Raw genomic sequence first — 144,179 nt, 5'->3', positions numbered from 1 at the left:
GTGTAAAGGCTCCTTAAAGGAAGCAGGGTCATCTGGCCCCAGTGATGAGGCTGCTAATGAAGCCCAACTACATCCTCCAGGGCTCTGGGTAATGATTCCCTGGGGAACTGGGTTGCATTTCGTGTCACTACTCAAATCAGTGGAAGTGGGGTAAAAGCAGATGGAAGAAGTTACCGTCTTTGGAGCAGTTTTATTTTGCACCCATATTGCCATTAAAAATGTCCATGTAAGAGGGAAAACCAGCAAAGAAAGGCATTTTTGCAAGGTTTTCCTCAGATTTCTATGGCCTCAGTTGTCTTTGCTGATATGCCACAGCCCTATGGTTTTTAACACAATCAGTTTTACTTGCCTCCCAGAAGAGGAAGAGAAATTGCTTTGAGTTTTTTTATTGGGCAAAACTGTGCATCTTATTTTCCTGCACCTTCTACACAGAAGTGTTTGAAAGAAAACAGGAGCAAGAAGTAAGAGACCAAAAAGAAGTGTGCATTAGTCAAGAACAAAAAAAGTCCTATTCCTCTAGCCTCCTAACATCACTGGAATGCCAGGACACCTCTCAAGTAATAGCAAACATTATCAAATAGAAGAGGACATCAAGGAAGATGGGACTTTGAATGAATAACTGCAGAACTGAGAACAGGAGTTACCAGCTGTGCTGTGCACTGGGACAATCTCAGTCAGACAGATTCATGTATTGCCACAAAACTGAGGGCTGATCTCTGCTGTCACAAAGGTTTCTGAATAGGTTTCCAGGCAAAGAGAGAAGAGTTCAGGGTTCCTGGTACACAGTTCCCCACCATGGCTTATGTGCTGAATTAAATAAAATGCATTTTCACATCCCATTTAACTGAGTGTATCCAAACATGATAATCCTAGCCCTAACTAGTCAAAGGACTTTGAGAAACCACAACTATTGCATTTTTTGCCAAGTGCTAAGGTAAATGTTTGCTATTCAAAATAAGGATTTGCTTTCCCCCTGTCATGTTACGAGTCTTAAAATTGTGAATTGAGAAATACTCTGAGACCCATCTGTTGTTGCTGCAAGTGGAGTTCTTAAAATGTTTGTGTGTATCACTGATGGATTTATTCTGCAGCTTTGCCACCATCATAACCTTTTGTTCTGTAACTCATGGACCATTTTGGGCTCTCTGAAGCTTCCATGGTAAGGCAGCTGCCACATTTTCTGGTGAGTAAAGCAGAAAAACTAAGTTCTCTTTGCTGATGAAGGTGTTGAAGATTATCTTGCTGTGGTTTGCAATGGCTCAGTGACTCTTTAGCAGCTTTGAAACAATCCTCATCTGTAGAGAATTTCTGTTACAGTCCTGCAATGGATGAGCCTTAAAGAGGTGCTGCCATCCCTGTGAGCCACCTCTGCTGCTTTCCTATAGCCCTGCATGTTCCTCAGCTGCAAATTTCAGCATGGCATTCTGCCCCAAAGGGACACATACCATCAGTATGAATACTGAACTCCATTTAACCTTCCATTTCCCAGCTTGAGTTTCTATTTTAATTAACTCGCCATCTTTGTGCTTAAAAAAGCCACTATGTATATTTGTATGTATATTTTTATATATATTGGATATACTGGCTTTTTTTGACCTTTTTCACCAGGTATCCATCTATTATATTCTTTATAAATTCTTTTCATATATGTTTCAATGTTGCCCATGCCATGACTTTTTCCCATGGGCTCTCTGCTTTCACAAACATTCACTCTGGAGCTTTCCCAGCAGATGAGGCCTATTCTACTTTAACACCTGCTTCAGTCACATCTCAGTTAAAGGCTGACTTATATTTTCCCTGTATAAAACAGTGCCCTTATTTTAACTCTATCCTTCAAAGAACAGCCTCTCTCAGACTATAAAGACCTCAATAATGTGATGATTAGTACATGTGGTACTAGTATGGTCTCAGTTTCATCCAGAAGAATAAATAGAGCTAGCTGTCCAGGAAAAGAAGAATTCCAGGGGGAAATAAAGACAACTGTTGTGACATTTTTCTTCGAAAACAGCATGTTCAGAAATAGAAGCTACACACATCTTGGGGAGTTTTCTAAATTTGTGACATGCTGCAAACATAAGGGGCTAGCAGGCAGAAAAGCCAAGTGAGCTGGGTGAATATCCAAACAGAGAAATCTGGCCAAAGGGAACAAGCAGAGCTGGAATTGTGGTAAAACATGTGTTTTGAAGTAAACACCATACTAGGCCAGTGGAAGGGGTACTGATCCCCATACAAGTAAAGAGAGAAATGCTTAAAAAATTTGTCTTTAGCTTTTTTTCAGTAGCTTTCCAGACTGCAAAATGCTGGGAAAGTATTCCCCTGGCAACCGGTGATCTAACTTTGCTACCACTGTCCTGTTCTTGAGGATTCCCAGCTGGAGTCACCTGCTCCCGTACACCCTGGCACAGAAATCCAGCAAGTGTGCGTTCCTGAGCTCCTTTAAGGAACCAGAGATCATCTCCAGAGAAATCTTAAGTCCCATTATTCCATTTATTATATAACCACATTAAACACTGCAGGTGTCTTCTGATCAGTCTTCATATGGTACCTACTTTTTTTGTGGGAAGAATCACAACACACTTGGCACGTGGAATGGCACAGGAGCTTGTGCAGCCACAAAACCCTCCTGTCTCCCACCAGTGCTGGGGGCAGCAGAAGGAAAACACCAGGAGCTCAACACGGCAGGGCCAAGGAAAACTGGAGCTCACCTCTGCAGGGATGGACAGGTCTGGTTTTCCCTGTCAGCAACCCAAGAGGAACCAGCTTTCAGCCTTTATATGGATTTTGGTCCCTTTCCCTCCTACCTTCACTGGTTCAAATTGGACTGGCCCAGCTGCTTCTCTGAGGAGTGTTTTCTATTAAGCAGCTCTCTGCAGGCTTTTGAGTCAATGGATATGACATAAAAAAACAAAGACAATTTAGAAAATGAACTCTAATACCTTAAAGAAACCTACACCATGGAAATAGCTGCAAATGAAATGAAAGTATCTGGGATTTTGGTAGCACTACCATTCTTGTCAATGGAAAAATACAGTCTTTTCAGCTTATTACTACTGTGGTCAAACCCAGCAGCATCCAGAAAGCAAATGCTTCCAATGACAATCTAACAAAAAACCAACAAATGACCATACAAAAGACCTGCATGGTCTCTCTAAATCAGTCTCCAAGCCACAATGAAACAGGAAAACTGAATTGAGTTCAAGTTTCAGCATGTCTCTTCTGTCCCCACATCTGTCTGCCAACATAGAAAAAAAAAAAAAAAAGCCAACAAAAAGTCCATGATATATAATCTAATATTTTTTAATTTTATGTACAGGAATATAACGTTATGGCAACTTTGTACATGAAATACATACAGTATTTAAACATGAAAATCAGCTAGGTAAGAATTTACATTAGCAATGAAACTGCTTTATGTGCAGCCCAGTTAATACTTAGTTTAAATCTGTATTTTATTGGGGGGAGATTTTAATAGTTTACAATCATAGAAACATAAACATTTAAAACAAGACTCTATAAAATAATTTACAGAAACCCTACCATCTACACTGAGAGAAAGGGCATATGTCTGTGAGTTGTGTGTGTGAGTAACAAGGTGAACAAATGATGTATCTCAGCCTCTTAAAGTATAAAATAATTTAGAAGCAGTTCATGCAATATGGAAGCAAAGGCGTGCCAGTTCCTCCGAGGTTTTCTGCTACCTTGGACATCTACTGAGCATCACATGTGGATCACTGGACACATGATAACACCGCTGCCAGCTTCTACCAGACAGCACCAGCCTCAGTTCCTCCAGACAATGACTTATGTAAACATAAATATACAAGTTGATATCTTTTCTACACGTACAAATACAGGTCACAACTTCTCAGCTGTGCAAGTAGTCAATCCGTATACTCGGAAGCAGGATAATGCTCAGTCTGGAGTTCCCCGTGTTCCTCCGTCCAGGGGCACTAACAGAACTTCCTTGTTTTCACCAGTTTGCTCTGGTATTTCACCGAGTGCCCGCCGTGCCCTATCACGTAAACATCCAGCAGGTAGGACTTGCCAGGCTGCAGGCCTCTGATTGTCTCTGTGGTCACTGCTTTCTGGATGTTCTGGCTGTGGAAGTATTTACACAGAACCTTTTCCGACTTCTTCCTCGTGTCTGGACCCAAGCACTGGTTCTGCTCTCTTTTCTTCTGCTCTTCATTGTAATTGTCATCCACTTCCCTCTTGTAGATGCAGAATTTGTTCCTCTCCTGTGTGCCCAGCCACGCCACGGTGACCGAGGAACACGTGCGGAGCTTGTCAAAGGCTTTGATCCGCGTGTCTTCGGGAAGGGAAGGGAATGACTGCTTGTTAGGCCTGGTTGTAGCCAGGATCTTCAGCATGGAAGCGCCTTTCTTGCTGCCCTTCAGCCTAATAAGGTATTTAGCTTTTGCTTTCCCCCGGAGCTGGAACTGCCGCACGCCCTCCACACTTTGAGACAAGAGGAGCTTTCCATCCCTCCTAACTTGAATCTGAACAGCATCCAGGCAGGAATGAATGGAAAAGGTGACTTTTTGGTGAGATGAAACAGGGGCAAAACGTAGAAATTTGGCTCCCTTTCTTTTGATGAACACATCTGTAACTTTGCCGTCCTTCAGCTCAACTGTTTTCTGCTTCGCCTCCTCCTTGGTCCTGGCAAAGGTGCCGACATAGGCAGTGCTCATGTTGGTGTTGGTGTTCACTGCAAACATGTCAAAGTAGTACTGCGTGTCTGGCTTCAGGTCAGACACGGTGAAGATGTTCTTGTTCCCCACACAAACTCTATGCAGGTCAACTCTTGGCTTTGGGGATGTTTGCCGCCCAAACTTGGAGGATTTTAGGAAACCACGTTCTTTGCCAGAGTTGCTGTCTGCAGGGAAGCCAAAATGGGCAAAGTCAAAGGGGCTGAAATCCAGACCTGGCTTTGGAGCCATCATGAAGGCGTCGTCAGAGCTGAGCTTGGCTTCGACAGCACAGAGGCTTTTGAAGTTGTGCTCCTTGTTTATGACTATGCAGTACTGGATGGGCTGTCTCAGCAAAGAGGCCGTAGGGCTCGGTTTCCATGCCAGCGTCACCGTGGTACGTCCCAGAGAGGTGACATCGATTCTGGGATCGTAAGGTAACTCAGGATAAGGCTGGTCCGACTCTGGAGTCGTGGTTGCATACACTTTAAAATGGGTGTCTTTCTCTGTCGACAGCAGATCCAGCTGGTACAGCCCAGAGGGGGAACTAGAGGACACGAAGTACTCCACATCGTTGCCTTTGTAGGAGAAGAGCTCCGTGCCTTCCTCGTTGGTAATCTGCTGTTTCTGTTGCTCAAGGGGCTCTGGGTCTCCTGGAATACACGCAAAAGAAAGCATTTGTACAGACATTCTCTGCAAATGTGAAAAAACAGAACTCTGAAAGGCACGTTTTACTACATAAAATACAAAAGTAAGATGGAAAAGGGAGGTTTTGTCTCCTGAGTAAAATGTAATTGATCAATGCTTCTGTCAAATCAGAGAGGAAGATTGGTTTGGCACTCAGGTTAAACAAAAGAAATTCCACCTGACCAGCATTAGTGGAGTCTCATGAATGGTAGCTAACACCTTCCACTGGAGTGTCAGGCATCCCACTTGGAGTTGCCATGCACTTTTCCCTGGGGGAAACTCACTCACCTGCCTGTTCCTGGATGTGGACCCTTGGCTTTGGCCATCTGAGGCACACTACAATTTTGTTCCTAAACACAGTGGGGACCAGAGGTGTGTCTGCCATACCAGGTGGTGTGTGGGACAGTTCAGCACTTGTGTCGAGGCTCTGGCAGCCCTTTTCTCTCCTGAGCGGCAGCTACCCAACTCCGTGTCTGGAGATGAGCCCACACGAGGGGTGGGCTCAGTCCTGCTGCAATGCCAGCCCTGTCTCTCCAGTTTTATCTTGTGTAAACACCTCACAGCAAAGCCCCCTCAAACTGAATCACTCTGGGCAAACACAGTTTGCTCTGGCAGCATCCAGACCCCTGTAGCTGTAACCCCCGCTTTTACTTCTTTGTAGCCCTTTCCCATTTCATGTTGCTGCCTGTTCTCAGTCTCCTGCCCTGGAAGACCAAAACAGCAGGAGATCATAAAGACAGGCCTGCTGTGAGACCCAGGGTTTGAGGAACCTTAAATCCAGGAGAAAAGTAGGGAAAGGGACAAGGGAAGTTGCTGGTGGTTTGTTACCTGATCCTTCCCCACTGGCTTCCTCTGGGAGCTCCTGCACACTCAGTTTCCACTCCAGAGGGGCATCACACGGTGTCACTGTCACTGCTAAGGGAGTGTTGTCCTCTTCAACCACGAAGAAATACCTAGAGGGAGGTTAACAGACCCACATGTCAGGAACTCACTGATGGCAGCCAGCTGACAGGGATTGACTCGATCCTCAATCCAGGATGGTCTTGGAGGGGCCACAGAGCCAAAAGTGTTACCAGCAGGCAGAGGGAGTATGGAAAGGCTGGTGGGCCAGAGCTAAGGAGCAGGGCTCACATTTCTGTGTCAAGGCAGAGCAGAGGGGTTTCTGGCCTCCTGCCAGCAGCTTTACTTTCTACCCCTATACTACCCCTATACTACTACAAATAATCACAGAAATATAAATGAAGGAAACTGATCTCTCCTTGGACTTCGGGACATGCTCTTTCAAGCAGGACACACATTTTACATTGTATCCAGGAAAGCACATGGAGATACACACACCCAACTGCCTGGCCACATCCCTCCAGGCAGCACGCATCACCTATTGCGAAATGTTCCTTACCAATGAAGGCTGGAGGAGGTGTGTGATGTGAGGCAATGCAGCTCTTCCCTAAACTCTCCAGAGCCACAGGTTCTTCCCCAGTCTAACCCTCAGTATTTTCTGACCCACAGGGTGGAGTTTGGGAAGTAGGGATTTCAGACCAAGCTGCCTAATGCTGCTTCTTAAAGCACATTTAGGGAAAAATGAAGAGGGACAAGTGTGGGTGGGTCAAGCCTGTAGTTTGTAATTTCCTTCCTGCTCCCATTGCCTCCAGACATGGTTAGCAGCTCCACTTCAGGGAAATTCTGCAGTCTGGGGGAGCTCTGGGCTTATCCCAGAAATCAAATAAATTGGACAGAACCTCAGCTGGGGGGAGGCCACATTGCGCTGGAGGCTCACATATTTACTAGACCAAACAGAACACCGGCATTTATATTTTTCTGGTTGGGATCCAGTTTTTATCTCAAAGCACCCAGCAAACAGAGCTACTGTCTTCAAAGTTCAGCTTCCTCGCTGGGGCCAGAGAGAAATACCTTTTGGGGGTGTCTCGGAAGAGGTAGCTGCTGATTTCGGCTCCGTCGGGGATGACTGACGAGTCGTGGAAGAACGCCTTGTCCCGGATCTGCATCTGGAAGAGCTCCTCATCCCTGGTGGGCAGCTTCTGGGGCCTGGAGTCGAGCGGCAGCAGCAGCAGCAGGAGGAGCGGCAGCGGGCAGCGCAGCAGGAGCATCCTGCAGCAACGACAGGGAGTCCCACCTCAGCAGGGGCACCACGTGCAGCTCATCCGTGCTGGAACGTGGGCACACCTACAACAACCTCATGGCACTTTGTCTTTTGCAGGCACCTTCACTGCCACACCAACACCAGGGAAACTCTCTGTAAGGACCGAGCTCGCACTGTCACAGCACTTGGATAAAGGGTGTCACCCAGATTTCCCCATCCTGAACAGTGACCGAAGCAAGCCCAGGCACTGGTTTCAAATTGGAATCGCTACCAAACAGCAAAAGCCTTCCACACGCTTTGGTGAGTTACACTTTGATGTTTTGCCACAGCAAAAAACAGAGCTCTCTGACCTTGGGAGCTCCAGTGAGCACAGAGCAGATGGAGGGTACATGGGCTATGCTTCCCCTAGGAGACTTTGGTTGGGCTTCCAACAATCCTCTGGAAAGTAAATATTTCCAGTGAAACTGTTCTTGACAAAAATAGCGAATTAGGAAAACATGTGATACAAACCCACACATATTCAAAGCACATTGGTATTAACATGCAATTCAGCAGGGCTTAATCCTAAAGCCTGATGGGAATTGCAAAACACAAAAGCAGAGAATCCTTTACAAATTAGGCATAATAATTCATAATCTCAGCCTTTTATTATTATGTCTATATCTAGGTCAGAAATGACTACCCTAACATATACAGTGGGACAGGCTGGAAATCTCCTTTCAGTTCAGTAAATGATCTCATATATAATGGCTCTGGGATGGGGGCAGGGGGAAAGGGGAAACAGCCCATTTCTAGTTCAAGGATATCAAGTTTAAATTATTAAATGATAACCATTTTTTTCATTTGGAGAAGGGGGAAAAAATGTTTAGGCCATTACCTAAAGTGTGTTAGCACTGATTTTGGGAAGAAAGGTGGTAAAAAGCTGAGTTGGTAGAAGCAGTTTTATCTCATCCCTTGGCTGAGTGTGCAGTCATGCACTGCTCTGGGTACTGCACTGTGAAGCAACTACTATTTTGTAGCAAACTCTTCTTTTTACCTTTAAGATCAAATTTGTCACTGAGATAGTTCTTTTTCGCCCCACCCCTAATATTTTATGTAAAAGTAGCAAACACAAAGCTCCTTGAGAAGTGGCACACTGTACTCCAAGCCATACTAAAACTGCTTTTCCTAAATCCCTCTCCCTGCTGCCTCCAGCTCCCCTTCTGCCTGTTCTGCTCTCAGGACAGCTAAACACAGCCACCCACATGCTGCACAGCAGGGCTTCTGACACCAGCAAGGCTGTGGATGGCTATTTTCACCTTCATTTTGCTTCCTCTGCCTCTGATATTGAATCATTCCTTCCACCAACATGCAGGTCCCCCCCACTCATCCCTCCTCTCTGCTCTCCCCTGATATCAGCTCATTCCCTTCTCCCTCTCTACTGTTTTCTCCAACTCCTGCTGTGCAGCTCAGTTCCTTCATCTTTCTCTTTTCCCGTTGAAATTGGTGATGGGACAGGGAAAACACATGCCAAACTCAGCAGTATGAGCCAGGAGTGATGTGTACCCGCACAGGATGCAATTTTATGTCTCAAATGGTGTGCTCTGTTATCACTTGGGGTAGTTTAATGACAGGTTACTGCAGCGCTCTGCCCTGCAGAAGAGAAAGGAGTCCAGGGCTTTACCCAGCACATGCAATTGCTACCTACAGGTAAATCCTGATTTAGCTTTCCCAGCCTTTGTCAAAATTTATCCCAAACAGGTCCTGAGTTAGCTTTTGATGACAGCCGATATAGTTCCTCAAATTCAGACTGAAGTGTTGATACTTACCAGCGAAGTTAAAGACATTTGACCTTTAGGAGCAAAGATCATAAGTCAAAATACTTGCTGGCTTGAGTCACCCAAGCCAGCAGAAAGCTCCTCTCACACAAAGCACGATGAGTTTCGTGTGCTCTAACACGCTGTTTATTGATTTTTCAAGTATTATTGTTGGCCAACAGGGATGAAATTCCTTCCAACTTAATCACAACAGTTACAGCAGATTATTTGGTTAGGTAAGAAACTCTGAGGCTTTCTGCAGACAGCGTCCTCCACATGAACCCCCTGAAACTGCAATCCTGTGTATTCCCATAGTCAGTTCCAGTGCAATGTAACCTCTACTAAAATAAACCATTTTGATTATAGGCTAAGCTTCACTTCTTAAATAATTTCACTAGCTAATGCACTTTAAAAACTCCCATAAACAGTGTTTCTGCCCCCCTTAACAGCCACAGAGCAGTGACAAGGTACAGATTTGTCTCCAATGTCTTTATCTAATTGTAAAAGCATTTCGGCTTAAAAATAACTCCAAAAAGACACATTAAATTTAGTTCTATATCCCTGCCCGTCCCACACATGAAATACCTTGCAAAGTTGTCAGCTGTTACTGAAAAAGGAAACTTTCATAATCTCTGTTCTTTGACAAATTAATAGAGTTTTGAGTGCTTTCATTTTCACATATCTAACCTCAGAGGCTTAAAATGGGGCCAATTTTCATGCACAACACTTCGAAAAGTGGGACAACAGCAAAGAGGCATCCAAACCCTTGCTCACAGTTTTGGGAAGCTGTGCTGTCAGTGTTACACCACCCTTTCACACCAGTTAATAAACAGATTTTAGTGTTTGCAGCGCACTCATTATAATTTGGCAGGGTTTCAAACTAAACCCTCTGTAGTTTACTCATGCAAAACATCAAGAGCAAAGCAAAAAGTCCATTTATTCATCCCATGTTTGTTTCTGGGCAAGCTCACCAGTGACTTTGACAGAGTCCCTCAGAAAATGCAGTTGCTAGATGTGAGCTTGTGAATTCGTGCTCTGCCACCCAGCCCTCAGAAATTCCCCCCCTCAAAAAAATTCCTTGCCTTGGATTCGTTTTTAGAAGCCAGGTACAAGCTGAGGCCTAAGCACTGCACTAAGCCACACAAATTACATGAAATATATTTGTGTGATTTTTTTGTTCTCTAGGTTGTGCTGTCTCCTTAAATGTCTTGTATTCCGTTTTCCACAAGTTTGTCTTGTTTTCTTTTCTTTTAAATTCTGAGTCAATATTTTATTGATATATTCCTGCTGACTGGAGGGATTTTCCTGCTGTTTATCACTGAATTTAAGAGAGTGCCAAAATAAACAGTCCTAAGTGAAATAATAAGCACCGTTTTCCTTCTCCAGGATTGCAAAAGTGCCCTCTAATGGCCCGTCTTTACCTTTCACTTCTTCCCCAAACTCTGTCTCAACTGAGCCTTAAAGCCAGAGGGAAAAGTCCTGCTGGCTGACTGACCTGGGGAGTCAGACTGGGCATGGAGCATCTGCAGGGAGGGTCCCATCTCCTCCGAGGGCTGCTCCCAGGGAAAAAGGCCACTCGGTTTTGCCTGCCAGGCACCAGGACACAACCTGAGCAGGCCGAGGGATGCCAGGGCAGGTGGCCAGGGTTTCCTTGGATTTGCACCTGGAATGTGGCAGTGCCGTCCCCAGGTGAGCAGCTCCCAGGCTGCACAAACACTGCAGTAGCAAGAGCCACACCTCAGGAGATGTTTGCTTAATGAACCCAGCTGTATTTACCTAAAAAGATCAACAGATGAAAAATACGTGCTGTACATTGGAGAGGGAGATACATGATTTCAAACATTTCAAAATTTACCACCTTGCCAGAGGCTTGGGGCATTTTCCTTCTTTCACAAAGTAAAAAAAAATAATTTTATAAATGGCACTTTATAAGCTTGAGTTATAAGCACATACATGAAAATAATCATTAAGTCAGATTGTGGGTTTTATGACAATTATAATTAATTCCTAGCTTTTTAATAATCTCCTTACCCAAGCTTTCCAAAACCCCACCTACAAAAGCCCTACACAGGGGCTCCTCTCTCCTGCCTTTGAGACCTCTAGGTAACAAACTCCACCTGCAAACCTCCAGATAAACTGCAATTACGACCAGAAATGGAGAGGTTAATGGGATTTACAGCTGGCTCAGGTTCTGAGTTGAGGGACAAATCAGCTGGAGCTGTGGCAGCACCTCATGGGGTTTTCCCACAGGCTGAGCAGGGTGGGCACATCCTCAGCCCAAGCCATAAGCAGGTGGCCTTGGGGACAAATGAAGTCACCCCATTTTTTATTTCCCCACTCAGGCCTAAGGTATTTTCTAGCTGACCTTTTTTTCCAGCACTGAAACGCGGCTATGCAGGGTATACTCTGTAAGGGATCAGACACTCCCTGCCTCCATCCCACCACAGAAACCCCACCCAGCAAGCCAAGAATCCATTTTGTTCAGCTCTTGGGGATCCGAGCAGTTGTGTCCTCCCGTTTGGGCTTCACTGTGCATTTATTTCACAGAGACACTCACAGGAAGGCTCAATCTCACCAAACACACCTATGCTGCGGAAAAAGGGAGCAAAGTACTGGATTCACCACAGGCAACTGGTACCTGTTCACAGTCATCTTCCTTGATCTGTGGAAATAATTTGCTTTACTCCTCAGCTGTGTGCAGGTCACCCAGACCTGTGAAGGACTGCCAATACCAAAACAAAAACCATCAGGGTTTACCTGGAGCAAATGCATCTGGAATAACCAAACCCTCACATAAATTACAGAGAGTGGGAAGAGCCCCACTGTAATTTAGTGAGGATAATTTCAAGGCACTGCTTGACACAGTGCTCTTGTGTTGAATTTCTTCTCTTTTTATTGTATGGATGGTTAACTTTTTTTCCTCCTTACATCCTATTTTTAAACTCTGGTCTGCTGGGGGTGGGGCTTTTTTCTGTTTACATTACCCGTGCTGCATCTCATAATAAGTCTGCAGATTTATTGACGTGATTTAAGTCCAGCTTTGGAAATAAAAGGGCACTGTGTGACTTCTTTGACTTATTATAGGAATGCTGCAAGTAAAGAGGCTGTGAGATTTGCCATTATACACTCCATTTCCAGAGATATATGCCACAAATACATGCACCTCAGCACACACAGTTATCACCTGAGCGACAGAGGACTTTAAAAGCACTTACAAATTTGGATTGTAATACAATTAGTTATTTTTAATGTGCAAACAAGGAAAAATAACCCCTTTGCAATTTAAGCATTTACTGGGAGCTGCTCAGTTTGTTTGTTTAGGGGGAGACCAGAGAGGAAAAGTGAAGGCCTGCTGTTTAATGCTGACTATTCCCTAAAGGATGTGGAAAACTCTTGGTATGCTTTTCGTTCGGGCTTTTTTGTGGTTCCTTTTTTTTTTTAAAGCAATGCTTTTGAAAACTTGTTGTCTGGTCCTACCTGGTGCCTGGGAAAAAGCATGGGCAGGGCTGTGGGACCTCTTCAGGGGCTCGGGACAAGGAATGCAGCCCTAATAGGGATGCAAGGGTGTATCACTGTCTCCTTTGATTTTAAAGACCAATTTTTTGTGTAGTGCTACAGCCAGTTTGACATGGCAGCTCCTGTTGGCAGGACCAGCTGTAACCGGGAGGGCAGGAGCTCTCAGGGACCTGTAATCCATGGATTAAAGCTCCCTAAGTATGCAGGGACATGATGGACTATAATGGTGCCTTTGAAGCATGGAGGGTCCACCGTGTCAATAATCTGTGGATTAACCAAGCGCCTCTTGCAATTCCAACTCAACCCACAATTTTCCTTTGCTGGGAAAATTATTGTTTTAGGCAAGCAAATCACTGTAGCATTACAGGGAAAAAATACAACCATGTAAAAACAGGAAGGTTTGAAGAAATAAGATTTCTTCCAAACCTTAATGGACAACAGTGGCAGTGAGCTACAGCTTGGGGGAGAGGTGAACTCCAAAGGGGCACCATTAGAAAATGCAGAGCTGTCTCAAATTAGACTTGTTGAAAAGCAAACATACTCAGGGAGATATGGTATCAAAAAAATCAAATTTTACATGGACTATTTTGTTTCTAAGCTGAGACTTATTTATTTTTCCACTTTTAGTGGAAACAGATTCAACCCTGATCACATCAAAATCGTCACCCTGGAGCTGGTGGCAGCTGGACACTTCAAAAACCAGCTGAGCCAGGAGATGCCATTTGGGACACTCAAGGAAATGCCTCATAGTTTTCCTTTTCTCAATCAGAGACCACATACCAGCGCTTCTCTCTCTCACAGCCACCTCTGCCCACGAGACCCAGCGCCGAGTGTCAAACCCAAACAAACAGCGCATCCCCAGCGGCCCCTGTTACAATGCTCAGTTTGTTCCCTGCCTCTCCTTGCAAAGGGGTGGCAGCGGCACGGGAAGCAGGGATGTGCTGGAGCACGGGGCAGCAGCCAGCTGGCAGCCCTCCCCCCAGGACAGATGTTACCTCCCGTGGCCACTCCAGCACCGGCTGGATCCCCGCTGCTGTCCCTGCAAAACCTCCAGGTGGCTGGATGTCACTCCTGGAGAGGGCAGGCGTCATGGGATAGGCGACTGGTACCAGCTCCTCCAGAGGAAAATGTGTCACGCTCGGAGAGTCTGACCCAACTCAGAGTAGAGGAATTTTTTCCACAGTCTCAGCAGGGGTTGAGCCCCAGTAGGAGAAATAAGGCAGAGAAATCTCAGTTTGCACAACTCCAGGCCATTTCAGATAACCAGCCCTGAATGCCACGCAGCTCTACCACAAATCTTTCAGCGCAAGCGCTGGCAGTGTTTTATAATGGAAAGTAATTATTATCCCCTTGTTACAAGCAATAAAAGTAGGGCAGAGACTTTCCTTGTTCAAGGAAATCCCAATATAATCCTTTCCTTTAATCATAAAACAATAGCTACTTTCCTTGGCCAAGTCATTCCGCCTTCAGCACAGCTCTCCGGGTGTAGGTTGCTCTCTCTCTGTAATGAATTTCAGCAAGGGGATTAGCAGGGAGGAACACACGAACAATTACAAATTACAACCAACACCAGCGTGTTGGTATTTGCTACAGAGCTTCCCACTGTTCCTCTGGAATATTTCAGGATGACATTATGAGTGAGCACCCTCGCCAAAATCCTCCAGGGACAGGGATGAAATGTCAGGGAATGATATAGAGCAGGAACAGAACCAGGGTCTGGGTTATGCTGTAGCATCCTTAAACCACCGGGGCAGGAAGGCTTGGAAAGGTGCTGCAACACAAACCCAGAGTCATTAACTTCATTAACTACCAAAGGAGTTAGTGTTGCTTGAGCCATTCCTAGGGAATTCCGCTGGCATGGCAGCTGCTCCTGGCCAGCAAGGTGTTTGCTAAAGGGGAGAACACGAGGGGCTGGCACAGGGCAGGGAGCTGTGGGAGAGGCAGGGACAGGCAGGGACAGGCAGGTCACCAGAGTAAGTCCCAGAGCAGGAGTGGGGGAAACCAAGCTCCAGCAGCTCCAGCAACAACCTGAGCACTCACATTCTGTGGAAAGCTGCGCCACGAGCACACTGCAATTCCTTATGCACTTCTCCCTTTCTAGTCTTTGGTTGGTGATTTATTAAGGGGATATTGCTTGGAAAATCTGTCAAGTGCAGAGGGGCTGATTCCCACAGCTTCCCCCAGACATGCAGTTTCCCTTAGCGTCAGGAACACCACCACACACATACACAGGATTACAAACCACAGCCAGCCCATGGGCATTGCTGTTCCCACTCACTTCCCCACTCTGCACACACAGTATTCCCACAACAGTGACTCAGGAATTCTCCTTTGCCATATTACCACACCGTCCTTATTGCCACCGAGGGTTTCTCACCTGCCATGGCACAGAGGAACAGCAGCAGCTTTCCAGAAAGCTGGAAGAGCAGAGCAAAACAGCAGCAACAACACTGCACAGTGCTTGTCTTCAATACCTGGGGAAGAGACTGCATCCCTGTGCTGCCACCAGAATGGTGTCCTGCAGCTCTGCTGACCCCAAAGGAATGATGAGTATTTCTACTGAATTCAGAGTTTGGCCCATTTGAGAATTGTTTAGGGTGGAAAAGCCCTCTAAGACCATTGAGTGCTGTCGCTAACCCAGCACTGCCTAGGCCACTGCTAACCCATGTCCCCAAGTGCCACAAGTACACGTATTTTAGATGCCTTCAGGGATGCTGACTCCACCACTGCCCTAGAAAGCCTGTTCCAATCTTTGACAACCCTTTCCATGAAGAAGTTTTTTCTAATATCCAATCTAAACCTCCTCTGACACAGCCTGAGGCCATTTCCACTTCTTTTATTTGGGAGTACAGACCACTACATATTACTGGTGACCACAGTAATATATGCTGTATTTATAGCTGATCCCTCAAAACTTCCAATCCCTGAATTATCATCAGAATGCAAATCTTTCTGATTGCACTTACTGTCTAAAAGTGGATTCAGTTTTAGTGTTTTCTGCCTTCAGCTTTAAAAGTATGCAAAGGAAACCTCAGGCCCTGCAAGTCCTTAATGATCCCTTAAGGTGCTCTCTCATAATGATTTGCTGCATATCAGAGTAATCCACAGATGCTGTGTCTCATTTTCCCTGGCTGGAAAAGGGCTGCTGAAAATATGTAAACATTTGTCAAGTGTTTGAAAATGGAAAGTATCAAATGTAGTGCTGAGGCTGTTGATATTTACATATTTCTACGAGCAACTCTCAGTGTTAGACCTGGCAGATCTCAGCCACGGTTACAGCAGCAAAGACTCCAAGATCCAGCATGGATATTGTCTCCCACATGGATCCCCACCATTCCCAGGAAGCAGCACACACCATTTCTTAGCACTGGTTCCTGAGGGGCTGCAGTGGCTGAGAACACAGGATGGCTCATCCTGGATGAACCACATCCCAGGGAGCACCTCAGCACTTCTCCTGGGCATCACTCAGCAAATTCCCTCCTTTGCATGCTCACTTTTAGACTGCACATGGGTAAGTATGAGAAGGAGCAGGAAAGCTCACACTGCCTAAATTTTGTATTTACTTCCCCAGTATCCTGCTTTTTAAAAAAAGACACAGATTCCCAGAGAAAAAATGAGTGAAATTAGCTCAATACATTAGTGAAAGTTGTTAATAGAGGGCATGAGCTGCTCCAAATTTCTCGGCATAGCTACCTGCTGTCCCCACCATGGTGCCTGACACTTCCCACTGCTTCCAGAGAAAATCCAAACTTTCCCCAGCTGCTCACCCAGCATCACTCAACCCCTCCAGCGCTAAGAAGCCATGTGACAGAGCAAGGATTTGACTCCAAAGGGCAAAGTGATGGAGAGACAGTGAGGCAGAGCCTTGGAGATTGCCAGAGCTGACACACGCTCACCTTTCTGGAGAGGCTGGAAGAGCCCACGAGTCCGGCCACAGCTCACCAGCCCCCAGCCCATCACACCAAAGCAGGACAGGAGCACGTTTGGGAGCTGACAGTCTTCAGTCTTCCTTCCAGCACTTTTTTTGTTTTCTAAGTAGTGGACTTGTGCATTTCTAAGCTGGAAGGTCCTTCCCAAGGGCAAAAGGGATGAGTGTTCCAAAGGGATGTGGCGCGAGAGGTTCAAACCTGCCAGGGTCACCTGCAGAGCTGTGGCAAGGGGTCTGAAAAATCAGATTATTGCAAGGGTTGGTTTCAGCTCCACTTTGCTGCTGGGCCAGTGTTTATTTGTGCAGGCTGGCAGGGGAAAGGTTAGCCCTTTATGTGCTGGCTGCCAACAAAAGCAGAGGGAAGCCATGCGGGCAGGGAGGCCGGGCTGTCATGGGTGAGCGAACATCCAAACAGCCCCAAAACCTCCGGCCCTCTTATGGCAACCATACATCCCGGGCTGACAGAGCAGGAAAGGAGGGAGAAGAAGGGAGGAGTTCCTGCATTCAGAAAGGGGGAAGACACAGTGAGAGCTCTGGTGTGGGATCCAGCGCTGCCTTCTGGGGGTGTCCCTCCGCCAGCGACTGGAAATGGCTACAACATTCTTGGATGAAAGCTACTGCTAAAGGACATCAATCCAGCATCACTGCTGATCATTGCTAAACCCAAAAAGCTGTAAAATCATAAAACAGTATCTGCTTCTTGGTGCTTTGTCCCCTCAAAGCATCTCGGCAGAGGCTTGGCCACATGGGGGGCTCTGCCCATGGGGACGATGCCCCCCGGTCCCGCTTTGCTCCCACACCTTTCAAAAAGGGCCACAAGCTGGGGTCTGCCCAGTGCCAGGGTGAACAGACCACAGTGACCCCACAGAGCAGTGGGGATGCTCACGTACCCTGTGAGCAACAGTCTGAGCCAGAGCGTGTTTTGGGCTACTGGAAACACACTGTGCTGAGGTCTATGAATTGTGCATTTTCTAGTTTGAGCCCTAATTGCCTGGATTTTCTCATAAACACCTTGCAACTGCTTTTTCTTAGATGAGTGGGAATTAGAATGTGCTCCATAAATTAACATGGCACATTTCTTTCCATGAGCCTGCCACCCTGCTATCACACACTTGCAAGAAATGTCTTAGACTATTGCTTTAAAATACCTGCTTAATTCAAACATTAAATTTAGACTTGTTCACATGATGTGAGAGGGTCTTAAAACCTACTTATTTTCCCCTTATTATTTTTTTCTGACTATTGTACTATAACAGGATTATAAAAGTTTTAATCAACTGATATTAAATCTTCCCTGCAAAATTGTAACTTTAATACCCCCTAGGACTATTAGACTTTTATTCATTATTTCTCATTACTGAAAAAATCAGTTTGAAAGAGCCTCTAGGGTCTTCCCCAAATAAGGATAAGATCCTATTAGTCGCACAAATCATACTCAAGTAAGTAATTCTTACCCAGGAGAGAAAACCCCCAGGGAATTAAACACAGATTTAGTAGCCAAAGGAAGGGAGGGAAAAGGGACTAGAAACTGTTAATGCTGCACACTGATGTTTTCCTTAGCATCCAGAGACCAGCTGGCAGCTCCAAGACACTTGGCTTTCCCACACCATCACAATCCTGATCTGTAAACTGCTAAACTTCCATCAGGTTTCTGGATTTCAGAATGCTGAGGCACATTTAGACTTTTTTACTAAAATCAAATCAGCAGTCAATCTGCTGCACCTAAATAAAGTAGAGAGAGAGAGAAAGAGAGGGAGCACTCGCTTCTTCAAGATATTCTGGCTGCTTTGTGTAAACATCTTCCCTGTCCAACCATCCCTGCAAATGTGTGTGAGGAACCTGCGATCCCGCGCACCTCGGCTGCTCTGGCGCTGCTCTGTCTTGGTACTGAGCATGTTAAAGGTGAGAAAGATGAAAAGCACAATTTTTCTCACCCCCTAATAAAGTTTCAACAAAATTGTGCTTTCTCAAATAATACAGGGAAAAAAAAAAAAAAGAAAGAGACTCAATTAGGCAAACAATGCTTTTCCCCTGTAAATCACAGGGGAAGTGTCGGCCTCGGTGCTGTGTCACCTTGGGAGCGTGCGAGGGTCACACTGGAGGGGCACTCATATCCGGACCCGTGGAGCAGGCAATGAGGTAGGAGAGATAAATTATTGCCTTTTGCTTTTCAGTTTTCCAGGTGCTAGCAGCAAGTACCCACGGCTTCCTATCTCAGCTGTCACACAAGCAACAAACATCCCTCTAACCCCTGAGTTTAATTACCCCAAAGCCAGAGCAGTCCCAGCTCAGGCCAAACCTGAACAAGCCTGAGAAATCGGTAAGAAATGCTGAAAGTACCTGCCTGGGTGCAAGGGCAGAGCCCACGGCGAGATGCTCTGGGCAGGATCTGCTGCTCCCCTCTGGTAACTCGGGCACGATTGTGTTCAGTGAAGCAGTTGTGCAGTGGGGCTGGTTTCTCAGGCCACTCCTGTTGCTGGTTACTCCAGTGTCATTTAAAACCCACCCTGTAAAATGCCCCCCATCAGGTTTTTGGTGAAGCTGGGCTATCAGCTCCCTCACACATGGGGTGACATGACACACTGCCTGTTTCTGACGTGTCCCACATGCCTGACATGCTCCCTGCAGAGCAATCAAAGCCATCCACACAGTCATGAGATTTTCAGCTGGTTCCTGTTACAGCTCTGTGTTAACATTTATCCTTCTCCTGTTCAGTGGGTGTCCGTGCATGCAGCAAATGAGAAAATTAATTCTGAGAGAGCAAACTTCTTTCTAATATTTGCTCTCTTTCTCTCCCATCTGAATGCATTTCCAGCTTTAAGCACACTCTCCTGGAGTTATGATTTATCATCCTGACTTGTTTCCCAATCTAAGGGCAAATACTTCCTCTCCTAATGACATCTTGTTAAAGTCTTCAAACATAACATCTCCTCAGCCTTCAAAGCTCCATCCATCCATCCATCCATCCATCCATCCATCCATGAGCTTACTTGAGTCGTCTTCCCAGGCAGAAACTATCCCTGTGTTTGATCTAATGAGGATTTTTGCCACAGGAATACATCTCATGATGTGAAACAGTGCAGTTTCTGCATTCTGCCTTTTCCCCAATGCAATGCTTGCTCACTGACTGCTCCACTCATGAGTTAGCAGAGCTCAAGCAGTACTTAGTCCCTTCTCACTGGTCTTACTTGGGATGTTCTCCTTCCTTGGATGTAATTGCTGATTTCTTCTGGTTTACTGCCCACACAGTCAGTGACACCAAAATACAGAGCTCACCAGCACTCAGTGTCACACCAGGTGCTCCATGGCCAACCTAAACATTGGTCTCATGGCCTGTCTGCACGCTCTCACATGGAACTTGCATTCCAAACACGTATTCCTTGATATATAAACTACCTAGGGTTATCCTCCCTGATGCTGGGGCATTCCCAGCAGTACGTGCACCCTTCTGTAAGGGCTTGCAAACTTGTTTCCTTGTATGAAAGAGGCGGCCCTTTCCTCCTTCAGTCCCCTCTACTCTTCTCATCTGCATTTTATAACCAAACAGAAGAAGAAAGCAAACCCTCCCCCGTTACCTTAACTCTCACGAGTGGCTGAGCTGGTAGCCCCGAGCAGCTCTGTCGCCCTCCGGGTTCCCAACCCCAGCCCCCTGGAGCGCCGGGAAGGGGAAAGGCGCAGCTTTCCCGAGGCTGCCCTAATGCGGACAACGTGCGCGTTCGGCGGGGGGAATGGAAACCCGCCCGCCCCGCCCGGAGTGGCCATCGCTGCAAATTAGCCAAGCTGCCTCCAGCGAAAGCGAGCCAGGCACTGAGAAGATAAATACCCACTTAGCACAGCGAAATAAAACCAGCCCCAAAAAGATGCGAGACCCCAAAGGGGGACTGAAACAGCCCCTTGCAAACAGTGAAGTAATGGGCTTACAGTTTTATTATCCGTATAAAGTTTAGTGACTTCAAAATGAACGCGAAGCCAAGCAGGACTTGTTATCCCACTGAAATCTGTGCTGTAACTGAAGCCAGTGCCCAGATGTTCCGTGGTAAAATCCACCGCCTCGCTGCTTAAAAGCACCACATACCCTGACGTACAGTCCTGGCTTGCCTTTATCCAAACCTACTTAGATTCTGGATTGTTTTTCTAGCAATCCTTTCAACTGCCATGGGAAACATAAAAGGTGGTCTCCTACAAAACCATTTGGTACCAGCCTGAAATGTAACCATTTGCAGAAATAAATCAGGATTTCTTTTTAATAAACTGTTTATCGCCAGCCTCTCGGGACATAAATTATAGGAGAAAAAGCAAGGTCTGAGTTTAATAAACATCTCATCTTTAATATATATATTAAGGCAGAAGACCCTAGGACACCTCAGAGTGAAACATCCAGCAAGCAGCCTCCATCCAGCCCTGCTGAGGGCATGGCATGGAGCAGAAGGCCACTGCATGGATGGAGCTTTCAGGAAAGGGTTTATCCCTTCATTTTCAGGGGGCATCTAAGGTAGGCAAACCTTCTAAGAAGGACAAAGGGGACTTGAAGTCACCATTTCTGCCCCTGCACGCAGCTTCTGGTTTGTGAGCCGGGATGCTCTGGGGCAGCCCGAGCTCTCGGAGCGCTGAAGGATGCTCAGGCTCCAACGCACGGGTGGTGCTGCACACGGAGCCAGGGCACCGAGCCTGCCCACAGCGCTGCATCCCCAGCCTGGCTCGCAGGAGAAGGACGAGGGTGCTGGGAAAGCCCCGCAGATGGGCCGGAGCTGCGTGCCGGGACCGCAGATGAACACCGGCATTTAAGCTGAGCGGGGAAGGCAGCGAAGGCGTGACGTGATTTTGAACAGCTTGCTTGACAGTTTGCACCAGATTGTATTTATAAACATTGGGGAAACCTCAGAGCTTTTCCTCCGCGTTTCCGAAGTGCTCACCCACAACAACACAGGCGCGTGGGGCGATCCTACACAGCTCTGCCTCGCCTCGCTGACAAACTTCTCACAATTAAATAAAGGGGCCCACAGTCATCTCGGTGGGATCAGCATCCCACACAGTGCTCAAATTCCCTCTCATCTCATCTCACCACCAAATGCTGACCTTCCCCAGGGCGGCTGGGGCACGAGGTGGCCTGCTGGCCCATGACGCCAGCAGCACGTCACACGCGTGTGCCACCCCTGCCAGGTGTGGCTGGCACCAGGCTGCCACTGGCAGAGCCCAGCATGTCCCCACTCAGGAGTGGGACATGAATATTTTGTCACTTCACTGGCAGGGATGCAATGATACGCTGCGGTGCCCACCCTCCACAGCACAGAAATCAATGGGATTTCTGTTCAGGGCCACACAGAGACAAGGAGAATGGGATGCACACGCAGTCCTCATGATGGAAACGTGACGAGGAATTTTGCAGACAGATTATAAAGCTCTCACAAAATTAAGAATGGCTCATTATCTGCTGACACAGAAAGCCCATGAGGAACAAGTATCACTGTGCTCACAACAGGGTCAAACACAGCCATAGGATCCTGATACACCCACACGGTACCCACACGTGATGCACTACTGCACATTTCAGCATGTTCTTAATGGTCAAAATAGAAGGTAAAAATCTCTCAGTGTTTTAAAAAGCCCTCTTCTGCTTCAAATGTCAGTGAGTTTTAAATTCTAGACATTGCTCTGAGTACTTCAGAGAGCTGCAGTGGCACTAGAAAGCTGACCTGGGCAGCTCTCCTGCAGGTACACGTTTCGCTATGAGGCAGGAGAGCGCAGCTGGGAGGATGAGGCATTCCTGACAAGAAGCAATCCGAAATACCATTCCTAAAATAGTTCAGATTCAGCGATTTTCAAAGTAGGCTGAGCAGAAACACAAAGTTTTTCCCCCTGCTCCCTCACGGCACAGCCAAGGGTGCTGATGGTGTCCAACACCCAAGCGCTGTTTTTATGGAAACCAGGTTATGGCCAAGCCAGCAGCGCCTGCCCAGGGTCACCGATGCCATAAATCACTGGCTGCCAACCGCCCAGGGAGGAATTCACCCTCTCATCGCTCTCGCCCCTTCCACTTTTACAGGCACAACTCCACAGTCTCGACCAAGCGTGAAATGGGTGCATCGAGGCTGGGAGCCCAGCCTCAGTGCTGGATGGGCTGCCAGAGCAGCCTGGCTGGGGGATGCTCCAGTGGAGACAGTGCCACGCTTGTGCCACTGAACATCTCCTGCTATCTGTGGCTGCTCACAATCAGCCAGCTGGGACACGGGGGCCGGGAATTTAAGGCAGGGACCTTGCCTCCCCTCTGAGCTCGCCTCCTGCAGCTCAGTCGAGCCGCAAGAACAGCGATACTGTTTAATTGTTCTAATTAACATTGTAACTAGTTGCTAACCAGCCCCTTTGGTGGGGAGGGGATAATCCAAGGGAAGCTACAAGCTTCAGGACCCGCTGTCTGAAACCAGCCTTAGAGGCTGCCTAATCCACGTCGGTGTCGACCAGGATGATTTCCAGAGCGGTCATCCCTGGCACCAGGCTAACCCGTCCGGGGAACCAGGGCATGCTAACGTCGAGTGTTAAATTCATACAGAACAAACATGCTCAGAGAATCACAGCTTTTCAAAAATCTGCGCTAGCCTTTAACTGCGAAGGTTTAAATACATAAAAGTTCTATCTGCAAGTGATTAAACAGCGCTTTGTAGCCATTGTCTCTGCGCTGTCGAAATAAAAACAGAACCAAGGCTGCACGTAGCAAACCTCAGCGCTTACATCCCACCGTGGAGTTTTCTGTCTGCTTTTTTTTGGTAGCCACTTTTTTTTCCCCGAGAAACACGTCTGATGCTGGCAGAGCCGGAGCCGCTGCCTGCCTGGCACACGCCGGCTCCGCGGCAGCGCCGGAGGGCGAGCCGGGCTTCCCGGCAGCCGCACGGGCTGCGGGGCACACGGCCGCCGCGGGCAAAGAGGGCAAAACCGGGTAGGAGAAAACAAACCTCGAGGCATTCGAGAGGGCGCCGAGGTTACCCCGGCAGCATCCCGCAAAAGCCAGGGCGGAGCGGGGCCGCGGCTGCAGGGACGGCGCCGGGGCGGCCGCGGCCCCGGCCGAGCGTCCCGCAGCCGGCTCGGGCACCGCGCCCGCCCCGCGACAATCGGAGGGGGCTGCGCGGCGGCCCCGCTCCCCGTGCCTTACCTTGCGGCGTCCGGTCCCGTCCCGTGCCGTGCTGTCCCTCCCGCGGCGGGGGAGGCGTGGGTGGTTTTTTAGGGGGAGGCTTGGGTGGTTTTTTTAGGGGGGCGAGTGGTGACCTAGCCCCCCGCTCCGGTGGAGACGGGCTGCGGCGGGGACTGTGTCACGCACGTCCCTTCGCGCTTTATAGCCCCTTCCCTTCCCCACCCCTCCCCGCGGGGAAGAAAAAAAAAAAAAGAAAAAAAAAAGAGGAAAAACAATAAAAAGCTGAGGAAAGAAGCCGGGAGCCCCCCGGGCACCCGCCGCCGCCCGGGGCGAGGGCACGGCTCCGGCTTCGCCTCCCGGGAGGAGCCGCGGGGCGGCCGAGCGCCGGCAAAAGTTTGGCGGAGGGGGCGCGGAGCGGTAGCCCGGCCCGGCCCGCCGGCCCCGGCAGGACCGCGCAGGGGCAGCGCCGCGCCGCCCGGCTTTGTGCCGCGCTGCCGGAGCCTACGCAACATCCATCTTGCGGGGCTGGAGCCTGCCCGAAAGCGGAGCCGGGACGGGGGAATGCGGAGCGCTCCCGCTCCTCTCTTTCACGCGGTCGCTGCTTGAGGGGCTGCGGGAGCGCTGCGGAACATCCCAACAGCAATGGAGGCGGGAGAGACCGTCAAGGATGCGTGAGAAATGGGATTTGCTAAACCCTCCTGCGACTGAGCAAACGGGTCTCGAAGCTACATGTTCAACCTCTCACCTTGTCCCCCATCACGTTTGGGTCAGAGGCAGTTTTCAGGTTTGGAGGCCGAGGGACAATTTTCTTACTATTACCTGAGAGCTGCGATGAAAAGACAAAAACTATCCTTTGCCATTTAAAAACAAACCCATCTCTTTTTGTTTCCTTTCTGGCACATCAGTCGTAAAAACGTCAAGTGCTACATAAGCATTAAACAAGTTATTACTGATAGCAGCTGATGGGTAATTCCCAGAAGCTAATAATTCCTGCCCTTTTATTTCAACAGATTTGGGGAGCAAAAATTAAATAAACCCTCTTTTTTTTTTTTTTCTTTCCCCTTGCAAGACAGCTGAGCAAATCTGACAGCAAAGCCTCCGTGGAGGGATGCAAATTGTCATATTCTGTAGGGTGAAGTGTAGGGTGACAAACAGCTCCACTCTGTGAAGACACAACCCTCACAAGAGCTCATGCCTTCAGGGACACGCAGCTGTCCAGACTCCTGCTAATTGCCATCAGTTAGTGCCACTTACCTCCCACTCTGTCAACTCACAGAACAGCAGGGTCCAGCCAGCCAGCATTCTGCCCAAGGGTCTGCTCAAAAATATAAGTTCACCGAAAGAAACCCAGGATTAAGAAAAAGAGCCCCACGGGAGCCCCTATCCAGTTATCTTTCTGTTTTCACTTCCCTATTTTTGCATGTTTAACAACTTTATTAATAATTTTCAAATAGGTTTTAAGGGTAAGAGTTTAGGGGATGGAGAAAGACAAAGTTTAGGATAAATTTATGCATGTTTAAGGAGAAGCAAAAAATACCTGGTAATACACAGCATCCCGACTTCTTCCCTTCCTAGAGGATCGTTTGCTTCCAATTGCAACACCTCAATAAGAAAATCTCAGCAAACTGCATGTGCTCCTCTTCTCACGCAGAAGACGCAGAGATTCGATCATCCAAAAATGGGAGAAGCTGACTAAATGAGAAAGCCAAAATTAGTGAGGAAAACCTGGTGCATTCTGACGAGCTTCCCCCCAAGCCTTCGGAACGTGCAGGAGCAGCAGGGAGGATGTGCTCAGGTGAAGGCAGCAGCTACCTCCGGGTGCAATTCATGGCACAACAGGGTTTTGTAGAGCCTGCAAAGATGGCTGGCTCGGGTTTGAGGTCATTAGAGGTAAAATATTGCTACCCAGCCAAAGAGCTCTGGAGACCGTGTGCCTCACACGCAGGCAAACAGATTATTTTGAAGCCAAGGACAGTTTTAGTGCTATTGTTCTTAGGAGGTATCACTGTCTGTGATTCCAGGGGAAGCAATGTGACGTCCCTGGGATGTTATTTGCAGGGGTGTGTGCACACCAGCTCCTCTGCACAGATAACTCTTGTTTTGGATGCCTGCAGTTCCACCTCTATCGCCGCTGTAAATCTCCGTAGTGATTTAAAGCCCAGCACAGAGCGAGACTCCCAGCCAGAGGCACAGTCAGAGCACTTCCCCAACAAGATTCAGCTCTCCCAAAATTTATAAGGTACAAAAACATTCACTGCAGATACAGGAAGCAGATTTGGGATTTAGATGCTGGAAACTACGGGAGTGTTTGGAAGGTGCTGGGGCAGCCTCCTAAGCGGAAACCAAGCCACGAAAGCCAAAGACAGAGAATTCTCTCGTGTAGGTGATTCCTTTGAAATCCATTAAATGGTAGCTGGGATAGTCCCAGCTGCTATCCTGGCTCCCAGAAAACTGGCATTGAAATACTTCCCCTCGGAACCAGAGATGATTCACAATCATTTACAGGAATAGGCACAGTCACGTACAACACCCAAGGCAAGAAGTCCTCAAGTGTAAAATGCTGTTCCTTATGTCTTTGGACTAAAACTGAGAAACTAAAGGGGAAGAAGAGCAGCAAACCTCTAAATGACTTCTCTCTGGGCACTCACCTTCTCCTCCCACCCTCTCAGAGGCTTCCAGGGAACTGAATAACCAAATTATTCATCCACATGCAGTCTTAACCTCTGTCTGCAGCCGTGCATAGCTTCCTTGAGGGCTGAAACAGCTTTGATTCCAGTGAGCAAAAAAATATCCCAAATTTTGAACATCTCTAATCGGATCCCAAGGAGGAGTGTAAACTGTCTGGGTAAGAACTGCACTCCTCACAGTTTCCCCACACTGGGAGGCCCCGTTAGAGCAGATGGATAGGTTCTACCAGGAAACAAAATGCGTGTTATGTACGATGGAGAAAAAGAGCAGGAAATGTTTAATAAGATATCCAGTGGAAAAAAATCCTGAATAATAAATCTTTCCCAAACAAAAATGGAAACGGGCAATTGGATATTCTAGGAGGGGAGAAAGAAGGATAATTCATCATATAAATAATTCATTGCAAGTTTTAGCAGCCGGCGCTGCCGTGCATTTGGCATGGAAGACAGATGACACTGGGAGTGCTTGCGTGTGTGCTTAAATTTGTGTATATACAATTTTTTGCCCAAGTATATGGTTCTCATTGTGGTGCAGATCTGAAGATCTGTTATCAGTAGCCCATTGATTAGCATTTATTACTTAGGAGAGGGTATTGCTATTTTTTAACATCATAAACTGAGGTGCTAACCCAGCCTCACCGATCGATGCTGCCTGATAACCCAGGCTGTGATGGGTTTTAGTTATGCAGCATCACACAGAGCTCACTCTCCCAGAAGAGGGATGGGCAGGACAGCAGGGGCCTCCAGAGGCATCTTGGAAGCCTCTGGCTTGGGAGCTGCCACTGCCTTCCTCAGAGGAGCCACACATGAGCAGCCAGGTGGAACCTGAGCAGCAACAGCACCCAGCTAAAACCGAATGCTGTGAGCATGGAGATCATGCTCCTACTTCCAGTAGGAATACTGATGTTGCCTACAGGTTTCATCTGAGGAAAAGGGTTTTTTTTTTCTGCCCTTAAGGGAGCAGGTAGGTGCTGCTTGAAGCAGTGACCCGTGACAGAGGTGACAGCCTTGTGGGGCCGGGCAGAGCCAACACCTTCCCCCTGTGTGCTGCTGCTCCATGGGCACAGCCAGGCACGGAGCACCGTACCCAGCACTCGTGGCTGGCTCCCTGCTTGCCCCAACCCTGGTTTCTTTTCCTAATAAGAGGCATTTTCCTTCCTCTCTCCTGAGGGAAATCAGAAGTGCGTGTGGTGGTTGGCGCACCGCTTGCGACCGAACCCAGCATTTGTGCTGCTTCCCCAGGACAAAACAGGCACCCCAAGAGCACAGCCCTGTTAGTACAGCACCTCCAGACTTCACCCAGCTGCAGGGCAAGCTGGTGCTTTGCCACTGACCCCAGGAAATTACACATTTGGGCTGCCTTCAAGTCATTACTTGCCCATTTTATCCAATTATATTTTATTTATTAAGCTACTCTTGAAACTCTCCTGGCACTGGCTGTTTTACACCTTCAGTGCATTTTTTAAAATCCTGTTATTTTATGAACTGATTAACAAGACTTACTGCTCCATACAAATCCAAAATATGGTCCAATTGAATCAAGAATCCAGCATTGGCTTTTCCATATCACCATTGGAAAACACCTGCTGTTAAGCACTACTACAGCACTTGTTTTATTTAGCCAAATTTGATTATTATTATAAACCAGTTTGAAAATTAACAACTTCACTCTAAAATCCAAAACATGAATGTGAAAAATAATGACAAGCAGAGCTTTCATGCTCCAAGCATTATTTCCACTGAGAAAGAAAAATGATGTTAATTTGCATAATTTAAATAATCAAATCTGCTTTCCAGATAAAATTGTTAACAAACCATTGATTTAATCTCAAGTGCCCAACAGATCCTGTAAACTCTGATGCCAAATATCTATTCTTTTAATTAAAACAAATGAATTTAATAAAGATGACTGGTATGGTAATTAAAGCTATTATGAAGTAGAGGCTACTTTGATCTAGAACACGCACCCTTTAATTCTTGTGTGAAGGTGTTCCCACAGACACAGCCCAGACCCAAGTTCTTGTTATATTCCTGTCTTCAAAGAAGAATTGTTTCAGACATGTCACTGCAAAGCGTTGGTTTAAGTCACTATTTTCCCACCACAATTTACACTCTCACACAATGGAGCAACAAGAATCAGCTGTTCAAAAATGGCACTTGAAACTAAATGCTATATTTAAAATTTTTTTCTTTGTATTTAATGCTTCACATGCCCTTACCTTCAGCTTTGCACATGTGTAGGCAAATAGGATATTCTGCTGCTCATAAATCCTTGGTGCAAAATCAGCAATTGCAGTTTTTAGGGCCAATTTAGGACTCCACAAGTGGTCGCCTGTGAAATGCAAAAGACAGCAAAACCTATAAGACTGGAATGGGTTTGAAGAACTGATTTTGGGTTTATGTGGTGGCAACTGATCGAGAAGGATTTACCTTTACTCAGGAGAGACAAGGGATGTCTGTCATGTCCTAATTCCTTCCAGGCTACTGAGAGACCCACAGCATCAATCTCCTCAACTTCTCCTTCCTCCCTCAAATGAGGACCAGCCTTTGACATCCTCCACTCCCAATTCAAGACCAAGACTTCTCCCTTTCTGGTTAACCAGTGGCACCCAGGATTCCCAGGAAATCAGAATATGCAATTTATTGAATAGACAGAAAACACTAAGAAAGAAAGAAAGAGAAAAAGGAAATTATCACTCATTGACCAGTGATACCATTACTGGGAGAACCTGAAACACAGCAGATTTGAAACACGAAGATTTGATTCCCTGTCATTACTGACAGGGAGCAATGAGGGAACAAACCTCTCTCCTTTGGGGAGCCCCAGGTTCCAGCTTTGTCCATTTTCAAGGTCTGCACTACAGCCTGTAACACAAAGAGAGGTTAAATTAAGCATGGTGCCACATCTGGCTACTGCAGAACTACAGCCAGCACTCAGAGCATACATCCAGCTCTGTTAAAGCACATATGCTGCTTTTTTCCTACCCAAGCAGCACTCAGCAATTAGCAGGGATGTTTTGTGTGCTGGCACTCACATGCACACAGTGGAGGAGAGCTCCAGGCAGTGACAGAGTGCGATGGCCAGATACAGAATGGTTCTGGCATTACTGAAGGCAAGCTCATCCTATATGATTTACAATAAAAGCTCATCTGACTGGTTTTGGTCTCACAAAGTGTGGCATGAGGCAGGAGGCCCTACTTGGTGCTGGCTGAAATTAAAGCCTGTTCAGTATGAACAATGCATCTTTTGGTTGGTTGGTGGAGCCTAAAATAAATCTGATAGCGAGCGTATCTAACTCACTTCGCCTTACCCCCAGGGTGACCCCACTGGCTGGGTGGCAGGGAACAGAGGTGTGCTGCAAGGGCTTGTCTGTCCCGCCAGCAGGTGAAAGCAGTGGCATCCATTCGCTGTGGTTTCCATGCAGAACGTGACTCATGGCCACCTCGGGCTGTGTGCGGAGCGGGGGCCGAAGCCGCGGTGCCTGCACCACCCATGCTGAAGGTAAGCACTACGTCCTCTCAGCCAGAGTGTTTACACTGCTCCCTGATGTACTGCTGGAGCAGTTTGAGTACACAAATAACAAATGGGCTTCTAAAAATGTGTTTTTAAAAGCTTTTGAAGCGCAGGGCTGAGAGGTGATGTGCACACCAAAATTAGCAGAGCAATGATGTGTAGCTGGACCTCTGAATTCGTGGATTACACCTTTGCAGACTGAGACTTGCTTCATTCTGCTTTCCTTGCCACACTCCAAAGTTTTATTAGCTGTCTTTTAGGTAACTAAGTTTAAGGCTGAACACTTTTCCTTTCCACTCCCCAATGTTTGGGTTTTTTTCCTTTTAGACCACTAAGGAAGTTTTCCACTGCTCTGATTTTACATGGATTTAGAACTAAGGGGTGTAGTTATTATAATTAAATATGAGAAGCACACTAAGGGACAGATATATTTGAGGGAATGAGTGCTAAAACAGTTCTGCAAAAGAAGACAGTGACAAGAAAATTAAAACATCAGTGAAAGCTCCAAGCACTTCTAGCTGCAAAAACATTTCCTTTTTCCACATCGTTAGCACTGAACATTTCCTGTTACAAGCAAGAGCTTAGGAAGCCAGGCTTGCTCAACTCACCCCTGTTACTGAAACAATCCAATAAAAAACAGGTCTATATCCTATTTTCCAAGCTCCTCGCTGGCGCTTGATCCCTCAAACACGAGCTCCATCTGGTGGGCTTTCCCAAAAATTCGGAGCGTCCATCCAGCCCTCCCTGGGGCCAAATACACGTGCCCCAGGATGGGAATTCCAGCCATTACTTGCTTCAGGGGATTGATTTTGGTCCTCGGGGTCAAACCCAGAGATACAAACAGTTCTAAGGAGAACTCAAAGGACCGACCATCCAGCATCAGCCCTTTGCCACAGAGCTGGTTTTGCTTTGGGAATCAAAGATGCTTCAATCTCCTGAAGAAAGCACCCAACACCCCCTGAGACATCTCTGGGGGTCCTGTTCAGCCACAGCTCCCCATACTGAAGGGCAAAACCTCCCATTGCCAAAAACATGTCTGCAGATGTTTTGGCTACCCAGTGGCATCTCAGATGGCACTGGGTGACTGTTTTTAGATGTCAAAGTGAGCCAGGTGTGACACATGGCAAGCAGGGACAGCAGCCCCAACCCTCAGCACCAGCCCAGATGCTGCACAGAGTTTCATCGATGGGAGACAGCACAGCTCAGGAAGGACAAAGTTCCCAAGTCTGCACTCCAGGATGTTATCACAGTTTTAAATCCTCTCTTATAAAACATGGTGTCCTGTGAAAGACATTTTGCTGTGTCTAAGTAGGACATCTCTTCCAGAGATCTATAATTGCTTCCCGTCTCAAGTGAGGAGATTGATAAAGCCCAATGCAGCAGATTACAAGTTTATTGTAATAAATTGCATTGGCCAGGAAAGCAAAATTTAAAAACACACGAGATAGAAATGATAGAGAACACAATTATGCAAAGCTTCAAGCCCAACATCTTATGTAACTGCAGGGATTTGTCTCTGCCTCAAGAACACGGCGTGTGGGAACGCACGTAACCATTTTGCCTTCAGAAGCGCTCAGTCCTGGTCTGAGCCTCCCCAAACTGGGCAGGGGAGTGGGATTCATATGGATAAAACCTCAGACGTGCATGTGGAGGCAACCAGCCCCACTGGCATGTCTGTTTTTGCACAGCATTCACATGTTGTGAGGAACTAAAGGCACAACAGAGACGCTTCTGTTGATTTGCCATTCCCCGGTAGCCGAGCTCATCCGAGCTATTCAAAGGAAGTTGTTTGCCACTCTGGAGAAGCTGCCTGTTAGAAGGTGGGCAATTAGCAGGAAAAAATGCCAGAAGAAGCTGAGTGTCTGTGTGTGGTCCCCAAGAAAGCCCATGGGACAGCTTGCCTCAAGACATCAAGAAATGTGTACAGAAGAGCAGACTACCAAAGGGCCAAGGAGGAATTGATGGGATACATTTAATTAATCTTTCCTGTCATTTTTACAACTCCAGCTGGAGGAACACAGGGAATGAACTGAATCAGAGAGCATGAAAAAAGCATCCTGAATCAAGGCTGGAAATGCTTTTGGGGTGTTGCTATTCCAAGTGGAATTGTTTGCTTAAAGATAATTATTTTTCTCAGCACCAGCCTTAAGATTTTTCATACAAGCTGATGAAATATTTTCCAGCCTCAGTTTCTTCTCACATTCTCCACACAGAGCTGGCATTTATTGTCTGTAAACACCCCAACAATCTGTTACATCTACCCCAAGGACAAGTCCCAGAAAATAAGGTCACCCCCTACCTGGCAGTATCCCCAGTGTTGCTGGGAAAATGGGTCTTCCAGGGTTCCCTTCTAAGATTTGCCAGGGCTAGCTCAGCAAGGGGAAAAGGAAAAGAAACAGCATTTTAAAACCAGGCAAAAGCCAACAGCAAACACGTCTCTTAGAAGACACTGATTTTCCCCATCACCACCACAATGTTTGAAAGCAGGGTTAGATGCAGCACATTTGTTTTCAAATGCCAGTTTACTCCTCTTAAAGAAGAAGGAGCAGTAAAGAGCTTTACTTTACTTTTTTTTTACTTTAGCAGTAAAGAATGCAGCACATTTGTTTTCAAATGCCAGTTTACTCCTCTTAAAGAAGAAGGAGCAGTAAAGAGGTGGCTTTAGCACCAAGTGCTTCCTTAATACATCCCACTTTTCCAGAGAAGGTAGAGTGGTTCCTCTGTTTAGCCATCAAGATGATGATGGCCATGTCCACAAAAATCCTGTTGCCAAATCAAGGGAAGACCAGCATCAAAGCACTTCACCAATGACATTTCAATGTGTTGATGGGATCAGCTGCCAGCCCATCAGCTCATTTATCATGCACTAATTCGTAATGTTCTCCTGCTTTATTGACAGCTTTGCAGGCTTCCTCTGGATTGGCCTGGATTTGGATTACAAATGTCCCACAATTTTAGTGCCTGCTCCCTCTAGAGCCAAAGAAGATCCTGCCCAGTGCAAAGTCACACATGCAGTTGTTTGAAGAGCTTAAAGGTCTCCAAGGCAGAGATGAGTCTGTACAGCAGTGACTCTGTTTTGACACCCTCATTCAGACAAAGTTCCCACTGATGAAAATGGCCAGGTTGGATTCCATCTTCTGAACACACCCAGGTTTTTACTTATACACACACACGTGCGCGTGGTATCATTGGCACTGTCAGTGTGTAACACGCATCCCACATTTAGGTGCTATGGCCTGCCTCTCCCCTTCAGATAAACCTCCCCAGCCTGCACCCTGCAGAGGCAGGGATTCACATCAAACCAGTGGCCCTGGCTCACTGAAGCTGGGACTCCTGGGGACACGTCCCACCTGGCTGAGGTCCTGTTTGCATTCTCTGATCTCCACCAAGCCCAGAGAACACGCTGAGATTCCCTTGGGCTAAAAGGTTCCCCTGTCTTCCACCTGCTCACCTCTAGGAGGCCAACACCCTTGGAACCTGCTGGCTTTGTATCAAATTTGACATTTCAGAGATGATGTAAAGTCACTGGGAAGGCCTTGCAGACATGTGGCCAGCACAGAGCCAGCACAGCTCCATAAACACTGCTCTGCAGGAAACCAGGCAAAAAGCACGGACCTGCCCGGCCTGGGTCCCTTCCCCAGAGCTCCTGAAAGTTTTCTGTTCCCTGTAATGAAGAGTTTGTGCCTTGCAGAAGGAAACCAGCTCTGTGAGGTGAGGAAATGGCCCGGGGAGCCTTTGGAGAAAACAGTTTTTGTACTGTACTTTCTCTCTACAAAAGAGAAGTGTTTAGACTGCCAGGAATGGTTTTCCAGGCTGGTTTAAAATCACGTCATTTTGGACAAATCCTTACTCTCAGCTGAGGGCACAGCTCTGCTGGGAGGCACTGACCTTCCCTATCCTGGTGAAACCTCACACACCCCTGGGTGGAGGCTGAGGAGAGGAAGGGTGTCCATGCCCATTCCCACTCCAGAGATGCACCACGAGCCTTTCCACAGCCTGCAGGCAGGGAGGAAACCGTGGTTTAGCTGCAGAGGCCCCTCATCACCAAAGGAAAACCAGGAGCAAAGCAGCAGCACAGTTTTGTGAGCAGGAGAGAGTGCTTTGGAGCCCATTTAAATTCTAGCAGTAAACTGGGAGTAGTCTTATAAAAGAATAAATAAACCCCGATGGAAACACAACTTCTCCCTCAGCAGAGGATAAGCATAAAGCCTGCACTGGGAAAGCAAGCAGGGTGGCAGGGAGTGGGCTCTGCCAGCCCTGAGTGCAGCACATCCAACAACTACCACAGGCAAAGCTGCTCAGCCTGGGAAGACTTTAAAAGTCAGACCCTGGTGAAGTCTGATCTCCAGGCTGAAGAGAAGCCCTCATTTTCTCTCACTACAACACTCTACCCTGGGGACACTGACTCTTGTTATGTGGCCAGGTTAAAAGTATTAGCAACCTTGCTAAATCTCTAGGAGCTTCCTCTCCTGGAGGGAAGAGCATGTGTAGGGATATATTCAGCTGTTACACTCAAACCTATGAGTGAATACTTGCTTTCTATGTATATAATATAAATAGAAATATGCAAGTGCACACAGGAGCACAGGCTGTGCACAAACATCATCACCTGCACACAGAGGCCCTAGACCACCTGGAAGAGCCTGAGTTTTCCACACAGGTTTTTCCTACAGAGCAAGGAAAATCCATGCAGTTCAGCAAAGCCAGACTCAGTCTGGGTTCTGCAGAGCCCTCCCTCTGGGAACTTCAGAGGCAGAATGTCTGCACAATTTCAGGGGCTAATATGTCAAAGCTTAAAGTAGCCTGAAGAATTTAATGGGGATTTAGATGCCTGCAACTGAAATGTAGTATTTTTGAGAGCAGTTGACTGAGATGAATGGCATCTGCTCAGGAGTCATGAAACACCCTGCCAGTGCCACACCCTCCCAGCACACAAATCAAGGTGCAATGCCGGCATCATTTTCTTCTCAGAAGAAGAAAGGCTGACACTTGTCATAAGCTGAAGCTGTTCCAAACCAAAATGAAACACTGCTCATAAACAGTAGTGGTGTTTACATACAGAAACGAAACAAATTTGGGCAGAATAGGCTGAATGAATATGAACAAATCAAACAAGGAACCCATAAGGGATATTCCTTCCTTATTAATATCCTCCCCCTCCCTGGTAATACTCGGGGTTCTTGTTTGCATTTCCCACATCTCTTATCTGTGCTTTCAGATACAGAAAGCCACACAGCATGCCATAGCTTGACTGTTTGCATTCATCAAAGTGAAAATGCCAATTAATAAGAATTTAATTATTTGGAAAAATGTTCCTGGCAGTACAGCAGCACATTTCTAAGTTCTTTTCCAATGGGAATTTTACTTTCTGCAAACCTTGTTTGACTCAAAACATAAGGAAACAAATTACAAATAGATGGTCTGCTGTGACTCCAAAGTGAAGGGCTGCAGAGAAATGAGCATGAAAAGCAGAACCTGTCACAAGCATCTGTGGAACAGCAGGAAGTTATGGCCAGCTTGTGACAGTAGCACTAAGACTCCACATGGGAATACTATTAAATTAACAGCACATTGAGATTAATTGCCTTTTTTTTTTTTTCCTGAGGATTTAATTATTTTTTTTCAGTTGCCCAACAGGTATCTTGTAATGCAGTGGGTTTGACTTGGTGGGGAGGTTTTCTGGTTTTGCACCTCTTTCTGAGTTGTGTTTCCAAGTCCTCTGTTATTAATTTATCACCCAGGAACAGAAAAGCAGCTCCAGTGCTCTGACCCAACCACACCCAAATCCTCAGGGAAGTCAGATGTCTCTTCAGAAGCCATGGCCAGTGAGATAACAACATCACACACACTCTTTGAATTTTAATTATCACTATTAAGGACTAAGAACCCTGTGAGCAACCAATTTTGCTGGCGTTACTAAGCCAGAGTCAAGCCTGCTTTTAGTTAACTGTAATGCAATATTCATGCCTCAAATCTGATTTTAGTGAGCTCCCTTCCCTTCTGGAGCAAGTACATCACTGGGGGCTCCAAGTCCCCTCTTTGGCATCCCCACCCTCACTTAATTCTTGACTACAGGGGAATTTTAACAGAGAATTAAGTAATCCCTCTCTTGCTACTGCCAACATAAGAGAGTACCATTATTCCAGTTCAGAAGAGATCAGCTTTTCTCCTGTTAAGCTTTTCTTTCCTAAAAGAAAGCTGGAAATATGGGGAGATTGACTGACCCTCCAAAGCTGCTTTAGTGTCTGAACAGGTCACTTACACAGAAAGAATTTTCTTTGAAATATCCCGGTGTTGATGACTGTGATTTTCTGCTATCATTGCTAATCCTCTCCATTCCATAATTAGGATTGTTTCTCCTGGCATGATTTCTACAGATTCCATGCTGGGGCATGACTATAAAGGACAGACTGCAAATCTGGCGTGAGGAAAAAGAGGAAAAAAGATTAGGACTTGCAAAAAGAACAGATCTCACTTTAACATTCAGAAAAGCACAGTTTTCCCGAACTTTTAGCATAGGGAAATAATCTGGCTGGTGTTTTGTGCCTAACTTCAAGTGAGAGTTTTAAGTTACTGCTATATTTAATCAAAACTAGAAGCGATTTGGTGAATGACCTGCAAAGAGTCTCTACATGTGCCAGCCCTGCAGGGCAATGTCATTGTTTTTAATGGATTAACATGGGATTAACATGACCAACAGCTGACACACGGGATGCCTGAACACAGGAAGGCACAACAGGAAAACTTCCTCCAAGAAAATTAAAAGATCTCCCTCTCTTCTCCCAGCTAAACCAAGCAACTAAATGAAAGGAACCACCCAGGTGACAAAAAGGCCAACACAGGAGCTTTGCCATTCGCCAGAGCTGTCACTTCTCTCTCAGTCAGGTCATGTGCTACAGACACGAGCAGCACGCATCCTGCTTTGCTCCACAAGACTTCCCTTCTCCAAATCCTTTCCCCTGGCTGTGGGAAGAGCTTCAGAGCCCACCTTGGTCTGATATCTCCCATTAGGCCAAAACTGCAATCTACAGTGTCACTGTGGAGAGGTCTTAACTCCTGCACTGATCAAGAGACCATGAGGAACCCACCAGGTCCCTGCCCTGGCTGCCCCAGCCCTGCTGTCACCGCTGCCAGCCCATGGCCAGCGTGGGCCTGGGGCTCTCACAAAAGCAGCCCTTGGACAGGAAGCACCTGGGTGCTGCCCTGTTATAGGGCAGGTGGAAGCAGGGCTGTTGCTGCTCTAAGTGAAAACACAGCATTAACCAGCATCCTGGCTCCTGGGGGGAAAGTGTTTTATTAATCAGAAAAATGCTTTCCACCCCATGGTGTCCTGCAGACCTTTAAACTTGCATCTGCACAAATCAGAGAAATTCTTCTGTCATTCTCACAACAGTTAAAATACAGAAACCATTTTTAACTTGAGTATTACTTAAAAAAAAAAAAGAGAGAGAGAGAACTTAAATCTGATTAGAATTGGCCTCTCAGCACAGGGTGCTATGGGCAAGGTACAATTTCCAGGGTACATTCCCCACCCATGCTAGTGGGAAGCTGAGATTGCTTGACCAAAAGGCATGGTCATATACCACCTGCTTTTTCTCATTCTGTTCTAGACTACTGAAAGAGAGAGAGGGGATGAAGACCAGAAATGATGGGCACCCCATGATCCTGACTACCCAGAAACTGCTGTCATGACCAAGCAATGACTGATAGGAGGCTGGATGATGTGAAGATAATGAAGTGCAAGTCTTCAAGTGTGAGGACCCAGAGCCAAAGGGTAAAAGACCATTATTTCACCCAAAGTGTTCACCATGCATTCTAGTTCTGCTGTTTATACAATTCATTTCATCTGAGAAGAAAATATTTTCATGGATGGTGTGTTCTTGCTATAATTCATGAGACTATATATAAAAACAAAACATTTTTCTCCACAGGAAAAAAAAAAAGGGACAAAAATTCCCCAAAGACCCCATGTTTTTAAGGGAGAACTGGGAGTGTTGATATCCAGTTTTGGCACAGCTCAAGGAAGAAAAAATCCCTGTTAAGAACACTATGGTTGATTTTAACTAAAATAACTCACCCCCTCAGAGCCGTCTGGGTCACTGCAGAAAGCATTTCCTTTGGGGGTGTTTGAGCCTGGCGATGCTAACTCACACAGATGACAGCACCTGCAGTGGGGGAACATACATCATTCCAAGAAAACCAAGCGGAAAAGCAACTTCCAGGCATTTTATGTGCGTTTTAAAAGATACAAACTCCCTATCACACAACACCAGGAGCATTAGGACTTGCGTGAGCCAAAGTTTATGGTCTTGTGCCCAAGCCTGACAAACACTAAAAGCCCGTGACTGTAAAGATAGCTCAGCAAACACCATTTCTAGCTGGCGTTCAGTCGTCCTTTCTGGCCAGCTAATGCTGTCAGATAACGAGTTGAGCACAAAGCTCGGCGGAGGGCTGGGGAGAGGAGGGCAGTGAATGGAGCACAGCGCACAGAGCGCGTCTGTTCCGGGCATTCCCGGCGGCTCCGAGCGCGGGGTGCTCTGCCCGCAGCGCTGGTCACCTGCTGGGAGCTCCCATTGAAGGGGGGGACGTTCTAATTGGATTTTCCGAAGGCAGTGCATTAGCATTTTCCATGATCTCACCCTTATTAGCCAAATGGCTGATCAGGAGGAGCGCGGTTATATTGTGAGCTGGTTGCATTATCTGCTGCTGCAGTGTCTGCAAGCCAGTCCCAAATTCATGCAGAGATAAAAACTGCCCTCTCTCCAGCAGAGACTCGGGAGTCCATTGTGGAGCTAAGGTTGCTGTCAAACTCTAATTTTCAATAGTTCACCAAAAACAACTTCTCTCTGGGGGCTGCCTCACTCAGTGCTTTGCTCCTGCTCTTCCCGAGTCCGTCCTGTAAGTCAGGAATGTCAGCTCTTTCATCCCTGTTGGCAGACATTGCTCTACAATGTAAAAGCAGAAGGATCCTTTCCCATGGACTGTTCCCCATTGAGCCCAGAATCAAATGCCAGACATGTTTAATGCTGTAAGGTTATTATTTCTATGCACAGGCCTCTGAATGCTGAAAGGAAAGGAAATACCTGTTCTATAAGCAGAAATGACACATGCAGGCCATCGTGTGGCTGAGGACTCTGTCTTTGCACAGTCCAAAACATTGTTTGTGTCAGAACTTAAATCCATATTAAATACTCCTGAGCTATCATGAGGACATCTCATGTCCTGCAAAAATCTCTTTCTTCTTTCAGGTGGGGTCCCAGCAGGTTTGGATACCTGTTTCTCAACAGCAGCCTTCTTAAAAGCCTGAAGGGAAGAGACAATCTTGCACATAGATTATCAAATAATGTTTGCTGGACACTCATCCAGAACATTTTGTGAAAAAAATTATAGTCTAAATACAATTTCACTTTAAAAGCCAGGCTTTATTCTTGGTTAGAAGTTACATGACAATGTTCAGATTCATTACAAGAATAATTTGGAAATATAAAGCCATATTCATGGAGAAGTTAAACTCATTCAATATTCTTACTAAAATTCTTGCAATATAAATAAGTACACACAGAAAAAGCCCATGTGATTATGCTTTACATGTAATTTGAGAGCCAAAACAAAAGGAGATCTGACCTAGACTCAAAAGGGGAGGTGGGCACCTTTTACCTGGCTTGGCATAGGTGGTACCCTGATCACAATTACACAAAGGAGTTTAAACAGTGAAGCAGATTTTCCTTTTACCAAGAAGGAGAGGACAGAATTCAAGGTGATCAATCAACAAACCATTCCCTGGAATCAAATAAAAACCCTCATCATTCCCGAACAACAACCACCACAAAAAATCACACCACTATGGGTCTTGTAAGCTCTTGAATCCAAACCAGATGTGACAGTCTGAATCCTCAGCAAGAACTGCATCTCTTCTCATCAGGCTTTTAAAGAGATTCTCACAAGGCAGCACAAACAGCATCTTCTGAACAAAGGGCAGTAACGCTTCCCAGCAGAGTTTAACTGGATCCTGAGGATCACCAGCCTGTATGAGCTGCTTTTCTATTGTCCTCACAGGGATTTTACCAGACATAAATCACATGCACTGAAGAGATAAGGAGCTAGGAGCAAAAAAACCCCAGAAGAAAACAGAATAATGAAGTTGCAAGAGTCCCTTGCAGCCTTTGGTTTACACTCCTGCAGGCCGGAGGCTGTCAGCGATGGGCTCCCTTCTCCAGGGAGGAATCTGCAAAAGCAAAACCAATGGGAATTACTGTGACATTGAGAAATACAACCCACTTAGGAGTAATTTTCCTCCATTTTGTAACACTTTCATACACACACCCCCCAAAGCCAACACTGTACTTCATTACAAGGCTGTAATCAAACCAATAGGAGTGGCAGTAGGAGTGAAGAAGCAAAAGAGAGTGGGGATATCAGAGAGTGCTCCAGGAGTCTCTGTCTCAACCTTCCTCTAATCCTGATGGTTGTCACAGAGCAAACAGTAGGGTCTAATGGCTTAAAGCCCCCTGTAAAATCTTTCCAGACTTCTAAAAAGATCAGCTGACATTCAGCAGTGCTCAGAGGTGTACACTAGCAATTAGGTGCACCCAAGAGAGCAGCTAAATCTGACAGGGGGAATAATTAGGTGGTAGTACCCATGGCTAAGCAGGTGTCTGTGGTCCAAAAATGTGTTTGATAGTAAGTCACTCAAACTAGGAAAATAAAACAAAATTGAAGAAAGGAAATATGCTATTGCTGTGCAACACATGCTTCCTGAAGCTTCAAAGGTTTTGGAAAAATGCTCTAACACATCTCTAGTAGCACAAGCATAAGTGCAGTCAGTATTCCACTTAAAGAGAAAACATCAGCAATGATGAATCTTGATCTTTTGGCTCAGAGAAATAAAATGATCAAATCCTGCAGCTGTTTAAATTGCATATCCTGTTCCTCTTCCCAAGAGACTTTTCTGCCTGGTACTCTGAAGAACTACAACACCTTCTGTGATCTTCAGCTCAAGTTGCCTTTTAAAGCACTTTAACTTCACATGTTCTGGAGTTAGGAATCAGAAGTGCACTAATGGCCTTTTTGCAGTAGCAGAAATCAAGCTGTACCAGTGAAAATGCTGAAAATAATCACATTTTCATTCCCAATGGGGATGGCAAGCTGCTAATTGAATCTGTCTTGACTACTTGGAAGCACTGATAATTTATCATGTAATGTATGCACTGAGGACATCCTAATACCAGAATTGTTAGGGGTCTGGGATTTTTTCTAGGAAAATTAAGATGTTAATTAAATAACTTTTTTTTCTGTCTGGTTTTTACTGAAGACCTCCACAAATCCATTTTTTTCAGTTTTTCATATTTTTCCCCCTCTCCCTACAGATGTCATTATTTTCAGTGGCAAACCCCACACTTCTCCCTCCTCTTCTTCCAATTAGCTGTAATTATAACAACATTAGCAGCAAATTAGGTGCCTCGAGGGCAAAAATCTGGAAAGCAGCAGAGTATGGAAAGGAAGAGGAGATGAGATTCTAATGGAAGTAAGCAGGCACATCCATGTGCTCATCTGGGCACCCTTAGGGCTGTGCAGGTTGAGCTCTGCTTTCCCTGAGCCTGCCAAGATGAAGAGGTGACCAGCTGCTGCCACAAGCCTCCAGAGCTACCCCTGGAGAGGGAAGCAAAAGGCTCCATTTGGGCTTTTCCCCGTGCCTGGCATCACTGGATCCAAGATAAAAACATCCAGCTCAGGCTGGAGAAAGCCATTGGTTGTATCTGATGTTCTGAAGGGGAAACTGGGGTCCTTAAATGCATGTACTGGGATGCTTTCTGCCAAGGAAAGAAATGCATAGGATTAATTGTGCAAGAGAAAAAGGCAAGACATGCCAGCAGCTGCAGTGTGCAAAAGGGTTCTTGCCCCGAGTAGGCTTTTGAGCAATAAACCTTTTTTCCAGAGAATTTTGCGTTAAATATCTGGGTCCAGGGAAATCTCCAAGATCAAGCTCTTTTTTACAACTGTCTTTTGAATTTTGCACAGTTGGGTAAGGAAGAAAGTCAACACTGTTGCCAAATAAGGTGACATTAAGTACATTTGCTGGAAATCTTTCTGCCTTGCTCCTTAAAAATTAAAAAAAAAAAAATCCCAAATCATCAAAAAAAACCAAACAGAACAATATAACCAAGAACAAAAAGGTCAGAATCTGACATCAGGAGTGTAACAGAGGACAGAGAGACTTAGGAGCTAAAACTCCTCCTAAGGCAGCACTGCTGGTCCAACAAGACAAGGCTGGGAAAACTTAAGCATATTTTAGGACTAAGACTTCCTGCACAGCAAGGTACCTGGGGAGGGATCAGTCCAGAGGTGGGAAAGAAGCGTTATTCTCTTGGAAATATATTGCCAGTGCAGTAAGGAAATCTCATCATCTTCCTTAATCTCTGTCTTGTATCACCTACATTTCCACTTTGCTTCTCCCTCCTTATTGGGACCTTAAAGAAAACACCTTTGCTTTCTTGGAAGACAAGCTGAACTCTGCTATGAGTTACCTGAGGTTCTAAGCAGCTTTTGGAGGGTTGGGGTTTTTATTTCCTCTCATTTTGCCCTCCCTATTCCCCTCGTCCTTTCCTGTTTTCCATCACACAACCATGAGAGCTCAGTGCTGGACACAACGCTGCATAAGTGTTCCTTTGCCAACTACCAAAACACATCTCTGGGGAAAATAACAGTCTGGAGAGCAAACTTTAGAAAATAGCATCAAATAGTATTCATCAAATTTCTGTAGCAAAGGGTTAGGTTTTGGGTTTTTTTAATTTAAAAAATTCTTCAGAGATAATCCTATATCTATAGATGACAGCAAAAAATGTTTCCTCAAAAAAATAGAAAGGCAAACTGGGCTTATCAAGGGCAGCAGTCCTTTGAGGCAGCCTCCTCATACCATGGGAGCAGCTAAGGAGAGTGCTGCCAGTCAGAAGTACAGATATAGTTACAGGAGAAGCAGAAAACATGAGATTACAGCTGGCTACAAAAGTTCCCCTGCAGAACCCAAGTCAAATGCAAAAGTACCTGAACGCAAACACCTTCCTTCCTCACAGGAGAGGGAGGAAAACACAATGAAGGTGCCTCTGTACAAAACTACAGAAAAAATTAGTAAGTCCTGCTTAGTGACACACACCTTTAAAGTCCCAAACACATTATGAGACTCTCACAGATTTCAGATCTCTCTAAACCAGGCTTTCTAAATGGAATATTATCAAGATTATCAATTTCCCAACTCATTTTACTTGTGTTCAGCTCTGAAGTCACAACCTGTGACCTGTGTTTCATAATTATTACTTAAGAAAAAATGCCCAGCGTCAAAGGAAAATTTGTTACGGGAAATTTTAAAGGTTTTCCCTAGAAATATCAATCTACTGAAGTAGCATTCCTCAAGGAAACTGTTTCATGCCTAAAAGTTGCTTCACTGCTGATTTGTTTCCTATAATGAAGACGTAGCTCAGCAGAGAGAAGATTTATCTGTCCATTTATGATCTACTGAGAAAATGAAGGATGAGAACAGATAATCAGGAATGCTGCTGCACATACTGGCTCATTTAGACCCACCAGTGTAATTAGCTCTTGTACAAAATGGAGCAAAGAAATGGGCACATCAAGAACTCTTGCTCATCACATATTCTTGGAGCTTCTATCTTGGAAACCTTTCCCAAAATACTTACAGGCAGATTTAATATAGACAATTATATATAATACATAAAGCCAGGCTAGTGACTCAGTATTTTGAGAGTGGAAGTTTGACCTCTGTGTGATCTATGGATAAATGATCAAAATCATCTGTTTTAGCAGCCAGGATAAAAAGAATAAGAGCCCAGAAGGTGTTAAAGCAGACATCCTACACTGCACTATGATGGGACTATTAAGAAATCCTCTTTAAAGGGACTGAAGCAAAAAGGGAAGGGAAAAGTCTCCAAGTATCCTAATCCCTGTCCTGTTGAGAAGGAGGTGTTTGGATGTTCTGAGCAAGGAACAATAATAGAAAGAGCACAGATTTTTAAGAAGTTTTTCTCAGGGAATGAGAAGTCAAGTCACATAGTCAAGTAGGGTGGAAGAACAACTCTCTTTCTTCAGATCCCCCAAGTGCACTGCCCTGGACCACAGCTGCAGTTGGTGGCAGGACTGGTTTCATTCCCTGTTATAAACATCCTCCCTGTATCCTCTGGTACAATAAATCACTTGGAGTTTGAGGGGGAGGAATGGCAAAATTAATCTCCTGTTCTGTTGTGCAGGCACAGCACTACTTTCCCTGTGACCACATCAGAACTCTCCAAAGAGCTGCCATGTAATTATGGGATGCCCATCAGCCATTTTGGTGAGCTACATTTCCACTCTGCCCTCTCTTCTGGGGAAACATGGATGACAGCAAATAATGGAACAGTTCCTCTGCAGTCATCTTCTTCTTACAGATGTAACAAAACAGCTTCTGGACTCAGCAGCCCCTGCCACCCCATGTGGTACCCACTGGCACCATGGGATGGCAGATTCCCACCCAGAAATGATCTCTTGTGGTGTCCATCTTTTGAGTGGTATGAAACAAGTACTTCAAAGCACCCAGGAATTATTTCAAATACAAATATTAATTACTCCTCCCTGTTTCCAAAAAATAGTTAGTCCTGACTCTTTGGCAAGTATTTAACTCTGTTCACTTTCATGGCTCTATTTTTAGACCACCTGAATTACCAGAACAGACCAGGAACAGCAATGGGCATTTTGTCATTAAGGTGAAACAACATCCAAAAGTCTGCACGTTGTTACCAAGGACCCTTAAACCTGGCCATGCTGGCACCCTGTTTTGGCACATTGTTTAATTCAGCCTTAGCTGGAGCAACAGAAGCTCTAAGGAGAATTCTGAGGGTATCTTTTCTTTAGCACTATTACTAGGTGTTTAATGAGGCAAATGTGTCATCCTGTAATGTGTAATAGAGACATTTTATGAATTGCAACAAAGCTATAACATAGAGGGTATTACATCAGAAACCTCACCTGCGGTGCACGCACATCAACCTTGACTCTCCAAGGCAAAGCTGTCACACAAGCACTCAACAGATAGACAGGAAAGTTTACTCTACATCCCTCAAAGGCCTCCATTTGAAAAAAAGTACATTTAATACATGCTCTGTACAGCTGTTGTCTTACCATTTGCCTTGTGCTGCACATCTGGCGGAAGCTGGTCAGGAACATACCACTGATAGTCTGGCTGCACAGAACAATAAAACATTATTGCAGCAATATGGACTTCACAGGCACTTCAAACAAAAGAGGAGCGACATGATAAAAACATAATTGTGCATAATTGTGAAGCCTCTCATTAGCCACACAAAAGTGGTTTAAAACAAAATCTTATATTTAGGTTTGTTTCCACCGATCCCAGTCTTCCACTTTGCTTCCTTTCCTATGGCATTAGAAAAATCAGTGTAAACCTTTCTAGATCTCACAAATCACACTGAAACATTAAGAGAACCAAACCAGACTTTAAAAGGGCTAAGGAATAAAGTGCAGCAGAAGATACCAGCAGGCATCTCCCTCTACCAAAGAACCCCAGGGCAACCTGGCCCACCTGATAGGTGAAGCTGCTCCAGTTGGAATGCATCTGTAGCAGCTGTAAAATGCTCCAGTGTGACAGGAATGAACCACGGAATAAATTTCTCTCCCCTCCTCCCTTTGCTCACAGGTTAGCACTGCTGTTACTATAGCATTAGCTATTATCAAATAACTTCCTGAAAATACCGTGGGATAGGGAAAATTCCCATCTTTCTCATAAGAGGAAGTACTGGGAAGGTTATGTCCATGCAGACACAGTTTTGTCCAGGGAAATCTTGGAAGAAATAATGCATTATAGTTTATACCACCCACTGTGGTAAATGAGTAGCAAATTACCACTAGAGAAAACAACTTTGGGACCAGCCATTTCAGCTGAAGCTGTGTTAGGCTGTCTGTCTGGAATAAGTAGTCCATGCAAGCTTGTCAAAGTCTAGGTAATTGCTGCTTCAAATTAGTTACACTGGAAAAATGATTCTTGTTTTGCAGAAATTACTCTGACAAAATCATTGAGTAGCCCCAAGGGGAATCTTGCAAATTTCAATTTGCAGGGAACAAATTTCAGAGACTCCTACAGAAGTTTTTCCTGAATTAAGATGGCAGAATGAAGCTGTAGTTAGAGAAAACAGATTTAACTTTTATGTTTTGCTGTTACTCATGCTTATACAGCAGTAATCACTCTCATCCACTGTCAGGAAAAAAAGGAACTGTTGTATTTTAACTTAAATTGTACCAGCCACAGGAATTATTAACTAATTCTGTACTTGTGGGCAAACAAAGTAGACTTTGACAGAAAGCTTTAAGCACAGGTAGTTTTTCACCAATGGCTCAAATTACACTCATTTGCATTGCTTTTTTGAGTTTCTGGTGAATTTTATGTTCTCTGATCAATTCTTCTCTTTTTATGTGCCTACACCCCACAAATCTGAATGAATTTCAAGATGTGTATTTCACATCAGACTAACCAAAATGTTTCTACTAGAGTGTAAAAAGGAATGAAAAAGTGCAAGAACAGAAAAAGAATGAAAAAGCAAAAGCACAGCCCAAACATGCAGGATTACATATCAGGACACCCATTAAATTCTAACACCTTTCTTCATTGCTAACAAATTGCTCAGGGAGGTACCCAAAGCCCAGAGCAGCAACTCACACAGGCAAAGAATTGGAAAAAAAAGGGTCAGAATGAAACTGGGAGTTACAAAGCAACCAGTCAGACTGACACCGGCGCTCCGGCAGGAATGACAGAGTTGTAAACCCAGTGATCCCTCACAGAATTAGAAACCCAGATGATGAAAGTTCAGGGAGAAGAGCCAAAATCACCTGGGCCAGTGTCCAAATTGCAGGGAAAAACATTCTGCAATACTTCCAACTTTGATAAATAGGCAGATAAGCACACTCCTGAAGCACAGAAATGACTTGTCTGGCCACAGCTTTTCCATTGGATTTCTACAGCCCAAAAGCCTTACATGCATTTTGCAAAAATTCAGCTATAATTTCTCAAATAATGAGCACCTTTCTATATGTGACAGCTTTATAGCCAGAATCAGATATTGTGTATTTAAAATGACATTCACCATGTTTAAATGCATTCTCAGTAGATTGGAACAAGCCAGCCCTCTTAGATAACCCAAAGCACTTCAATAATGTTCTTTGAAGCAGTATTTTCCTTGGAATAAATAACTCCCACTCACAGAACCTGCTCCAGTGCAAAGCTATTCTTCTTCATACTGAGGAAGACAGGATCCTGTTGTGTTCCAGAAATAAAAAAGGCACATTTCCCATTGTGTTAGCCACACTCAGATAGAACTTCCACTTCTGCTGATTTGGTTTTTATTATCTTATGTTGAATGCTCAGAGCAGATCCCTACCTCTGAAGTGGGGTAATTATACAGCTAGAAAAGGCTCTGAATGTCTGTCATGGGAATAAATTCATCTAAGAAATCAGCAAGACTCCAATCAAACAACCTTATTTTTTAAATTAACAAACAAATGTAAAGGATCCCTGTTTTTCTTCTTAGTGCTGATACAGATAAAGAGTATTCGCCAAAGTGAATTCAGTCTTGATCTCAACTAAACAACACACTAGGAAAGCACAGATTCAGTTGCTGCTGAGGATGGCAGGGTGATGGCACCTGCAGTCACCATGCTGTGAGAAAATCAGTGTCCCTGTCACCAGAGGATGGTGGGGACCTCACCGAGCACTGCTGCTGCTGCTTCTGTGCCCTGCGAGGCGCTGGATGTGCCCGAGGATCCGGACAGTGAAGAACCATCCCACAACCCCCATAAGTGACACACGGCGGGAGGAAGAGTGGAGCTGGGTAACTGGGCCTCTCAGGCTGTACTGGGAGCTCTTTTGTCTGTCAAGAAAATAAGAACAAGAAGAAATGCATTAGCAGTGGAATACGACCAACAGATCATTCAGGTACAAGTGGGTTGCAATGCTGCTTGTTTAGACCCTTCATACTACTTATGATTAAAAAAATTATTTAAAACAGCTGACTTGTGCCACACCACAGTCTTGACACCTTTTATGTGAGGAAAATATTGATCCCAAGATATGACAAGCACATTACTCTGTCTTATATTGAAAAACAATTCTGTATTTTCATTACACACAGTCGCTTTCAATAGTTTGAAGCAGAACTACATGGACAGCCACTTGCATGACAAGATAAGTAAATTTTGTTATAGGACCAAAGTTATTTGCCTCAGATTTGGGTCTGCCTTTTCTTAGGCATTCCAGTGGAGTCAAAGGCAATTTGCCTAAGGACAGGGTAAGGAGGGGTAAAAGATGGTTAATATTCTGTGACTCTGTGAGTCACAACTAAATAATTTGACTTAAGAAAACAAACTAATAAATATTTTATATGCTTGCTCTCATCTTTTAAATCCTCCACAAGCTCTGTTTAATCAAGTCCCAAGGCAGGAAGAGACAAACAGGAAGATCTCCTGGGTACCACCTGGCCTCTGACACTTCAGCAAGACCCTACCACCTCTGATGCATGGCTTGGTTGAGAATAAGACAGTCCTGAAGTTTCTGTGTCACAAAATGTTGGGGAGGATAATAAATCACTACAGAGCATTTTGGTAATCAGCCGTTCTTTTAAAGCATTGCACAATTTCGTCAAGACAGGAAACCTCTGAATTTCATCATTCTTAAATGGGGATTGAGAAAGCTCAGAGTTTTGCATGCCATGATTTTACTATGGCTTCCTACTGACACTACTTTGAAGAGATAAAAAGGATGTTGCAAGAAAAAATTACTGCAGAGGCTGCTCAGCTAATTTGTATGGAGAGCATTTTTTTCCACATTGATATTAGCATCACTCTGTAATTCAATTGCAGAGGTCAGGATTAACTACAGAAGCTCTTTATTTCAAAAGTTGGTTTGATCTTACAGCTCTTATATCATGTGCCAGTGAAACAATCAAAGTCCTCTGGATTTGTCTATGGATGTGTCCACCCTCCCCCTCCTCCATTTTCAGATATATTTGAAAAGTTTTTGCAATAAATACTCCCTTATTTTGGAGGTCTTCTCTAATAGTTTCTCATCTTCTTACTGCATTACTTCAGAATGATTTCATCCCAGGTGGTGACCTCATATAAAATCCAATGTCAATTAATGGAAGCCAGAAAGCCTTGAGTTGTGTGGAAAGTGAGAAAAAAATATAAAATACACATGTGCTGGCAATGGGAGCTTTCTTTTGACTCATACCTGAGAGCTGAGTTTACTCAATTGAGATTGCAATCTCTCATTAATTTTCTGCAATGCTTCTTTCTCCTCATTAAGCCTCTCCCGGTCAGATCTCTCCTTCCTGAAGTCTTCCTCGTATATTTGGACCTGCAATCATCATGAACGGTGTGTGAACTTCAGCAGAGCCACTTTGTGGTTTGGCTGCTTTCTAAACACTGCCCAAGCAGAAGGGTGAATTCCAAGGGGATCCCTGCTCTGTACAATCCTCCAAACAAAAGTTTCCCTGGTCTTTTATTGTGACTGATACAAAGTGACAATTAATGGCCACGCTCCAGTGGCACTCACCAATTGAAAGCAAAATTGAAAATTGAAACAGTCCCCAGTGCCAGTTTTTGTACAACCTTGCACATCAAAAAGCTGACTGGCAAATTTCAGTTTCAAATACTTCAGACAAGATAGCAAATACGAGTATACATCTTTTTAAGGGATTAGCAGTAAGAGGACAAACATTTTACCAACATTTTTCCAGTTTTCTCTTCAGTTATGGACACTTTTAACTCCCTCCTGTATATCTCAGGTGCAAGGAGTTAGAGAACCTCTCCAGCCCAGGCAGAGCAGAGCATAATGTACACAATTCCAAATGGAATGGAATGTACACAACTCTCAGTGGAAATGCAGATGTTTGACCCTGTTCCTAGAAAATAAGCTGCCTTGCAAATGCTGAAGGATGCAGTGGCTTAGTTCTTTGTTATGTGGTCAGGAATCACAGAGCTTCATCCCATTAAAAAATGTCTGACCACCCCAGGCACAGGCAGCGAGCACACAGATTTGGAAACAAAACACAAATCCATAAATTATTTGGTGTCAAGATGTCTACCTTAATTCTTCTGCTAATGGGCAGGCATCCACCTGGTGAGAAGCTGGAGGTTGGTGGCACTTCTACTGACAAATAACAGTAAAGGCATGTTTGGGTGGGAACCACCATGAGAACTTTCAAAGCCCTTTCATGTCCTCTTGGGTGCTCACTAAAGCCTGCTAACAGTCTCTTCCCAAAAAACTTGCTTGCTATGGCTCATGCCCTGCCCATTGGACAGATCCAGTTTTCTTTTTGCTGGAAGCAGTGCTATGACTTCGCAGAAGGACTAGAAAAATGTCAATACCTCAGGGGAAGAAAAAAGTCAGCCCAGGGCTCTATAAATTCTTTTCCTGACCCTCCATAGCAGAGACAAAACTGTCACTTGCAAAAATCCCTGCATCCCTTGTCCACCTACACATTTGTCTCTTCAGTATTTCCTCATTTCTTCTCTCCCAATCCCTTCTCTGCTGTCCCACCTCCCTCCCATTCCCCAGCTGTACAATCTGCTGGAGCTGCAAGGGAACCTCTTTGGCACAGTTTTGCCATTTATCCTGTTGCCCTGAGAAAGAGGAGACACTTCCCAAGGAATGAATGCCTTCATCTCCACTGTCGTGACCAGGGATGGGCTGATGACAGCCAAGCTCCTGTGGGACTCTGTCACGTCACTCTTTGTCCCAAGAGTCCCTCCTCCATCCAGTTAGAGCCTTCTGCTCCATTTCGTGTAGAAGGAAGCCTGGACTCACTGTACTGATTTATACAACTAGAAAAACACATTCATAAAATGGATACCCCATGAGAATTTTGGAAAAAAAAAAACCAAACTGGTTTACTCTATTTTATTGTGTAGAATGAAATAACTCATTACTGTACAATCAAGTGCAGGATTTTGTTCTCCAGCATGTGGCAAGCATTACATTAGAGAGCAAAATCTGGCTCTGCTGTCAAACGTGACAGAAACAAGTATTTTATTCCCATTGAATAAAATTCCCATTCTGATCATATCCATTTGTGGGTCAATAATGTTAACCCTGACACTATCCAGGACAACATACCTGAAGTGTTAAAATTATCTGAAAACTGTATTGTTTTTAAACAGATTCTTTCATATGGAAAGAAAAAGATCTCACAAAGCATTTGAGTTGCTCAGGACAAAGATTAAAAAATAAATAGATACAAATCTATAGTCCTTGGGATGCAGGTTATGGATGCAAATGGTCTGCCTCACACATAGAAAAACTGCAGTGCCAATGCTCTAGTTTTCAAGGCTAGGATCTTTGCATAGTTCTCTACACTGGCAACTTCCAAGATAAAAGGATCAGAAAACACAACCAGTAATTAATGAAATTTAGCAGTCCCTTTGGATGTCATTCAGCCCCTAACAGAGAGCTGTCAGGACACCTCCAGGAGTCAGGAGAGCCATTCTGCAGCTCTGGGTCCTCCACAAGTCCTTGCTCCAATCCTTTGCCAGGACTCAGTTCCACTTTGTGGAAACTTCAGTCTGCTGTGGTGACACAATCTGAGGAAACATCATTCCAAAGGGCTGTAGCTAAACTGGCTCTTCCTTACTGAAGTTCTACACAGCAAGTCTACCAAGCACAATCCCTGGGAGAGAAGGCAAAATAATGCTGTGTGAAATCCATCCAGGCTCACTTGAGCTGTTCTTACCTGCTGTTTAAGAACCTCAAGTTGGGTTCTCATCTCCTCAATTCTGTTCCTGTCACCCTTCCCTGGAGGAGTCCCAACAACTGGTGGGTGCTGCTTTTTCAATGTGTCCAGAAGGGCCTGCAACATCAAACAGCAAAATTACTAAACAGAGATTCACTACATGAAAAAGAAAAAAAAAAAACCTTTTAAAATTATTAGAAAGGGGTTTCCCCTTCACCCGTAGTTGCTTCAATTATATACACTGGACATGAACCCACTTTACTGCAGTAAAGTCTGACTGAAACGTTTTTTTGCACTAAAAGTAGGGATTCCTTCACGTGGAACAAAGCAAACCCCCTCTTTTGAGAGGAAGTTGTGTAGTCTCCATAGCTTGTCACTAGAGGGAGTTACGAATACACACAACACTGGTACCACTCTTACCTGTTTTACACTGAAATCCTGCCACAGTTCTCCGCAGACTTTATTTTTACAGTATTACACAGCTCTCCCTTGGACTGGAATAATTAAATCACTCCTACATCTCTCTGTCTATATCCACACATTATAACTATACATTATCTTTACTCTAGCACAAATACCATTCAGTACTTTTCATTCTTTCACATTAGATTCGAATCCCTGACTTCATCCCTTTTAGAAGCTGAATTCATGCTGATGATCCTCAGCTCTCCCTTGCTGCCCACACTCAAGCACGAAGGATGGAAGATATTTGGAGAGGGAAGAGGCAAATGGGGAAGACGCAGCCAAGCAGGAGAACCAGTACCCAAAGTAATCCAAGGATTGGTATTAAATACCCAAGGCCCAACAAAAACCAAGCACTTTCCATGGAAGCATAGAAAAGGAAAGCTTTTTATCTGATGGACTGCTGTCTCTGAGAAATGTGCAGAAGTGAAACTGGTTATAATAGTGGCAAAGCTGGTGTTCCATGCCAATACATTCACAAGGTTGAACGTAAAACTGGGAGGGTGAAAATACAGACACCCTGATTACTGATTAACCCTTCTTGTGCCCCTTTGAATCCCCCTTCAATACTTTTTTGGGCAGATTCTACAACACAGAATTATGGGGGGGGGGAAAAAAGGAAAAATCCGTAAAGTTCAATCTTCAAAAATTTTATCCTAAGGGGAAGGTTATTTTTAAACTGCATTTGGACACAATACTGTGAGATCTTGCTTTATCCATTCACATAAAAAAAAAAGTTGTTTGATTTCAGAGAATGTGTAATAATTTCAAGTAGCTGAACTTGAAATAGCAGGGGAATACAGTTAAAAGGGCACAGAGGGTCCCCTTCCTGTCTCATGTGTATTCATGACATGAGAGTTGAAAGATGCAAATGCACAGAAAATCAGTAAATTACTGTTGGGAAAGTATTGAAAGTATATGAAATTTATGCTTAATTTAAAAGAATGGTCAAAATACCCATCTGTCTTATTACAGTCACATAATAAGACAGCAAAATAAAACATTTAAATTAGTTGTTTACAAACAAGGCATTGAATTAAAGTTAGACTGGAGCTTTGAGCAAGTCCTGTCAATGCATTTCAAAAAGAGCTAGAGATCATGGGTTCTGTCAGATTTTTTCTTATGGCAGCATTATGTTTTTGGCTTGACTTTTGCACATCATGGCCCTTTAGCTTATTAAAGCACTTATTCAAGTTACACAGCAATGGTTACTGCAATGCATTTCCTCAGGAAGTGTTTGTGGTTCACCATTAAATACAAAATTGTTAGAAAACACCCACCGCTTTATGTGATCTTTTGATTAAACAAAATTACATTTATTACTTTCCCTCAGTTAAAAAAAATCCATGTAGATATTTAATGACAATTTCCTCAGTGAGACATATATACACATAATATTACAGGTATGAATATGTGTGTATATGGATATAAGCAATAGGACAGGACCATGTCTGCTGAAGAGAAGCCATCATTCTCAAACACAGAATACATGTTAAATGAGTTTTTAAGCTGTGTGACCTTTCTTTTCAACCACAGTCTTTCACCAGGTGTATACAGAAGCATCTTTGTGCCATTTCCTCTTTGCTCTGAGGAGGGAGGGTGTAGAAAGGGCTTAAACATGACATGTAGAGAGGTTTCATAGAAGAAGCCAAATACTCCCTGAATTTTTCTCCTTGCAATGCAACCCTGCTACCTGCCAAGGAATTAGACCCTGCATGCACAGGTCTGAGCTGATGTGAGTTCTTGCTCATTTCCCCAGCTGCCAAATGGTGATCATGTGTTTGCCACCAGGTTGTTCACCCAGAATTGAAAAGCTGGTATCTGGTAGGTCAGTGACAGCACAGATCCCAGAATTAGAGGAATCAGTAGCTCACTTCTCTTCCTACCTTGTTGAGACGACTTATTTCACTCTCATAGTATTCCTTCCTCCTGGTCATTGAAGCATTCTTCTGCTTCAGGAGCCTGTTCTCTTCCTTCATTTCATGGAGAGCTTCACTAAGGACCTCTGTATCTTTCTGGGATGCAAAAATACAGAGAGATGCTGCAGAAATGCAGATGGAAGCATTTTTCCAAAACAATTTTCAGAATAATCTTCTGTCTGACAGATGTGCTGCATTTTTGTTGTCCCAAACACAGCTGGGAAGGGAGGCAGCAGGAAGGCAGATCATTGGCACACCCAGATATGATAAAGTCTGTAAAAATTGTTTTGACCACTCACCATATGATGAGACAGAGACCACATACCAGACTAAATCCCTGCTCTCTGCAGTTGCACGAAGGCATGGGAATGCTGGCAGGCCAAGCAGATCAAAATCACATCCACAGTTACTCCAGACCCACGTTTCTCTTATGTACTCAGAAAATAAGACCAGGGCTAAATGCTGGTGGAGGCCCAGCCATTCCCAGAGCCATACAACATTGAAGACCAAAACAGAAAAAAAAAGTATTTAAAATATTTTCTGCAGCTGCTTTATTGAATAAAAAAGTGAGATCCAACAATCACAGGCACAGCACACCACAGGAATGGGTTTTTTTCTGTGTGAAAGGCTCATCTCTGTGCAGCCAGTTGCAGTTTGGGCTCATCAGAAGTTCATCACTGTGTGCTAATTGAGCCAGTGAAAAACACCCCTGAGTAATTTGCTTACACGTGAGGAAGCTTGACTCTGCTGTGTTCTAAGCTAGCTGGGACATTGCATTTTCTCCAAAAACCAGGCAAGATTAGCAGGGTATCTCTGCAATAAGTATAGGAACTAATCCAGCAGCTAGCCCAAGCTGACAAGCACTTACTAGCTGAATGTGTAACTTTAAAGAAATTGCAGATTTAAAACCCAAGTTCCGTACTGATTAACCTGTCCCCACAAAAAAGTTTTGGGCTATACTGTCATTTAGTTCATTGTTCATGTATGCAGTAAAAACATCTGAGAGAATGTACTACTGATCCTTATGTTTTATAAAATTGTACTTACTTGCTCAGGTATCCTACATTAAAAGGCAGGCAGTACCATGAACAAAAATATGGACTGTCTCACACTGAATCAACACTCAGAGCAAATACAGGCAGTGATTCAGCAAGTACATAACACACTTTGTCTCAAAATATGTAAATTGCTCTATGGATTTGGAATCAAGTATGTGCTTGGCTGGGACTAATTGATAAGCAAGCAAGGTGGATGTTCTGCTTATGCAGATGTAAGCTAAGGAGGTTGCATTTCTTTTCCTGCAGCAGCTAACTTGCATCTCATCTGAGCCTGGAAGTGATGCATTTACCACTTGTTTCAGGTTACCACCTGAATAGAGAAGCCCAACTTCAGCCATCAGCATCATCCAGAAACTCTCACTAGAGGTCACAAAGTACATGATACCATGAAGCAGAATGAGAACAGGAAGCACCACTCTGTGGGGTTTCTAAAATGGAGCACACAGTTTTATGTAGGTGCCCATCATTCAGGCTGGTGGTTTTACTGAGGTGGGAATTCAGCTCAGGGATCTAAATTGAAATGCAAAAGCCCACCACAAGAGCCAGTGCCCAAGGAGTCCTGAAAGGGCAGCCCAACCACTCTGAGGGTGAGGTGAACACCACTCTGGAGCAGCTGATCAGGCCAGACACTTCTAGCCCTGATAACTGCACTGACAGTGTCACTAATATTTGCAGGGAGCTGAGACAGCTAGCACATGTATGAGAGCCTGTACTGTCAATACCAAAACCTGGGGACTGGAGCTGCATGCACTCCTTGACTATTTCTTGCCAAGCACTTGGTGTAACATCTGCACTGCTGTTCCTCTTCCATTTGAAATAACTGCAGCATTTTCCTACACAAAGAAATTCACCCTGAACTGTGAGGAGGGAAATCTGTGCAGTGTAGAAATCAAGCTGCTCTTTCCTCCCCCACACACACTAATGTTGTGCTGTCTGCCAGTCATATGGAAATGACTCTTTCTCTACACACAGTTCTGTGATGAGGCAGCTCAGCAGCCTTGGGTAAGATATTGAGGAGCCACAGTCTCACCTCTGGGCTCTGCACAACCCACGCAAGGAGAGAAAGATGAAAGGCAAGAGAGAGCTCACCACAGAGCACAAAAGGGGTGCCACAGGGCATCCTCCTACCTTTTCCTGCAGCAGTTTCTCTCTGCCCAGCACTTGCCACCTCCCTTCCTCTGGATGCTGCTGGTGCCTCTCCTGCTCCAGCTCACTCACTCTCCTCTCTGACACATCCAGCTTTGCCTTCATCTCTGTCAGCTGAAAAGAAAGTGACAGACCATGCCAGGCTCACTGGGGATTCTGAAAGGCACAGCACCCTTCAGGGTGTTGAGCGAGAGGCATAAAACAGTTCCAGATTAAATGAGGAAGAGCCATTTGGAGTCCTCTTATTTTTGGGGGGAAAAGGAAAGGAATAATTCAGATCTCAGCAAAGCTTTCTGGAAAATATTAGAGAGAAAATTTTCCTGATAAGCCCATGAATTCATTCTGTAAACTTCCTGTTCATAGCAGGAAACAGTAGATGAGAAGTGTCAGACAATGAACCAACTTGGGTTCTGGAATACCAGACAAAATTATAAGCACTGAACTTCACTAGGCAGCTGACCATAATGTCTGCAGCAATGACACCACACAGCCATAAGCAAGGAATAAAAGCTATGTCAATTGGATCTTGGATGGAAAAAAAAACCCAGAAATCAAAATATTTCTTTACAATTTATTTTGAGAGTCTCTGCTTACAGGGGGCAAATTTCATGGAGAATTTACCCAGACTTCACAAGAGATGGGACAAGAACTAGCATATATGTGATGTTGTGGATCACCATCACACATGGCTGGGGCTGGGCACACCAGGCTGGTTTTCAGTTGATTGTTCTCTCAGTTATGTGCATTTTTTCCTACAGTGAAGGATCTCCACTGTCACGTCCACACTGGTCCCCACTATTTTAGGGATACTACTTCTCTGGTTAATTTGTCCTACTGAAGACTGACACACATTGGCTTTGCTTGTATATGATGAAGCTTTTTCAATTAACGAGTTCAAGACAAAGTAAGATATTTACCATGGCTATGGCTGGCTGGTATTTAAAACACAGACTTAACTGTCAGCAGGTGGCACACATATTGCAGCAGAAGCTGTCAGCATTGTTACCTGCTTTTCATAAAGCTGTTTCATACTTCTAAATTGATGATCCCATTGCTTGTTCACCTCCAAAAGCTGTAATTACCAGGAAGGCACAGTAAGTAACACTTATTTCAACATTTTCAGTAAATCAAAAACAGACTGGCATTCTAATCCTCTGTCAGTGAGTGTTCCCAACCTCCTCATCATCTGTCCAGTTCATTTATTTCAGAAGAAGCAAGTTTAAGGTTTGGCAAGCCTTGCAGCCCATCTGCCAGTGCTTTGGTATTTGGGTTAAAGCACATGAACATTCAGGAAGCAGCACTCGGGAAACATGCAAATACACAACAAGCTACAGGTGGATCATTTGCAGCATTGCACAAATCCCAAGCTACAACTCCTAAACGGCCAAGGACTTTCCTGCTAGTTTGCTACAAGTTCCATGACCATATTTCCAATTAGAAGGTCTTTGACTTCAAACAAATGAATGGAAGACTCCTACTGACTGGGATACTACTGAGTGCAAGCCATGCTTGCTGTTCCTTGGCCTTTAGCAATAGTGGTCATTAATCAAATTTGCCCTTTGTACTAAATAAACCTCTGCTCTTCCAGATTCATAGGCATGGTACAATCAGTCATCAGGTGCTTAAGATATTTAGGATTACCTCTCGTCTCTGTCTTTCCAGTGTGAGGATCTGTTGCTCCAGAGAATTGGAAGATAAAGGCTTCTTTTTGCTCAGTAATGTGTGCCTTGACTGGAGAAAAACAATGTTCAAAAATTAATGCTTCTGGCCTGTTCTCTTCAAGATTCTCGTGTAAAGCTCCTATCCACCCTGACAGGTGCACACAAAGAAACTGAAACAAACATTTTCTTACACCAAATTTGTATCTAAATACCTTCACACCTGCTGGCAGCTGATTCTGGAGCATGCATCTGCTTTAAACGCACTCAGGCTGTGTTTTAATTGAAGCATTATGCAAATAGCCACTGAAATAACCAAAATTGTATCTATTTGTACCGTCTGAGACACAGAATACAAAAGAGGATTTTAATTATCTTGCAGATGGCAATACAAACAAGTAGTACAAGCCACAAAAGTTGAGCATGAATTGCAGAGGGTGTAAGTAATTCCCTTAATTTACAAGAACTAGAATAATTAGTAGGATTGCCCCTGGTAATTGCTTGCAGGCCCAAGGTGATAAACTTTAGCACCATGGGCTCAAAACAAGCAATACAGAAAACAAATAGACCATTTGGAGAAATTTAGAAGATCAGTCTGCAATTGTTCAATTTTTTTTAAAGTGTGGAGTTTCACCCAAGCAGGACAACAGCAGCTAGACCCTCATTTTTATAATGGCAGTGTTCTAGATCATAATTTCCAAGAAGTTTCTGTGGATTGTCATGAAAACAAACATGTGATCTATTAGCAAGAGAGAGAGGAGAGCTGTACTGGAAAAAAAGAGACAGCCTCATAAAAATAGAAAATATTTTGGTCAGATACATGCTCAGCGATTTTTGTTTTCCTCCCTAAATTCTCAACCACTATATGAAAAACAAGAATAATGGTGAGAGCACTTCTGAGGTCTGGAACAAATTTTCTGTAGATACAGAATTTAATGCTGAATACCAATGAAGATCAAAGGACAGTTTTACTGTCTTTTCAAAGGCAAAAAACCCAACCACATATTTGCCCCATGGCCAGTCCTGCTGAACTCTGATGTAGAGCCCTTGACTTCCAAGCCAGAAAACACTTAATCCCTCTTCTTGTAGCTCACTGACATGTTTAATTTAGAGTATCTGAAGCAATACCTGGCAGCTAATGGAGTTATTCCCATGCTGAATTGCTTTCAGCATCTGGGCCTTAGGCATATATTGAAGAGCATGTTTAAGAATAGTAATAAAGTGAATAGGACAGCTCACAAAACTAACAACTACACAGACACTTGGCACCAACTAGTCCAAATACTGCTCACAGAAGCTGTGGGGTCACTCAAATGAACAACTTTGCACCCTTTGTGCAACTTTTGGAGAGCAAAAACTCCATTAGGAAAGGTCTTCTTTCTAAGAATGCCGTCTGAAAAAATATTTCTAACATTTCCTTCCACTCTTACACAGTTCAAATAACTCAGAAAAATCTAGTAGAGCACAAAGGTCAGCCCATAACTGTCAATCTACAAAGTGACCTGCACCAGCTCCTGTTACTCAGACAACACTTCAGAGAACAGCCAACACAGCCACTTACCTGCAATGGTTCTGCTGGAGCTTCCATGTCACTCCCACCTGCCCAGGTGCATCCAAGCCAGCCTAGAGCGTTTCCTTCACTGTGGCTCTTTGGAGGAAGAAGAGCAATGAAACAGATTTTATGTTGGCTAAAAGATCAGGAGAATTGCTTTCAGGCCCAGAAGATCCAGGAGTGCCGCCTGTGGAAGCAGCCACAGTCCAGAAAGTAGTGGTGGAATTCTGATTTTAATCTTTTCCTCCTTCCTGGCTGGGGCTTCCCAGAATGGATGAAGCACAATGCCTATGACTAATGTGCCAGGCAAGGCAGCTCTCTGCTTTGTGTGCATGGAAATCACAATTGCCTGGCCAGTTCCCCCCAGAGAGGAAGTTGCATGTATGGGAAGGAAGGGTATTTGCTCTTTCAGTAAATAAGAGGACAGGCTTTCCATCCCTGTTTCCAGTTATAAAAAAGGACCTGAGTAATTACAACAATTATTGACACTAAGAGTGAACTATCAGAACAGAAAAATGAGTGAGTCATGCTTCTAAAGGAGCAATAGCAAAGTCTGTTAACAGCTACAGGGAAGAGCACCCCCATACAAAAACCCCAAGATGTTTAGGGGAAAACCAACACTGGAAAATGGATTTGTTTTCGCGAAGAAAAGCTGCACAGATGAAGAATGACAGATGTTTTATCTGCACTTCTGCCACTTGCCTTACCTGAGCACGGATCCAGCTTCAAGACACTCAAAACTTGTGTACTCAAAGGTACCCAACACTCCAGACCTGTGCCTAAGTTTCCCATTTGGAGGAAGATATTAACTCTACCAAGTTAAACTCTCAGAAAAGATTAACAAAGAAAAGGCTTCCACAGACTTGCTATACAAAGTCAGAACGAAACAGAAAAGTGCAAAATGTTCTCATCTTCAGTCGTGGAATTCTGAATAATAATGGATTTCAGAGAAAGGCATAAAAGAAAAATTCTGCTCCCTATTGTGGAAAGATCTCTGGGTCTAGGACTTTTGCAGTGGCAGCAGAGGTTGCCTATTTCCTTTTGAAGGAATGAAATGAAAGCTAGCCTGTGAAATTTGACATAAAATAATAGAAACCCCTCTTTCAATTTCCAAAAACAGATTTAGAGAAAGTAAAGCAATCTTGTTAAATGCTGAAATTTTGCAGCCACATTCCAGATCTCTGGTTCATGATGTGTGACTAAGCAACTCTTCTTTTTGCAAGATACAAACCCCAATTTGGAAGAAAGCTACTATTTTATAATTGCATATGAAGTATGTCCTGCTACCCTGAGGTGCTTTCCATTTTTCTCCTGGTTTATGGAGCAGCTGGAAAACTTGTGGTGTACCAAGAGAAAAAAAACAATGGTTATTTTAATGAAGACATTTCAGATTCTACATAGGAGTCATCCTACTCAACAAAAACTGGAAGAATTTTATCTGTACCTGTACCAAAACTAGGCATTTGAGCATATCAGGTACATCACTGAAGACTATAAACTGGTGCAGAAAAGCACCAACACTGGGGCATCTGCTTCAACAAAATTACAATCACAAACCTTGCACATCTGCTCTTGAGGGCGATGCCTCTCGAGCCCAGACACTGTCCCTTCCCCAGCTCCCACTCTCACCAGTCTCATCCCCACTCCAGCAGCACGCTCACTTTTGGAGAAAGCTCAGGTTGAACAGCTGCATTTTATGGTCTGGCCTGCAAGGTAAAGCAGCCCCAGTTTCTGGTTTCCTCCTAAGAGCTGAGTGAGGCTCTGAGCAGTCCCCGCAGTCGGGGCAGAGGAGCAAACCCAGGGCACAGCCCCACTCAGGAATCACAGCTCCCACTTGAAAGATATTAATGCTCAAATTACTTTGAAGAGAGGATGAGGCTGAGACCTTGGTTGATACTGTAATTTAGGTCACAACGGTTTCCTGAAGAGCTGAATAGTTTCCTGGAAAGCTATCTGGACATTAGAACACCAAGTCCTTTGTTAGTGATTTTTTCATGACTGCAATAATGGCCACTTAAAGTGAATGATTTTACATAAAATTGGACAGAATAGAACTAAGACTAAAGTACTTTTCAGTGCCTGTCTCATCCAGCTTAGCATTCATAAGGATAAGTGGTTGCCATGTAAAAACAGATTGGAGAGACAAGAGTATGTCTGAAATCTGTATAAATAGAAGAAATGCCAATGAGTAGGGAGCAAAAATTCAAGCTCTTCAGAGGTGGTGGTATTGTTCCAGCAAAAACTGTGAGGTTGAAGCAAAATCATTGCCTCTGTAAACAGTTAATAGCACCAAAAAGAAAGAGAAGGAGATGACAGCATTCATTTTCATTGATATGGCAGTGATAAAGACACTACATTTAAATATACTGCTATCATGAAAAGCTTGGTTGTACAACAGCACTGCAGAAACCTGAGATATACAGAAATCCTTGAAAGAAGGGCACTTTGAGACCTATCAGGTTTCAGAATTCAAAAAGACCCACAAATCTTTTAAAGCGTTTTTACTTGGTTTGAAGCTATTGAACAAAACAGTTCAAAGACAATTTTAAATTGCTTGGAAAATTTCAGTTGACAATCAGACTGTAAATGCAGTCACAAACCTAAAAATCTGTCAGGTATGGAAAAAGCTGCTCAGGAAGGAAATGGGAGAATTTGCTGCCCCTCACACTTCCCAAGTTAATTCCACGTGGCATCTTAAAACAACCTAGAAGCTTCTTTCAATTTCTATTTTATTTCCATGACACTCTGTAATTTCTATTAGTAGCAGCTTTGTTGTTTTGTTTTCTTTTAATGTCCTGTTGAAAAATGAAAAATATTTTAGTTTGTATTCTAGGACAACCTGAGCTTCCTGAGCATAAAGGCCTTTCAGGCATCTTTGGGAAGTTTGCAGTGGGAGAAAAAGCAGAACCTTGGAGCTGTGGCCAGTACTGAACCCTCTCACAAGCCTCAGCACCACAAGATGATAAAAGTTCTCATTTTCAGAGTGCTGGATCTTAATTCTGGGAACAACTTGTGTCACAGTATTACAAAATATCACTCAAATTTAGATAATGAAAACCATTTCTCACTTCTGAAAATTCTATCTGTTTAGTAACTGCAGTGAAACCAAGAATCACTAAAAGGCCTGATGCAAGCAAATGTGAGGCTTTCCTTGATGATAACAAAATCATACAAAATTGCCAAGACTTTTTTTTTTCCTAGCTAGTCATGTATCTGCTGTGAGCTTTGCTGGGGATTTTCTTTTGTTAGAATTTTTTTAAAATTTATTGCTCAGTTACAGACTTATAGAAGCTAGATTAACTCTGAGATTACTTGGGTTAAAATTTGGTGGCTTTTGGGGAGCCTTCACTTTGCTTATGTTTCAGCTGAGCTTTGCTTTTGGCTTTATTGCTGGAGCTGTTATGCCAGGGGTGTTTGCCACAATATCCATTTTCCCATTCTGAGGCTAATGGTAAAGTGGTAAAAAATGAGAGATTTTAGCTGAAGAATAAAATTGGCTCTTGAACCAGAAGAAGAATCTGCCTCTTCCTGCCCCAGCCTGGCCCCTGTGGCTCACCAGAGAGGTGTGCTAGAAAGGGATTTTCCCTTCAGTAAGTGTGTCAGCCTCAGCCTTTTTTGCTGCTCAGTTACATGCTCCCTCTGACAGAAAAATAGGTGCAGATGCAAATTTGTGCCTTAATATGTGGGAACCAGATAAAATTAGAGCAAGACATGGTTTCAGAGTAAATCAAAATATTTAAGCATAGGCTCCTGCTTCAGGATTTCCTTTCTCCAGTAACCATAAGGGCATAGCCTCCCAAGTACTTAAGCATTTGCAAAGTCAGGCCTGCTGATGAAAATCCAAGTTCCATGTGAAAATAATTGGATGACAATTTGCAAATCTAAAAAATGCAAATCTATTCCCTTTCCTGGGATGGAGAATGCAGCATCAGGACAAGCTGGAACTGAAGGAATCATTGACTGAAGGATGTGCACAGAAGTTCATAAATTTTTATGGCAAAAAAATCCTGGCAAAAAGGGGAATTTGTTTACAGACAGTTATAGGTTAGTCTTGAAAGTGATTTAAGGTCAGATGGAAATGCCCTTCTGCAGAGTGCAATTTGTACTCTTCACTCCACAAAAAAGTTACAGAATGAAAGTGACCTGCTGTCTCTGACAAATAACTTCCCGATGAATGACTGACATTTATGAAAGGGTACACTTTTGTTTCATTATTAACTTTTTCTTAACTCTTACACATTTCATTTGCCCCTCATTTTAAGTCCTAATCAGTGTAATTTCACAAACGGTTATTTTCTGATGTGGGGTTTTGTTTTTTTGTTTTTTTTTAATATTATTTCATAATCTTCACAAAGTCTACTAGGTGTTAAAAATATGACCTCCTTTCCCAAAACCCACAATCGAAGACAGGTACTCCTAGCACCTTTGTTGCTGAAGCTCAACAAGACTGTCAAGCTGTCACTCCCTTGAAGCCCAGCTCAATCGCCAGCCAAGTGAAAAGTTGCTGGGCTTAGAAATATGAATAAGAAACAGCCAGCATATGTCTAGTGCAGAAATATCATGAAGTGTCCCTCTTTAAGCTCTGAAAACCACACATACACATACACATTTTACAGGCAAGAAGCGCTATAAATGCAAAGAGCATAAAAGCACCGCAGATTAAACACTGCCACGGTGTCCTGTGTGAAGCACTGCAGCACCCCTCAGAAAAGGTCCGGGTGAGCACATCCTTTCTCCTTCCTCCTCACATTGCCCACATCCCCCAGATCCTTTCCTACGTCCCCTGTGGAACCCGGTGTTTCCATGGATCCTTTGTGGCTTGTCATTTCACAGCCTGGTTCTGCGCTGCCCTGCGCTTTGCCCCGCTGGTTCTCCCCCGCCTCCGGGAATCCCCATCCCTCCCTGTGGCTTCTCCCTCGCCGTTTCTAATCCCACTGCTCTGACCCTGCGGCGTCTCCTCAGGCTCGGCCCAGCTCCGTGCCCCGAGGTCATGAGTCATTCTGGGGATGGCGGTTTGCATCTGAAAGGAGCCGTGTGTAATTTCGGATTTCATAGAAGAGAGTCATCTCCCTTTTAGCTCCTCACCGATTTCCTGCATCGTGCCTCGGCGTGCAGCCGTCAGAGTTTTCCTGTCCCCATCCCGTGCTGGAGTCACACAGGTAAGGGTGTCAGCCCTTGCAGGGATCGTTCACGGTTTAATCACTCCTCTCCTCTGCGCCCCTCCCTCCTCCTGTTCCCAGTTTGTGGAAAAAGGGGAAATTCCTTCTATTCTCGCTGTTTCAGGGGAGAGGAGTGAAACTGAGAGGGAAACCCAGAACAAGTTTCTGTCAGGCTTGTTAACCGCTGCTTCACGGCAGGCAAAGACAATCGCCTTAGCAGGTGGCTTACGATTTTCTGTTTGCAATACCACAGAAGTGTGGGTTTGAATCATCATAATTTTCCTTCTCCTCTCTTCCTATTCATCTAAAAGCCTTTCTGACACTTCCACAGGTCTGTATGTCCCTCAATCCCAGCTAGATCAGAACTTCCAAATGCATCAAAAGTGACAGTATTTTGGGGGTTACACAGCTCCAAGGATCTGTGTTTTCCAAAAGGCACATCTGGCTACAGGGTTTGACACAGGATAATAATCAGAGGGTTTAGCTGATTTTTCAAAGCACTATAGAATGCACCTTCTCAGTCAGTCTTCCTCATACCAGAAAGTAGCTATATCAGGAAAAAAAAATGTGTAGCAAGTTCATTGCATCATTTCAGAAATCCTAAAGTTTCATGCACAGTCAAGTCCCACAGAGAACATCCCCTGAACATTCTTTCCTGGCAGACAAACATTGCAAAAGCACACTGTGATTACCTTAAGGGAACACGAAGTTCTCTGAGGGCTCAGCCTCTCTTGGGCAAGAGGTTTGGGGTCCTCACAGGACTCCAAAGTGCTGCTCTTCCCTATCAGGTTCCTTATTTCAACATCCAGCTCTTTGCTTTCACACCTGCTTGGGAAGAAAAAGCAATATTAAACTTTCCACCAGAACTTGAGGCTTTATTCTGAATGTGAGAACACAGAGCTGGTCCTCCACCAGGCTCCAGCTCCCTTCCTTCCTGGTAACACAAGCAGAGAGCACCAGGGCAGTGACACACAATCTCCAAGTGCTTTCTGGCAGAAATCAATTTCAAATGCTTACACAAGAAGCCTTTATGAATTTTACCATTTTTTACCTACAAAATCCATGTCGACCCTTTTGGGGATTATATGAAGACTGCCTAAACCTCACTCACAGTTTCAAGAATTTTAAATTCAGCTTCAGAAAAAAATGCAATCAGAATAGTTGAATAGGTTTAGAACTGCAAAACCAGGTGCTCAAAGTCTTTTGAGTTCAAAAGTCTTAAAGTTCACAAAGTCTTTAGACGGCACATTTTGTTTTCTCTAACACTTTGTAGCAGACACCTGACATGCATTTTCAAATTTTTTTCCCTTAAAGATTCCTTTAAAAAACATTCACATCTTGAAAAAAAAAATGGTCTGTTGAGAACATTTAAAATTATAATTTTTTGGTGGGAAAATTGTTTTCTTTCTGTCTCTCTGCTAAAGACATACAGGACTTAGGTGCACATAAGGGCTTGTTCCAAATTCACAGAACAAATTTGCAACTGGGGCTGATTCACTTGATACACTGTCATGGTGGAAAGTGACTTCCAGATAATTAAATGAGATACAATTAGCACAAGCCCCTAAATCTCCTTGATCAACCCAAGTTATCAAGAAAGCTTCATCTCTTGTGCAAGCTTAGACTTCATTGCCTAATCAACTTTAACCAATTTTAAATATAAGTAATGCGTGACCAGAAAGCAAACTGCAAGGCTCAAAAAAAAAATCACCAACCTGTAATAGCAAAATTACTTCTTGAATTCAACAGAAAATACAGAATTCTTTATTTGAACCACCAGAAAAACTGAAAGCTGTAGGAGTTTGTCAATTATACTTCCTTAAGTTTAGACAGGCAATCCTCAGGGATTGAACCGCAGGTTCTGAGGAAACTCTTGAAGCAAAATGGATAAAATTACCCAAGAAACAAACCCATTTATCTTAATCATAAGAGTAAATAAGTGTGGTGAATGTCATGCTGATACCATAGAATGATTCATTTAATGCTCCATATTTAAAACACAGAGACTGTAGCAGAAATGTATTTTCACTAAGCCTGGATACAAAATCATTTCCAAGAGGAAATAAAATACCAAGAGTAGCAAATAAGGGCTAGTGAAATTCTGGAGTTGGTGGGGGTTTTCTTTGACTTGCTGCTGGCAGTTAGATAAGCTGCACTTTCATCGCCATGAGGATTAAAAGCAAGACCTTCCCAAGGCACATTGTCATGAGCTGCACGGTGGTGCAGGAGACTGCAGCTGCAGGATCCAAAGGCTCAGCTGTGCGTGGGTGCCAGGTGAGCCCCAGCAGCAGCACGGGCACCGTGTGGCAGCCCAAGGAGAAAGCTGCGGCAGGAGAGCAACGAGCCTTGCAACAGAAATCCAGCCCTTCTCTGGCTGGCTAAATGTTGCAAAATCCTGGATAAGCCAGGGCAAGGGGCACTTGTTATAAGCAATTCTGTGCTGAGGTTCCCACGCCTCAGGCAGCAGCCAGGCACTCTGCACTTTCAAGTGCACTTCCATGGAAAACAGCACCTCCAGCCCACTTGGACTCCAGTTCCTGATGCCATCTGAGACAGCTTTGTGCAACAGAGGTGCACATGCCCTGGGCAGAGCCCTTGCTGCTTCCGAGGTTGCTCAGAAGAAATGAAAAGCCACAGCACGGAAGCAGCCACTCGCTGCTGCAATTTACCACCCCCAGTTACCAGCACAACCTTCACCCCCAGCTCAGGAGGCGTAGCCAGTGCTTTTGAAGTATTTTAGGCCAAATGAAGCAGCGAAGCCTAAGAAAAAAATACTCCGAATAAAGGAACAATGCCTGGGTGCAGACCTGGGGACAGTAAAAGATGAGCAGCAATCTAGCAGGAGTGCAGCAGCAAATGCTTAAGGCAGGCTGCACTCAGCTCTGCTGCTGGTTCAGCCACTGCAAGTAGAGATGTGTGACCACAACCTCCTGAGGTCAGAACATGAACCAAGCTGAGAAATACACCATAAACAAGGTGGGGGGGGACATGGCTTTTGATATCTTTTTTCAGCCAGGAAGTGTTCATTCCTCTGCTCACCACAGTTTGATGTTGTAGCTGTAAATGATAACCACCTCTGGCTGCTCCTACCCTTGTCTCTCCCTACATTCTTCTTTCTGGACTTACCTGGGCAAGAGCAGGACCCAACTGTGCCTGGGTAAAAGAAAGAGAACTACAAAAGGCTCAGATCTCTACACACCAATTTCTGCTCTGTGTTTGAAGACCATAATCCAAGTCAGAAATTTACTTCATTTTTAGACTGCGAAACTATTACTGCATTTATCTGCATTTTATTATCAGCCACTTTGATAATCAGAAGGATACATTTATGGTAAGCTAGAACATTAATCAGATCTGCTGTGTAGATGTGATTTGGAATCTGGACTTTCAGAGCACACAGATGCTCTCAGTGCTGGAATATATCAAGGGACTCGTGATTAGCAACTACCCCAGGCCAGGACCAGTTGACTACCTGAGGTTCCCCCAGAGAGCTCTAGAGGGCACACAGCATTCAGATTCTGCACAGAACAGTTTCCAAAACTGCTTTTGGTTTCCTGGAGTTCACAGGTACATCTCTGCACCATCAAAATCTTCAGAAAATATTAAAAGCATTTTTCTGTGGTCATACAAGACAAAGTATATCCCTTCTACGTGCTAAAGCATTCTAAAGTATACAAATATATAAAAACTACATATAGCAAGCTGTGATTACAGCAGGAGGCAATAAAAGATTAGAATGTTAACTCTTCTTAGTAAACTTCGGGTTAGTTGCAAAATTTCCTTTTTTTTTTTTAGTTAAAATATTTTACATGGTAGCAGAACATACAGATGTAGGGAAGGAAGCTGGCCTCCCAGCACAAGTTTTAGCAGCTTGCAGGGAAAGAAGAGAGCCCAACCTTCCTCACAATTTCCATGTCATATCTAAATAAAAAAGCCATGTCCTCCAAAAATAAAAAATGAAATGTGTCCCTTTGGTTTTCAAGTTATCATATCCTTGCAGAACTTCACTGTGCACTCCAATAAAGCTATATTCATTTCTCCACTGTGTTCAACTTGCTGCCTTTAAAATGGTTTTTACTTCTTGCTCCATGGTACATCTTTGCACCACTTCGGTTTTTAGGCTCCACTGGCCTATCTATTTATAGTTTTTGATATTATTTATAATAGTATAATGCTCTAAGTAATAATGATTGTTTGCTTATAAATGGTTGCATACTTTTTACAGCAATTCCATTTTTAAGTGGAGAGCCAGAACATGATCAGCCCTATGCTTTGGGCTTGAGCAGCATACACTGAAGGCTGAAAAATAGAATTTCCTCAAATAAGAAGGTAGAAGCTCCATAACAATCCTAGTTTTGCATCTCTTGGCCTTCCCCGCTTTTTACTGGAAATTGGCATTATTCCTTACTCATAGCAGTTACTTGGCAACAATGGACATACCTACAAGATGTCCCGAGGCATTTATTGCACAATACTAATACCAAAGCCAGAGAATTCTATTTGGAATGTTAATTTCAAGGCTGGTGTGCTGGGGTCATTTTCTTGTGGTGGTGAAAGCACAAATACACACCATAAACAATTGTGAAAAAAGGCTTTAAGCCAGGATTTACAGCCAGATGCCAACACCATGGAGCCATATTTTGATGGGAAATTAATTCCAGAGCTTAATGGTAAAACATGTGCTTTATCCCCTTGGGTGGGCATTTGGGATATAGGATTCTTGCTTGGCTAAGCCTAGGAAGTAAATTCATGAAAAAAAAGAAATTTCTGCATTTGAATTACGGAGAAAGAACTAGTCAGATAAATTTAAAATGTGCCAAATTTCAAGAAAAATTGTTTCAGCTAATATTTCTCTTATTTATGATAATAGTCTTCATGTCAGTAAAAGGCCTGTAGAATTAGGAGAAGAATCAGATTGAATTACAGAATATTTAATCTAACTTGCACTATACATAGACTTAAGAATAAAAATAGGGATATCATTCTTTAAAATGACAGTCTGTGCGTAGAACAAGCCTATTCTCTTATGTTCAATGTAATTTTGTAGAACTTTTGCTCTCTTTTAATTCAGTTTTGTAGAACTCTTAGATTTTTTTTTCATGCAAATACATTGGGATTTTTTATATTGAAATCTTCTCCAGTTAAGACCAAAAAACAGCAAAGAATTTCCAGTCTAATAAGAAATAGGAAGAATAAAATTTTGCCAAGAAGACAAAAATACTTCTGTTACTGAAAAAATTTTGCAGCCCTGTGAGCTCTTAGAAGTTTAGCAGACTCTGAGTTGATAGAGAATAGTTAAAAAATGGTGCAGCTCCCTAAGGACCAGTGGTGCTATTCCAGTACTCAACACTCCACTCAAAGTTTAGGCTTGGGAATTTAAGCCAGAACTTTTGAAATTGAGCTCCACTCCTTCCATGTTCCACCTCACATGTACCACCATAAAAAATAGTTTATTTGACATAAAACATACTGTGCTGGGACAAACACAAAAAGCACACCTGCCTTTGATGGTTATGAGTAGATACTTGAAAAGAGAGTTTGGGGGGGGTGGAGGGGGGGGGTGGAAATAAGGCAACACATTATTTCAAATTGTTTCTAGCTTAATATTTCATCCTGAGTTTCATCCCCAAAAATTTATCCAGTATTTCAAGAGCATAGCTGGAAAGCCAGCCAAGTACAATCTGAGATCTACCTGGCAGAACTGCTCTGTCCCAGAGGTCAGTGTGGGATTAGGAATAATCTCATCCCAGTGCCAAGAAGAGAGCTCCATAAGGTGTATGATAGGGGTTAAAACATGCACTGTGACCATAGCAGAGAAACCACTTAAAACTTTCCCTCAAATCTGATGTAGCCAAAACATCTGCCTCTCACCCCATAAACGTCCCTACACTTCTGTTCCCTTTACAACAAAGGAATGGGCCTTTTAAGGCCCATTTAATAGCCAGCAGCTGTTGGGCTGTCAAATGCCACATCTGGAGAAGCTGTGTGCTGTTAATGTGAGCAGAAACAATTACTCCTTAATACTTTTGCTTAATTTTAAGAATTACACAAATGACAACAAAAGGGGGGCATGTTCTTAATGGAAACACATCTGGTTCTCTCTGAAAACAAGCCATAAAAAAAAAAAAAGGGGGGAGGCCCAGTGATTAAGTGAAGCAGCACCTATAATCCCACCCAGCTCAGTGAGGAGAAGGAAAGCTAGTGATGTACAGGCACACAGTGTCTCTCAGTGTTTGACTACTCCCCTCAGGAAATTTGCAACATGCAAGACGACCATGGCTGTTGGCTTGCATCAAATGATGTTACTTATCACACGGTGCTGTTCGCTCTGTGCTTGGATATTCCTGTCCCTTGGGAAGTTTCCCAAAAAGAGCATCATCCCCCTTTCACTTGGATCTTCCACTTCATTATACTACCAAGACATTGACTGTCTTCCTGATGGACAGCATTTGGGCTGCATTCAAACCTCAGGAAAGCCAATTAAATTATTTCCACCAACTTTCCCAGGCTTCAAAAGAGCCCTGAGTGAGTTGCAGACAACTGTCTCCCTGGAGAGGCAGCAAGTGGGGCACTGTCACCCAGACTCAGCCCCAAGGCCTCACGTAGCTGCGTGTGGATCACCAGTGGAAAGGGAATTGATTTTCTGCCATGAAAATCAATCAACTGGAAAGCTTGGCCAAGCAGAGCCACCAAGCAGCACGTGCTGTCTGAGCAGATGAACCCCCCCACTAAAAGGCACACATGCAGAAAGCTGTGGGGAGGTGCCAGGAACGTGTTGAAAGAACTGAAAGCTGAAAGGACATGAAGGGAGGCAAATAGAGATGTTTTCAAGTGCTCACTCTTTCTATGGAGATCAATGCCTAGAGAAGGTTGTGCCCCTTTCAGGGCACTTTGCTGGCCTCAGTACGTGCCTTTTTGGAATGGTTTCCCTCCCATGGCCCCTTCTGGACTGGCTGCTTGCCCTGCACATTCAGCTGGAGCCCCACGAGTCTGTTCACATCTTCCACGTGCTGGTTCCTCTGGAAAGCTGTGACTCAGATGCAGTACAGTTACACAGAGCTGACATTTTTAACTGGTACTTGACACCACTCCTCTCTCTTCAAATCAGGAATCACCACAAGCAGCCCATCCTGCTTCCTACTTTAGCCTGGGCCAGGATGGGGATGCTTCACCAGTGCCCTGCTGAGCTGGGCTCACAGCTGGGCTGAGCCTTTGGAGGAAAACAAGCCCATGATTCATTTGAGTCAGTGTCTACCACACAGAGCTGAGGTATTTGCAGTGATCTACTAACAGCACGAGCAGGACAGACAGATGAAAACCATTTGGAAATGCAGCCAGGAAATGTAACATACAGTAGCTGACAGGGGACAGACAGCTCTTGAAGTCAGGTCAGCTCCTTGCCTGTAGAGGCTGCCAGGCAGAGGACACTCACTGCATCATACTTAATACTGTCAGTGTCATCAGTAGGACTAATACTACTTTGTGAAACTGCAGGTGCTCAAAAAAATTTTAACAAAGTTTTTCCATGTAACATTAACACAGTACCTTTCCATCTCGACACACTGATGGGGGCACAGCTCCATGCAATCCTCTGCATCTTTCTTCTTCATTTTGAGCTCCTCACAGTGAATCTATTAGGAACAGGAAAGTAAAAAAAAGCAACAGTCTAAGAAGAAAAAGTTAAGTATCCAATTACAGTGGGAACAGATAACAGTGTCTTGTATTTCTATTTTATTCTTCCTAAACTACAACTGGTTGGCAAGCAAGCCAGGAATCTGCTTCCTCCTTCCCAGCACCATCCTCTATTAAGTCCACCACTGTGTCAGGGACAGTTCTGTAAGGGCAGGAGCAGCAACAATCTCTGGTTGTAGTGACAAAAATCTACCCAAGGAGCAAAGCTGCCAGCAGTTGCAGGAACATTGGAAGGGCTGCAAAAAAGGCTTTTACTAATCATCCTAGAAGAATCAATTACTTTTTCATACTCTAGAATTCAAGCGTGTCCTCACATTGTCCAAAAAATTCCTATGCTTCATGGAAGTGCCCAATAAAACTACTGCTCCAAAATTAAGAGAATTTGAGTAATGACTCTGATCTAAATCACTTGGAGAGAAAAGGAGCCAAATGTAAGTTATTGAGAATGACTGTGTTGTTCAAGCACTCCACAGGCTCCTAACAAGCTTCCCTCTGGTCAGGCAAGTTACTCTCCAGCACTGTATTTCCAAAGAGAAGGGAGACAAATAAAAAATCCCAAACCAAGCTCCCAGAGAACAGGGCTGCTACAGGGTAACAATAAGCAGTCCGCCTTAAGATAATCCCTTGAAACTGGAGATTTTTGAATTAGACCTCCAAACATGAAAAAAGCAATCACCACATCTCCCTCTCAAGTGGGAGAAAAGATTGGACAAAGAGTGACCCAACATCACCTTGTCCAGAGGAATCATTCTGCTCCTGTGCTGCAGGCTGGTGACAGCTCAGGGTATGTTTCCTCAGACACCTCTAATTCATCAGAAAAGGAGCCCAGAAGACTTATTCTTCTCTTTAGATCAAACAACATCATTATGGTAGTTGCTAGAACTGAAAATTGACAGGTTTCATAAGACCTATCTTAAGGACAGCAAGGTGACCACTGAAATGAAGAGGGGAGCCATCCAGAGCTAAACCTGCTATTTATAAGCAAATCAGTTTTCAATTACAAGTCACTCTCCTTACTGGTAACATCAACTTAATGTGAAACCACAGCTGAACATTTTATAGAAACCATGCTGCTTCATCTATGTGCAAGGCAGAAATTTAAAATGAAAGGTTGCCAGCAGAAGATCTGAGGTGTTTGGCATCCCCCCCCCTTCTTAATTCCAATTCCTGCAGGCATTTCACATGTTCTAAATGCATCTGGTAATCACTAATTACAAGGATCCTATTAAGAAAAAAAAGTTAGTTCAGTTTCATGTGAAACCTGATTCCAGCTTCTCTGAGCTTTATGAGTGTCTGTTTAATCATAACACAATCACACTGAAGTATGGAAAGCTGCATTTGATTGATTTCAATGGGAGCAGCAGACACGGGGGACTAGTGAGGATTAAGCCTTACATTGGAGGGCCTGAACTTGGCTTGCATGTGTCTGACTAGATATAAAATTTGAAAAATATTGACCTGGAATGAACACTCTACTGCCACTGAAACAACAACAACAACAAAAAAATAAAGCAAAATGACTAAAAGGAAGCAGAATGAAAAAACCCAAAACTGACCCAGAACATTAGAGAATTCAGACTGCTACTCCAGCCCTAATTTGTCCCACTGAGCTTTGACATTTCACCAGTTTCAGATGTATTTTCCAAGTTGGGCACAGTATTGCAGCCCACATTAAAGGGATGCAGGTTAAAAGTTATTGAAAATATGACACCCATGTTGGTAAGAATCATGTAAGAAGAAAGCAACATACTGAAAAACTGGAAAGGAGAAAAGCAGTGGTGAATGAACAAGAATATATTTATTCAGTTATTTTGTTCTTTCCTGGTTCTGCAGTGTGAGACAGATTTGGGGGCCCTGCTGGGGAGCTCTCTGGGGCTGCAGTGAGGGCACCCTGGGTTTTCTGTGTTCCTGCTCCACTGAGCCAGGGAAACACAGAAAAAGCTGCTAAAAGCGGACGAGTCCCACATCCCTGCATGGCCCAGCTGCACACCCAGGCAGCATAAACCTGCATTTCTCCAGAAGCCCTGCTGCTCACGCTGCTGGGGTGGGGGACGTTGTGCAGGTCTCCTGACTCTTAGTCATATGCAGATTTTGCAGCTGAAATCCAAACCTCCACTTGAGAACCTGAACGAAAGAGATGCGACCCAGTCCTCGTGGCCCATGCAAGTGTTTGTTATTAGGACAACCAGAAGTTTTTACAACCATAATATGCAATGTAATGCTGTAGGTTTTTATTAGATCTGGCAGACTGAAGCTGAGATGGATAAAATTCAGCTACTTCAAAGAATTAAGGCTCTGTAAAAGAGAGGGTTGTAATGGTCATGTAAAGGATTGCCCAGAATTGCATAAATTTTCTGCTTTCTGTCAAGGCTTTTAAGAACAGGAACACCCTGAAGTAAAACAGAATCAGCCCTGCTCACAGATTTATGGGGTTTTGCAATAATTGGAAATGTTTGTTAAAAAGTGTGCAGAATTTCCTTGGTGCTCACCCACCAAATTTATCACAGCTCCAAGCCCTAAGTATTTTGGAGATACACCCAGAATAGGTCAAAAAGGCACTTTTTTGGCCGGAGTATTAATTTGCATTAAAAACAAGTTTCCCACATTGAAAAAACACATCTGGGGATGAAAAAAATTACATTATTCAAGAAAGACAATGAGACTCACTAATTCTAATGGAATCTTAACTGTAAAATTGATTACAACCAGAGAGGCACTCATCACACTGGTGTTTCAAAATATTTTCCAAAGTGCTTTTCACAAACATCCTTATTGTAAATGTTAAATCCTGCACTGCTCTTGCCCCATTCTCTTTTTCTTTCCCCAAGTCTACTTCTAGCTTAGAAGCATCGGATGTTTCAAAACCCTTGCTCATTTTACCCAAATTTGCTCAGTAATTCGCTTTTATTTCATTTGTACCAAAGCAAATATTTGTACCAATGCAATGTAAAATGAATGCCAGAGATGAGCCAGACTAAAAGCACAGAAAAGAGGGAAGGTGTTGTTTGGTTTGGTTTTCCTGCCTAGTTCAACTCCATGCTTCAATTTTACAGATCACCACCATTGCCAGACATTGTCCCAGTAGAGAGAACAGAAAAGAAACAATATGCCAAGTAAATTAAAGTACATGCTAACAAAATTCACACAAGGAATGAACCCACTCATTAAGTTACCTTTCCAGTAATACACATTTTTCTGTTGTGAAAGTTGCAGGGCCTGTCACAGCCAGGCTGATTAAATTTACCTCATTTAAGCATTACCCATTTTGCAAAATAGCTCCAAAACTAAATGGAACAAACAGCATCACCAGTGCTGTTGATAAACAAGCCAGCAGGTTACACATTATTTGTGTGTGGCTGTCATGTAGGTGGAGTGGGAGGGAGAAATGCATTATTACAGTAAATGTGATCAAAATGGAAGAACGACCACAGAAATAAAAGAGCATTTGGTGAAAGAGAGCCTAAACAACACTCACTGAAACTAATAAAAAATGAGAATAAAGCCTTCAATATTTTTTGGCATGAAGAAATCAAGCATAGAACATTTCTGCCGTCTCCCCCTACCTAGATATTTCTCAGGTTTGGTTTTCAGAGTAGCACCTGAGCCAGCCATTATCCTGCATGGCTGTCTGCCCTTTGCTGAAAATGCAGCTTCATACACTCAAATGCTGCCTAGAAAAAGCCACAAACACAGCAAGATCTGCCAATTTTCTCTTCCACCTGTTATTTCCTGATGAAGTGCTGAAACTTCAATATAAGACAGTTCCTAAGTAAAATTTTAAATCCAAAGCTTGATTTTAGCCAAAAATAAAAAGTAGATAGTTTCCTAGAGTATATAATTTTGTCTTGCCTAATTTAATTTGGACAAAATGAAACTGGTACCTGCCCTGTGTGAGGCAGGAAGATTTAGTGCTGAATACCTTAAGCTAATCTCCATATTAAGGACAATTCTCCTCGATTAAGGTAGATTTTGAGTAGCAGTTCCGGAAAGAATTTAATTTCCAGATGCCCTCTCATGGAGCTGTGATATCCACAACTTGATAAACAGTGTGGGCTATGCTCGCCCATACTGGGTTTGTGAAAATGCTCCTCTTGACACACACAAATTCATGTCAGTGGTGAGTGCAAAACACTGCTTTAAACAACAGGAACTTATTAAAAATCAATACAACACTTGTTTCTTGAATTGGAACTGAGACAAAACAAATTTGTAGGTATGTTTCTCACTTTGCCAAAGCAAATTTCTAAACATCTTTGGACTGAAGATCTTGAGAAGATCTAAGTCAGAAGATGATTCCCCAATGAGCATAAATTCCTTCTTAAAGTTGAAATCAGTTGCACAAATGACACCAAAAAGCCACCACAGTTGTGCTCAGCCTCGGGTGACACACGTTTTACATTTTACACATTTACATTTGGCTCACCATGTCAGCCACTCCACACAGGCACCTGCACAAGTGAGTTTAAAGCATACAGGCTCATTTGAAAGGCCACAAAACACGAGCTCAGTGCCAAAAATATCATGACCACACTTCCAACATGCAAAAGAGTCACATAAGAAGTGACCAGAGGAAGTTGCAAATATCATCTCACTGAGCCATCAAAGTCACACACAGCCTACCTCAAAACAGCCTCAGTACTTCTCCTGTCAAAATTGAGACTCCTCATTTTTAATACATTTAGAAGAAATCTTGTCTTCGTGGCAAATATTCAGTTCAGCTAAAGCCAATTAGTGAGCAGAGGTCTGGGTACAAAGTCCACAACACTTTGAGCACACTTACTGTACACAATTTCTGTGGAAGCAAATGGTTAATAGAATACAAATTAATTTTTTAAAAACTATATAATATTTTGATAAAATAAAGCCCTCAACAATTAATACCTTCTCAATGCTATTTTCTCATTATCTGTGTCCAACTTTAATTTGCTCAAAAAATTATTTGGAGGTGGGCAAGATGGGACAAAAGTACTTACTTATTTGTTAAATGTCAACTGTAAATAATGCAGTGCAAAAATGCTTTTTTATTATTATTCACTACCAAAGCATGGATGGGAAGCTTTCAGAGAGATAAAATACAGAAGTGAAAAGGAAAAATGCTGCAGGATAAAAGCAAGATTAATAACTATGATATTCATTGATAGCACCCAGAATGTGGGGCTTCTGCTGAACAATTTTTAACAGGGCTGTCACTGCAGTAAAACTGATGTCCTGACAGGAAAGGATGAAACTTTCTCATATAATCCAAACCAAGAGATAAAAGTTAGGAAGTATCAACTCCATGACTTTGGAATTAAATCTGTGCAGTATAAGGAGGTAGGATATAAAAGAGTAGCAGAAAGGAGATTGCTCCAAGTACAGGAGCCACGTGTTAAAAAAAGGTACCGGCAGCCCCAGCTACAAAAAGCCATGCACCAAAAAGAAGGGAAACTTAACAGCGAGAAGACAAGAAGAGTTGATTTAGAAGAGGAATGCAGCTCTGTAAGGTTCACGTCCTCCAAACAATCTTCAAAAACCCATGACAAAAAAAAAAAATCCAACAAAAAACCAAAGGAGAAAGAAGAGCCCACAGAAAGGTAGGAACAATGCAAGCAGCCAGTAGCAAAAACTTGGCATTGCTTGGCTGGCAGGAACACCAGTCCTAAACAACTCAGAAGCATATGTTGTTTTCCACAGATTCCAGCACCCCCCCCCATTCTGGATATGTGGTAGTGCCGCTGCCAGAAATTCGGACTCTGCCAGCAGCATATCACGAGGATCCAGAATTGAGCCAAGGTAAGATGAGAACTTTTGTTTCATTTTGGGAGGGAGATAGAACAGTCTGGAACTCCTACAGCTGCCACAGCACAAACAGAAATGTGCCCTCTGGCAGCAAGCAACACAGGCCCTGGAAAAAGGAGGCTGTAATACTGCAGCTCCAAGTATTCCTTACTCAAGGCTAGGATGCATAAAAACTTCCGAGGTGCAGCTTTAAAACCAATTTACAGCCACAAGGCAAGCAAAATATCAACTAGCCCATTCTCAAATGCTATGTGGATTATAGAAAGTAATTTGTAGTAGATGTCCTAATGATAGAACTGCCTAAGGGAATCCTGTGCCTGTTCCAGGCAGGGCCAGTAGCTCAGGGAACATCCCAAACTCAATAGAACAGATGAAACTTGCCAAGTTCTCAGCAGAAACCTTATCAAAAAAAGAGGGATTTTTGTCAAACCCAGTATAGGCACACTGAATCTTTGCAGCACTAAATTTACCCCAAAAAACCTGTTTAATATAGTCAGTAACATATATGGCAATACTTCCATTACTATCGCTGTACTTCTCATTGTCCAACTTTATTCAGGAAGAGTAAATAAAAGAACATTCCTATAGTCATTCTATATAAACAGTAGAAAGAAATTACAAAGCCACTTAGGAAAAAACAAACCTTTAAAATATCAGGTTTTGAATTTTAGGGCTTTTTGGTAGATGAGAAGGGAAAAGAGGCACATGACTTCACTCTGAGGCTGGGAAGAGACCTACCAGTACAAATTTCCAACGAATGCAGATGTTACTCACCATATTTAGGGAAGGTGTCCGTCTCTGCACTGCCAGGTTAGGACATCCCAGTCTCACATAAAGGCTGTCTAAATCAAATGAGAACTAAGTGGTTTGGAGGCAAAAGTGTATCTGTGTATATATATCTCAAGGTTTAACCTACACCCCAGGCTTAAGGGAAACCCCTTTCCTAAAGTCATTCTACCATTGAGTGCACATTCATCTCTCTCAAACACAGCCCACACAGACCTACTTGAAAGCAGTGCTTGTAAGAGACCACAGAGGATTCCCTCTCATTCTTCAGATTAGCACGGAACAGTGACACAACGCTTCGCCCACGCGTCAGCAAGAGCTGCTCTGTGGGAAAAGTGGTGGTCGAGCACGGTGGAAAAGCTGCATCAACTCCAATTGAATAGAACACAAACATCAATCTAGAAGCAAAATAATTTACTGTAAGGGCCAAATAGGTCAGGGAGCCATTTCTAGGAATGTATTTTTATTTAGAATTTATTCTAAAGGTTTCCCTTACAGAATCAGTGCTCAGTTTGACCAGCTACAGTCTCCTCATCAGCAGTGACATTCAGCTCTGTCCCTGACCAGAAACACCACCCTATCATATCTGATTTTCATTCTGAGGAAGAGCACACATAGAGGTGAAGGCTTCAGAAATGTCTCCCCCTCACCAGACAAGAAGTGATGCAGCATTTTCAAGAATCTACTATTTCAAGAATCTACTATTCATTCCAGGCTATAGCCCACTGCACACAGGAGTTGATTAGTCAAGTTTCACAGATGATAAAAATTATCGTGCTGTTACCTAGAAGTGAAAGATTCATGATAGGTAAGCTCAGAAAAACACTCATCTCTAAGTCTGATCGGTGTATCAGTTTCGGTTTTGATGACAACAAAACCTGTGCAGCTCTGCACCGAGGACTAAAAACCCTGCTGAGATTTTTAGGAGATTCCTGCTGTAACACTCATGATCTAACTGCCCTGAGACTATTTCCATCCTCCTAGCAGAAATATCTCAGCTGCTCAGGAGAGCAGGATGGATCTTTTCTGTCAAAGCACTTACTCAGCTCCTCATATGCACACAGAGAGCAGTCATTTGCAAATTCATGTTCAATTCACTGCACTTTGTTCAAACAAAACTATTCTGGAGGCATTTGCAATTATAACAGAGGAAACAACAGGCCAGGGTTAGGATCAGGATGTTAGAAACTAAGGTCCAATTCTTTCCCCTGCCTTTCTCTGAAGGGAGTCTAATTGTGTTTGTACCTCCTGGATCAATGTTTTAACTGCTGGAGATGCAGGATGATTTCTCCAGTCTTTTGCAATAATAGTCTTCCCCTCTATATGAAGCATTTACTGTCACTTTCTCAGACAAAAATTAATTACTTCAGTTTGATGGTTCACACATTTACCAACAAGAGATCAGGTTTACTGGCTGCCTGCATAAAATGATTTTTTAAAAAATGCAACAGCACCAACATCTTCCACTTCTCAGAACAGCATCCTATACACTCAGCTCCACATCAGTCATTTGTTCTTACCCTGACCTCTTGTTTAATTTTACATAAGTATTTATAAAAAGCTGAGCAGCCTCAACAGGTGATGTTGGAAACCCAGCAAAGGCTCAGTAGCAAAGTGCTGGGAGGTGAGTGACACATACTCAAATCCAAGCAGCAAAAGAAATCAAAGCCAAGAGGTAATCCCCTGAAGAAAAATGCTTTTCCCACTGGATAACTGAATAAGAAGGGAATAGCATGAAATATTACTCAGCAATGCATTCACACAGAATACAGTGAATTTAGCCTTCTATGGTTTTGGCTTCCACTGCACTCCAACACAGCTTTCACCTTTGGACTGATCAACATGCTTAATTGCAATGGGACTGGAAATAGTTCAGGGCATGGCTGTCATTTTGTCATCATCTGTCAGCTCAACAGTGACGGGGCTAAACTAAAACTTTGCATGGGTGCGAGTCCTGGGTTTATTACCCATCACCTGTTCAAAGAACCACTGTGGTTTCTGCCAGGGACACCAGGAATAGCCACTTTCATTCTCATGCAGGACAAGGAAAAGCCAGGACTGTTAAGGCTTTAAGGTCAGGTGCTTTATGCCATTCCACGAGCTAAGAGAAGTGACCAAAGATGAAAATTGATTCTGGGAAGCATTCCCTGAATAAAATGCAAACCACAAATATTTTCACTGGAGTTCTTCTGAGCCTGGGCATTTCCTGTTCTGCTGGGCTACTCCAAGCACCAGCCATGCCCAAAGCAGGCACAGGCAGGGATGTGATGCTCCATCTGTGCAGCAGAGGTTAACAGGGCACAGCATCCTTCCTGCTTCCAGAGAAGAGGAGATGAACATGTAGGCACTTCCTTTCCTGTTAACAGCAGCTTCACAGCCCTCCTGATTCAAACAATTAGAGGGTTTTCTTTTTTTACCTCCTGTAAACATTGGTGATACGAAAGTAATGACATTTTCAGCACAGCAAGGCAGGCACAACAAAGTGTTTGGTGGAGGCAGAGAAAAGCAGTCAATGGAAAATTTGAAGGGGGAGCCCTTTCATTTAACCTCCAGTGGAAAACTGTGGGGGTACAGCAGAAATCACCTTTTTACCTGACTTTCCCACTGCCCCCATTCAGAAGAAAACCCCTTTGGCTACACCACACAAAACTGAATGATAAAAATTTCATTGGTTCTTAGGCATACCCAAACCACTTACCTAGAAAAAGGCCAGGTTGGATGGCTGCCATTCAAATTGTTTTATTGTCCACTGAAGAGCTGCTTGTTTAGGGGCTTCCCTCAGGGGAAAAATAAGGAAATGAGTTAGAGAAAATTTAATATAATGCAAAGACAACAGCTTAAAGTACCAGATCCTTGGTGACTTGTAAAGTGCTTAATTGACATGTAAGTATTATTCAGGGGAGAAAAGAGCATTACAAAGAAGAAAGAAGACTGGGGGGGTGTGGGGGAAGCAATTTCAATAGTGCTCAAAACATTTTGGGACTCCAGTATTCTGGAGAGGCAACTTAAGACAGATTTGCTGCTCAGAAATGTTCTGAGATTTAGCATGAAGCTGACATTTTGATACCACACTTAGGGCATTAGGAGATTGTTCTGCTGTCCTCCACACAAGCCTTACTTGTTCCCTGGCTGTCTGCAGCTGTCCTCTCTCTCTGGGGCACAAATGAGAACTGCTCCCACGCACTCAGGGCTCTCTCAAGCTAAAATTCTCTCTTCTTCACTCACAAATAGGTTGGCTGCTCTTTTTTACTTACCTATGTCTTGAACAGGTTCACATGCCCCAGATCAAGAGGGAACAGGGAGACAGCCAGTCCCAGCTGTCAGGTTTTTGAGGTGAACTAAACACTTAAAGGTGAGATTATCTCTTATCTGCTCTTCATATACTATTAAAATATATTTCTGTGCTCACAGGAGTGGCTTTCTGAGGGAGGGAGATGCTGCTGCCCAGCTCTACCCTAAATTGTAGTGAACTGCTTTGATTTTAGTTTGGACTAAAACAGCTTTTGCCTGAGATGTATTAAAAGTCAAGGCACTTCCCACCCATTTTGTTCCTGCTCACTGTGTGGCTTTACTGCTTAGCTGTGAAGAGGAGACCACCTACAACAAAATCTCTCTTCCTTATGGAAAAAATGGAAATGTCACAGTTCCTTTATGAGGTCTTAGGTGGTGATTCAATGAATTCTTTACTTTTACTCAAATATATTATGCTAATTCACTGGATTTTCCTGAATATGCTCATGAAATGGATAAAACATCAAGTATGAAAACAGGCTTTACATCAGGCCAGCAGCAGGTTCCAGCAGGAACAAAGTTTGTGGGATTATGGGAACATCTCTTTTCTGTGTTTGTGGGAACATCCCTTTCATGACATTTGTCAATCCCACAAACTTTAAGCATGCAGCTTACTGTCAGGAAGGTTTGACTACAAAACTTCTTTTCTTGGCAATAAGACCATCTTGAGCTGTTTTCCCACCCACTGGTCTCCACCCCTACATTTTTTACTGAAGGACTACAGTGTTTAAATTCTGGTCCAAATTGGAATTAAATCTAATTTTAAGCAGTGTCTAACTCCTCCAAGAAAGCATCTTCTCTTTCAGCACCAACTTCTAAGAGATTTCCTCCTTATCCATACACATTTTCACCTGCTTGCCAATTACCAAGAGAGGAAAGTCAGCCCTGGAGCTATTCTAAATTTACTACTCTCTACGTCAATGAAATCTTAAAGCAACATTTAGTGGTTTGACAGAAAAGTGACCTTTACTATATGGAGACATGATATTTTTGCAGGAAGCAAAGCATTTTCACCTAGATTCAGGGACTGCCAAAACCTGCAAGTTGCAGGCACTTGCCTGCGTTTTGCTATTTCTTGGCTGAGCTGCAAAAATAAAATCAGACACAGATCCCAGAGGATTCAGAATTTTCTCAACAACTTGATCTACCACAAAACTAAGTTTTTCTGGTCTCTGATTTTCATCTCAGCAGCATGGAATGCAATGAGCTACTGTGTTCACCCAGAACAGTGGATAGCTCTACAGACAGGGCTGAGAATGGAATGACAGACAACAACATGAGTCTGAGTTAAAAACCCAAAAAAGAAAAAAGAAGCAAAGTAAGAAAAGGAAGAAAGGAAATAACTCTGATGGACCCAGTGAGAGATAGTGTTGTTTGTCCTCAGCACAGGTGGCTGAATAGAGGAAGATGCCTCCACCTGGGTTTGCAGCTGAGCAAGGGCAAAGAGAAGTGAGGCTACCTCAGAGGAGGTATCCTGGCTGCTGGTGGACAGGAGGAAAGGCACTTTGGAGGAGAGAAAAGTGGGGAGAGGTGATATATCTACACTTCAGATGAGAACTGTATTCTTTCCCAGCTTCTCTGGAGGATCTGATGACCTTTCCACAAGCACCAGCATTCACCATAGCACTGAAGCAGAAGTTGTCTGCCCCACCTTCCTCATGAAGCATATGAATCTAATTTTCCCTTTTTGTGAAATCAAGAGTAATATCTGCTTACAACGCTGCAATATTGTTCTCCAAGTGTGTGGTAAAGCTAATAACCACACAAGAGAGGGCTCTCTGGCTGTTAGAAGCCAGATCCAAATATTCCTAAGGCAGCTCTCCATCACATAAGCCTGTAGACACACACACAAATCTATAAAGGCAAACACTCCTATATATCCTACATGCAAACTGCCTTAGAGCTGTTTCCTGTTACCAGCCAAAAGGACTATAAAAATGAAGGAACTCCTGATCTCAGGCTGCTATTTCCACCTCATATTACCTTAATTTTATGGAAACTGTACCCTTGTGTTATTTAGATTTTACTCATAAAACATAGACAGAGGCAGTGTATAGGCATTGGGGAACAATGAAGAAAAATGTAAAACTTCTTTGAACAGCAAAGAAAAAAGTTGTTAAAATGATTAATTTTTATACATGATGTAAGGAAAAGCCATTATCTGGAGAGGAGATAAGGTGGGGTATTTTTCCATTTTCCTTTAAGAAGAAAAAAAAAAGAAAAAAACAAGTTCTTGGAGCACTGAAATGTTGTAGCAAACAAAGTTCTACTTCCCTTATGTACTTCCCCAGCAATTATAACCTAGGAAAAGCATTAAACATTGAGGATTGTTTTATAATGCAGGGATATTTATCCATCTATTAATCATGACCTTACTCTAAGCTTCTGCAGTTCTCTGTGCATCCTATTTGAAGGAAACCTTAAACTACAACAGAGTGTCTGTGAGTCTGATAGATTACTACTTGTGAGTCTTCTAAATGTTTGCAAGCATTCAAGGTTAGTTCAACCTAAACTAAAAAAGCATATTCAGCCTTTTTTTACCATTACCTGAGGGCAAGCAAACAAATCAGGCATTATAGAGCAAGCAAATCAGGCATTCTAGAGCATTGCTATGGGATTCTGAGTCTTCAGCATGAAATACCTTTGAAGAGATGCTAACCCAAAGGCATTTTGGGGGTTGAGGGGTGGAGCTGTGTCCTCCCATTCAGCACAGGCACTCCAGTCAGGAAGTTAGGAACTGTGTGTCTCCCAGTCTGGTTCAGAGCAAGGCCCTTTCCAAGCATTCTTAAGCATTCTTCCTTAGGAAATCCCCCCACCTTCAGCTCAGAGTGTTTTTTTAACTGCTCTCTTTCTTACAGCATTAGTCAAAGGCCATGGGAAATTGTACATCTTTGTGGCTTTTATTAACTTATTTCCTTTCCAGCAATATGCTGTAAAACCAGTAGTGAGACTCTCTTTAAATTCAAGTGTTACTGTGGCTCTATCAGCAGCCTCATGTTCCTTTTCAATGCTCACTAACTACAGCCTTCTCTATTTTAATACTGAACACATTAATACAAAATGCCTCTAAATGGTGCCTCTGGTAATTTGGGGGGTTGTTTTGGTGTAGCCTGTAGAAGTTCTTGAGTGAACTCTAAAAATAAGGAAGCAAAGCCAGAGCTGAAAGAGGGTGTAAAGTCAGCATTCAGAGGGCAGGCCTAGATTACCTGCATCCCTAACAGGTAAGCTTCAAATCACAATCTCCATCCTCTGTATGCACACACAGGGATCTGGAAATTGGTCAAAACTCCAGCATGACAGAGCTCTGCAGCAGTTACTTCAGATGAAAGAAAGTGATAGACTATGGTTTCAGAACATTGCAGCTTAAAGCAGCAGGGCTTAACCAACAATAATATAGATATGAGGATAGCCAGATTTATAATGAAGGAAGAAAACTGAAAGCAATCTTCCACATCTAAAAGAACCATTCTTAAAGAAATTCAATTTTGAATCCCTAATGAACATACACAGACACACAAAAAAGCCCAAACCAAACTATGCTTCTTGCTGAATGGATTTTAATAGCCTTTGCTAGAAACAAACAAACTATTATGGTTTGGGGGTTGTTTTTCTTCTTTATGCTCAGCTTCAGAGATACAGAACTGCTTTTCAGCTAGAGATGGGTTTTGCTCTACTAGACTCCTAAGTTGCTTACTTGTTACTGGAATTGCCATTAGGCCCCTAGTAAACAAATTAGCAGCAACACTGCTTGCTCACCCTACAACTCCCCCAGACCTTTCTCTGCTTTCAACTGCAACCTACGCAATGGAACAGGGTTCTATTTTAGCAATAATACAATTTCATAGTTGGAACCCCCTTCAGTTTGAAGCAAACAGCAGCAGTGACTCATCACAAGGCTTCTTTTTTTTTTAAAAAAAAGGGGATTTCCTACTGAAGTAAAGCACCAATGAACGTCACAGGATGCAAAAATCAAAGATCACAGTAAAGAGGGAGACTAAGGATTCTTCAGGGAGGCAATACAACTATAGAAAAAAATGGCTTTTATTTCAGCTGGAGGCTCACAATCCAAACTGGATTTGTTCTTCTAAAACTGAAATGAGACACACACCAGAGCTTGAAGCTTCACTTTGAAACCCAGCCGAGCCAACACTGAGCTGCTTTCAGCAGCCAGCAGTGGTTTTGGAGCTTTTGATTCATTCAGGATTCTGGCAGAGACAGAGCCATCATACACATCACCTTCAATATGGTACCTGACACAGAACTAGGCTTGGTTTAACTGCTGGACCAGGCAGTAGAGGGAAATGCTATCATTCCCCAATACCTGGGCTCCTTCCATGAGTCACAGCCAAGCACTCTGCTGCTTTCAGTAAGCATGAAGGCCACTTTCAAGTTACTGTTTCTAGTAAAGATAAACTTCCATGCACAGTGAAGGCAGGAGAGTGGTTGCAAACTACGTGGGCTGTTTCCTACGTAGGCTGCTCCTAGGAAGGAGCTGCCTCCTGCCTTGAGTACAGATGCCAGCCAGCAATCAGGATTGTTGGTAACTGGGCGCTGCCCAGTGGGTGAGGCTTTCAGAGCACTGGCACACCAGGAAGTTTGCAGCAGCATCACGTTTTTTGGGGAAAGATCAGCAGGCAGAGCCTGAACCCAGGGTTGTTCTGCCATCAGACCACAGTGGTACCTCACCAAGTCACAGCTCCTGTCTGCTTCAGTCCAGGAGAGAATGACAGCTGCCCAGCTTCAAGGCCCTCCTGCACTCAGCCCCCAACAAGAGCTGCTTTAGGTATCAGCTTTGTACTAAGCTTGGCTACAAAAGTTCTCTTTCTTCACTACAGAGAGATGGAAAGTGGAGGCAACACCAGCAGGCCAATCTGTCTTCTGCCTCTGCCCTTTCCCTGTGCTATCTGCATGCAAACAAAACATCACAAAACTGAGCAGCAATTCAAATATCTCATTTTCAAGTGCCAGGCATGGAAAGCAAGAAGTAAGCAGGAAGTATCAATATACATGAATTAAAAGGAAAGCAATATAAGGGGTGTAAAACAGCTTCATCTCTCCACAGGAGCTGCAAAGACCTGGCCAAAGCCTCCCCCAAATCGTTTGTGTATTATTAATTACTATATAAATTAGAGATCAAACTCACCCCTTTGTAAAGCTGCTATTCTTTGACAGTAGAGTTTTGTGGAAAGTCTTTGAAAAGAAGAGGTTCTCTGGACTGCCTCATAGATCCAGGTGTTAGAGACCCTTTTTTACCTTTCTCAGGCTCAGCTGGTCCAGTGCTTCCATCTATAGAAAAGTCATGGAAACAAAGAACACTCTTCAATGGAATCAAGGACACCAATTAAAGGACTACTCACACAACTCCACAGAAGCCTGCAGTTGCTAAGGAGGGATAGAAAGCCAGAGGCACCAGGCATTTAAGGGAAGGAAAGGCTGAGTGTTTAGACAAAGAAAAAAAAAATCACTTCAGCTGAGCTGTGCTGGAAGACAACCCACAACATTTTCTAGAAGTCTCCAATTCTTCCTTCTCAGTCAGTAAAGGATCAAGTTAAATTTCCATTCATTATACTTATGCACAGGAAGAAGAAATATTCTTCTGAGCAAGTAAGAAACATGAAATCTTTTTTGAATCTCTTTTCAGTCCTCTTTCTCAAATTCTCTTAATGCAGCAATTTTTCTTGCTACATCTCCAATCTTTCCTGCTATAATCTCCACACCTACAAGCCCCGCAATAAAAATTCATTTTTATTTTGTTCAAATTATTTCAATTTGGTTCAAATTTTTCTAAAAAAAACTGGTCTGTATCAAAAAAACCTGCTTTGTTCCCCCAGGCTTAGCTGGGTTTCATCTGCTGACCAGTGCAAGGTATTTTGAAATGCCAGATGGGGGAAGCTGCAACCAGCACAGAACTTTAAGAACATAAAAGAGATCCATTTTTTTACATTCTCTACAGGAGATTTTGTTTACCCCCAGACTTGGCCATCTCCACAAAATGAGAGCAAGCAATAGAAAAATAAAAACCTTTCAACACATCTAGTCAAAACAGTTATCCAGTATCACTCAATAGGAAAAAAGATCTTATCAGTGGGTGAAAATCACCAGAAGGTTCTAAAAATGAATTATTGGATAATGAAATATCAATTAAAGTTCTCTAAAAACTCATTTTTGAACAGCATTTTAAAAATTGTTTGGGATATTTTTCCTGGCCAGTTTTTCCTCAGAACATCAAACCTTTACCAGGCAGGACCATGAGTTGTGTAGTGAGTACACCCAAACCATGCCAGTGCAACTGATTTGCAACATTTCCATGTCTCATTGTTTCACTTGAAAGTGAATCTGAATATGTTTATTTCTATAAGTTAAATTTTATTTCTGGATAATATTATCTAGATACACATTTTATATATATATATATATATATATCTCCAACGGTTTAACACCTCAATGGACTAAGGAAGGACAACTTCACCATGAGAAATTTTACCCGTCTCGTTTATTTTTAATTATAGGTGAGTGCAGAGCTTTAAGTGCATCTCACTATTCGGGCAGCTTTTTACAAGCCTTGCAGTTTATTCCTTCCCAAAAAGAGTTGAAGGCGATTCTGTGAAACATCCCACAAGGTGTCACTAGAGATTCACCAGCCAAAATACTCCTCGAATGCCCTTCCCCATCCTTGCTCCCCCTGCCTTGGAAACATGTTCGGCAGCTTTGGAACGGGATCAGCAAGAGTTAATGCCTCTGCAGGAGCTCCTGGTGCAGCGGGGCCTTTCAGCTGTGAGCAGCAAGGCGATGATTTGAACAGTAAATGAACCGAGTACACACAGATCAATGGGAAATGCAAACAACTTCAGGCATCAACTGTTCATGAACTACCTCAAAAAATTCACCCTAATACAGAAAAAGAAATGAAACCAGTCGTCAGCTCTGCCTCAGTTCCACACTAGTGTTAGAAAAGATGGCTTGTCTCATTTTGTTTTGATCATTCACAGTTCCATGCCCATCCTTCACACTTAACCATGCAAACTACACAGATGTCTTGCAAAAAATCAGCTATCACATATAATTATGTGCTTGCTCCTAATTTACAGTTATCATGAAGCCCTTTCTATTGAACATTGCATCAACACAGCATGAATTCAAAACTACTGTGCTGAATTTAAAAAGAAAATACTCCCTATTGAAGGGGAGTACCTTCTACCACCTGCCTGTAGTTCCCTTTCATTTAAAAAAAAAAAAAAAAAAAAAAACACGAAAACCCAAACCAGATCTCACTGGAGAGAAGGGTTGCTTAGGATTTGAAAACCATCTCTGATGCAGCTCCCAGGCAGAAATTACAATTCAGTATCTAATTTTTCATCATCTCTAAAAAACCAGTAGTATTTGGAGCCTTAGAAGATGATATAATTACTCACAGGTGAACAGAAGCACAGCTGACTCAGTACTCACCTGCTCCAAGTACACCAGGTGTAAGGACTTACCTTGCCTATTGCCTGGCAGACACACAGCTGTAGCACATCTTCCAGGAACAAAGTTCCAGGAGCATTTGAGATCTCCAAAATGTATTTTAAAAAACAGGAAGGAATAACACGGCTACTCCGTAAGTTTACTTTGGAGAGGAAAATACCATATGCCAAGAAAACTAACATTAATATGTTCCCAAAAAAGGCAAGCCAGTGTTTGCCCTGTTTTTCACAAGCTTATAGAATATTTCCATTCAAAACAGCTGATTACTGTAAATTCAGAAAGTTTCTTTGCATGTTCAGGTTATTTTGCAAACAAATCACTTTTGTGGCTATGTCCTTCTATGCTCCTCTCCTCCACTAATTAAGTGGGTTTATTCTACTTCAGACTTTATGAACACACATCAATACCTCACTGAAAAATATTATCATTCCATGAGCAAATTATGAAAAGAATTTCCATTTTTTTCATGGTTTGTGTTAACTTGGATAGTCAGGAGTCCTATCCTCCATTTACACTCTTAAGAAGTGCAAATAATAATATTTTCATTTGTCCTAGTTTTTGTGGAGCCTTAAATCACTATGGCAAGACTTGTATTTTACAGCTCATCTTGACAGGCTGCTAAATTGGTTTCCCTACACAAGGGTATTTTTTTCTTTTTTCCAACTTTGACAGCAAAGTTCTTCCACTCCACTTGAGAATTTAGAGGTTATTACAGTGTGCATAAAATGTTTAAATGAAGACTGTAACAAAAACAAGTAACTTTTGAGACCCTTTATATTTTTAAGTTCACCATTTAGGAACTGAGATTTCTCCTGATTGCCAATAAATAACACTTTTTTCTCTCCCCTTTCCATTTCCCCTTTGGCTTTCCTCTACTATATCCCCAGATTTGGGAGGGGAGATGCCTACAGCTACAGGCTTTTTAGTACACTCAGGGGAATCTGGAAATGGCTTGTCTGAAGGATTTCAGAGAACCTTGATCTCTATTGTTTTTTGTAGATCCATTCACTAATTTGTATTTCAAATGCTCAGCTTCAAAAACAAGAGAGACCTTAAAGTGGTACTCATTTGTTTAGGCAAACAAGTTTGCAAAGCAAAAGGGATGACTTCTAGATGAAAATTTAGCCACCTAAGATACAATAAAACTAATTTTGACTGTGTTCTTTATATCATTGGTCCTCGTTCATTCATGAGCTCCAACTGTTTTTCAAAGCACTATTTCACAAAGGAAAAAAAAAAAATCCAACATCTCTCTCCATGTTTCTCTCTAACCCTAGGGAAAGAACTCTATCAAACCCTTACCAAGTCCTGCCATGAAATACATGCTCCCAAACGCGTGCGGGATAACAATTCCCTCCTAGGGAGGGACTGGCAGAGCTCAGTTTTCATGTGCAGCGACGGTGCCATCTACAGCCCGAGCGAGGCCACAACCACCCCGCCGAGCTGCTGCAGCCACAGAGAGCTTCCCCATGGGTTTTTGCCACACAGCTGCTCCTCCAGAATTCAAGCCTGCCTGAGGATGAAACTGGAAAATTATATTTAATATTGATGTTTAGGAGGATGTGTTTTGTACTTTACCCGTGGAGACACAAAGTATTTTCTAGCTGTTTATTCTCAGGCTTGCATGGTTTTTAAGATTCTTCAGTTATGGACTGAACTCACTAATAGCTAAATTGGGTGTTTAGCAGATGTTTCTATGGAAACCATGTGTTAGAGGCAAGAAGCAGATGAACATTATATTTCTGTTGTCACACACACACACAAAAGACACTGCACAGAGTTGTCAGGCTACCAGAAGAAAGTTACTGGGCCTTTTTACAAGCCATAGTTTAGCTGTCATCTGTACAATAAAGACTGACATCTATGCTTGTTATTTAAAGCAAAAAAAAACCCCAACTCTCCCAGTGCAGCTGGCACATTACTGAGAAGCTCCATTTCATAGGAATTAGAAATTTGTAAAGACAAAGAAAGAAATATTAAAATGGAAATATGTCAATAAACAGCCTGAGAAATAACATGCCAATATATAAAGTCAATTCAGAAATAAAATATACACTTGCAGGTCTGCTCTAACCAGCAGTGTGGGCAAGGTCTTTCCAAGGGTGCCTGAAATAAGGACTAGAAATGCAGTTTGTAATCTGATAATCAGACTTGATGGAATAAACATTATGAACCACAGGGCTGATTCCCTTTGGTCTCAAAATTAATTACCTGGTTATTCTAATCTGTATAAAGAGATAGGGTCACAAGGAATTGCTTCAGGAAAAGCAGAAGGAGAAAAAAAAAAAGGAAATAGTGAAAAAGAGGGATCTTCAGCAAACACATGTGCAGAGTTCAGTGACTCCATGAAAGCAGAAGGGTCCCAGGGATGCCAACAAGCAGAGCAGCCCTGATACAAATTGAGAACTATAATTCAGCCCCTTCCCACACACTCCAGTCAGCAGCTTCACCTCACCCTGCACAGCAGAATCTGGGCACTAGGGAAAGACACCTTTAAAAGAAATTAAGAAGAAATTTTTTTTAAAATCCCAAACATGCTGACCTTTTTCTTTGATAAGTAGAAAGATTATTTAGGATCTTTTTTTCTAAAATATTTGAGATGTTTTTCCCCTCCAGTCTGATGGATCTGTAAGTAAGTGCACTTCTGCTTTATTAAGTCAGTGAAGAAGTTATTTGTCAACACTGGAAAATACAGTTCAACCCTGACTAATTTTTGCTTGAGCAAACTGTTGAGGCAGAAAATGAAATTAAAATATTGCACCTGTGATACCACAGGAGAACTATCCCTTATCCTGCAGCAGTTCTATGTCCATACATTAGAATATTTATCAAGGTGGCATAAACGCAAATAGCAAGGATGCCTATTTCAGATGGGAAAATGAAATGGATTTACAAATCAGATCCCAGAGCACTGAAAATGCCTGAAAGCTTTCTTATGAATTTCGAAGATATAACAAGAGATTTATGGAGACTGTGCCATAAATTTTAAATCAATTAATTAAGGCTTTGCTCAGGAGCATGGAGAAAAATGGTGTAAGACCATACAACTTAATAAAGCAAGGAAAATATTAGAGAGAGAGAATAAAAGGACCATGTCCAAGGGAACCATAAATTCACCTGAGAGAGTGAGTCCTGAGAAACCATGGTGAAACTCACTTAGAAAAAATTAGTGATGGCATTAGAAAGAGCAAATAAAAACTAGAAGGTTGTAAAGAGATTTCAACAGAAACTTAAAAAAATAAAAACATTTTCCTCTAAAAAGTGCTAATGTAAAAAAGCTTTTCAATGCAAGCACATGTCATTTTAGGACAGTGTCCCTATCATAAACTGAATATATTCTACAATATGTTTGGGGAGAAGGTTTTATGATTATTTCTCCAAAGAATAAGAAATAAGCAGAAGTTTCTTCTTTGTGGGGAAAAAAAAAAAAAAGGAAAATGCAAGGAAATAAGGGCTTTTCATAGAAAGCTTTATAATACTCCACAGGAGGCTGAGAAACAAAATTCAACCTTTTTCAGGCAGCAAGACATCTTTTCAAGTCTTGGTTGGCATTTTAAGCACCCTACAGGGCAGAGATGCAATTTGTAGAAGTTTGTTTGTATCTCTACTAGATTTCTTCTTTTATGAAAGCACTAACATACAAATACCCTTAAACCTCAAAAACAACCCTGGCTTGTAGGACAGCACTTTTGCAGCAAAACAAAAATTGTGTGAGCCTAACTTGTAGGACTGTGAGTCTGTATTTTTTGGGATGAAAGGAACCAGGTTTTACTGCTTTTGACTGAGCAGCTTTTGTTGTACTGATGTGGATGAGGAGTTGGGGGGAGATTAAACACTCATAATAAATCAGCATGTGACCCTTCATCTCAAACCACACCAGAGCATTTAAAATAATTTCATAATCCATCAGCTTCACTGGAGCTTCAACAGAGGAAGCTAATGGTGATATGAATGTCCAGCAGTATTTCTGGAAGCCAATTTTGAAGGGTAAAGCAGGACTTGGAGTATAAACAGAAATAAAGAGATTGTTGTCAGTGTTTCTGAAGGGCTTTACCCAACCTAACCTCTTTAGTGTGCATTAAATCCACATTTACCTGTCCCCTCCTCAGGCTGGCGAAGCTCCTGGTCCTTTCCACTGCTCCCACCTGGAGAGGCACCAAAAGGGCAGCTTCCATTTGTCCCAGCCTTTTGCCCTGTGCACTGAGATGCTGTTTTGTTCACAGATCTGCTCGATGAATACAGTTCCTAAACTCTCCCAACTTTTCTAACACTCAGATCAACTCTAATCGATACAAAAATATAGCTTGCCATGATTATCTTGCTCTCCCATCTCTCCAAGTCAACAGCTCTACTAAATCCTTTTCTCTACTTTTTTTTTTTTTTCCCCCGGGAAATAATCATCTAGATCTCCTCTGCAATATATTTCTCTGATCTCCCAGGTGTCCCTTTCACTCGGCTGGATCACTTTTTCAATGGCTTCTACCATACCCCAAGACTGCCAGCAGCACATGAGCTAATCCTGTCAGCAGCACACAGACAGGGCTAACACATCTCCAGGCTGAGAATTTATGTACTTACTCCCTGGATGCAGGCACATCACACATCTCTGCTGCTTTGGCAATCATTGGCAATTGGTTATTCCTTGGAACAGGCTGACATTGGATTTTTTTTTAATTGCTACTGTTACAATTACTGAGAGGGTTCAGTCCCTTCTACTCACTGTTTTCCTTGTTAATACTCTGGTATAAGTTGAACAAGCTGACACATCTGACACTTTTTCCTCATTCATTCAATTTCCAGAGTCTCTGTTCAGTTGAATGTGTCCTTTCAGGCTCCTGTCTTCATCAGCCTGTCAGTCCCTGGCATCATCTCACTGCAACTTAAAGGCTTAGCTTCTTGCAGCTGAGAATAAAAGAGGTTTCTCTTTAATTTTATCAAAGACATAAGTAATTGCTAACTAACATAATAAAAAACTTGAAGAAACATTTTTCCATAAAGAACATGACAGCTTTGATAGATATGCTGTTTAGGGAAATGAGCATGGTTATTTTTTTTATGTTCTCTGATAAATTCATTAGCCAGGAATATTTTTGTGATCAGATGAACCATGCAATTCTGTTGCTGGAAGATGGAAATAAGCACAGGCAGGCTGAGGGACAGCAGGGCTTGTCCTACAGCCACACACAGGGTAGAAGCCACTGCAAGGGATAGGCTAACCAGCCTGGACTCAAAACTGACACACTTCAACAGCACAACTGGTTTTGTTGGCTAAATCAAAGCTGAAGCTCTGGCAGGTTTAAAGAACATGGGAAAAATCCTGGTGGTGCTTATGCCAATAATGGATCTTTTATTCCCTGCAGTCAGGACAAGATTACCTGGCTTCAAGACAACTACTCTGTCAAAAATGCACAAATAATATAATTACCATTAAGAACAGCAGGAGAACTGTCTTTTGTATTTTTGTTTATATTTAATCTAACTACAGCCCCACACATCTGTGCTGAAATATTTATCACTTCTCTTCTACAAAGAGATTGGACTTTTCTTCCTCTTTCTCACCTTACTCTGTAAAGTCCTTTAAATCACAGCTCTCAGGATTACAGGAACAGCTGGCACCTGTAACAGGACTGGCATTTCATCACAAAAGAGGCACAGATAAGCTCACATGAATCTTTAAACAAAGAGAGACTCAAAGTGAAGTCTACAGCAGATATGCCCTAGTGCAAAACAGCACCAAAAAAGCCATAAAGGAACTTTAATGAAAACAAAATTAATACTACAGCAGTTATTAATTGACACAACATTTTATGAGACAACAGAAGCAGGGAAGACAAACAAAGACAAAGACACTTGGAAGTTCTGGTTAAATGTCTGTTAAAATCTGTCACTGAAATTAGCAGTGCAAATAAATAAATAGCTTAAAATAAATTAGTTTTCAGTCACAGATTCTATCCAAACACATAGTTCTCACGATCAGGCAGTTAAACTTTATATCTGCTGAGGAAAACTATGATAACAAGCTCTTAATTCCTGGCCCTCAGGACAAGTCAGGAGCTTTCTGTCATTGCACAAGAGTGCATCATATAGAATATAAAAAAACACATGTAAATAAAGTGTGTCACAAACCCATTGCAATCTGTAGACATTAGAGAAGAATCAGATTAAATTATACAAGGATATTTTACCCTAAGTTTTCATTTACAGTGAAATGTAAAGTAGCAATGTAAAATAATTTTAAATTGACTGCCAAGGCAGCATCAAGGTCCCACAGGTGAGGCAAGGAGTGACAGAAGAGAGCACTGACATTTCACAGGCTGTTAAAGGATCCAACCTAACCTCAGCTGGAGTGGCAAATTCTGTATTTCAAGGCCTCATTTATGGGATCCCAGTGTACCAGTTCAGATCACACTTCTCCCCCAGTCCCACACTTGCAAACATACCTTTGCAATTTTGCAGTTTGGCCCACTGAGAGCAAAAACATTGAGAATTTATATGGATAACAACCCCCTAGTTTACAGTGAAGTCTAAAATAACAAAGCACTGGCCCAGTTCTCAGACAGCAATTAATCCCCTTTGAAGATGATGGACAGACAAAAATACAAGCATGTTCTCAGAGAAGTGTCTGGTCAAAAGACCATGATATTCCACTGAAAGTCTTCTGTGAAGTCCCAACAGGCTCTGGATCAGGCCCCTATAACCCACCAGAAAATGGCAACACCACCCTTGCAACCTGAGAGTCACATGTCCAAGCATGACTGGAAGTTTAATTCAGTGTTTACAGACCACACCTCCTGCACTTTCTTGTTCAGCACTTTTTCAGCTTCTTCATTTTTCAGAAGAACAATGCAGTTTGCAGGGCAGTACAATTGTATTTAAATTTGTACCCAAGAATAAACCTGTAAAAAATAGCACAGTAATTATGCATGCATTGTTAATTACTAATATGCTTCCTGTTAACAAAATCTGAACATGCATGTGGTGTTTAAATCTTAAATCTTTTCAGAGTCATGTTCTGGATAACTCTTTCATATTCCCTTTCTTTTTTCTGAAATAGAATTGCATCTCAGGCTCCATCTTTCTTGAACTCAGATCTGAAGCTGCTCTGTCCTCAAAGCTGCAGAAAGTCAATCTTACAATGTCATCCCCATGTCAGCCTTCCAAGCTGTCCCAAAAAGGTGCACATTCTCTCCATAGTTCCTGTGTTCTGGCATTCAGCTGTGTACAGTCCAGACACACAATAAACGGAGCAAGCAGCAGTTTTGTTTACCTAAAGCAGAGGGCAAACAAGCCCTAAATTAGGTCAGGAAGAAATTTTTTTTTTCTCCTGGAAATCACACAATGTTGTTTTCCAAAGTTTTACTCCTTGTCATTATAAAATAAGCATTATATTTTCTCAGACACTATCCCAACATTATTAGAACCCACACATCATTTTCCCCCCTCATTTCAGCATGCAAAGCAGCAAACTCTTTTAAATGGCTTATTGAAATGATCTTAAAGAGAATGACTTCTCCATTGCCATGCCCCTTGTGATGCTACTGTCCATTTCCTACTGCAGAGTGCACAGTAAGCTCAGAGCTGAACAAGACCAGGTGCCTTTTCAAATTCCTTTTGGAAGCTGGCTGATCACAGAACTTGACCTCGATGTTGCCATCACTGAATGCCTCCCTCCTGCCTTCGTCCGAATCCATGGGATCTTTCTGAGATGCACCTGGCTTTTGCCTCCTCATGGTAATTCCTGAGTTCCCAAGCTGCCTGCTTGGAGATGTGTTGTCTTTCACAATGCAGAAGCAGAGGGCAGACAGAAAATTTTTCTTGAAGTTCTCATTCATGAAAGCATACACAATAGGGTTGCAAATAGAATTGAAGAATCCTATGATCTGGACAATTGCAAAAATCATTTTGATTGTCACATCATCATACTCCTTCTCAAAATTACCTGGACAGGAAAAGAGAAATATGCTGTAAGCACAGAATGTCATAAATGCTTACTACTTAGCCTGTTTATATCCAGTTTGGCATTAGATGTTTTTCTTTAAAATTAAAAAAAAACAACCTATGCTGGAGGTTCTTAACATTAGCAGTTGAGTTTCATCAACAAGATAAAATCAAGAACTATCACACAGTCCTGCTTTGTATGCAGGTAGTAACAGAATCAAAATAAAGAAAATTTATGAGCAAAAAAGCTGACTGGCTGAACTATTGATTTATCTGCTACAATCTTATTTGTGATGGGAGACAAAGAAACAGCTCCTGCCTTTAGAAAGTAGAGTATAACTACTGAAAATTTCCTCTTGTTTCTGCACATACGCTGCTCCAGTATCCATGGAGGAAGTGAGAGATGAACAGTGCAAGACTCCAGAGAAAAAGGCAAATAGCAAAAAAAGCCAACAGAACAAGCACTGAGGGCATTTCCAAGACAGTTTGCAGTAAAGAGCACCAAAAAACTCTAGCTGGATTCATTGGGTATCATCACTGTGATATCCAGTATTTATATTTCCAATATGCCTACCTCAATAAAAGGGATAAATGTTTCGTTTTAAGTTTAACTCAAAACAGTTAAGTTAAATTAAATATCATTTAAAACTTCAAGACGTTTTATGCTCAGAAATAACTTTTATCTTCCAGCCAAGTCCTTTTAACCTTTCATCAAATGAGGGCAGCATAACAGACACGGTAAAGAAAAAATCTACACAGAGCTGCTCACTCCTCTAATACTCCTGTTTTTCCTTTTTTTTAATAAGCAGAAGGTACTCTAGAGCTGAATGCTGTAGCATCATTAGCTTTTCACAATAGGAAGTTCCATTACTTAAAAAAAAAAACCAAACCCCTGACTTTATTCTATGAGATATGGCAGGTACTCACTGTACTCCATCATCATGTGAATGACATGGAAAGGGGCCCAACAGACTGCAAAGAGAAACACCACTGTCACCATCATAACAATTGCTCGCTTCTTCTTCCTGAAATTGCAGCAAGAATTCCACACTGAAACACTGGGAACTGGCTGGCAGTTACATATCTCTCTTCACATTAGATCTGTGACTGTGTTCTGATGGCTGCAGATTCAAATAAAACCCTCAAGGAAAGCTCAGAAGTACACAATCCCCTTGGAAAGAAAAAATGCATCATCATACAAATCTAGCACTTTATTTCTCTTTTTTGGGACAGCAGAGCACTTTGCAGCATGACATTAGTATGTCTTGCAAGACATTTCAACTTCATTCAAGAGGAATAAAAAAGTCAGGAAAAAAGCTTTCTACAAGTCAAAGTTCCAAGTGCATTTTGCTTACAAACCTTGATATTTTAGACATTTCGCTCCCATGAATGGTTTGAAGAACTGAAGCATCTCCCACTCGTTTCTTAATCCAGAGTTCATAGCCAATTTTAGTGTACAAAAAGAGCATCAGCATCAGTGGAAGAAGGAAGAGTATAACAAGAATAAAGGTTGTATAGATCTTCTGATAAATGGGACTGGCCCATTCTTCCAAGCAACAAACATGCACTTTTTCATATAGAAAGTCATATTTAACCTGTAACAAACGTAAAGAAGATGAGTCACTAAGGTGTTTATCCCAAGTGTAAAACCCAAGCACATTCAGATATTCTGTTCTTAATGGAACAACCAAAATTCAACAGATTTTTTTCAGTGTGACAAAATTCTTCCAGGCACTTTTCCACATCAAATATAGAGTTTGATCCAAATTGACAAAGAGAGGCTGGGAGATGCTCTGATTTGCACTTCAAGGAGACCTTGGCTACACATTTTGCAAGTAAAGATGGATGTATAGAAACCTTATACTTAGCCACTTGAAAAAACAAGAAAATTATTAACATTCAGACTCAGAAGCAGCAGATTCTGCCAAGCCTCCTGCCTAACCTCCAAACGTGTGTGGTAGCTCATCAACTATAATGAGCAGCTAATTAATTCTAAACTAAGCACAGTTTTTCCAGATCTCGGGGAGTACTGTGTCATCCTGAAACAGCAATCTAAGCCCTCTATTCCTCTGTGCCAGTGCGCCTATAAACCAAAAGAAAGCTACAGTGGAAGTCACAGATTTCTGTTCTTGGACATAATTAGGGAGAATAGGCATGACTAGTCCCTGCTTGTATTCCCTCTTCCACAGTGCATGCAAGTTCTAATCCTTAGCCTTTCCCAGGCTGGCACACATAACCAAAGCTCCACCTCCCCTATCCCTCTCTAATTTCACAGGAGTTGATTCAATTTCACCTAAAGGTATAGGAAGATCCAGCAAGGACTGAGTTTAATAAGCAAATCCCCATTTGACCCAACCTACCTCAAGCCGTTGCACGTACCACATGGGCGACCCAACAATGAGAGCCAGCAACCAGACTATGCCTGTAAACAAATACACTTTTTCACACTTTGTCCAACAAGCAGGATTTGGTATGAACAGTTCAACAGCTTTGAAAAATCAGGCAAGGAAGAAAACTGTAGCAAGAACAAAGTTTTCTATGAGGCATTCATCAGCCAACACTCACATCAATAACAGCATGCTCTTTTGACATCAGCTTTCTGTCTCTCAAACTACCACCATGTATTGATATTCCACAGGAAAAGCACTTAATCTGCATAAGGAGCATTAAATAAACCTCTTTGTGTAACAATGGAAGGATCATTTCCCTGTGACATTTCTTAAGCAGTGCTTGTACATTTTGAACTTTTCTGGAAAAAATAAAAAAGAAATGGCTGCTAAAGGTTTATCTTTTTTAAGTACATTTTTTACTTCAGAGATGCTAAGTCCCTTGTGAGAGTTTTGGCTAGTGAATACTTTACTTGGAGGCACTATCCCTGAGCTATTTTCTAAAGGTCAATTAACTCTGCCTCTGAATCACTGGTCATATCTGTGGATACCATGCCATCCTCACTGAAGATAATTTCTCACACACAATTACTGGAGATGCTTAAAATCTTACCAAGCATCGTGAAAGCTCTTTTATTGGTGTACTGCCACTTCATTTTTAGGGGATGCACAATTCCCTGGTGTCTTTCCACAGCAATGCAGGTCATTGTAAGAATCTCAGTTACAATAGCAGTGGACTGAACAAACGGCACCATCTTGCAAGCGAAGGCACCTGCAATAATCAGTAAGACATACAACAGCTATTAACACTAGACACCATTACTATAAACAACAGACCAAGATTCTTAGATTTATTGTAACATCTAAACTGCTGAGTCACCTATTTAAGCCATTTGTCAAATGCAGCTCTCCACAGCCATTCTTTATTGTATCCATCTGCAAAGCCAAGATTTCTAAGGATGCATTCACTTGCCCTGTTACCAGTCTTACACTTACTCTTATTTCACTTTTGACCAAGTCTTCCATCATCTGTTTTCAAACATGTCAAGTTACAGAGCCATTTATTATTTTTTCATTTTGGCAGATTACTCTCTAGTTTGTGAAGGTCTGAGTGTTGCCTGTTTAAAGTTTGCCTTTTCTGCTGCTGCAAACACATTCCTTAAGCTCGTTTATATATCGCTCTATGTGTACACCTCAGCATTTAATGCATCATCCTGTCAAGTGAGATATATAGAGGAGGAGGCATAAGAGGAAAAATTCAACCTCTTCATCATCCTTCTGTTCTCCAAGTCTCCCTCTCTGTTGATTACCAAGTTATGACAGTGCCACTGTGCAAAACAAATTCAATTTCCTGCCTGCATTTTCTAAGTTGTACAGATTCCTATTGTGTTTATGCAACTTCAACTTATATTGCTGCCACAGCTTTCCAAAGTCCATATTCAATTCTTAACGTATTAGTCATTCTCCATTACCCATTCTCAAGTCCTAGCCATCTTAGAAAGTAATATAAATAATTCTGTAAAAAACTTAATGCCCTTCCCAATCTACTTCTCATTTATCTGTTTTTTGACCCTGAGATAATTTTCTCTGTCCATATTTCCACAGTTCCCTTACAGTCTTACAGTTCAGTACCAGCTATTCATTTCAGCAACAGTCAGGGGTATTGCCCTTACTAGACCATTATTTATACCTTACTCAGATATAATCCATAAACCCAAAATAGCCTAAGAACTATCTGATCCAATTTTCAGTCAAGCTTTAAGATGCTATGGATACCTTAAGCAGTAACAGCACAGAAAACAAACAGAAAATTCCGAAAACTTAATCCTACCTTCCAAGAAGGGAACAAGAAACAAGGAAAACTTTTGCTTGATAGGCCAGGCCAGAAGCCACTCTAGCTTACAAGAAGGAACTGGTTTGTTACTAGTCTTGCCAATTCTAGTTGCCCAAAAATCCCTTTTTCTGTGGCTCCACAAAGGGAAGGAGAGGAGAAACAGCAACGGGTGGAAATGAAACACTTTTCAAGCACATATTCAACATCAGCAACACGATGGATGTGCACACAGATCTGGCTTAAACCAGAATAAAAACACACCATGCAGCCCAGTTTCAAGTTCCTTGAATGAAATCTTAGCATGGCCAGTAGGAATTGCATGGCTGAGGGGGCACTGGGCTGCATGTTTCTTTTTCACCCAGTATCTACCTTTCCAGGGCATCAGGAAGAGCAAGACAAGACATCTTGAAGAGCAAGACAAGACATCCTCACATCTTGTATCAACTGCAATTTATGAAATAAAATTCCCCGCGCTCCTTCCTTGGCATCAGTAATGCCTAAGGAAACGCCTCATGAAACAGAGCCAATATTTTACTAACTCAGCATCCCATCAGTTTCTCACTACACTCAGTACAGAATGTGCTGCACATACAGCACCAGATCCACTCTGTCAAATTCACATCCTTCACCCAGTGGGCTTAAACTTCTGTTGTGAGGTAAAACCAAAAGCAAGTTCAAATCCTACCTACTCTGCACATGGCAAATGGTGAATGTGACCAAAGAACTGGTTTTACATTTTTGCTTCACTAAGTTAGAAGGGATTCCTGCTACAAACAACAAACAGAAGAGCCAAACTTGTTAATGAAATGTTTCAGTTCCTGTTTCACTAAGGAAATGAGTTCAAGTCGGAGTGCTGAAGCTGGGGGAAAACCGAAAACAAGCAAACAAACACAAAACAAAGCTAAAAAAACAACCCAAACTTTCATCACCGGATACTTCTTACAGTTTGAAAAAGGCCAGACTTAAATTAAATCCACTTGACCTATACCTGCCTTACAGGGATTTCCCTGTAATGCACTACTCCTCCACTGAAGTCCCAGCATCCCAGGGTAACCAGCTGGTGCCCAAATATTCAAAGAAGAAAGGGAACACCCCAAATTGGAGAGAACTCTCAAATTCCCAGATGGCCATTGTTGTTTTTTTTTACAGATGTCTTCTCACTTTCTTCCCAGCAACCACACTGTCAAAGAGCACAGACTACCACTCACCATGCCTTGAGCTGAACTCCCAGGAGACAAGGCTGCAAAAAACCCCTAACTCATCTTTTTGAAGACAAACACATAAAAAGTAAGCACTTAAGCTATACAAAAGTAGCTAAAAGCAAAAGTCTACATAATGCCTGCAGGTTGAGCCTACCGAGCTGGACAAATGACATTAGCACTTCCAGAAATGGGAAGCAAAAGGATATTCTCCATTAGACACAGTTGGCTGGAATAGAAACACCTTTTCTGAGGCACACAGCACACACTTTGGAGACTTGGAGGCCACAGAAAAACAGCCAATGAATGAGAAACACCATCCTATTTCCAAATGAATAATAGGTAAAAGCTAGTTAAAAAGCATCTACTTATCAAAAAGTAAAAACAGAACAGAACTTCAGCTTCCCTGAAGCTGTGGATACCACTATGCACAGGGTCTCTGGGTGTCACTGTTATTAACAATGTAATATCCCTTCAGGGCTCTTGTGCTTGCCCTGAATTGTAACTCACTACACAAATGCTTCCCATTTTCTGAAATCACGAGACCTTCAAGAGCCCTGAAATTCAAACCTCCATCAAGGTTAAGAGACTGTTGAGCGAGGCAGTCGACCCTCCTTCACAGAAGTGTTTAAAACAGATTCGCTTAGAGAGAAAAAAAAGGAAATAAACTGTTTAGAATGTCAGGGCCAACTGAAGAGCCATCAACTTCAATGGAATTCTGCCATCAACACACCTGAGATCCATCCACCATCCTTACTGTGTTTGAATGGGATTTAATCCTGAGTCCTTGTACTTGGCAGAATAGTGAGTGTTCTTCATATCATGCCTCTTCTTAGTTTTTAAACCCATAGTTTTATTTATAAATCTATAGCCATTCCCAGCTGCTTAGATAATTACTAGAAACTTTCTCCAGATCTTTCAATATGTTAAATTATATAACTGATATTTTCAAATTACAAATATTAACAGGCCTTTACACATGGAAAATTAAATTTACTGTGAAATAAGGTAATTATTTCAGAACAATGCATGCACATTTCACTTAATATTTAATCCATTTGTGTAGAACAGGCTTCACCTGCAGCAAGAATAAATAGATACAGCCCCATTCTCAAGTGTCTGTTGGTTCAAAGCCTCTTATGGAAAAACTAAGGAAAAAAGTGCCAAATTTCATTATAAGGAAGACATGGTAAGTTTTGAGGAAAAAAATTAATTACGCTACTACATCACAGTAAATACAGTGAAATTAAAATAAGACTGAGAAAGGCAAAAAGCCAGCTGTGTCAAACATATACATTAAAACCATTTCAAGCGAATTTTCACATTTGTGTTCAGACTTAACACAGAGTAACAGAAGATTTTAGAGGAATATACTACCTTAAATCTTTGTTATAATCCAGCTGACAAAAATGTGGCTGTTTGGAGATTATATGACTGACAGACTAACACAAAGAATAAAAGTCCACTTCAGTGAGGTTCAATCAAGGTTATTGAAATCTCACTCTATAAGTTTTCCCAGTGCTGGGTTAAAGCCTAAAGTGCTGGGATCATCCCAAAAATCACTGGAACTACGTTAATTTCTGCACTGGTGGCAGTACAGGAAAGTGTTGACTCTTCTGAATAATTTAAATAATGATAACACTTTAAATAATATCTTAAGTATGTATCAAAATGTTTAAATTTCTACAGTGTTAGGCTTTCAGAGAACACCTCCAAGGGACTGTTAGTCAAGACAGCACTGCAGCATCTAAAACTGACTGGGAAAGAAAATCATTTGCAGCAGAACATTGGGAATGAAAATAACTAATTGCTTCTCTTTTTCAAGAGGCTTAAAGTATTCCTTATGCACTGCTTGCTAAAACCTGCACTGATTATTCAAGCAGTGAATAGTTTTCCCAACAATAACACATTCAGAAACTGCAAATATAAATGGCATTCCCGTAAGCGTTTTATGCCTTCATTATCGGACATTGTGCCTAGAACTGTGATTTAGTCATTTCAAATATCGCTTCTTTTATCAGAGTTACAAAAGCAAAAGCCTGAAACCTTTCTCTGATAAAAGTTAAATTGCTCCTTCCTCTGGTAAAATGCTGTTGATCATGCCCTTGCACTAGAATTTCTGACACTGCTTGTAATATGCTCTCTCCACATCACTTGAAGCAAGCAAGTTGATTTCTCTCACATTTTGTAACTTGGGGCAGTACAGATCAGTCATCATCACACAGATGATATCCCTAAGGGTGTTGCATATCTGGGCAATGCATAGTTTTACATCAGTTCTTGGTATAGATGCAAGATTTAGTTCTCATCCCTCAGCGAGGAATGTTTATGTGTTCTCACACAGGGAAGTTCTAAGGTAACACACTGGACACAAGACATTTGGCAAGTAAGAGAAAGCACCTTAAACACTCAGCTGGGTGGAAGGTGTCAGTTTTTCACCAAGCCTTTAGAGAAGAGGAAGCTGTCACATCATGAGGCACCAGATGTGACAGCAACATACAGAAGACCCATCTCTCTCCTGAGGGGCAGCTGGAGGACAGACAAGATACATGAGGGCACCTCAGTATTCAGGAGTGCCTCAGATGACTCACTGCTCTCAAAGTGACAGGCACAGTCACCCTCTGACACCTGTCTTGAGAATACACATCCCACCTGAGAAGATGCAAAATTCACAAGGATGTAGGACAGTGCTGGCTGTACTGTAAGCTCGAGCTGTGCCCTTATCTTTCACCAGGACTGTTATATTAGACAAGATTAAATTAATTCTCCCGTTGGCCCAGGCAGCTCTGTAAAGACAACACTCATCTACCAAGCAGTGTCAGGAAACAAAGCAACTCTTGTAATATTTGACCCAGAGACAAAAGCCCAAATTTATCTTTAATGGTGCTGTTATTCATCACTACAACAGGACCACTACTGCTGCCTCCCACCTATTACTACATGAGAGCAAGTCCTCAACTGCTTCAGCTTGCACCAAGACACACTACTGCTGTATGCATCCATTTACTCCCACTTGAGCTCCCATTTCATCCTTCTTATCAATTAATATGATCCCAGAGATCATTTATGACAAAGCCACAATCTTAATTTTCTTCTGAATTACAGAGAGATGAGCGTGCTGGATATTCATTCAAAGCTCCCCATGAAATTACAGCCATTTCAGCTGCGAAGTTTAAATTGGGAAATTAAATCATATGCTGTCACTAGTAACTCACACAGCTACTTAAAGATATCAGGGAATCAAAAGCAGGACTAGTTCAAACCTATTTTTAGTCAATATGGTGCTGCTTCCAGTTGTTACCCATAAAGAGTTAAAGGGTCTGTGTTAATGCTGCTTGATCATCAGGAAAAGTGAGGCACACAGAGATTTTTAACTGCAGGTGAAGTTAAGAGTGTGTGAGTGAAAATACTACAGAAAAAGTCACAGCTTCAGCTACTCTGAAATTGTGGCTAGTTTTTTGTTTGCATTACAGTGTTTGCAGTCCTCTCCTCCCCTCTCCCATTCTTCTGTGGGTTTCAGAAGGGGAAGAAACAAACACACATATACAAGCATGGAAATAAACAACCACTTCTAAGTACAAAACATACACATCTCGGTTCACATCACCTAGAACACATGCTTGTTTCAGTGATGCAAGTAAATCAAGATATAAAGTGACTAAAGGCTCAGAACTCCCAGTTAATTTCTAGCATCAGGTGTCTCAGGATGCACCACTTTGTCCACCAAGGATACATCACAAGTCAAATCACCTTCTTCATAACAGAGTTGGATCTTGCACAACTCAATGATGCTGCATTACAGTGGATGAGAACAAGATTTTCTCAGGCTCCAAAATGAAAGGCAAAAGGCATATTTAACCACTTAAGCCAGCAAGGAACAGACTCCTCCAGAACTGGCAGGCTCTGATTTGCAGCACAACTGTAAACACCACTCACGCTTCACCCTGTAAGCATCAGGAACCAGATACCCTTGGGATACCATCAGTTCATGCATTTGTTTTCCTCAATTTTACTTCACACCCCCCATCCCCCAGAGGAAAGGGTTAACATGCATCCATGATATTACTTATTATGTCCTCCCAACACTGTGTCAGTTCAAGGTAATGATTTCACCAGATGAAAAGACATATGGATTCACTTGTACTGAAAATGCCCTAGCACAGCAAAGAGGGCAGGCAAAAAACACAGTAATCCCCAGAAAACAGTGTACTTTAGCTGCCCAAACACTGAATATTTGAAGAGATTTGTTGTAACTATGCCAGACCTTTTACATTCTCTACTTCTAGATGTTTGTCAGGCACCCTCAGTAACAGAGCGTAAATAAAGACATACATATTTTTCCCACACTGTTCCACAAGCCCATGCCCTATCTCCTGTAATTCACCCCACACGGAGGTTTCAGTTGATTCTGAGCAGATATTTGGTCAGGTTGACAGATCAGAGCCTTCCTTAGGAGAGAGAAGAACCACAAAGATTATCTTCCCCAAAACAGCTCATAAGAGAACAGCACAGTTGTCCTTACTATCAGTAGTCCCAGGAGCTTGGGATTCATCACTTCTCATTGAAGTTTCTGTAATAAAGCCCATTTCTCACATGTGCTCCAAGTCTCCTCTGACCTGTCAATTCCCACCCAGCACTGTAGTCTGTGGGAAGTTCTGCAATTAAATCTCCACGTTCTGACAACCTTCACTGTTGTCTCTGAACAACAGAAGCACAGTAAGCCTTGGAAATTGAAATATCAGTGTGTCACTTTATTAACATCTTTCTTGACCATTCTGAAATATTCTGAAAAATATTTCAATTTGTGATTGTACAAGATGTTGTCTGTTACTTGCTGCAAAACCACCCCTTTTATTTTTCCACTTATAATTGTCAAACACTGTTTAAATTAAAAAAAAAAAAAACCACAGGAAAATAAATACCATATACAATTCTACTGCACCTTTCTCTGCTTGCTCTTTACTACTTTGGAACTGGGATGCATAGAAAAGGGAAAAAAAATTCCTTCTTTCTAGGCATCAGGGAAGCTTTGCCAAAAGGTTCTCCACATCAACAGGACTAGACAACAGAGCTCCCAAGAAAAAAAATGAATTAAAAAAAAAATTAAAAGGATGCATTATTTCAGCATAAATTCTACACGTTCCCTCAGTCACCTGTTCCTTCGAGGACATTCTTTTCCCTCACAAAAGGTTAAGGAGGACTGTCTCCGAGCTGACAGCTGTCAGAGGAACTTAAGCGGCATAAAGACTCATACCTCACTTGCCAGCCAGATTTCATTACTTAGCGAAGAAAGAAAAAAAAAAAAAAAACCACAAAAGAAAGAAAAAAACCCAAACAAAAATTAAAAAAACCCCAAAGATTAAGTAGTACGGCGAGGCTCCCTGGCCAGCTCCACACAACGAACCGCTTCCCACACGCACACCGCAACTTCGAAGGAATACAAGCAGGAAAGCACTCCGGGTGGTTTGGACATAACCTGAGGGAAGGAGGGAGAGGGTATCCCTGCACGGGGCAGGAAGGGAACAGGTCCCTCACAGGGGGCAGGAAGGGTCCCTCAGAGACGGGGAACGCAGGTCCCGGCGGCGGCGCTGCCCCGGCCCGGGACCGCCCGGCCCGGCCCCGGCACCCACCGCCGAGCCAGTCGGAGGAGATGTTCTGCAGCATGGTGAAGGGCACGCAGAAGAAGGCGATGAAGAGGTCGCTGAGCGCCAGGGAGCAGATGAAGATGTTGGTGACGGTCCTCATGGCTTTGCTGCGGGTCACCACGTAGAGCACCAGGCAGTTGCCGAAGAGCGCCAGGGCGAAGATGAGAACGCAGATGAGGACGAAGGCTACCTTGGTGCGCCCCGGCAGCTCGGGGATGTACACCAGCGGCTGCAGCCCGTAGAGAGCAATGAACTGCTCCCGCGTCACGTTGTTGTCCCGCAGGAGCTGCGCGAACTGCTCCGGGGTGATGTTCAGGGACCGCATGGCGCCCGCTCGGGTACCGGCACCCCGCCCTCAGCCGCCTCAGCGCCGCCGCCCGCGCCGTGCCATGGCCGGATCACTGCCCCTCCGGACCCCGCGGCGCGGCGGCGGAGAAGGGGACGGCAGCCAATCAGCGCGGGGCGCGCGCCCGCCCCGGCCCCGGCGCTGTGGAGCGGGACGGGCGCGAGGCGGGCGCCGTGAGGTGGGAGCGCGCGGGGAGCCCCTCAGCTCGCCCCTGACAGCAGCGCCGCTCCCTCACAAGCCCTCACCGCGCCGGGACTCCTTCACAGCTGCCCCTCACAGCGCTGGGAGTCCTTCACAGCTACGCCTCACAGCGCTGGGACCACCCCTAAAAGCTGCCCCCCTCACAGACCCTCACACACCTGCCCCTCACCGCGCTGGGCTCCACAACGTCCCATTGCACTGGGTCCCCCTCACATCGCTGCCCTCCTCACATCGCTGCCCTCCTCACAGCCCTGCATGCCACTCACTGGTGTCTCCCCAGCCCAGGCTCGAAATGCCCAAGGTGGGTGCTGAAACTCCCAAACCAGCCTCTCCTTCGGATCAGGCTGAGATGGAAGGAAAGAGTGGGGAGCATGGCCTCCTGCGTGAGGGGAGGCTCATGCCACCCACTGCAGGTCAGGCTGCTGCTGTCTCGTGCCCATCCCAAACAAGACAGCACGGGGATTTTATCTGCCCTTCCAGCCCCCTTTGTGCCAACGCCACAAAAAACTCAACTCCCCAAAGCTCAAATAGAAAAGTAGTTTTCTGCACTTCACTGAGAGGACAGGAGGCTCCTGAAGACCCCTTTCCCAGCAATACAACTACTCTTGCCAGAGGAGATGTGACCAAATTCCATCCCACACAACCTGGTTGGCAAGGCTATGTGGGTAAGGTCATGGAGGCTACTAAGGTGCACTCAGGTAAGTGGCAGCAAAAATAAAAAAAAAAAAATCCTCTGCAGTTGAAATATGAATAATAATGACAGTTAATGTCTAACCGAGGGATGAAGTTGAAAATATGCATTGATTTCTCTTCCAGCCTAATTTAAATTGCCCAGTACGGCTTTCTCACTATCACAAGTAATATCCTTTGTACGGTAATACATTGAATAGCAACAATTTGCTTTAATCAGTCTCAAAAAAATTACCAAAAAGTATCCAGAGAAGACAATAACAATATGAGAGCCGGTCTGGCACGACTACCTACCCTCAAAGAAATAGATGTTTCATAGGGAAACCACATCACCAAGGAGAATGCTGCAAAATTACATTTTGTATAGAACGGATGCTCTGTGGCCTGGGTACATAATTTTACCTGTACAAGGGAACCTCTAGAAAAGAATGAAGAAAAGTCTAGCAAAAGCTGTTTTTTTGTAGAGTTTCTGGGTTGCCAAGGAAAATTGGAGAAGGAAGATTTCACCACCAATTCATTTTAAGCACAATACATATGCTCAACGAGACCAAAAAGGTATTTTGTGTCATCTTTGGAAAAAAGAAATTCTGTTAAGTGGTAATCAATGGAGAGAAGTTCCAATGCCTGCACTAACCTGTGCTGCTTCAGTCCTCCCAGGTGCAGACAACCCTCTCTTTAGGGGTAGATCCATGGCAAAGACTCTCTTTATTATCCCACGGTCAGAGGAGATGTCAATTTTCTTGGGTGCAGCGCTGCTGTGCGTCTTCCACTTGACACCAATGCCATCAGGCTCCCTCTCTGACAGGCTCTCTAAGCCTTGTTCTGGAAAGCAAATGCTCATTAGACTGACTTAGGTGCTGACAGCCTCTTTCACATTCCCTTAGGCTTGCCTTCTCGGCTGAAAAACTTGGTCCTTTATTCCCAGCATGTTCCTGCTGAGCTTATGCTCTGTATCACACAGACTTCTTTGGAGATCAGTTTTCCCAGCACTTTTCCCTGAACTTTCCATTAACTATGCCAGGTACAGCCTGAAGCCACCTTCACATCCTCTGTTCACACATCCTTCCCTGTCCCTCTTTTTCTTCTCCCTCTTCCTCTTTATGCTGGTAACAGCACATTTAGGAGCTCTTCCATTAACAAACAAGCCAGATGTGTTTCAGCAGATTTCATTCCTGTTCTAGAAAAGGGCCAGACCTGGAGGCCAGTCTGTCATCTTGGACTGCAGTGTTGTGTTGTTCATTGTAAAAAGCATCCAAGTGTATCAAGAACAAATAAATGGGAATAAGCTCTCACCTAAATACTGCCGATATAGCCTGCGTTTATGGCTAGCATGGACATTTGTTTTTTCATATATCCTTGTTTTATTACTATGATTGCTCATTACAAGTAATCAAACAGCATTAAAAATGAACAACATCTGAATGGTTATTCCACATAATATAAACAAATTTTGAAGCTGTAGGCAATGGAAGGGTGCCATTGCATCTAGTGCAGATTTAGCTGGATTTTTTGCAGGCAAAGAAAGGCACAATGCAGATCATTCTACAGATAACTTTTCTTGTTAATACTTATCTACATGGAGAAGATAGATGTAGGATTTACAGAAACTTTCATTTTCTTTGAGCATTATCCATCCTCTCAGCTGAAACAATAAGAGCAGAGACATCATACAGGTTGTAGGGCAAATCACTAGTAACAGTATTTCCCCGCTCCTTGACTTGAATCAAATTGTGTTTGGAGTTAAAAGGGTTGAGTTACAAAAGGTGACCCCATCTCAAACCTGTTGAAATTACTGAAATGACTTCTCGGCTTCCCTGGGCTACAAATAATTGGCAGGTAGTGAAAAGTGTTTTACTCTTCAGGGGAGCGCCTCATGTTCCGCCTCAAGCTGCACCCACTGCTCCAGCTTTTGCTGCAGCCCCTGAGCAGAGCCGTGTGGGGCTGCCCTGACCCTCCCCACAGGCTGAAATCACCAGCCATGTAAAAATGCTTTGTCTTGAACTGGAAAGAGAGGCTGTGTAAGTCTTCTAAACCAAAAAGGCATGAAACTGCTGTGTCAAACAAAAGGGGTTCTTTTCCCCTAATTGACGCTCCTAATTCAAAGATTTGAGCAACTTCCCTGCTGCCTTGCTCACCAAAATGTGTATAGACACACATACCTTGAGTCGTCCTGCATGACTGCTTTCAGATTCTAATGATTATTTTTCCCAGTTCTTATCAGCAACCTCCAAATCCCCTTCTGCTACCCTGAAGTCTATGAAGTGCTAATATTTGCATCAATGGGACATGGGTCATGCCTTTACATAATCTCTGCAATAACAAATTAATCTCTGTTCTAAATTTTTAGTAGCCTGTACATGATAATAATAAATTACAAGGCACTGTTCTGTTCCTTTGACAATTATTTATTAAACTGATGCATTTATAAATATAAAATAGGGTTTGAAAAAGCCCAAAATCTTCTAGTAAATAATTTATTATATGGAAACAATGCATTTCTCATTATTCTTAACTGAAAAAAAATAGGCCTCCTACTAATTAAGTGGCTAGAAATATTTTACTTCTGTATCTAGAATCCCAGTGGAAAAAACTTGCAACTTAAACCCAGATCAAATCTTGGGTAATTCTCCTTTGGCTTCAAAAGGATTGTATACTCTTTGGTCACCAACTGACAGGCTGATAAGCACAGAAAGGTGTGAAATGTGCGTTGCACCAGATTGCACTCTTGTCAAAACCACTCATTGCTTTGTGTCACCGTATGCTAATTTGGTTTTTGCCTGTGTGATTTATTTGCATGACACTTCCTTCTCATTCAAAAGAGACCTGGATTTTCTGCAGACTGAGAAATCCTGTTAGTCAGTGAGGAACCTTTTCTCTTACAGAGAGGAAAGGAGCTGTACTTGCACTTGTTTCCCCTCTAACAGCCCACAAAGAGATCCACGTCTGGCAGCTGTGAAAAGGGGGTGACAACAAAGAATGTGCCTTCACAGCTTGGCATAAGTTTTGACAACTGAGCATGAAGTTTGTAGAAACTGTGAACAGCAGACATTTGGAACTCTGACAAAGCACATACTGCATAATCCTAAACCAGAAATTTTAAAACACATTTTCTCCCCTTCCAAATCTCTACTCGTGCTGTCTAGTTCAGGCAAAAGAGATGGTAGAACTAACAAAGAATCCCTTTTCTCCTCCTCTTTCGTTCCCTTGACACATCAAATTCCTTTAGAAGAGACAATTCAGATCCATGTTACCAACTTCTAAATAGCCACTGCAGCTAATGATTAGTAAACCTTCCTGGCCTCGGACCCCTTGGTAGATACCTTGGGGATTAATTCCCCTCTAATCCAGATCAGTACCACAGCTTTTAGGATGATTCTCTAAAGCAATGGAACAGCTTACCATCATCATTAGGTAATTTTAGATTAAGTCAGAAATAGAGCGGCTCTTAAAATTGTCAAAGCAGCCTCTGAAACATAAATTTAGATAAAGCATTTGCTGTTGTTGAGCATATATGTTTGGAGAGAGCGCTGAGGCTAAAACTTCAACTTTAGATTTATATGCTTTTATACACTTAGCCAAGCCATAAATTATATTGGAAAAGAGAAAACTCGACACTAATTGGACTAGAATCTTACTTGGTATCTAATGATACAGCTCAAAGTTGGTCTTACCAGTGTATACTTAATTTTGGCTATTATCTCCTCTTCATGCATGGTTTACTTTCCATCACTTGTGGAGACAGGCAGCTTCCACAAAACAGTATTTACAAAGAGAAGCATCAATCCCTAAAGCAGAGCAGTGCACAGTTGCAAAGTATGTTGGAATGGGTAAACAGAAAATATTTTTTTTTTAACTTTAGCACATCAGCTTAACTCCTAACGTTTTGTCTCCCACTGTGTGGCTGTGCTGATAAACACTGCTGGCTGCTAGTCTTTCTTCTTGTGAAGCCTTGCGTCTCTGCATCTCTAGATTTTGGGATCCCCACTGAGCTTTACTACCTAGCCCCTTCTATCAGTGATTCTAACGCACAGTGTGTGCATGGCAGGGTGGAGGACACAAACCTTACAGCCCCATAGAGCTTGCTGGTCATACTCAATACAGCAATTAAACAACAAAGAACTGCATGCATGAACTGGTCTTTGTTTTAGCCTGGGAAGCCCAGCCTCACCAGGCTGTAGGCACTCCAACAATTCCCTGTGGGAGCCTGCCACTGTGACACCTGTGAAGAATTAACACAGAGACCGACTTGATGTCTTAGAGAAAAAGTAGCCACCCAGTCCAGTGCAGGCTCTTACTCACCCAAACCAAGACTGTGTTGCTCAGGGTGTTCTGACATTATTTGATTTACAGTTTCTATCCCAAATGGTATAACTGGCAGGACATTGGTTCATTGAGCAAGAGCCTTTTCAAGCCACCTTGAGAAACTGTTCCCTTGCCTCAAAAGAAGCACATTTCTCATAGTTCCTGGTGCATGTGACACTTACCTCCACTTACTTTTACCCCACCTTCTGATGGCCTTTCCTTGGGCTCGTTCCTTGGGTTTTCTTCCTACTGCAAATGAATACTTTTTTTTTTAACAGAGTCTGTGCTGGACTAGGATTTATTCTTTTAGACACTTTGACTCCTTTTGCCATTTGTCATCCCAACAACGTTTAGTGAACTTGTGGAACCAAAAATAAGCTGCAGCAAGCACAATGCTCAAAGGAAGTAATTTAAGGTACTTGCTTTTTTGATTTTCCTTCCTTTTCTCCCCTATTCCCTTTCTTCATGCAGATGAAGTAAAACAAGAAAATGGTCAATATTTTTACAACTTTAAAAAAAATGACATATGTTAGATAAAATATTTAATTTGTAAGGGTTTGGGGTTTTTTTTGAAAAGTTTAATTTAAAAAAATTAGCTAGTCATGACGTGCAAGTAGTATTTGATACATGCCAAAACACTAAGCCGTGTATTGATTGGGTTTTTAAGTTCCTTCCTTGTACCGAGCAACAGTTCATCCATCCTCAATTCACTAATTTTTTTTATTTCCATAGACAATTCCAATTAGTATTCTCTTTTATCCACACACACAGAAAGCCAGCTATTTTTTGCCACCAGTTATCAACTGCCACATTTTGCCTATATATGAAATTAAATTTCCTCATCTTCTGATTTAATACCAATCTACAACCTGGCCCAGTCCCTTTTGTTAGGAATAGTCACAAGTCCCACAACGAGCAGTGTTCTCCCTGGCCAGCCACAAATCTATTTCTGCTGTTCTCAGAGCATCAGGAGACAATGGCAACAGCACCATAATGCAAATATCCCCACTACATGTAGCCCTTGTGTCACTTGCATTCCTTTCAATGATTTCCAGATGACTTGTACCCAAAAATCAGTTCTAAACCTCCTATAAATCTCATTTGCACTTAAAAAAAAAAAGGTTTGCAAGAGCAACTCATTTCATCTAAAATCTTTCAGCTCCAAGTATATTAGAAATTCTAAATACCCCTTGCTTGTTCTGTCACTTTAAGTAACCATTTTGTAGCAATTTTAACACTTTGGTTGACTGTCACACAAAGCCTTACCTAATTGTAAAAGGCCAATTACCTGGCACAGATTTTAGCTGTTGCCATTCTATTTATCTTGCACTGGAATTAATTCTGCATCTAGGAGCAGACTCAGTAATTTCCACATTTTCATTCAAGAAATAAAATATAACAGTAATTTCTTTTTCTGCTAGTCCAATTCTCATTTTCTTCCTTTCTACTCATGCTAGTATCCAGCTTTGTAATTTGCAAAATATGGTGTTGAATGTCTGTACTGCAGTGACCTGGATCTTTTGCTTCTTAACTAGAGACCTACTTAACACAAACCAACTGATTCTGTTTTAGATGTCAACTTAAAATTGAGGGAGTCTTTGGATCTAAGCCTCCACAGGGATATGCAAAATGTTGTGTTAGAGGGATTGAAAAGGGAAGCTGCAGCATTTTGGAAAAAAAGCACTTATGAGAACTGTTATTAGCATTTTAAATTTAGGTTACCGTTGTGATTTGGTGTATTATTATTAAAATACTGTGATATGAAGAGTATCATACTGTAATGCTCTCAATTTTAAATGTTTCTATTTCTAATCATTAATTTCATGTTGTCAAGTAGAGAGTTCAGCTGTTTTCACCTATAATGACTGCGTGACAGAATTTTGGTCTCTCATTTTTACATATCAAATACACCTTATGATAGGTTCTTTTCTAAAGAATAAAATGCTGCAGATCTATATCAGTGATATAAATGACCCTGAATTATTTCTGAAAGAGAAATCCCTGTTAGAAAATATCCTTTAAAAGGTGAAATGAGCTCATTGAACTTCTGTAAGCAAGATACCAGAATCCTACCTTCTGGCCAAGTGAAAACACCGATTTACCAAGAATCTTTGGAAAAGCTCACCAAAAGAGCTTGAGATCTGCAGGAGAGTTCAGGACAGTTCACTGCTGGCAATTTCACGTCAGCAATCCATATTTTGTTTTGGGATAGTGGATTTTGTGCTTTATAGCTGCTGCATCTCCAAGAATGGCTTTTGCTTTCTGAAAAGATACTGGCAAGTAGTTAGTGTATGTTTCACAAGCTTTAAAGGCTGCATATTCCACACTCTGGAGCAAAGCAATTGACTGACTCCTTTTTTACTCTTGTCTTACATAAACACTTGAAAATCACAACTCCTGTTGGGCCAAATGCCATCAGTAGCAGGTAAGCAAGATACCATATTCACTTCCATGTAATTATTTCTTTTCTATGTTAGATTAGTATTTGCAACCTTTTAAAAATCTTTTTACAAGTTACGATGCATTTATAAAGGAAAAATAACTATTTCAAATGCAAGGGAGTGTTGCTGAGAAATTACTTGGGGAAAAAGCTGATTAATAGAATAAGAAACTTTGGAAACACAGACCACAACAGAAATAACTAGGGAAGATCAACATGAAAGTATTAGCAAAATTTGGTAGTATTGTTTGGCCTCATATTTCCCTTCCACAACAGAGCTTTCAGAGCAAATAGAGTGAAAAGAAGGTGGCCCACAGGGAGATAAAATATTTCTTATCCTTTTTGATGAAATCAGAATTACACTTTCAGACTTGTTTTCATGTAAGAGTCTTCCTACTGTGATTAATCTGCACTTTCTCTGAGAAGGTAATTAAAACAATCCCACTTCTACAAAGGATTTTCATAAACCATCTGATGGCTTAACAAGAACCAGTCTCAGTGAAAGGCACCACCACTTAGGAAGCTCTCAGAAAATGGCTACTCCTACTCTTTTTGATGTGGGAGTTTGCTGCTTTGCCATGATTTGAGCAGCAGCTGAATTTGTCCCTCTAAACTCCAGGGGGTTTTATTACATCCAAGAACATTCTGTCACCCACATGTTTGGTTGGATTGGCAGCACCTTCCTAATTAAAAGATAATCACAATATTTGAGAAAGGATTAAAACAAAATTATTTTATGAAATACCCTGTGCACCACTCTACTTCAAACAATCCACATGGTATTCAAGGGTAAATCCCAGACCCAGTAATGTGGGGTGAGCTCATGTGAGAGCTAATGAGGTTCTTTGGCTGTAAGCTGGGTATCATTTAAGCATTCTTTAATACTGTTGTGACTGGTGACCTTGCTACAATGCTATTGCACCATGGTTTAGTTAGATGTGATTAATTTCATATAACCCTTATTATTCTAAATTAGATCAGCTTGCTCTGAATGAACAATTTCTTTCTTTCAATTAGAATATTAAATCATTCTTCTTCCCTTCTAATGTTTTCAATAATGTCAGCTAGACAGGGTGCTATCATGTGCTACACAGCAAGAGGCTTGTGCTAGCACATTCCTGCTGTTTGTATTGCTGTTACCACCTGCTGTCCCCAAAAATAAAATTTAAAGAAGAGGATGTATGTGCAAACACACAGATTTCAAAGTACAGGTAGATTCCAGAGTGTGATTATAAATAAATTGTTTTAGGACATTTAACAGAAAGCATATTAAAAATGCCAGGATCAACAGCATAGAGAAGCAACTGAATTTTGGGCTTCTAAGGGTTTGGGGGTTATTTTCCACTTGGCTAAAGATGATGGTGATGACTTTGGGGAGAGGTTGGGTAGTTTATTTTCAGTTAACACATCTCCAGGAATCAAGTTATCATGTAACACCACATAAGGTTAACAGTAGGAAGAGGGACAATTTGTCACACAGTCACAACAGATTAACAAGGTAGTCACCGGGCTGGCAAAAGCATTGGCAAGCAGAAGACTGAGGGGAAAGAACAGGAGTGGGAAAAGATGGGATCTCACACAGTCCCTGTGGGCAAAACAAGGGTTTATCTCCCCCTTCAAGCACCCCTGCAGCACTGGGTTATACCTTGCTTTTGAATAACAGGTTAGAAGTGAATCTAGTTACAAAAGAAGGAAAAATACTCAAGTATTGAATAAGCAAATGACATAATCAACTACAAAAATGCGTAGGATTTTCATTGTCTGTCACAGAATTTCAGTTTAAGGCTGAAACAACAAAAAGCTTTGCTAGGTAAAGCAACCGCCAAGGACCAGAATTTTGGACAATTTTATCCACTGGGATGGTATTAAACAACAGGAGGCTTTTATAGGTACCTAAGAGAAGGTACCTGTCCATAAGAGAAGAGTTATTTGCAAAGGCAGCAACTTGTTCAGAGTATTCCAAGGATAAAAAAAGTCAAGAAAGTAAGAAAAAGCTTTAAGAATTAAATTGTGAAAAAAAAATTCAGAGAATCTTAAATTAACTGCAGTGCAATGGAACAATCTAATCTTTAAATGGTGTCAGTATCAATAAGAATTTTTGGCACAATTTGCTTTTCACATTACAGAAATGTATTCAGGGCCACTGTGGTCTCTGTTTTGTACAAATGTGAGTGGTTTACAAAGTGAACACCAGGAAATAAATCTGAGGAGTTTTCTCCTGAAAGTAAGAGAGACAAAAAAAAATAGAGCTATGATTCATATCTTTGCCATTTAATATTTCATAGCTGTTGTTTTATTGTACACTGCTCAGCATGAACTTCTATATGGAAAAAAAGTTCAGAAAATGTTCAGTCTATTAAGGAATCAATGGCAGAGAACCCTGCATTTTTTCAAGCAGTATTTTGACCATGGCTCTATGAATGGTTCCAGTAATTTACTGGGTAAATGAATTATTTAGTTGAAATAGGAAAAGACATTTAACAAAAAAGTCTAGTAAATCAGAAAGTCTTATGCCAGGATACAAGTGAGATGTTTCCCAAATCCTCAAAAGTTAAACCATTTGTGTATTAAGAACCTCATCCGTGTTTCCCTGGTAGTGCAAGGAGTTTATCAAAACAGTAGATTTGTTTGGACAAATAAGCCTTGGAGAACCTTTTATGTTTGGGAGGGCCACAGATGAGGTAAAGGCATAACTTCTCTTCAGTCAATTCCTAGAAAAGTTTTCTTAAGCTGTGAGCTTTCCCCTTTCACCCATATCCAGGACAAACTCGCGGCTGCAGTCCCAGCTGTAACATCGGTGAACAAAGACAGGTTTTAACAAGGAACTCTTCCTTATAGTTAGAAAGGACAGAATAAGGACAGTTAATGGCAAGTGCTTGTGATCCCTCTGGAATGCAACCTGGCAGGCCCACAGACTGTCATCGATTGGCATTCAATGCTTGACAAGGAGAGCAGTAAATGCTCTTAAGGGGGAAGCTGAGGTACAGAAAGAGATGATTTCCTAAAGGTTATTCCATAAACAAAACCAGGCTTGGCACCTGGGCATTAGACCAATGCTTTTTCCACTAGACTGCAACTCCCCCATCGTGACAAATTTATTGCTTAGGTTTGCTCTTCTTTCTGTCAGCTCTTGCCTAAGATAAAGAGTGTGCCACTTGACAGTGCCCACCTTGGCATGGGGAAGAGGGCTCTCATCTAAAGAGCTTCTCCTTTTCCTAGCACCATGCCTCATATCCCATCCTGACAAGCTGGAAAACTCATCTGGGACAAACACGAGTGTGGAATCATTTTAGTTTAGGAGTCAGGAAAAGTCAACATTTTTGCAAAACCTTACCAATGCATCAGCCTATGAAACACCAATATGTTGAATGTGAAAAGTAATTCTGATTTCTCTCAGTTTAGAGGCAATCAAGGCAAGATGGAAAAGGTGTGGAGGAGGATGGTTAATAGGACCAAGTTTTCCCATGTCCAAAACTCTTCAGCTTGAAAATGCACGCATAAAGGGGAGAGAGAATAGGAGTCTAAGAATAGCACTGAGTGACAGAAGCTGATGATGTGAGCATGGCTGTTTATTAATGCAAACAAACAAAAAAAACCCAAAACCAAATTAATTTCTCTGGTTGTTTTCTCTTTTTAAGCAGACTACAGCATAAAATAAACCTACAATTCTGGGAAGCCAAATAGTGTTTAGTTTTCCAGCTTATTGTTAAGTCTATTATGTTGAAATATTAAATGCCATGAAAGAAAAAAATAATCATTTGACCCAGACCAAAAACTAGAGATGGCCATTAATAAATATCATACCTTGTCATTGTCAGCTCCAGCAAGTTGCCAAATCTCAATGACTCAAGTTTTTGTTCATTGCTAACTTCAGGTTCTAGGCTGACAACACTTGACAAGCTTTGGAAATTGCCCTTCCTTGACTGTTATCCAGAGAAAAGTAAAAATCATCCCAAAACTACAAGAGTCATTAAATGCGAAAGAAAAACTTTTCAAGACATGGCTAAGTCCAACTGTGAAGTGTCCCTTCCGTGTCACTGCCCAGCCTACCTGACATCAGCTGCTGCTTCAGCCTGAGCCCTGGCACGAGAAATGGAGCAAGACCTGTGTGATGGGTGACAGCTGAGCTGGGGCCACTGCTGTGAAACAGCTTCTGATCTGCTTGGAAAAACATATCAGGAAGATGCAGTAACCAGATGGACTGAGCTTGAGGAAGACTGAAGGAAAAGCAGGATGGCTGTAGGAATCTTTTCCCTAATGCAGGCTCCAGCTGACTTCCCGTCTGGAAACCCAAGTCCTCTGCCCAAGAGCCCATTTATGAGTTACATTCCCAAACAGCAGGAACCTGCTTCGCCTTGTGCTGGAGGGACACAGATGAAGAAACATGGAATAGAGGAGAGAGGGAGCAGGAAGTGGTTACTGGACATGGAAATAGCATTTTCACTTACCACTGATTTTAAATGACACAGCTGATCTTTACCCATGTTTAGGAAAAAACAATTTTTTTTCTAATTTCTACATCTTCCACATCCTCAAGTTTATGACAGTCAAGCTTATTTCAGAGCACAAAAGATTTTTTAAGTTACTTCTTTTGAATACGAAGTCTGCAGCTTTTGCCTAAATACATTTTCTACATAAAACAACATTTGAAATAATTACATTTTTTAAACATAACCTAGAATTTTTAGAATTGGTAATTAAGCACCAAGATTGTAAATAATGAAAACCACTGGATGAGGAAAATCACTGACTGTGGAATTGGTAATGGAGTTTTTTGATATCTGTCCAAGTGAACAGTTATGAATTGGTACTATAGACTTGGCTTCCCTGCAAATCAGCTCACTACAAAAGTTATCATTCAGCGCAGCTCAGCTGCTCCTTCCAAACCAATTAAGGAAGAATTCTAAATGAAAGGAAATTTGGGTATGAAAACATGATTGCTTCCTGTTGCTTTAAATCACATTACTTTATATCACTCCTCATTATTTATTCTTATTATTTGCCTTTGCAGAAAAGTATCAATGAAATCCTTTTCTTATCATTTCCATGTGAAAACAAAGAAGGTATTTTCCCAAAGATGTTATTATGGATTTTTTAAATTCAGAGGCAAAATAAGTACCATGGCAATCAGACACTTGGAATTTAATATTTGATAAAAATAGAGACCTTCAGAGAACCATCTGCCAGATATCAAGATGTCATTTGAGAAGGGCATATTCATATTTTCCTACCTTTATAAAACTCTGCTAACTCCAGAGATTACCCTGCCTCATCACTTGAAGCTTCTTACAGAAGAGCACTGCAGAAAATTTTATAATACATTTTTTCTTGCCATCTCTCAAGATCTCACAGAGCCCTAGACTGGAACTCTTTTCCATTTTAATATGTTCACTGAAAATATTCTTACAGACACAAGATGAAAGTCTGAAACATCACAGGTAAACAGATACCTAAGAAATGTTTCAGGAGAAAGTGGTCCCTGTTTCACCTGCTCCTGAGCCACATTAGGTTTTTCCAGCTTCAAGTAGCTGCTCATCCTCTCAAGTGTTCTTAGTGTGCTTGGAAAGAGCTGTCAGCTTCTCCCTCAGACACTGTTTTGTTGGCTATTTACTGGAAAAATAACTCTGGAGAGAACCTCACATGTGTCATTTGTCAGTTCTGTTTTGTTCTTATTTAAAGGCATGACTCATTGAGCTGAGGTATACAGCATAAATAAACAGCATGTCAGAGAGCAAGTGCTAGGTTGGCCTGATATCCCTTTTTGTCCTCTGTTCCCGTCGCTTAAATCCACAAAATTTTGCTTTCTTCTGACCACAGCACAGCTCTTAATCCTCTGGGAATGAGAAAGCCCTAACCATTTTCCAGAACCACAGTCCTTTGGGATCTGGCATAAATAAGGAGCTGTCACTTATTCCATTCTCCTCAGACCTCTCACAGGTAGCCCACAGTAGCCAGGCTGAGCCTTCTCTGTCACAGGGGTTGCACCAAGTGACATCTGGCAGTGGCACACAAGAAAGGATACCCGAAACGTGAATGAGTTCCTAAGAAACACTGTCAGGTAATTAAATCCATAATATTGGGATGGTAGACAAGGCAAACACCTCTGAACAAAGATTCCTTCATGTTGTCAAAGGCTGAGGGTAGTAGTGTCAAAAAGGTGGCATGCGAGACTTACTTTATACTTTCTCTGTAGGGAAATCCATTCCACACCTGCCTTTTCCTAGTGCTGAATTAATAAAGACTTAGTAACGCATAGTGATAGGACTAATTAATTTTAACAATATTTTCCAACCAGAACTAGAGATATCATCCAATTTTTAAAATATTGTTTATCGTGAGGTTTTTTAATGAAAAAATAACACTTGGAATCCAGTTTTGAATGGAATTCACAGTAAAACTGTAAGCTATAACTCAAGTGGGCGCCCTCCAAGCACCCTAATTTCAAGTGCCTTGTAACTATTGGCTTATCTTTCAAGACCTTTTCCAGCAAAAAACACCAGGAACAAATGGATACACAAGTTTCCAATGCTTCTCAAAACTCTAAATTACCATCCTTTAATTGGGGAATTCAGAGAGATGAGGAGGCTTCACAGGCACTCAATCTTCAAAACAACGCAGAGCATTTTCATTTTATGTCTCAAAGATTTGGCAACAATTGTTGACATGTAATTCAAAGCAACTTTGTTTTCAGATTTCAGATGCAATTCAGGAAGCAATTGCTTTGGTGGCAAACCTGGTCTATCAAGCTCTTGATTTTGTCTCCCGTGCCCTGCCACACAGTTGCCTTGTGGATCCATGGATTTCAACCCTACCACAGAGACAGCAAGCCAAAGCACAGAGACTTAAATCAGAATTTAAATTATTACAGGATATACTTCCATGGCTGATGCCATTACCTTATCAAATTACGAAATAATTTTTTTTTAAGTTTAGGACCAAGGTATTAAACTGGCCTTGGTAGTTGGCCAGGACATCTTGCAGGATTGTGAATATAGCAGCAGTATATTCCAGGAAAACAAGCTTTGAAAGAGTCAGACCATCTTATTTGGTTCCTGTGGACAACAGGTACCATTTTCCTAAGGACATCCAATAACACAACTGGAGGTGACCAGTATGTGGATGACCACTCCTAGGTCCAAACCACGAGGATTTCTACAAAGCAGAAGGACCAGGCTGGTCCTTTTTGATCACCTGTGGCTAGCCATAAATTAAACTGGAATTCCAGGAGTCCTCCAATTACAATCAGCAATGCTTCTGTCACACTTGGAAATGAGAAAAAAGGCCAAGAATTTCAATTTGACAGCTGCTTCTCACCTCCATATTTGTTTACATGCAGACACCATTTCTGCCAGGAAATTGGGACACCTTGGTTTTGGTCATGAAACCTTTTTATTCCTATGATAACTTTCTTTCCAAACTTCAAATTACTATTTTTACTAAGAAATGGCAGCTCAGAATAAATTATAGAGAAGATATCTACAGAGGATTCATTTCAAGATATAATCACTCTCACTTTGCCAGCAGCAGCAGCTTAATGAAAAGAGCAGGTGTTTGGCAATGCCTTAAAGGCTTCACATAGACCTGGCCCAGGAGATGTCATCAATCCCAAGAGCCACAGTAAGAATCAAATCCTTGAGGCAGTATTCCTTCCTTCTCTAACTTTTCAAACCAGCTAACAACAACAACAAAATCAATAACAGTGAATTCTGCAGGCATTCCTAGGTCTGTTTTCAGCTGAAATTATTTCCCTAGAAAACAGCACTTACTTGTATGGTTTCAATGGCAACTGGCTGCTGGAACCACTTCTAATTACTATCATGATCATGTTCTTCACTGGAACATTTGTTTTCCACAGTGCCCTCACATTTTTACAGGTGTACCTTATCTAAACTTGTTCCCCTTAAAACTGGAAATGTTTGGCAACAGAAAAGATACAAGAGGAAATGACTGACCATGTTTAAATCTTTTATCTCTCAGCCCAGTCAAGGGCTGCTTAAATATAACTCTGCCTCATTGTCTCTGAGAGCACTGTCCTCCCATGCTGCCACCTGAGTGGCACCTGAAAAGTATGCATATAAAAACTAATATAAACACACATTGTTAGGCAGACAGAAAAAAAAAAACAAAAACAAAACAAAACCAACATGGGAAATAAGATATCCTCAATGTTTTTGAGACAGTGAGAGAAGTTAACACCACCAAGAGAGATGAAGTTTGAGAATAGAACAAGGAAAGAGAACAGTACCATGCTTACCATTACCATCCATTTTGAAAGCATTAACTCCACACATTTCCACTTGCCAACACAATTAGTCATAGAGGAGCAAGAAAAATCCTTACAGCATTATGCTTGCACAACTGTAATCAAAGTTTCCCATTTTCTCCCAGTTTAATGAGTAAAACAAGTTCTGAACTATTAGGATGGTCTTAAGTAGTTTATCTTTCATACTTATCCCCCAGAGAAACACCTCTCTTGCAATGCACTAACACCTGCATTGGCAGACAGGGTTTTCCCCAGACCTGAAAAGCTGCAGGACTTTGTAAAGTCAGGCTCACTTCTCATAAGTGTTTCTCTTGAATGGCTACAAAGTGATTCCCTTTCTGCTTCGTTTCCTCCTTTAGGTCTGCGCAGCGGCAGGTTACAAAGCCCTCTTAAAGCTGTTGGTGAGATCACAGTGATCTAACTCACCAGAGACTGTGATGGTGCAGAAAGGCTGCTGAGCTCAGACACCTGCCCTCCAGCACACCAGTGAGTGAGAACTGTTCCCACATGGAAATGTGACCCTCTACACTCGTGGCAACATTTATTTGTGATCCCGATCCTGTCCATGACGAGGGCACTGCTCCTATTCTAATGCTCTGGGCCAGTAAACACAGGGTGAAGGACAGCAGAGTAAATACTGTTTGCTGTCACAGACCCGTGACAAACTGGGGAACTGCTGACTCCTGCAGTGATGCTCACTTCCTTCCATAAGCTCACTGCTTTCAGGAAAGACTCCTTTTCCCTGAAAGATGCTTTTGTTTTAACACTGGGCTCCATTCAGTTTAAACTAAGTGCCATCCTCCCCCACTGCTGTGTTGAAGAATCACTGCTTTTATTTCTGTCTGAGATTTTTAGCTGCTGACAGCCTCTTCATCAGATACTTCTTGAAATTCCAGTCACAGGAAGGCATAATCATTTCTGGTTTGTTAAAAACATATATTCCCATTACAACCTAGCACCTCTTTTTTTAAAAATAAAAAAATTTTAAAAAAAAAACTCAAACAAACCAAACCAAAAAACCCAACAATAATAAGGTTATCCTGCTTTACATTTATTGCCACCTCTGCATATTTGAAGTTAATAATCAATAAAGCATTAGGAAATACTTCAAATTGCTGGAAATACTAATTTGTTTTTTGCAAATTTTCTTGTTACTGAGCACTTCTACAGAAGTCTGTATCGAAACAACCCTCTGGCAGCAGCAGCTTTGATAGCAATTTTGTGCTGTTACCCAGAACTCAAACCACCCTATAAGGAGGAGTGATCCCTTCCCAACAGGCACACTAGGATATTATCTTGGCCTTCAACAGTTTCTTTATCTGCAATGGAGGTGTTACTTTTTTCCAGGAAGGACTGAGAAAAGCTGAATGGCAATAACCTGTGAAAGCATTATACTCCTTCAGTTCTTGGAAATGCTGCACCCTGTTTGGTACAACTGAACACTTCCTTGGCTTAGGAACTTCACAGCAGCACCAGGGTCCAGACAGGAATGCTGCCTGGAGAGAATACTCCCTTTCCAGCTCAGAGAACCTGCAATACCCATATTTTACCTTCTCTTGGACGTTTTTTTATTAAGCACCACAGGGGTGTTTAACAGATGTGACTTAGAGTCCACCTTGTCTCATTAGTAAGGCAGGGGTTCACCAATACTTTTAGTTCCAAATACAAGTTTCCAAAAAACACATTAGGACACTGCTTCCACACATGCTGCAGATCATAACAATGCCCTGCCTTGTCTCTTGACAGCAATCACAAAGAAAAAATACTGGAGACAGTTCGAGATTGCCAGCTGTACAGATACTGTTTTTCAATTAGTTTCAAGGTCATGAATGGCATTTTCATCCCCAGAAAAGACCCTTAAATCGAGTCCAACCACTACACCAGCACTGCCAAGGACAGCACTAAACCATGTCCCTACATGCTGCATCTACACATCTTGTAAACACCTCCAGGGATGGTGACTTCACCACTTCCCTGACAGCCTGTGCAGGGCTTGACAACCCTTTGAAGACAAATCTTCTCTAATATCCAGCCTGAACCTCTCCTGACACAGCTTGAGGCAATTTCCCCTTGTCCTGTGTCACTTGTTACCTGGAAGAAGGGACTGATGTCTACCTGGCTACAAGTTCCTTTCAGGCAGTTGTGGAGAGTGATAAGGTTCCCCCAAGGTTCTTCCTCTTCTCCAGGTTAAACACCCCCAGCTTCCTCAGCTGCTCTTCAGACCCTTCACCAGCTCCATTGCTCTCCTTTGGATGTTAAGAAAAGAACCAAAAGAAAAGGAAAGGGGAAAGAAATAGTTACTGAGTCATTCATCTCTGACACACAAAAATCAAAGTGTCCATTAAATTAAAGGAGGAAAAATCATTTGTTCCTTATATTGAAAGATTAGTTAAGAATTTAACTTAATTTAAAAGTTTTTTAAGACGGAATGTTAGCTCTGGTCTTGGAGGCCATTAGTCTTACAGCTTGGAATTACATTTTATTGATGGGTGTTCAATACTGCCCACCTACTGTCTTGGTTCTTCTAAAAATTCAACTGCAGCTATTCAAAGGAGAGGTACAGAATTATCCACATATACAAATGAATTATAGTCTGCTAGAAATAATTAGATCCAAAATCAAATGCAGCTTCAGAAGAGCTTACTGATTCTTAGTTGCTTTCCTCCATTAATGGCTGCCTGCATTGTACAGCTCGAACTCATTAGCCAGTGGCATTTCTGTCACCTCATGGGGTGCCACCGTGTGAGCAGAGCACTGGCTCGCTAAAGCTGAGGCAGCTCCAGCTGAGGTGTGGATTACTCCCTTCTCAGGGATTGTCATGCAAGGCAATTGTCTTTCAGTGCTCAGCCACCACGCTGGGGTGGGGACAGCTCCCAGGTATTCCAGCAGCACCACCACCCTCCGCAGGGACCACAGGGGTCTGGAGGCTCCATGGGGGGGCTCCAGGCTATGGAAAAGTGTCTCTGGAGAAAGACAAGGGCATAAACTGCCTTTGTTCAGAATAAGGGCACAAGTTGCCTTTGGAAAATGATGGTGTGTCCATTTCATTGTATCCTCTCACAAAATCTAAGGGAAGAAAGTCACTTCCCCTCTAGTTTCCCTCAGACTCGCCTACACAAAGCCCAGAGAACTTAATCTGAAGTGCTGCAGCTATCAGAGGGCTCCTGTTTCCCAGACAATTATTCCTCAGGTGGCAGTAGTAACAGAGAAATGATAGAGTGACATAAGCCCTAACAGTTCCAGCCAAAGATCTGCTCCCCAGGCTTCAGACAAAGGTGGAAATCTGACAAATCTGTGTGGGGAAAATTAATTTCCAGCTCATCTCAAAGAAGATGCTCAAAGCTGAGCATATACATGGAAGCAAAAATGTCAGAGAAAGACCAGAAAAAGAATCCTTTGTGACACCTTAAATGTTTGTCCCATTGGAGTCTTGTGCTTCATCTCCAGCTAAGTTCAGCCCCAGTGTGCCAGAAGAAAGCAGGAAAGCAGATTCTGTACCACTCACAGCTGAGGAATGAAGTGTTCCTGGCCATGACAGGAGAGTCACCAAAAGGATTTGTCCTAATACAGTCCCACAGTGACTAAAGGGAAAGCAGGGGAAGCAACTCCAATTACCTTGTGTAATCGCGATTTTGAATGGCTGAACATTAGAGCTTGATTCCAATAATGAATTCCAGTTTCACTTTGCTTCTACATTTTTTAGTAATTTGTTGTTTCCAATTTTCTCAGAAACCATTGGAATTTGCAAGTAAAACAGGAGCATAGACACTCTGTTGAAACCAGTGCTGCTGCTCTCAAAACAAAAGGGCAGCTTTAAATATACACATGTTAAAATAGCAGCTGTGGAACTCAATAATTGTTTACTGCCTGATCAGATGACACTTTGTTTAAAAAGTGTAGGTTATGTGCCAGTTCCTACTGAAATCATACTAACATAGCATTTAATATTTATAAATTTAACCAGCACTGCTTTATGACTGCTGCAAAGTTCCTCAGGGGCATCACAAGCACACACAAGTGCCTCAAGGTATCATCTTCTGTTTTCCTTGTCACACTCAGGACTGCTGCCTTTTTCCGAGCTGGCACAGGCGTGCTCTGTACAGGAGGATGCTTACACAATTTCCTGGCAACTTCTTTAAATTTCCTTCCTTGCTCTTGCTTGTAAATGAGTACAGGCTTTGTGCACACTCACTCCCAGCCTTCAGCTGCAACAAGGTCACCCAGACTATCTTGTTTTCCTCTACTGGGGGCTGAGGTAACTTGCTTACCTCAGGTTTAGCCATGAACAAATGCAGTGTGTAACACACTCCCCTCTCTGCTCCCTCAATTCACATCCAGAGTACAAGGTCTCTTGAGATATTTTGTAAGAAAATATCTCAATGATATCTTGCATTCTAAAAACTGGTTTGTATATTTTTAGCTTCCCATACTTTAAATCAGACCTCCATCCATATTCCAGGTCATGTAAACAACCCATGCATATCCCACTTGCATACAAACTAGGGATTCCACTGAATTTTCAGAGAAACTAACAGGAAAAAAAAAAAGTATAAAATTGAATTATATTTAAATTGAAAGTGCTTATTTCTTGTTTTCACTAGGATGAATTTCCTCATACTGTTAATTTTAATAACATAAATAATGTTTCTTTCCTGATAAAAACCTTTTTATTTATAGCGAGAAAGCAAAAACACATCTATGACTTCTGAAACTTCTTTGCCTTTGGAATCTACATAAAGTCACGCTCCAATCTGTGTAAAAGAACATCCTGTTGGTAGAAAACAACCAGTTCCCAGGCCTTGAAAGCAGCATCCCTTTCCACAGGTTGATGGATAAGGACCATAACAGCCCATGATGCCCATGGATTACTTGGCTTCAGCAAAGACTACAAGCTATGCTTATCACACCAGCCTCTGGCCAGAGTCCATCAGAAAGGCTCGACACCTGTTTCTGGGCAGCTGTGGAAATTAAAGGCTTGGGTGAAATTCTCCTATTTTTATCTGCTGGGCTAAATCACTGTTTTCACTGGTGTTGGCTGGCAGAATTTATTTATTGGTACATTTGTCTTTGCGCTGCTGGGCAGCAATTGCAAATCTAATTACTGCCAAAGTGGCTCTAGGGGCTTGTACACAGGTGTTTTGCTTAATACTAAATCTAAATAAAAAACTCACTAGCAGGGACCTGTTCATAACAATTTGTGACATGCATGCTTTCAAGGAGAAAAGGCACAGCTTTCAGCCTCCTCTCCCCTCCAGTCCCCTTGCTATTTAATTCTTCAGGAAGTAGCACTGTGCAAATCAGCAATCATCATCACACCATTTCCAGGTAACAGCTTTCAGAGTTGCCAAGCAAGCATGCTCAAATGGGGCTTTCCCCCTCCAGCACTGGTGACAAGGAAAAAGCTTCACAAATCAATTAAGTTATCTCAACAGGACAGCTTTGTTCATTTTCCTCAAGCCCTGTTCTCAGTAACATCTATATAGTCCCACAGATACAACTGTCAAGAATAATAAATAATCCCATTCAAAAAGCCTGAGAAGGAACTGAAAGCAAGCCAAAATGCTTCAAAAAGCAATTTATATGTGTTTGCTACTCTACAAGGCACACCTTATTTTTTCACTGCACACCTTATTTTATCAGTAAATACATAAATACACACAACAGAAATTTCCCTTTTAAACACAGAGTAGTGTTTCTCAGTAACTCCACCAGCATAAAAGCCTTGTAGTTTTGAAACAAACAAATAAAAAAAAGTGCTGGAGTTTTCAGAGCTTGACTCCAAAATTGTGGTGTAAAGCGCAGCTGTGATCAATAAAAAAAGTACTATGACGGTGTTAACACTCACTGATCTTCATCCTGTGCTTCACCTCCTCTGTGTAGGTTAAAAGAGTCTTAAATGAATGATTAGCTCATTTATTAACTATGCACCTTTAGCTCTCACAATTATATTACCTGATCAGAACATAAGGCTCAGAGAGTTATTTGATTAGATTTTCAAGCTTTTGCTGGTTCAGGGGAACATGAATGTAGAAGGCAAGAGAAGAATAAAAACATGTAACAGTTCCTTTTGTTGACTTTAAAGAGGTTTTTGCTTCAACTAACTTCTTCAGAGTCCTGAATGGCTTTTACATATTTTAAACCAGCCAGTGATACTCCCCTTCTAGCTCCATCACTGACTGCTTTGCCAAGAGGAACAGGAATAACCCTCCAAAAAGCCTCCTGTTGCTGTCTTCTCCAAGGTAATGAAAAGAAATGCCCATAACAGGTTTATCCACTTTTTCAGTCTAACAGGGAGGAAAGGCAAATTTCAAACTATTTGGCCAGTGATCACACATCTTCCTCTGGTTTCTGACTGATTCAATCACAATAATTCAACCAAAATCCAAAGTTTACAAAAAAATTGGCAGGGTGGGGAACTTTAGCCATACCATGTCACAACTTAAGTGTGATTCTCAATACACTCAGAATGAAAAATAAAAAACCCAAAGATCCATTTTACAAAGAGAGAAATGGTGAAACAAGACACTGAGTACATCCCGTAAATACCACTGGTGCTTAAGCAGGCTATTTTTCAGGATGGCTGCAATTGGTTTAGCTGGTTTTTTTTAATAATGAATCAACAAAACAATGAGTAAGGAATAAGAGAACAGATTAAAATAGCAATTAGAAGGAGTCAGTGTGTTTTCCATGATGATAGAAGCTACAGAAATGTCTTATTTTAGCTCTTGCTGATTATCAAATAAGGACATTCTAATACAGTTAGAAAATTGCTACATTTACCCCAATTCGCTCAGTCAGTCATGTTTGTACTGCTATTGAACCATAGGTATTTCTGTTTCATTACTGTGGCTAGAAAAATGTGTGTGGGCTAAACTTATAATTCAACTAGAGAGAAAACTGCATTTCAGCATAGAAAATCATCTTACTAGTAATTTTCCCTTCCTCAGATTTGTGTGTATAATACTGAGTTTCAACACCAAATGGAAAACTGTTGGAAAAGATATAGTAATCAGCCTCAAAATATAAGTGGCAGTAAAAACCCACTGAGAAGATCCAAATGTTCTCCAGAAAAAATGTGCAAAGCAAACAAATTTGTAATTCCAACCAGGACAAGAGGTAATGGTCATTTGAGTTTTTTGAATGTTTAAAACCCTAACATTTTAAAAAATATATAACAAAACTTGCTCCACATCTTCTGGGGAAAATCAGAAATCAGTTCAATGTCTCATCTCAAAAAAAATGTATGCAGAAAAATGATTGCTGACAAGCACAGGTGTTTATTTGAAATCACTCACTTGTCTCAGTTTGTAATGTTTGACTAGAGGCTTCCCCACAGCTTCATATTCATGATTTCAGAGTGTTTCACTTCTGATCCAAGAGTATCTGGACAAATAGTCTTTCATAATACTCATTCCATCCGCTTTGTCCAGCTTTGAAAACAGCAGATGGATAGACAGAGAAAGCAATTTTCTGCAGGTTTTAGAACTTCAGGAGAAATTTCAACTGAGTTTCATTCTAAAAATCAGTAAACATTTTAAGCTGTGCCTGGAGTGAGAGACTAGTTTTTAAAGTCAGCTAGTTTGTTTCTCAAGCTAGAGTCTCACACTATTCCTAAGCCTGAAACAATTTCATTTTTAAAAGCAACACCTTTCTATGACAAAACTGATTTTAAATGAGTACAAAAAAGGGGATGTTAGTCATTCTCTGTGTGGAACCATGAAAGAAAACATGAAGGCATTCTGCAGAGCATGGGGACAGAAGGAAATCCTGTGTACTTCTTAGAGCCATGGCATTGCCAGGAGAATGAACTTCACACAAATCTAAGGGAACACGGCTAGACAAGGTAATGCAAAGCATCAGAGTGAACACGGAAGATGTCCTCACACATGGAGATCCAACTCACCTCCTGCCACCATTTCATCAGGTATTTAAAGGTTAAGGTTTTGCTTCAAGGCAATTGAGGGTGGTTTTGGCAAGTCAAGAACCTGGAGCCATTTTATCACTGACCTGCAGAGGAAAGACAAAGTGAGTCTTTTCATCTTCAGCTTATTCCTATCCCTGGGTAGCTGACCTCACCTACTCCAAACAATTTTCATTTAACTATAGAGGATTCCTGCTCCAAAATAACATAGCAGGAAAAAACAAGTTAACATGATAAAGTGTACTCCACACTAGCAATTACAGAACTACTCCTTATCTTTGGGCCAGTTGCAGAGTGAAAGGCAGCCAGAATTTCCCATATCCCTCCCACTGAGCCCTGAAGCACACATTGCTGCAGCTCTGCTTTAAAAATCCTGTTTCTTTGTCCTTTTATGAATTTAGAATGCAGTTATCAAAATATGAAAATTATGGTCTTCTCTACCACGTAAATAGATCAAAAGAGTGAAACATTCGCAACTCATTCAAGTATTTCAGTGAATAGCTCATCCAACAATGATTTTTATGCATTTTATAGGCAACTACCCATCTCAAAACAAGTTTTCAGTATAACATCTGATTGACAAGTCAATCTTACCTTAAAGAGACCTTAAAAAGCTCAGAGTTTTCACTGAAAAATTAGAAGTATTGTTCAGTTTATATAAAAAAATAACCCTGAAGAACCAGACACCTTATCAATTAAATGGAAAGAACAGCCTTACATTCATTTATTCCAGAACTATTCCTCATGAGTTTATCTTACTGCCTGAAAGAACCTTTCAAAAGTTACTCACCCCACAAAAGAGCAAATCCAGCTTGCCTAATAGGTAGGTAGGTATAGAGGAAATAGCCAGCATTTTTGGAAGGCATAAAAATTGAAAACCAGCAGTAGCCTCTACACTTGATGTAAGCTTTAGCTCTATGGAAGCACTCAGCCTTCATGCCTGAAGCAGACTTGCAAGCACATACCAGCACAGAGCAGGCAGGATGCTCCACCACAGCCTGGTTAGATTTTACTTCATAAATAAGCTTTCAGTAACTCACTACCTTCATCTCCTATCAGTCTATGAGATGAATGAGAAAGGCCGTTTGCGTTGTGTGGTTGCTGACATCACAAGCAACTCAGCAATTGTAGATTCTTAATTTATAAGGAAATAAAACTGTCAAATGCAAGGAGGTAGAGAAAGCAGCAGATTCTGGCCAAGGTTGTGTATAATTGACTATAGCAAAGTTATTTTCTCTCAAGAGCTGATAAATTCTACCACATACATGCAGCATCACCCAGTCTGCTCATGCTCCTGATCACCACTGTTGCCTAACACATGGAAGCTGCACAGGCAGTAAGATGCCCAGAATTCATGGCCAAACTGTGAGATTGGGAAGGATTCCTTTTCTCTGCCTAGAGATATGATCAGCTGTATGTATTATTACTGACATGTATTTCTGCAGCCTGTTCTTAAAGGCTTCAGATCCTGACATATTTCAGTCTTTACAATCCTTGCTAACATTTCTCTATCTTTACCTTTGAGAAGTCTGAGAAAGTGCCCTCTATTTCCCCTCAATTTAAGCCTGATCATGCTTGCTTTACCAAGAGCAGCTAGGCAGAACAAGCAATCCCCTTCCACACAGCAACAGTCTGTAATTAGGTGCAAAGGATGGATCTTCCAAATCCTCTCTTCTTCGAGCTGAAGAACATCCATTTGGTTCATCTTTGTCACAGGTCATGTTCTCACACTGTCAACAACTCTCTTTTCCTCTTATCTACACAGTCCTCAATTGTTGCACAGCTTGCTCAGATTTTGGTAGCCAAACGCTCTAGGATTTGATAGCTGATCCCCTAGGACAGGCCGTAATTGAGCAGAAAAAATCATTCATCTCCCACCCAGGCTGAAGATCTCATGCACATGCCTCAACAGCATTTTTCTTTTTACAATACTCCCTGGAAACTGCCATCCATTTCTGTACAAACACTCCACATCCACCTCTCCCCATGCCATTGCTATTCCCAAGAACTGTGCTTGTCATTTGTACCTGCTGATGAATTGTTATTCTTTTCAAACTACACTGCCTGTTTGAAAAGATCATTCCAAACCTATCCTGAGCTCTTGATTCTCCCACATGCTTGTGGCACCTTCTCCACATCGCGTGCTCAGAGGATTTGAACAATTCCATCTCCAGTTCCTTGTCCTAATCATTAACAAAACATGTGTGATACCAAGGAACATATAGATTCAAACCCCCTTATGCATAATCAGATAGGGCGTTTGGAATGTACATAATTACTCAACAGTAGTGAGATTTTAGCTCTTCCAAAACTAAACCAACATTTCTCTAACATTTTATAGTTTCAGCTTTTGTACTCTTTTTTTATTCCATTTACTGAGCTGCTACCTTATTGTGTAACTCCCTACTTTAAAAAAAAAAATCACAGGTACAATGCAGTTACAGTGATAATTGTTCAAAGATAAACACACATTTATTTTGAGAAACTAGCGTCTCACTGACAATTAAGGCCATCATTTAAGAGTAAGAAAAACTTCTCATGAAGATGCTTCTAATCTCTGAGAAAACTTACTTTTTTGTTTCACCTAAGAACTGTTTGTCAGACTCCCTCAAGGTTATATCGCAGATGTTCAGAAATTAATTGAAAGTAACAGGAACAAAGTAGAGAAACCTTTTGCTCCTTGAAGTGATTTTTAAGTGGCAGTTAGCTCTCATAATCTCTGTGCACAGCCAGAACCAGGTGCAGGCATGGCCCAGAATAATTTAAGCGCTCACAGTACTCACAGGGACTGAGTTTTATCCAGCCTTGAGAATCCTGCAAAATAAATGAAGGAATAGGAGGCTTCTCTCAGGAGCTTGAGACAGAGGAGAGCATTTCTTGGATGTGACAGCCTGGCTGCTCTCCTGCCAGGAAAAGGGCTGACATGGCTGTGTGAGCCCCACAGCACCTGGGAGGCCCACCCATGAAAGGTGGGGTCTTCGAGCACCGCTTCCAACCTTTCAGGGCATTGATATCACCAAGACAATGATAAAGGCCCTTCCAGATCAGATCAGATCCATCCACATTTTATCTATCACCCCTCTGCTTCTGTGGTGAGGAACAGCAGCTGTCTAAAGCACCATTTGGCAGCACTGTCCAGCAGTGGACAGGCAGCACAATTTCCCATCTGACCTGGAACAAGAACTCAGCTGTAACACACACATCAACCAACCAGACAGAGGGCTGTTGCCAGCCCTTTGTGGCTGAACAGGGAATCACAAATCAGGCCAAGGAGCTGCTGCTGGAGAGACACCCCAGGCAGCCCTAGGGCCAAGTGAAACATGGGCCCAGCTGTCAGCTGTGCAAGAAGGGAGCCCACTGCACAAACTTCTCAGGAGGAAAATCTGAGCAAGTTAAAGTGATTCTACTGGGAGAGGAAAAGTTGGGGTGCATGGAAAAATCACAGTGGGAAAACATCACATTTCTACCACAGATGCCAAACATACCTTAACAATCTATAAAGCTAAGGAGAGAAAAGATCTGAAAAGAAAGTACCAAAGCTCTGATCTTACTGCAAGATGTCTGAAAAACTGTGAAGCCCAAATAAAAATGAGTCAGATTTAGAGTCTCAAGTCTGTTAGGTACCCTGAGAACTGTACCCTAATGCAGGCATACACTGTATTAAACAAAGCTCTCAACACACTCCATCAACGTGAGCTCTGCAAAGGCTACCAAGGGGGCTGTCACCCAATGAAGAGGTTTGCAACAGTCAGCTTAAAACACAATAGGAGAATTAACAGGAAACACAGCACCAATATCTTTTCCCTCAATGGGGAGAGATATGGTCATTTAAAATAAGAGAGACAGATAAATAGGTATATGTAAATGAATGGAGATTGGGAAAAAAATTGGAGGTCATAGACCTCTTATCTGCCTAGATCCCACTCAAACACACAGAGTAGTGTAGTGCCAGTCACATGAGACACAGGGACAAGGAGAAAGGTCCCTCAAAGTGCCCAGAACAGGTAGAGGAAATGACTGTGAAGCACAGATTTTGGGCTGACCGGGATGTGGTGTAATTAGGAAGAAGACTACCTTACTGTAAAAATTTGTGTACTAACTGTATATCCAGAAAAAACCCAGTAAAGATGAAGGAAGGAATGAAAACCTCCAGCTCACTGTGTACTGCTGGCTTTCCTTCCTTTTGTCTCATAGACTAACAACTTCAGCTTAGAAAACTTTTTGCCCCTAAAATTGAAGTGCACACAGGTGACGAAAAGCAACTAAATTAAGCCATCATGCCTTGGATATTGTTTTCCTCTGAATATGATTTGGCTGCTGCTCTGTGCAATTGAGTCAATGTCAGTGAATGCTGTAGAGGCTGACTCACAGGGATCAGCCAGTCCCAGGCAGTTTTATTTGAAGGGAACATTTGGTAAAAATCTCACTTTTTATTGGCACCTTTTCACAAATTAAATACAATCTTACAAATAATGCTAACTGTTATTCAAATGCCTTTACTTCATATCAAGATAAGAGTCTCCAGCTATTCAGAAGCTGCTTCAAATCATTAAAACACACAAATAGGTTGCCTCTGATCTGTGGTTTTGGCTACTAAATACCTGTTATTGATTTAACAAAGCTACACAACAAAATACATTTGTTTCTCTGCTGTCCACAAATCAACTTTCACGGCCACTGCAACAGGAAAACTTCCTTGGGCTGTAGCCAAAACAAGCAAAAAACAAAGCAAATTGTTTGGAAAACTGCTTGTGTAATCCTGGCTTACTTTCATTTGAGCTGTGCAGTCATTGACAGACTGCTAATAACTAAAAGGTCTAAAACAGGACCCATTTTTTCATAGCTGTCAGCACATCTGCCTGCTGTGACTTCTTTCCTAATAGCTTTTCCTGCCCCACATTTATCCCCCTAAACCATATGCCATGGTAAGAAACAAGACTGTACAACTCCAGGTAAGCAAATGTAAAAGAGTTTGAGTCAATAGAGAAGCCAATGTTTTTGATGGCCAACAAATCAGGAACCCCCAGAAGTTGCAGCTCAGCTTTACAGCCGCTTTTTATATTTTCCAGGCTGTATTACATTGAAAGGATTTCTTTTGCTCCTTTGGGCACACAGAACACTGATCACTTACAGTTTCATTCAGCCATTTCTCATTTGCATAACCCACATTTATTAATCATACAGATTTTGGTTTTCCTCCATCTGGAGGCACAGCAAATTTGGCAAGTCACCAGCAAACTGGCAGTTGCTTTCCTGGGGCTGTGACCAGAGCTGCAGAGGCTCCCTTAATTAGGGAAACAGCGACAAAACCCAAGCACATGCTGGTCAGCTGAAAGCAGTAGCCAGTCTGATCCCATTCCCAGCCATGTGCCACCACTGAACACATTCCTCCTGTTGTCTCAATGCCCAAGGTTCCTTTGTACTGCGCTGAGTCTCCAACATTTTGAAAAAAACTAAATCAAAGCTCAGTGCAAATTATTGCTCTTCACAGTCAAACATCCTACAGTACCTTTTTTGGATCAGTTGACCCACTTATCATTAGAATGAAATTTTTGAAGTAACATGCCTCATCTCACACCACAAATGCAGTTTGATTCTCAAACAACTCGATCCAAGAACCTTCACTTTAGATGCTCTGGTTTAATGACATGATACTTTTTCCACCAAGAGACTGTAAAAGTGAAGCTAAACAATGAAAACATTTCATTTCTTTCCTTCCTTTTGAACTTTCACACAGGCTTACAAAGCAACAAAGTGCAGAATTTGGCTGATGCTGTATCTGAGGAAACAGCTCCCAGACCAACGTCACAGCTCTAATAACCATAACAGGTTCATAAAGAGTTCTTGGAAACCAACAGCAATACTGCAGTCTGTGTCCAGGTATAAAGGTCTCTGAGCTGCCTTCAGCCTGGTAACCAGAAGCAGATTGACTGCTGCAATAATGTGGCCAAATAGATTATCCTGCACTGAGCTCTGTGCTGGCAGAGCCACACTGCCTCCTCATGTGAAGGGGCTTCAGCACCTGCTGAGAAGCCAGCAAGCTGCTACAGTAGTTTCTGGATTTCTGGCTTGTCATGAAAGGAAGACCATCTATTTTAATTATATTTTCAAAAGGCATGCCCTTGTGGAGGGCAGTGCTCTGAAATTCTTATGCACAGACTTGAATTTGGGATAGTGGCAGCTTTTAATCTGTTTCAGGGTTGATTCAGCTAACATTAACGATAACAGAATACATCTGATGCTTACAAAAGAAGAGCATAGGTATCCATCATCTGAAATGTTTCCTCTGGAACATCTTAGTTAGCATTATTATTCCTCCTTTCCTTTCTTCTGTCCTTATGTAATCACAGTCCTCAGTGTCATCTCTCAATAGATTTCATTCTTACCAGCTCAAGATGCTTTGCCTTTTAAGTGGTGAAGCTTCACTCCTTTCACACTCAATATGCTGCTTTTCTGGAGTCCCTTCTTTCTCTCACAAGCAGAAAACTGTTTGGAGTGAGAAAGGCTGATTACAGTATTTCACAAAGGGAAAAAAAAAAATCTAGTTATTACATTTGTCTGAACATTTGTTTCCCTGAATGTTCCAGTCTGACTTTTCAGACCACAGATGTTTGAAACCGTCACAAACTCCACTGACATTGCTCACTTCTAATAGGATTTAATTATTTCTAATGTGCACCCCGTGTCTTTGGGTTTTCAGCCATTTATTCTGCCAACCTAAGATTCCATATTGGGTGATAACTCCAAGCCATAAAAGTCTTACCTGTCTTCACTTGGAAAACCTTCTGTCCTTCCTATAGTCACTTCCTCCATAATTTTCCTTGCTTCTCCTAGTTATGCTACCTGCCCACAATCCTGCTTGTTATCTGACTTATCTATAAAGACAAATGCCAATTGGCTTTGCAAAATAAGCAAGGAGGCCACATTTACCCTGTGCTTTTACTTGCTGCTCCTACCCCTCTCCCTCCCACTCCACACCACTCACCAAAGCTGCTAATGCTGTCCCACATAAAAAGCTGTTTTTCTTTAGTTAAAGTATGAAAGGAAGAAATCTGTTAGGATCCAATTTGTCTCCTGCTGGTGCAGAATGTGGACCTCCGGGGGAATCTGAACTGCACCAGGTATTTACCACCTCAGCATCCCCCACAAAACAGTTGCCTTAGCTGCACATCCCTTCAGGACAGCTGCAAAGCTTATCAGCTTTACTTCTGCTGTTGCCCTGAGCCATATCAGCTCCAGCAGGTGATGGGCAGGCAGGTAAAGTGTGACATCCAGCAGTGCCCTGAGTTTCAGCATGTTCAGTTGTCAGGGTAATTAAAACACTGAGATGCTAAACATGACAATGGGATGTACAGGACACAGTCTGTGCCTGCTGGCTGTGCTGGGTGGGTAGAATCTCCGGGGCAGAAATAAAGGAATCAATATCTGCATAAAGGAAATATCTGCATTTCATGGCCAGGTCCACATGGCACCACAGGAAACATTAAGACTGTACCAACTAAACTAATCCCAGGTAAGGGAGATACAAGTATTTGCATCATGGCAGCTCTTACCCTGTAATTTGGCTGCTGCTTCAGCCACCACTGATTTATCTTTTTCTGACCACAGCAAACCAAGATCTAGTTTATTACCAAGTCCCTCTGAAAGAAAAGTTTAGGGCCTTACAACAAAGTACCTTCCAGCACTATGTTTCATTGATTTTACTTCCTCAGATATTTTTCTTGTTAGAGATGCACATTTTATTGCACACTCTCCAAAATACCAGGAACAAAATTCTCTGTGGATTTTGCAGACTTCTCACTTCATGGGCTCACAATAGCATTTCACTGTATTGATAAAAATAGGCTCGCAAAATGGTGTCTCTGCTTAAAAGCACATTACTCTGCCAAATTTCATGTTGTAAGGGGCACAGAAACTCACAATCAAGGGTAATGGTCACACAGCTTTGTATTATATTCCTCACTAAAGGGAGGAAATTCAATGATTTTGGGAAGGTTTGTAAGTTTTAATTGTAAAATGTTGTGAATGACAAATTCCTGTAATTGAAAACACTATAGCAGAACAGTGGTAGACTGGCTATATATTCAATTTAAAGCAGTTTTTTACACATAATTATATAAAAAATAGTTTTTCAGTGATTTATCAACATTTACCTTTGTGTAATTTTTGTGTTTCTCTGAGCAGGTTTTTATTCTGCTTTACTATGCCGCATGGATCTAAATTTTACAGATATAAGTAATTTTCTATCCATCCAATAACCGAAGAAAACAAATCCAATGTAAAAACATAGAAAGTGAATTAGAAAACAGGGTAAATCTTACCTGCATTTTACATATTGCACCTCAAGTTAATTAAAATTCATTCTAGAGTAAGAATGAAACTGGCCTTTATCTTTGTGCAAGCCTTTGCTTGCACAAAGCCATTCATGTTACACTTTGTAGTAAAAAGAAAAGTAAGAAAAATTTTAAAGAGTAACTAGGGGTGACTAAGTGTTCCTATAAGCCAGCCCTTGGTTCTTGGGTTTTTATCAGTGGGAACCATCTACAGCTGATGTTCCACAGCTCCCACAATTCTGCTTGTAGAGCTGGGACCCCCACGCCTAAAAATGACACGGAGTCAGCAGATTTATTGTAAAAAATTAATGAAAATTATTCTGTTGAAAAATATTCTGAAAATGATCTTTTTGAAAACTTACCAGCTGCCAGAAGCAGGGCTCTTGAGAGTATCAAGTCCAAACAAAATACAAATTTAAAGTAACTTCTGAAAGATGGTTCCTTATCTATATTTCAAAATCCCGCCCAGAACAGACAATCCTACTGAGGACTGCTTCCTCTGTTCTCAGGGATGTACAATCTATATTGCTACTTGCACAAATCATTCTAAGAGCATCAGAAAATGCATAAATGATTTATACCACTATTTCATGAAGAAGCTCAAAAAACATTTTTAAAGGGTTTATGACATTAATGTAGGTTCTGTAGCTGAGCTGATGTGATAAAAATAATGAAAAAGAAATCAATCACAATGCAGAGATTACCCAGCTCAGATAATAAATGCCTTAAATTCTTCAATGCCAATTGAGAAAAGCATCAAGTACATTACAGAGCAATGTATAAATTAGAATTAATTTCACTGAAATTTATCAAAAAATTGGCATAAAGATGATCAGATTCTGTAAGTTTGTAAGAAAAAGTACAACTACTAATGCTGTATGTAACTGTCTGGGGCAACATCAAAATGAACCCTGTAAAGAGAATGACTGGCTGCTTACAGAAGTGCAGACACCAAAAACAGTTTTCAAAGAACAAACAGCTCACTCCATTCCATTATCCCAGGCTATTTCAGCCCTCATTACAATCATGGGAAATTGGCCCATAACCACTAAGGAGGCAAAGAACTACATGAAGGTTTTGAGAATTCAATCTTCAAGGTTAAATTAAAAAAAAAAAGAATTAAAAACCAAGAAAAACAAACCACAAAACCCCCTAAAATGATGCACCACAAAATGTATGCCTTATTTCTTAATATTGTTGTCAGAACAATTATTTTAGTACTTAACCAGCTTGTGATTGTCAGCTGATAAAGCCTTGTACTTTTTAACAACCATTTGAGACATTTTTGCTCAGAGAAACTGGAGTGCAGATAATCACCACTTACAACATTTTCATATATTTTTCTTCATACGTTGAACAATTATACGTCTGAAATGTTAGGGAACTACAGAAACTAATTGCTAAATAAAAAGTACTAGTGCTGTATTTAAACTGTCTTAATCCTTTATATCACAGAGGGATTCTATTATATTGCTATAAAAGGAGCTGAATTTGTCTTTGTGACTGGATTCAATTCAGGTTTATCTATTTTACTTCTTGTGACTCATCCTGATGTTGCCATACAGAAAATCACAGGGGAGTGTGAAGTTACACAGCCCGAGGAGCGAGAGTTTGCTCAGTCACAGTCCTTCTGAGGGAACCAGGAGATCAGCCCCAGGTTAATGTCAGTAATGTTTTTGCTGTAAGTTAGGTAGGAAGTCCACGCAAAATGCATGAAGTTACTGAAAACTTTCTTTATGAAGGGGACCTAAATGATCTACTTAGAGACATGTCCTTGTTGCCATTTTTCTAGCTGTGCATTTGTGCTATCAAGGAGGCTTGGGGGGCAATTTTTTTGGTTCTCTTTGCTGAGGGACCACATTTGGGATTTGGTGGAGGTTTTTTGTACTGTTGAGATTGCTTTCAGATTCCGTTTCAGTACTTGCTTATTCACAAATAATTTCTTCCTGTAATCTGGTAATCTGGGACTAGCCTGGGTTCTGAGAAGAGCTGTGGTACTGTTGAGAAAGCAGAGACACTTTTCTTTACAAATCAAACCCTTATTTCAAGCAGGGCTAAGTGATTTTTTAAAATTTGTAAGTGAAAGTGTAGAAGAAAACACTGCTGCAGAAATAAGATAAGCTTATCTTGAATCTCAGAAACCCAAGAAACTGAAGTTTGTGAAAAGGGGTAAAAGCATTTCTGTGACATGATTTGGCTGATGAGTGAGGTCCAGCTGTCCCTTGAGTATCATGGCACAACCAGATGGGCCTTTCCTCCAACACCACCAGTCCTGCAAAGAGCACAGCTGAGAAGCCAGATAACATTTCTGAAAACAGGAATTCCAGGGAATCAGGTACTCAACTTTATCTGGTGAGCAAGAGACAAAACCATGTATTCAATTCCATTTTAAGAAATACTGTTATCTGCTTCAATAGCTAAAATTGTAATTTGAAAGCTTACTGATGATACAGATATATTTCACATTTACCAGGGACAGCACTTTCTGTTCCCTCCTTAATGCATAAAGGAAATGCTATCTCCCATCTTAGCAACAAGCCATGCACCTATTTCTCATGATATACATATTTTTGTTCAGCAGCTTACAAATCTCTGGCAATATTAGTAAATGCTGGAAGACAGTGCACTCCAAAAATTTTAGAAATGAAAGGCAATTTGTTTTTCAATGTTCTTTTAGAGCTGGCAATCCTGGTCATGCATACAAAAAAAAAAAAAAAGAATCCAAGTTAAAATGGTAAATGGGAGTGGAAAGCAGGGCAGCCACCTCACCAAGAGTACAGTCAAAGATTGCCCTTGCACAATTAGCCTGGTAAATTAGGGACTGCGAGGCAGGACATGACTGCTTCCCACAAACACGTGAAATCCTGAGAGGAGTAAGTGCTGCTCAAGATGA

General features: G+C 42.3%; 3 protein-coding genes across 7 annotated transcripts; all 3 read right to left on the bottom strand.

The window, feature by feature from the left end:
* Positions 1-3,281: 3,281 nt before the first annotated feature.
* On the bottom strand, positions 3,282-25,610 carry NDNF (neuron derived neurotrophic factor). 2 transcript variants are annotated; one of them, XM_039723097.1, is made up of 4 exons: positions 25,377-25,610; positions 7,287-7,484; positions 6,204-6,328; positions 3,282-5,341 (listed from the first exon to the last, which is right to left on the bottom strand). In XM_039723097.1, exons 1-4 carry the CDS (start codon positions 25,391-25,393, stop codon positions 3,951-3,953), a joined length of 1,731 nt encoding a protein of 576 aa, XP_039579031.1. In that variant the 5' UTR covers positions 25,394-25,610; the 3' UTR covers positions 3,282-3,950. The 2 variants fall into 2 exon arrangements, with proteins under 2 accessions (XP_039579031.1, XP_039579039.1); XM_039723105.1 differs by lacking the exon at positions 25,377-25,610 and adding an exon at positions 23,861-24,251.
* Positions 25,611-39,461: 13,851 nt separating this feature from the next.
* Positions 39,462-87,921, bottom strand: TNIP3 (TNFAIP3 interacting protein 3). Of its 3 annotated transcripts, XM_039722841.1 has the most exons (14): positions 87,467-87,921; positions 79,021-79,088; positions 72,322-72,407; positions 65,469-65,601; positions 59,627-59,713; positions 58,049-58,138; positions 57,414-57,479; positions 56,390-56,521; positions 54,171-54,299; positions 51,823-51,939; positions 49,323-49,448; positions 47,803-47,964; positions 45,206-45,266; positions 39,462-40,265 (listed from the first exon to the last, which is right to left on the bottom strand). In XM_039722841.1, exons 2-14 carry the CDS (start codon positions 79,021-79,023, stop codon positions 40,234-40,236), a joined length of 1,224 nt encoding a protein of 407 aa, XP_039578775.1. In that variant the 5' UTR covers positions 79,024-79,088; positions 87,467-87,921; the 3' UTR covers positions 39,462-40,233. The 3 variants fall into 3 exon arrangements, with proteins under 3 accessions (XP_039578775.1, XP_039578794.1, XP_039578784.1); XM_039722860.1 differs by lacking the exon at positions 45,206-45,266; XM_039722850.1 differs by lacking the exon at positions 79,021-79,088 and having other exon boundaries at positions 87,467-87,920.
* A 7,636-nt stretch (positions 87,922-95,557) lies between these two features.
* Positions 95,558-109,196, bottom strand: QRFPR (pyroglutamylated RFamide peptide receptor). Of its 2 annotated transcripts, none has more exons than XM_039723082.1 (6): positions 108,776-109,196; positions 100,726-100,884; positions 100,086-100,147; positions 99,085-99,320; positions 98,653-98,697; positions 95,558-97,726 (listed from the first exon to the last, which is right to left on the bottom strand). In XM_039723082.1, the coding sequence occupies exons 1-6, from the start codon at positions 109,113-109,115 to the stop codon at positions 97,723-97,725; spliced, it is 846 nt and encodes a 281-aa protein (XP_039579016.1). In that variant the 5' UTR covers positions 109,116-109,196; the 3' UTR covers positions 95,558-97,722. The 2 variants fall into 2 exon arrangements, with proteins under 2 accessions (XP_039579016.1, XP_039579006.1); XM_039723072.1 differs by having other exon boundaries at positions 98,653-98,750; positions 108,776-109,186.
* Positions 109,197-144,179: the final 34,983 nt, after the last annotated feature.

This window comes from Passer montanus, unplaced genomic scaffold (genome assembly GCF_014805655.1).
Source record: "Passer montanus isolate IOZ18808 unplaced genomic scaffold, ASM1480565v1 scaffold108, whole genome shotgun sequence".
Lineage (NCBI taxonomy): Eukaryota > Metazoa > Chordata > Aves > Passeriformes > Passeridae > Passer > Passer montanus.
Note: the sequence above shows the minus strand (reverse complement) of the source record. Positions and strands in the feature narration are given on the sequence as shown.

Coding starts and splice junctions, on each gene's coding strand:
- QRFPR (XM_039723072.1), bottom strand. CDS start 109,115: ATGCGGTCCCTGAACATCACCCCGGAGCAGTTCGCGCAGCTCCTGCGG. Junction 98,751..99,084: donor GAAATGTCTAAAATATCAAG/GTTTGTAAGCAA, acceptor CTGCAATTTCAG/GAAGAAGAAGCGAGCAATTG. Junction 97,727..98,652: donor TCACATGATGATGGAGTACA/GTGAGTACCTGC, acceptor TTTCCTGTCCAG/GTAATTTTGAGAAGGAGTAT.
- NDNF (XM_039723097.1), bottom strand. Junction 6,329..7,286: donor TTCCGAGACACCCCCAAAAG/GTATTTCTCTCT, acceptor ACCTCCCTCTAG/GTATTTCTTCGTGGTTGAAG. Junction 5,342..6,203: donor AGCCAGTGGGGAAGGATCAG/GTAACAAACCAC, acceptor CGTGTATTCCAG/GAGACCCAGAGCCCCTTGAG.
- TNIP3 (XM_039722841.1), bottom strand. Junction 57,480..58,048: donor TGGAAAGACAGAGACGAGAG/GTAATCCTAAAT, acceptor TGGTAATTACAG/CTTTTGGAGGTGAACAAGCA. Junction 47,965..49,322: donor TGAGTAAACTCAGCTCTCAG/GTATGAGTCAAA, acceptor TTTTCTTGACAG/ACAAAAGAGCTCCCAGTACA.